Source organism: Ranitomeya variabilis, chromosome 3 (assembly GCF_051348905.1).
Source record: "Ranitomeya variabilis isolate aRanVar5 chromosome 3, aRanVar5.hap1, whole genome shotgun sequence".
NCBI lineage: Eukaryota > Metazoa > Chordata > Amphibia > Anura > Dendrobatidae > Ranitomeya > Ranitomeya variabilis.
Genome location: NC_135234.1, coordinates 641,529,020 through 641,660,138, shown reverse-complemented (window position 1 = coordinate 641,660,138; position 131,119 = coordinate 641,529,020). Strand labels below are relative to the sequence as shown.

Genomic DNA, 131,119 nt, shown 5'->3' with positions numbered 1-131,119 from the left:
GAGTCCTCACCCAGTACTGCAGTGAACAGACCAAAAAGGGCAAGTGCTCCAAATGGCAGTTTCGATCCACATGTTTATATAGACACCATAGGTGTGCCTAGGGGGGTACCTGATGAATATAAGGCCAGAGACCAGGTCAAGGCAGGATTTGAGTCATTGTTGCCGATAATAACTGTGAACAAAAATGTTGATTGGATAAATTACGTCTATTACAACCAGCAGAGATTTGTTAACTACACCCAAGATGCTCTGAATGGTCTGGCAGACTAGTTGGGCCCCACTTCCATCATGGTATTCCAGAATAGGATGGCCTTAGACATGATTCTAGCTGAGAAAGGAGGTGTTTGTAAGATGATTAAAGACACCTGTTGCCCCTACATCTCAAAAACTCACTGAGCTATCAGAAGAATCGAAACAGAATTCAGGAGTAAAAGATCCTTGGGACCAGTACTTTGGGTGGATGAGTGGGTGGCAAAGGATGCTAGTACAGGTTGGGGCAGCCAGCCTTGTGATAATTTCTGGTTGCTGCGTAATCCCCTGTATCCGCAGGATGATGGAAAAGACAGTCAAGGAAACGACAAACCTGATGCCACATCTCCTCCTGGACAAACCTATCCGAATTCAGATTCACCCACCTGATGACACCTCCAACCCTGATGATGAATATGTGGATCTGATTGAACAAGTTCGCCAATATGAGACTATGTGTGCTTCTACCCCCCTTTAGGGACAGATCTCCTGACCGCCCATTTGTGAAAGGTCTGTACGGAGTAGGGCGTGTGCGCTAGGCATACGTCAGTTCACCGGCAGCACAAAAGAGTTGCAGCGCTTTGGGACAGGAGGCTAGGATTAGGGCAATTGATATCTAAGGGGGGCTTGTGATAAAAATATATATATCATATAGATCTCACTTGCATGTATACTCCTTTAATCATATATACTTACATAAAAGCAAATATATATCTATATACTCAGCTAGTTTATAATTGCTCAACTTGACCACATGAGCTAGGCCAGATGGTTCCTTGGTACTTTCCAGACACCCTAAAACAGGAACTTAGGCCAGATGTCCTGAACTAATGTCTAAGAATATCGCTAAATCTTGCTGAAATAGCAGGACAAGGGTGACAGATGCTTCCAAGAGTGCTAAATCAGCTTGTTTGGTAGACTCTAGTCAGAATATGCCATGTTCTCAGTTAAATATATTATGTACTCAGTCAGCCAATGAAATAATAGCTAAATTGTATGTTAATTTACTAACCACCCCCTTTTATACGCATCTATAAAACTATGTATCAAAGAATAAACCAGTCTGATCTGGATGGAATGTTATACTGTCACTTTCGTGTCAGAGTAATTCTTTCTTGAGCGCTCAACATATCTGATCTGATAATTGGGAACGGCCGCAGCACACACGGGGATAGATTCATCCCAAACCAAATTTCCATAACATATATACACATCATGTACATAAGCAAAGTACACATTAATGTATATACACACAGCTCACACATACTGTACATGTGTGTGCGTATATATCCTACTGTATGTGTCACATACAGTGTGTATGTGTGATCTCGTTAATGTAATAATGTCGGTAATCACCCAAAGAGTAAGAAAATGATGCTCATTTTTACTGTATGTAATAGTGCATCTATAGTGCATGCGTCTAAAAGTAATCCACACGTGACTGTGTCCAGTGCAGGACTGGGGTACCAAGGGCCCACCAGTAACATTGACTTTAGGGGGGCTCACTTTTCACCTGTATACATATATTACACTACCCTTGTTCACAAATTTAACTATATCTCAATATAATAATAAACTTTGTAGCTTGGTTAATGAATGATGCTTCTTTTTTTCTGTACAGAGTGAATAAACTGATTATGGCAAATATTGTCCATATAGTGGGGTTGGGACCAGATCTGCATCAGCTTACCGGAGAGTCAGAGACATGGGTATGGGGAACAGCAGGATGAAAGCAAAGATGGGGTCAGGCAATTCAAGGACAGGGCAGGCAGCACAGGTTCAATATACATAGCCAGGTCAGGAGTGAAGAGATCAAGATAAACGGTAAACAAGCCAGGTCAGTAACGGGAGACAAAACAAATATACACAAACAGGAACTAGAGACAAGCTGCTAGCAACCTACTTTAACCCCTTCCCGACATTTGACGTACTATCCCGTCGAGGTGGGGTGGGCCCGTATGACCGCCGACGGGATAGTACGTCATCATCGATCAGCGGCGCTCACGGGGGGAGCGCGGCCGATCGCGGCCGGGTGTCAGCTGCATATCGCAGCTGACATCCGGCACTATGTGCCAGGAGCGGTCACGGACCGCCCCCGGCACATTAACCCCCGGCACACCGCGATCAAACATGATCGCAGTGTACCGGCGGTATAGGGAAGCATCGCGCAGGGAGGGGGCTCCCTGCGGGCTTCCCTGAGACCCCCGGAGCAACGCGATGTGATCGCGTTGCTGCGAGGGTCTCCTACCTCCCTCCTCGCCGCAGGTCCCGGATCCAAGATGGCCGCGGCATCCGGGTCCTGCAGGGAGGGAGGTGGCTTACCGAGTGTCTGCTCAGAGCAGACACTTGGAAAGCCTGCAGCCCTGCACAGCAGATCGTCGATCTGGCAGAGTGCTGTGCACACTGCCAGATCAATGATCTGTGATGTCCCCCCCTGGGACAAAGTAAAAAAGTAAAAAAAAAATTTTTCCACATGTGTAAAAAAAAATAAAAAAAAAATTCCTAAATAAATAATAATAAAAAAAATATATTATTCCCATAAATACATTTCTTTATCTAAATAAAAAAAAAAAACAATAAAAGTACACATATTTAGTATCGCCGCGTCCGTAACGACCCAACCTATAAAACTGCCCCACTAGTTAACCCCTTCAGTAAACACCGTAAGAAAAAAAAAAAAAAAACGAGGCAAAAAACAACGCTTTATTACCATACCGCCGAACAAAAAGTGGAATAACACACGATCAAAAAGACTGATATAAATATCCATGGTACCGCTGAAAACGTCATCTTGTCCCGCAAAAAAAAAGCCGCCATACAGCATCATCAGCAAAAAAATAAAAAAGTTATAGTCCTGAGAATAAAGCGATACCAAAATAATTATTTTTTCTATATTTTAGTTTTTATCGTATAAAAGCGCCAAAACATAAAAAAATGATATAAATGAGATATCGCTGTAATCGTACTGACCCGACGAATAAAACTGCTTTATCAATTTTACCAAACGCGGAACGGTATAAACGCCTCTCCCAAAAGAAATTCATGAATAGCAGGTTTTTGGTCATTCTGCCTCACAAAAATCGGAATAAAAAGCGATCAAAAATGGTCACGTGTCCGAAAATGTTACCAATAAAAACGTCAACTCGTCCCGCAAAAAACAAGACCTCACATGACTCTGTGGAGCAAAATGTGGAAAAATTATAGGTCTCAAAATGTGGAGACGCAAAAACTTTTTTGCTATAAAAAGCGTCGCTGGTTTCACACTTGCGTTTTTGTCTGCAGCGTTTTTTGCACAAAAAAACGCATGCGTTTTTTCCCTATATTTGACATTGAAAACGCATGCGGTTTTTTTGTACGCGTTTGGTCGCGTTTTCAAACGCATGCGGTTTTTTCTGCATGCGTTCATTTTCAGAAATACAACCTGCAGTATTTTCTTGCGTTTTTAAGCACATGCGTTTGTTTGCGTTAAAAACGCATGCATTTTTATCGAAAAAAAACAGAAAACACACTGAAAAGCCACCCACCACCATCAAGGTGATAAAGGGATCCAAACCCTAACCCTAACTCTACCCCTAACCTCACCCCTAACCGTTTAATGAACATTTTCTGACAGTCATAGTGCCACGTATTTCAGTGCCACGTATTTCAGTGCCACGTATTTCAGTGCCACGTATTTCAGTGCCACGTATTTCTGTGCCACGTATCACGTATTTCAGTGCCACGTGTTTCAGTGCCACGTATTTCAGTGCCACGTATCACGTATTTCAGTGCCACATATTTTAGTACCACGTATTTCAGTGCCACGTATTTCAGTGCCACGTATTTCAGTGCCACGTGTTTCAGTGCCACGTGTTTCAGTGCCACGTGTTTCAGTGCCACGTGTTTCAGTGCCACGTATTTAAGTGCCATGTATCACATATTTCAGTGCCACGTATTTCAGTGCCACGTATTTCAGTGCCACGTATTTCAGTGCCACGTATTTCAGTGCCACGTATTTCAGTGCCACGTATTTCAGTGCCACGTATCACATATTTCAGTGCCACGTATTTAAGTGCCACGTATTTCAGTGCCACATATTTCAGTGCCACGTATTTCAGTGCCACGTATTTCAGTGCCACGTGTTTCAGTGCCACGTATTTCAGTGCCACGTATTTCAGTGCCACATATTTCAGTGCCACGTATTTCAGTGCCACGTATTTCAGGGCCACGTATTTCAGTGCCACGTGTTTCAGTGCCACGTGTTTCAGTGCCACGTATTTCAGTGCCACATATTTCAGTGCCACGTATTTCAGTGCCACGTATTTCAGGGCCACGTATTTCAGTGCCACGTGTTTCAGTGCCACGTGTTTCAGTGCCACGTGTTTCAGTGCCACGTATTTAAGTGCCACGTATCACATATTTCAGTGCCACGTATTTCAGTGCCACGTATTTCAGTGCCACGTATTTAAGTGCCACGTATTTAAGTGCCACGTATTTCAGTGCCACGTATTTCAGTGCCACGTATTTCAGTGCCACGTATTTCAGTGCCACGTATCACGTATTTCAGTGCCACGTGTTTCAGTGCCACGTATTTAAGTGCCACGTATCACGTATTTCAGTGCCACGTATTTCAGTGCCACGTATTTCAGTGCCACGTATTTCAGTGCCACGTATTTTAGTGACACGTATTTTAGTGACACGTATTTCAGTCACGTTTAGGGTTAGGGTGAGGGGTAGGGTTAGGGTTAGGGCTAGGGTTGGAGGTAAAGTTAGGGTTAGGGTTTGGATTACATTTACGTTTGGATTAGGGTTGGGATTAGAATTATGGGTGTGTCAGGGCTAGGGGTGTGGTTAGGGTTACCGTTGGGATTAGGGTTAGGGGTGTGTTTGGGTTAGGGTTTCAGGTAGAATTGGGGAGTTTCCACTGTCCAGGCACATCAGGGGCTCTCCAAGCGCGACATGGCGTCCAATCTCAATTCCAGCCAATTCTGCGTTGAAAAAGTAAAACAGTGCTCCTTCCCTTCCGAGCTCTCCCGTGCGCCCAAAAAGGGGTTTACCCCAACATATGTGTTATCAGCGTACTCGGGACAAATTGAACAACAACTTCTGGGGTCCAAGTTCTCTTGTTATCCTTAGGAAAATAAAAATTTGGGGGGCTAAAAATCATTTTTGTGGGAAAAAAAAGATGTTTTATTTTCACGGCTCTGCGTTATAAACTGTAGTGAAACACTTGGGGGTTCAAAGTTCTCACAACACATCTAGATAAGTTCCTTGGGAGGTCTAGTTTCCAATATGGGGTCACTTGTGGGGGGTTTGTACTGTTTGGGTACATCAGGGGCTCTGCAAATGCAACGTGACGCCTGCAGACCAATCCATTTAAGGCTGCATTCCAAATGGCGCTCCTTCCCTTCCGAGCTCTGTCATGCACCCAAACAGTGGTTCCCCCCCACATATGGGGTATCAGCGTACTCAGGACAAATTGGACAACAACTTTTGGGGTCTAATTTATCCTGTTACCCTTGTAAAAATACAAAACTGGGGGCTAAAAAATCATTTTTGTGAAAAAAAAAAAGAATTTTTATTTTCACGGCTTTGCGCTATAAACTTTAGTGAAACACTTGGGGGTTCAAAGTTCTCAAAACACATCTAGATAAGTTCCTTGGGAGGTCTAGTTTCCAATATGGGGTCACTTGTGGGGGGTTTGTACTGTTTGGGTACATCAGGGGCTCTGCAAATGCAACGTGACGGCTGCTGACCAATCCATTTAAGTCTGCATTCCAAATGGCGCTCCTTCCCTTCCGAGCTCTGTCATGCGCCCAAACAGTGGTTCCCCCCCACATATGGGGTATCAGCGTACTCAGGACAAATTGGAAAACAAATTTTGGAGTCCAATTTATTCTGTTACCCTTGTAAAAATACAAAGCTGGGTGCTAAAAAATCATTTTTGAGAAAAAAAATAAAAATTATTTTCACGGCTCTGCGTTATAATCTGTAGTGAAACACTTGGGGGTTCAAAGCTCTCAAAACACATCTAGATAAGATCCTTAGGGGGTCTACTTTCCAAAATGGTGTCACTTGTAGGGAGTTTCAATGTTTAGGCACATCAGGGGCTCTCCAAACGCAACATGGCGTCCCATCTCAATTCCAGTCAATTTTGCATTGAAAAGTCAAATGGCGCTCCTTCCCTTCCAAGCTCTGCCATGCGCCCAAACAATGGTTTACACCCACATATGGGGTATCATCGTACTCAGGACAAATTGGCCAACATTTTTTGGGGTCCAATTTCTTCTCTTACCCTTGGGAAAATAAAAAATTGGGGGCGAAAAGATCATTTTTGTGAAAAAATATGATTTTTTATTTTTACGGCTCTGCATTATAAACTTCTGTGAAGCACTTGGTGGGTCAAAGTGCTCACCACACATCTAGATAAGTTCCTTAGGGGGTCTACTTTCCAAAATGGTGTCACTTGTAGGGAGTTTCAATGTTTAGGCACATCAGGGGCTCTCCAAACGCAACATGGCGTCCCATCTCAATTCCAGTCAATTTTGCATTGAAAAGTCAAATGGCGCTCCTTCCCTTCCAAGCTCTGCCATGCGCCCAAACAATGGTTTACACCCACATATGGGGTATCATCGTACTCAGGACAAATTGGCCAACATTTTTTGGGGTCCAATTTCTTCTCTTACCCTTGGGAAAATAAAAAATTGGGGGCGAAAAGATCATTTTTGTGAAAAAATATGATTTTTTATTTTTACGGCTCTGCATTATAAACTTCTGTGAAGCACTTGGTGGGTCAAAGTGCTCACCACACATCTAGATAAGTTCCTTAGGGGGTCTACTTTCCAAAATGGTGTCACTTGTAGGGAGTTTCAATGTTTAGGCACATCAGGGGCTCTCCAAACGCAACATGGCGTCCCATCTCAATTCCAGTCAATTTTGCATTGAAAAGTCAAATAGCGCTCCTTCCCTTCCAAGCTCTGCCATGCGCCCAAACAATGGTTTACACCCACATATGGGGTATCATCGTACTCAGGACAAATTGGCCAACATTTTTTGGGGTCCAATTTCTTCTCTTACCCTTGGGAAAATAAAAAATTGGGGGCGAAAAGATCATTTTTGTGAAAAAATATGATTTTTTATTTTTACGGCTCTGCATTATAAACTTCTGTGAAGCACTTGGTGGGTCAAAGTGCTCACCACACATCTAGATAAGTTCCTTAGGGGGTCTACTTTCCAAAATGGTGTCACTTGTAGGGAGTTTCAATGTTTAGGCACATCAGGGGCTCTCCAAACGCAACATGGCGTCCCATCTCAATTCCAGTCAATTTTGCATTGAAAAGTCAAATGGCGCTCCTTCCCTTCCAAGCTCTGCCATGCGCCCAAACAATGGTTTACACCCACATATGGGGTATCATCGTACTCAGGACAAATTGGCCAACATTTTTTGGGGTCCAATTTCTTCTCTTACCCTTGGGAAAATAAAAAATTGGGGGCGAAAAGATCATTTTTGTGAAAAAATATGATTTTTTATTTTTACGGCTCTGCATTATAAACTTCTGTGAAGCACTTGGTGGGTCAAAGTGCTCACCACACATCTAGATAAGTTCCTTAGGGGGTCTACTTTCCAAAATGGTGTCACTTGTAGGGAGTTTCAATGTTTAGGCACATCAGGGGCTCTCCAAACGCAACATGGCGTCCCATCTCAATTCCAGTCAATTTTGCATTGAAAAGTCAAATGGCGCTCCTTCCCTTCCAAGCTCTGCCATGCGCCCAAACAATGGTTTACACCCACATATGGGGTATCATCGTACTCAGGACAAATTGGCCAACATTTTTTGGGGTCCAATTTCTTCTCTTACCCTTGGGAAAATAAAAAATTGGGGGCGAAAAGATCATTTTTGTGAAAAAATATGATTTTTTATTTTTACGGCTCTGCATTATAAACTTCTGTGAAGCACTTGGTGGGTCAAAGTGCTCACCACACATCTAGATAAGTTCCTTAGGGGGTCTACTTTCCAAAATGGTGTCACTTGTAGGGAGTTTCAATGTTTAGGCACATCAGGGGCTCTCCAAACGCAACATGGCGTCCCATCTCAATTCCAGTCAATTTTGCATTGAAAAGTCAAATGGCGCTCCTTCCCTTCCAAGCTCTGCCATGCGCCCAAACAATGGTTTACACCCACATATGGGGTATCATCGTACTCAGGACAAATTGCACAACATTTTTTGGGGTCCAATTTCTTCTCTTACCCTTGGGAAAATAAAAAATTGGGGGCGAAAAGATCATTTTTGTGAAACAATATGATTTTTTATTTTTACGGCTCTGCATTATAAACTTCTGTGAAGCACTTGGTGGGTCAAAGTGCTCACCACACATCAAGATAAGTTCCTTAGGGGGTCTACTTTCCAAAATGGTGTCACTTGTAGGGGGTTTCAGTGTTTAGGCACATCAGGGGCTCTCCAAACGCAACATGGCGTCCCATCTCAATTCCAGTCAATTTTGCATTGAAAAGTCAAATGGCGCTCCTTTCCTTCCGAGCTCTGCCATACGCCCAAACAGTGGTTTACCCCCACATATGGGGTATCAGCGTACTCAGGACAAATTGTACAACAACTTTGGGGGTCCATTTTCTCCTGTTACCCTTGGTAAAATAAAACAAATTGGAGCTGAAATAAATTTTGTGTGAAAAAAAGTTAAATGTTCATTTTTATTTAAACATTCCAAAAATTCCTGTGAAACACCTGAAGGGTTAATAAACTTCTTGAATGTGGTTTTGAGCACCTTGAGGGGTGCAGTTTTTAGAATGGTGTCACACTTGGGTATTTTCTATCATATAGACCCCTCAAAATGACTTCAAATGAGATGTGGTCCCTAAAAAAAAATGGTGTTGTAAAAATGAGAAATTGCTGGTCAACTTTTAACCCTTATAACTCCGTCACAAAAAAAAATTTTGGTTCCAAAATTGTACTGATGTAAAGTAGACATGTGGGAAATGTTACTTATTAAGTATTTTGCGTGACATATGTCTGTGATTTAAGGGCATAAAAATTCAAAGTTGGAAAATTGCAAAATTTTCAAAATTTTCGCCAAATTTCCATTTTTTTCACAAATAAACGCAAGTTATATCGAATAAATTTTACCACTAACATGAAGTACAATATGTCACGAGAAAACAATGTCAGAATCGCCAAGATCCGTCAAAGCGTTCCAGAGTTATAGCCTCATAAAGGGACAGTGGTCAGAATTGTAAAAATTGGCCCGGTCATTAACGTGCAAACCACCCTTGGGGGTGAAGGGGTTAAGGGAAAGAGATGTGGGAGAAGCTGCCCAACAAACCCACTGCTGCCTAGGGATAGGCTGGGGAAGTTAAACCCTGCAGTACACAACTGTGCTAAGTTCCTGCAGGATCTGACTTCACCTTCCTATAGCCAGGAGGAGACAGCATGAACGTGCAGCAGAGCTGGAAGAGCTGCATGAGAACTCAGCACGGGAAGCAGCAGAATGCAAACGCAGTGAGTAGCACGATGCTCGGAATGCATGCACATTACTGCTGTCACAGTACCCTCCTTACAGCACTCCTGTCATGGTTGTGGACAGGGTTCCTTCCCTATCCTCTTGTGGTTAATTTCTATAGCCTCCCTGTGGTTTGGGGAGGGCTATATTTACCCACCTTCATCTGGGGATCCTTGTCAGTGATACATCTGTCTTGGCTGTGTGTTTGACCCCCTGGTGTGCTTGCATACTGTTGTCCGGTTGCTTTCTTGTGTATGACTCGATCTGTTTTCTCGTTCTGTGCTTTGCCTTGTGACTCTGTGCTAATTGTCGGCTTGTGGCTCTGACCTTCGGCTTGGTACTCTAATTTCCCTCCTGTCTGCTCCGTTTGTACTGCACCACTATCTTCGGTGCAGTACAAACGGAGAAACCTTTCCAAGATAACAGGGTAACAGATGTTCTCCGCAGGCTCCCAGGATCGCTCCACAGCCCTTCCAGTCTACCAGTAAGAAGGTCCTCCCCTGAATCTTTTTAATATCCAAGTTGTCCCTAATCTCAAAGATGTCCGAGAGAGCCTCATGAACAGAGGTAGCATGGGGCTTCAAGAAGCGATTCAGGACCACTGGCTTCAGGAGAGAGACATGAAAGGTGTTAGGGATCCATAGATTCACAGGGAGTTGAAGACAACATGTCACCAGATTAAGTTAACTGAGGATTTCGTATGGACTGAGGTACTAGGGTGCAAGTTTGAATGAAGGTGAATATTCTCCGACCAACCCTAAGTGCTAGAGTTTCCCATGTCACAGGGCACTAGAGAACAAATTGTCCCTTGCCTCCACAGTAAATGTATACATTTTCTCTGTGCCTCCAATGTCATTCCTGCACAAAAAGTTTGGCCTGCTCAACTTGCAATGGCTCAGTAGCTGATGGTGCCACTTGTGGTAGCAAAGGGAACAGGAAGTATGGAGCCACTCTGGTTAGTTTTGTGGCACAGAGACACTGAAGCTTGTTCCATGATTCGCTCATGGAAGCCAAAATGTAGTGTAGTGGCCAGGAGTATATGGACATCCAGCGAGGATGGTAGATCTCTGCCTTCCAACTCATGCTTGATTCAACCAGACAGGCCTGATCAGAAGGTTGCCACCAGGGATTCTTCGTTCCATGCCAGCTCCAAGGTACAGGGGCGTAAGGCATACTGGACAATGGTGTTCGTGTTCTGCTTTAGAGACAAAAAGGATGAAGCAGCTGAGGAGGTGCAGCCTGGAATTTCGAATACCACTCGGAACATCGCCAGGAACCTTCCAACATCACGGATCTCTGGACCACCATGCTCACAAATGGGATTTGCTTAGGCCAGGGTGTCAGGGCTAGCGGAATGCACCTAATGAAAGTATATATTTTATTAGGATAGATGCGTTCGCAGCCCGGGGTCCACCGTGCAGGAGAACCTGCTGCTAGCAAATAGCGGAACTAATGGCAGTGTTAGCTAACTCTGTTACTTCACAGAGCAGCCGTGAACTCAAAGCGCTGCGCCCTGTTAGACTCCACAGAGGCACAGGCTAACTGTCTAAACAAGAGCAGTCAGTGGTCTTGCACGCAAACGAAACTCCTCGCCGGAGGTGCCAGCATTCTAGGGGCTTATTTCGGCCAGGTCCCTGAACACACAAGCATACGAACTCCTCGACGGAGGTGCCAGCATTCTAGGGGCTTATTTCAGCTGGGTCCCTTATATAGCTGGAGCAAGTAAAAGACCTTCCTAGAAGGACCAATGAGAGGCTGCCATACCTGAGCATGTGACCCTAAATCTTCACTGAGAGAACTTGCCCTGGGCATGCTCAGTGTGTGCAAAGCAGGACTTAGTCCTAGCACCTACAGGACCTTCCTGAAAGGACCAATAGACTTAGCTGCAGTATCTGACCATGTGACCTTCGATCTCCACTGAGAGATCTTACTCAGGGCATGCTCAGAACGAGAAGAGCAGGACTTAGTCCCAGAAGCGTCTGCTCGCCGCTGCCCAGCACTGACTTCAATGGCAGAAGCATGAAAAGCAGCAGTAACTCTTTGTACAGAGTGGGACTGAGCAAGACGCTGGGACCGATGTCTCCGCTGAGCAGGCTCCACTGTGGCAGGAGAAGAATGGGAGACTGCAGCGGAGATGGCCTGAGACTCCCCCTGTGCAGAGGCAGGAACTCGACCCCTAACATTACCCCCCCTCCTAGGGCCCCCTGTTCTGAATTCTGCTCTTGGGCTCCCTCCAGTGGTTGGTAGTGCTGTTGTCTTGGAGTTGCAATCCAGGGCAGGTGTTTCTGCTGATTGCAGCTCTACTAGGTATTTAGGTGTGCAGGATCCATTACTCCTGGCCAGTTGTTCATTGTTCTTGGAGGGATTGCTTCTCTCTCTGGTTCCTCATGCTCTGCTGCCAATTCAGCTAAGATAAGTGTCTGTTTTTTTTGTCTCTGTGCACACATGCAGTGTGCTTTGCAATTCAGTGCAATTCATTGTGTTTTTGTCCAGCTTAGACTTTGTTTTGATTTTTCAGTCATGCTGGATTCTCAGGAGATGCAGATATACTTGCTATGTCTTTAGTTAGATGTAGAACATTAGTATTTTCTGCTGTGGATATTTTTAGGATTTTAATACTGACCGCTTAGAATTCTGTCCTATCCTTTTCTATTTAGCTAGAAGTGCCTCTTTTGCTAAATTCTGTTTTTCTGCCTGCGTGTGTCTTCCTCTTATACTCACAGTCAATATTTGTGGGGGGCTGCCTATACTTTGGGGTTCTGCTCTGAGGCAAGATAGAATTCCCGTTTCCATCTATAGGGGTATTTAGTCCTCCGTCTGTGTCGAGGTGTCTAGGACATGTCATGTACATCCCACGGCTACTTCTAGTTGCGGTGTCAGTTTAGGGTTTGCGGTCAGTACAGATACCACCTACTCCTCAGAAAGTCTCTCATGCGGCTCCACGATCACCGGATCATAACAGTACAACTGGCCAACAATGAGTTAAATGCATCTCAGAAGAAGGGAAGAAAAGCGTTGAGCCATTTTTTTTTCTGTAGCCTGTTTTTTCTTTCCTTCCCTCTTTTCCTCTGGGTGACTGAGGAGACTTGTGCTAGCATGGATGTTCAGGGATTAGTTTCTCGTGTAGACCAGCTTGCTGCTAGGGTACAGGGTATTTCTGATTATATGGTTTAGACTCCGCTTTTAGAGTCTAGGATTCCTACTCCTGATTTGTTTTTTGGGGATAGGTCCAAATTTTTGAGTTTTAAAATCAACTGTAAACTGTTTTTTGCTCTGAAACCTCGTTCCTCTGGTGATCCCATTCAGCAGGTTAAAATTGTCATTTCTCTGTTGCGTGGCGACCCTCAGGATTGGGCATTTTCACTGGAATCTGGGAATCCGGCCTTGTTTAATGTAGATGCCTTTTTTCAGGCTCTAGGATTATTATATGATGAACCAAATTCTGTGGATCAAGCGGAGAAGACCTTGTTGGCCCTGTCTCAGGGTCAAGAAGCTGCAGAATTGTATTATCAGAAATTTAGAAAATGGTCTGTGCTGACTAAATGGAATGAGGATGCTTTGGCGGCAATTTTCAGAAAGGGTCTTTCTGAATCTGGTAAAGATGTTATGGTGGGGTTTCCCACGCCTGTTGGTCTGAGTGATTCTATGTCTCTGGCCATTCAGATTGATCGGCGCTTGCGGGAGCGCAGAACTGTGCGCGCTGTGGCGTTGTCCTCAGAGCAGATGCCTAAGCCTATGCAGTGTGATAGAATTCTGTCTAGAACGGAACAACAAGGATTCAGACGTCAGAATAGGTTGTGTTTTTATTGTGGCGACGCTTCTCATGTCATTTCGGTCTGCCCTAAGCGTACAAAGAGAATCGCTAGTTCAGTTACCATCAGTACTGTACAACCTAAATTTCTGTTATCTGTGACCTTGATCTGCTCATTGTCGTCATTTTCTGTCATGGCATTTGTGGATTCAGGCGCCGCTTTGAACTTAATGGACTTTGAATTTGCCAGGCGTTGTGGTTTCCCCTTGCAGTCTTTACAGAACCCTATTCCTTTAAGGGGCATTGATGCTACACCTTTGGCTAAAAATATACCCCAGTTTTGGACACAGGTGACCATGTGCATGGCGCCAGCCCATCAGGAAGATTGTCGTTTTCTGGTGTTGCATAATTTGCATGATGCTATTGTGCTGGGCTTTCCATGGTTGCAGATACATAATCCTGTGTTGGATTGGAAGTCTATGTCTGTGACTAGTTGGGGTTGTCAGGGGGTTCATAATGACGTTCCTTTGATGTCAATCTCCTCTTCCACCTCTTCTGAGGTTCCAGAGTTTTTGTCTGATTTTCAGGATGTATTCGATGAGCCCAAGTCCAGTTCCCTTCCACCGCATAGGGACTGTGATTGTGCTATTGACTTGATTCCAGGCTGTAAGTTTCCCAAGGGCCGACTGTTCAACCTGTCTGTGCCTGAACATACCGCCATGCGGAGTTATGTTAAGGAGTCTTTGGAGAAAGGGCATATTCGGCCATCTTCTTCACCGTTGGGAGCGGGATTTTTTTTGTTGCTAAGAAGGATGGCTCCCTGAGACCCTGTATTGATTATCACCTCTTGAATAAGATCACGGTCAAGTTTCAATACCCTTTACCTATGCTTTCCGATTTGTTTGCCAGGATTAAGGGGGCTAGTTGGTTTACTAAGATTGACCTTCAGGGGGCATATAATCTTGTTCGTATTAAGCAGGGTGATGAATGGAAAACTGCGTTTAATATGCCCGAAGGCCATTTTGAATACCTTGTGATGCCATTTGGACTTTCTAATGCTCCATCTGTGTTTCAGTCCTTCATGCATGATATCTCCCGGAATTACCTTTATAAATTCATGATTGTATATTTGGATGACATCTTGATTTTTTCCGATGATTGGGAGTCTCATGTGAAACAGGTCAGGATGGTATTTCAGATCCTTCGTGATAATGCTTTGTTTGTGAATGGGGTCTAAGTGTCTCTTTGGAGTGCAGAAGGTTTCTTTTTTGGGCTTCATTTTTTCTCCCTCATCTATAGAGATGGATCCGGTTAAGGTTCAGGCCATTCATGATTGGATTCAGCCCACATCCGTGAAGAGCCTTCAGAAATTTTTGGGCTTTGCTAATTTTTATCGCCGTTTCATTGCTAACTTCTCCAGTGTGGATAAACCCCTGACCGATTTGACGAAGAAAGGCGATGATGTAACGAATTGGTCCTCTGTGGCTGTCTCCGCCTTTCAGGAGCTTAAACGCCGATTTACTTCTGCCCCGGTGTTGCATCAGCCGGATGTTTCTCTTCCGTTTCAGGTTGAGGTTGACGCTTATGAGATTGGCGCAGGGGCCGTTTTGTCCCAGAGGGATCCTGTTGGTTCCTTGATGAAACCGTGTGCCTTCTTTTCCCGTAAGTTTTCGCCTACTGAACGCAATTATGATGTTGGCAATCGGGAGTTGTTGGCTATGAAGTGGGCGTTTGAGGAATGGCGACATTGGCTTGAGGGAGCCAAGCACCGTATTGTGGTCTTGAACGATCATAAAAATCTGATTTACCTCGAGTCTGCCAAACGGCTGAATCCTAGACAGGCTCGATGGTCCTTGTTTTTCTCCCGTTTTGATTTTGTGGTCTCGTATATTCCGAGTTCTAAGAATATTAAGGCTGATCCCCTCTCTAGTAGTTTTTTGCCTGATTCTCCTGAGGTACTGGAACTGGTCGGCATTCTTAAGGAAGGGGTGGTTCTTTCTGCCATTTCTCCTGATTTGCGATGGGTTCTGCAGGAATTTCAGGCAGATAAACCTGACCGCTGTCCAGTGGGCAAACTGTTTGTTCCTGACAGATGGACTAGTAGAGTGATCTCTGAGGTTCATTGTTCTGTATTGGCTGGCCATCCTGGTATTTTTGGTACCAGAGATTTGGTTGGTAGGTCCTTTTGGTGGCCTTCTTTGTCACGTGATGTGCGTTCTTTTGTGCAGTCTTGTGGGACTTGTGCGCGGGCCAAGCCTTGTTGTTCCCTTGCTAGTGGGTTGCTTTTGCCTTTGCCGGTCCCTGAAAGGCCCTGGACGCATATTTCTATGGATTTTATTTCAGATCTTCCTGTTTCCCAGAGGATGTCAGTTATCTAGGTGATTTGTGACCGGTTCTCTAAGATGGTTCATTTGGTGCCTTTGCCTAAATTGCCTTCCTCTTCTGATTTGGTTCCGTTGTTTTTTCAGCATGTGGTTCGTTTGCATGGTATTCCGGAGAATATTGTGTCCGACAGAGGTTCCCAGTTTGTTTCTAGGTTTTGGCGGGCCTTTTGTGCTAGGCTGGGCATTGATTTGTCTTTTTCTTCCGCATTTCATCCGCAGACAAATGGCCAGACCGAGCGAACTAATCAGACTTTGGAAACTTATTTGAGATGCTTTGTGTCTGCTGATCAGGATGATTGGGTGGCTTTCTTGCCATTGGCCGAGTTCGCCCTTAATTATCGGGCTAGTTCTGCTACCTTGGTTTCGCAATTCTTTTGTAATTTTGGTTTTCATCCTCGTTTTTCTTCAGGGCAGGTTGAGCCTTCTGATTGTCCTGGTGTGGATTCTGTGGTTGACAGGTTGCAGCAGATTTGGGCTCATGTGGTGGACAATTTGGTGTTGTCTCAGGAGGAGGCTCAACATTTTGCTAACCGTCGTCGGTGTGTTGGTTCCCGGCTTCGGGTTGGGGATTTGGTCTGGTTGTCTTCCCGTCATGTTCCTATGAAGGTTTCTTCTCCTAAGTTTAAGCCTCGGTTTATTGGTCCTTATAGGATTTCTGAGATTATCAATCCGGTGTCTTTTCGTTTGGCCCTTCCGCCCTCTTTTGCCATCCATAATGTTTTCCATAGATCTTTATTACAGAAATATGTGGTGCCCGTTGTTCCCTCTGTTGATCCTCCTGCTCCTGTGTTGGTTGATGGGGAGTTGGAGTATGTGGTTGAGAAGATTTTGGATTCTCGCTTTTCGAGGTGGAGGCTTCAGTACCTTGTCAAATGGAAGGGTTATGGCCAGGAGGATAATTCTTGGGTTTTTGCCTCTGATGTCCATGCTGCTGATTTGGTCCATGCCTTTCATCTGGCTCGTCCTGATCAGCCTGGGGGCTCTGGTGAGGGTTCGGTGACCCCTCTTCAAGGGGGGGGGTACTGTTGTGAATTCTGCTCTTGGGCTCCCTCCGGTGGTTGTTAGTGGTAGTGCTGTTGTCTTGGAGTTGTAATCCAGGGCAGGTGTTTCTGCTGATTGCAGCTCTACTAGGTATTTAGGTGTGCAGGATCCATTACTCCTGGCCAGTTGTTCATTGTTCTTGGAGGGATTGCTTCTCTCTCTGGTTCCTCATGCTCTGCTGCCAATTCAGCTAAGATACAGTAAGTGTCTGGGTTTTTTTGTCTCTGTGCACACATGCAGTGTGCTTTGCAATTCAGTGCAATTCATTGTGTTTTTGTCCAGCTTAGACTTTGTTTGGATTTTTCAGTCATGCTGGATTCTCAAGAGATGCAGATATACTTGCTATGTCTTTAGTTAGATGTAGAACATTAGTATTTTCTGCTGTGGATATTTTTAGGATTTTAATACTGACCGCTTAGAATTCTGTCCTATCCTTTTCTATTTAGCTAGAAGTGCCTCTTTTGCTAAATTCTGTTTTTCTGCCTGCGTGCGTCTTCCTCTTATACTCACAGTCAATATTTGTGGGGGGCTGCCTATACTTTGGGGTTCTGCTCTGAGGCAAGATAGAATTCCCCTTTCCATCTATAGGGGTATTTAGTCCTCCGGCTGTGTCGAGGTGTCTAGGACGTGTCAGGTACATCCCACGGCTACTTCTAGTTGCGGTGTCAGTTTAGGGTTTGCGGTCAGTACAGATACAACCTACTCCTGAGAAAGTCTCTCATGCGGCTCCACGGTCACCGGATCATAACAGCCCCCCCCCTCCTTGGGCCTCGCCACGCTCGAAGGCAGCAATGAGCTGCGGAGCCTGAATGTGCTCAGCAGACTCCCAGGACCTGTCCTCAGGACCATAACCCTTCCAATCCACCAAATAAATTTTTTTGCCACGTACCTTGCACCTTGCACCCCAAAATAGTGTTCACCTCGTAATAGTCCGTATACGAACCCGATGTCCCAGCAGATGACTCGGAAATCCGAGACATGTATACAGGTTTCAAGAGGGACACATGAAAGGTGTCGGTGATACCCAGGCGTGGCGGAAGGGCCAAACGATTGACCACAGGATTAACCTGTTCGAGGACCTTGAAAGGACCCAAGTAGCGAGGTGCAAACTTAGCAGACTCCACTCGCAGCCTGATGTTACGGGCGGAGAGCCACACTAAGTCTTCAGGAGCAAAGGTCGAAGCGGGGCGCCGATGTGCAACAGAGGAGGACCTCATTCTCTCCTTGGAGGCCTGAATGGCATCCTGAGTGCGGTCCCAAATATCCCGTGCTTCCACAGCCCAGTCTGCCACCCTGGAGTCGGCAGAAGACACGGGCATAGGCACAGATACCCGCGGATGCTGACCATAGTTGAGGAGGAATGGGGTTTGTCCAGTGGAATCGGCAACCGCATTGTTCAGCGCAAACTCTGCCCATGGTAGCAAGGATGCCCAGTCATCCTGTCTGGCAGAAGCAAAATGTCGCAGATATGTGACCAAGGTCTGATTGGCCCTCTCTACCAATCCATTCGTCTCAGGATGATATGCGGAGGAGAGATTTAACTCAATGCTGAGAAGACGACAAAGCTCTCTCCAGAACCGAGATGCAAACTGGGGACCCCAGTCGCTGACAATCTTGTCTGGCATACCGTGTAGGCGAAAGATGTGCTTTATGAACAACGCTGCCAAGGCTCGTGCCGAAGGTATCCGCGGAAGCGGCACTAAATGCACCATTTTGGAGAAGTGATCGGTGATAACACAAATGATGGTACAGCCCCGAGACTTGGGCAAACCCACCACAAAGTCCATCCCGACCATCTCCCAGGGCCTGTCTGCCACCGGCAATGGATAGAGTAACACAGCTGGCCGTTGTCGAGGAGACTTATTTTTGGCACAGGAGACACATGCCAGAATATAATCCCTGACGTCACGGACCATATGTGGCCACCAATACATCCTCGCCAACAGCTCAGATGTCCTTTTTGTCCCAAAATGACCACCCTCCCTGGATGAATGAGCCCACGAGAGAACCTCCGGCCGCAAATTGGGTGGTACAAAAGTCTTGCCCGGAGGCACAGACTCTAGCGAAACCGGGGCTACGGTTCTCAGGCTCTCAGTGGGGACAATAAGCCGAGGCTCCTCTTCCTCCTCCACAGATGACACCACGGAGCGAGAGAGAGAGTTGGCACGAATGTTCTACTCCCCAGAAAGAAAATGGAGGGTGAAATGGAACTGGGAGAAGAACAAGGACCATCTAGCCTGGCGAGATTTTAACTGCTGGGCTGTCTGTAGGTACACCATATTTTTATGGTCTGTTAAGACTTGGAAAGGAAAACGAGCTCCCTCCAAGAGATGTCTCCACTCCGAGAAGGCCAATTTCATGGCCAGCAACTCCCTGTCCCCGATGGAATAATTCCTCCCTGCTGGTGAAAAGGTCTTTGAAAAGAAGAAGCAAGGATGCTTCCGACCTTGAGCATCCTTTTGGAAGAGGACTGCTCCTGCACCAACAGATGAGGCATCCACCTCCATGATAAAGGGTTTGTCTACATCGGGCGATGTAGGATGGAAGCGCTAGCAAAATGTGACTTTATGGAATTAAAGGCCTTGGAGACCTCCACAGACCACAATTTGGGATTTGCTCCCTTCTTGGTAAGGGCAACCAAAAGAGCTACCAACGTTGAGAAGTGTGGAATGAACTGTCGATAGTAGTTAATGAACCTGTTGTGGATTCTGTTTTTGGGCTCCCTCTGGTGGTTACAGCTGGTACTGGGTGACTTTGGTGGGTTGCGGTCTCTGGTTTCCACCTGTCCATCAGAGGCTGGGTGTTTCCTATTTAACCTGGCTTTCCTGTCATTCCCTTGCCGGCTATCAATGTATCAGTGTGTCTCTGTTACCTTTGCTACCTGCTCCTAGGCCTTCAAGACAAGCTAAGTCTGGATTTCCCTGTTTCATGTTTGCTTTCATGTTTTTAGTCCAGCTTGCAGATATGTAATTCTCTGCTGCTGGTTGCTCTAGTGGGCTGAAATTACCACTCATGTACCATGAGTTGGCACATGAGTTCAAGTAATTTCAGGATGGTATTTTGAAGGGTTTTAAGCTGACCGCGCAGTTCACCTTTTGTATCCTCTGCTATCTAGCTTAAGCGGGCCTCATTTTGCTGAATCTGTTTTCATAACTACGTTTGTGCCTTCCTCTCATTTCACCGTCATTATATGTGGGGGGCTGCTATTTCTGTGGGAATAATTCTCTGGAGGCAAGATAGGTCTGTGATTCTTCTGATAGGGGTAGCTAGATCTCCGGCTGGCGCGAGATGTCTAGAGTCCCCCCAGGAACGTTCCCCGGCTGCTGTTAGTTGAGTGTTGAGGTTCAGGATCGCGGTCAGCTCAGGTTCCATCACCCTAGAGCTCGTCCTGTTTTTGCCCGTGTTATGTGTTTAATTCCCTGCCATTGGGAACATGACAGTATAGCCGGCCCACAAAGTGTTAATTGTTTGGGCTGAAGCAGGAGAAAAAGAAGTGTTGAAGGGAATTTTTTTTTTTTTTTTTTTTCCCTCAGAGTTTTGCTGCCTAGCCCTTAATTGCTGTCTAGCTGCTTCTTACCTCCTCTTAACCCTTGAATGGCTCTGACCTTAGCTGTTTAACATGGATGTCCAGAGTTTGGCTTCCAGCCTGAATAATCTTGCTGCAAAAGTTCAAAACATACAGGATTTTGTTGTTCACACTCCTATGTCTGAACCTAGAATTCCTATTCCAGAGTTTTTTTCTGGAGATAGATCTACCTTCCTGAATTTCAGGAACAATTGCAAATTGTTTCTTTCTTTGAAATCTCGCTCCTCTGGAGACCCTGTTCAGCAGGTCAAGATTGTAATATCTTTCCTGCGGGGCGACCCTCAGAATTGGGCATTTGCATTGGCACCAGGAGATCCTGCATTGCTCAGTGTGGATGCGTTTTTTCTGGCACTGGGATTGCTCTATGAGGAACCTAACCTGGAGATTCAGGCTGAAAAGGCTTTATTAGCCCTCTCTCAGGGGCATGATGAAGCGGAAGTATATTGTCAAAAATTTCGGAAATGGTCGGTGCTTACTCAGTGGAATGAGTGCGCCCTGGCTGCAAACTTCAGAGATGGTCTTTCTGAGGCCATTAAGGATATTATGGTGGGGTTCCCTGCGCCTACAGGTCTGAATGAGTCTATGGCTATGGCCATTCAGATTGATCGGCGTTTACGGGAGCGCAAACCTGTGCACCAGTTGGCGGTGTCTTCTGAACAGGCACCTGAGACTATGCAATGTGATAGAATTCAGTCCAGAAGTGAACGGCAAAATTATAGGCGGAAAAATGGATTGTGTTTTTATTGTGGTGATTCAGCTCATGTTATATCAGCATGCTCTAAACGCACAAAAAAGGTTGATAAATCTTTTGCCATTAGTACTCTGCAGTCTAAGTTCATTTTGTCTGTAACTCTGATTTGTTCACTGTCATCCATTTCCGTCGATGCCTATGTGGATTCGGGCGCTGCCCTGAGTCTTATGGATTGGTCATTTGCCAAACGCTGCGGTTTTAGTCTGGAGCCTCTGGAAGTTCCTATTCCTTTGAAGGGAATTGACTCTACACCATTGGCTATGAATAAACCGCAGTACTGGACACAAGTGACCATGCGCATGACTCCCGTTCATCAGGAGGTGATTCGCTTCCTTGTACTGTATAATTTACATGATGTACTAGTGCTTGGTCTGCCATGGTTACAAACTCATAATCCAGTCCTGGATTGGAAAACAATGTCTGTGTTAAGCTGGGGATGTCAGGGGGTTCATGATGATGCACCTCTGATTTCAATCGCTTCATCTACTCCTTCTGAGGAGTTCTGCGTTTTTGTCTGACTATCGGGATGTTTTTGAGAAGCCTAAGCTCAATTCGCTCCCTTCTCATAGGGATTGTGACTGTGCTATAGAATTAATTCCTGGCAGTAAGTTCCCTAAGGGTCGTTTATTTAATCTGTCAGTGCCAGAGCATACTGCTATGCGGAATTATATTAAGGAGTCCTTGGAAAAGGGACATATTCGTCCATATTCGTCCCCTCTGGGAGCAGGTTTTTTTTTCGTGGCAAAAAAAGATGGTTCCCTGAGGCCTTGTATAGATTATCGCCTTCTGAATAAGATTACAGTCAAATATCAGTATCCATTGCCATTATTGACTGATTTGTTTGCTCGCATTAAGGGGGCTAGGTGGTTCACTAAGATAGATCTTCGCGGTGCGTATAATCTTGTGCGGATAAAGCAGGGTGATGAGTGGAAAACCGCATTTAATACGCCTGAGGGCCATTTTGAGTATTTGGTAATGCCTTATGGACTTTCTAATGCTCCTTCAGTCTTTCAGTCCTTTATGCACAATATTTTCCGTGAATATCTGGATAAGTTTATGATTGTGTATTTGGATGATATTTTGGTGTTTTCTGATGACTGGGAGTCTCATGTTCTACAGGTCAGGAAGGTGTTTCAAGTCCTGCGGGCCAATTCTCTGTTTGTGAAGGGCTCAAAATGTCTCTTCGGAGTCCAGAAGATTTCTTTTTTGGGGTACATTTTTTCTCCTTCTACTATTGAGATGGATCCCGTCAAGGTTCAGGCGATTTGTGACTGGACACAACCTACATCTGTTAAGAGTCTTCAGAAGTTCTTGGGTTTTGCTAATTTTTATCGTCGGTTCATTACTAATTTTTCCAGTGTTGTTAAACCTTTGACTGATTTGACTAAAAGGGGTGCTGATGTTGCTAATTGGTCTCCTGCGGCTGTGGAGGCCTTTCAGGAACTTAAGCGCCGGTTTTCTTCTGCTCCTGTGTTATGTCAACCAGATGTTTCACTTCCTTTTCAGGTTGAGGTTGATGCTTCCGAGATTGGAGCGGGGGCGGTTTTGTCACAGAGAAGTTCCGATGGCTCGGTGATGAAGCCATGTGCGTTCTTTTCTAGAAAATTCTCGCCCGCCGAGCGCAATTATGATGTGGGTAATCGGGAGCTTTTGGCCATGAAGTGGGCATTTGAGGAGTGGCGTCATTGGCTTGAGGGTGCTAGACATTGTGTGGTGGTCTTGACTGATCACAAAAATCTGATTTACCTTGAGTCTGCCAGGCGTCTGAATCCTAGACAGGCTCATTGGTCGTTGTTTTTTTCTCGTTTCAATTTTGTGGTTTCATACCTGCCAGGTTCAAAGAATGTGAAGGCAGATGCTCTTTCCAGGAGTTTTGTGCCTGACTCTCCTGGAGACTCTGGGCCTACTGGTATCCTTAGGGATGGGGTAATATTGTCCGCCGTCTCCCCAGACTTGCGACGTGCATTGCAGGAGTTTCAGGCGGATAAACCTGATCGTTGTCCACCAGAAAGACTGTTTGTTCCGGATGATTGGACCAGTAGAGTCATCTCCGAGGTCCATTCTTCTGTGTTGGCTGGTCATCCTGGAATATTTGGTACTAGAGACTTGGTGGCCAGGTCTTTTTGGTGGCCTTCCTTGTCAAGGGATGTGCGCACCTTTGTGCAGTCTTGTGAAGTGTGTGCTCGGGCTAAGCCTTGCTGTTCTCGGGCCAGTGGATTGTTGTTATCCTTGCCTATCCCGAAGAGGCCTTGGACGCACATTTCCATGGATTTTATTTCAGATCTCCCTGTCTCACAGAAAATGTCCGTTATCTGGGTTGTGTGTGACCGCTTTTCTAAGATGGTTCATTTGGTACCCTTGCCTAAGTTGCCTTCCTCCTCTGAGTTGGTCCCTTTATTTTTTCAGAACGTGGTTCGTTTGCATGGGATTCCGGAGAATATCGTTTCTGACAGGGGATCCCAGTTTGTGTCTAGATTTTGGCGGACGTTTTGTGCTAAGATGGGCATTGATTTGTCTTTCTCGTCTGCATTCCATCCTCAGACGAATGGCCAGACGGAGCGAACTAATCAGACCTTGGAAACTTATTTAAGGTGTTTTGTTTCTGCTGATCAAGATGACTGGGTTGCCTTTTTGCCACTGGCCGAATTTGCCCTTAATAATCGGGCTAGTTCTGCTACTTTGGTTTCTCCTTTCTTTTGTAATTCGGGGTTTCATCCTCGTTTTTCCTCTGGTCAGGTGGAGCCTTCGGATTGTCCTGGAGTGGACGTGGTGGTGGACAGGCTACATCAGATTTGGAATCAGGTGGTGGACAATTTGAAGTTGTCTCAGGAGAAGACTCAGCAGTTTGCTAATCGCCGTCGCCGCGTGGGTCCCCGACTTCTTGTTGGGGACTTGGTGTGGTTGTCTTCTCGTTTTGTCCCTATGAAGGTCTCTTCTCCTAAGTTCAAGCCTCGGTTCATCGGTCCTTATAAGATCTTGGAGATTCTTAACCCTGTATCTTTTTGTTTGGATCTCCCAGCATCGTTTGCTATTCATAATGTGTTCCATCGGTCGTTATTGCGGAGGTATGAGGTGCCTGTTGTTCCTTCGGTTGAGCCTCCTGCTCCGGTGCTGGTGGAGGGAGAATTGGAGTATGTTGTTGAGAAGATCTTGGATTCTCGTGTTTCCAGACATAAACTCCAGTATTTGGTTAAGTGGAAGGGTTATGGTCAGGAGGATAATTCCTGGGTGGTTGCCTCTGATGTTCATGCGACTGATTTGGTCCGCGCCTTCCATAGAGCTCATCCTGATCGCCCTGGGGGTTCTGGTGAGGGTTCGGTGACCCCTCCTCAAGGGGGGGGTACTGTTGTGGATTCTGTTTTTGGGCTCCCTCTGGTGGTTACAGCTGGTACTGGGTGACTTTGGTGGGTTGCAGTCTCTGGTTTCCACCTGTCCATCAGAGGCTGGGTGTTTCCTATTTAACCTGGCTTTCCTGTCATTCCCTTGCCGGCTATCAATGTATCAGTGTGTCTCTGTTACCTTTGCTACCTGCTCCTAGGCCTTCAAGACAAGCTAAGTCTGGATTTCCCTGTTTCATGTTTGCTTTCATGTTTTTAGTCCAGCTTGCAGATATGTAATTCTCTGCTGCTGGTTGCTCTAGTGGGCTGAAATTACCACTCATGTACCATGAGTTGGCACATGAGTTCAAGTAATTTCAGGATGGTATTTTGAAGGGTTTTAAGCTGACCGCGCAGTTCACCTTTTGTATCCTCTGCTATCTAGCTTAAGCGGGCCTCATTTTGCTGAATCTGTTTTCATAACTACGTTTGTGCCTTCCTCTCATTTCACCGTCATTATATGTGGGGGGCTGCTATTTCTGTGGGAATATTTCTCTGGAGGCAAGATAGGTCTGTGATTCTTCTGATAGGGGTAGCTAGATCTCCGGCTGGCGCGAGACGTCTAGAGTCCCGCCAGGAACGTTCCCCGGCTGCTGTTAGTTGAGTGTTGAGGTTCAGGATCGCGGTCAGCTCAGGTTCCATCACCCTAGAGCTCGTCCTGTTTTTGCCCGTGTTATGTGTTTAATTCCCTGCCATTGGGAACATGACAGAACCCCATAAAGCGCTGCACCGCTTTAAGAGACTGGGGTTCCTGCCAGTCCATCACAGCCTGTAGCTTGGCAGGATCCATAGCCAAACCCTGGGCAGAGATGATATACCCAAGAAATGGCAAGGACTCCTGCTCAAACACACACTTCTCCAACTTGGCGTAGAGGGAGTTTGCCCGTAAGAGGTCAAAGACTTTGCGAACATCTCTCCCATGGGAGTCGATATCTGGAGAGTAGATGAGAATATCATCCAGATAGACTACGACCGAGGTGGTGAGCATATCCCGGAAGATGTCGTTCACAAAGTCTTGAAAAATGGCTGGGGCATTACAGAGCCCGAAGGGCATCACCAGATACTCATAGTGCCCATCCCTGGTGTTAAAAGCCATCTTCCATTCGTCCCCCTCACGGATGCGAATCAGATTGTAAGCACCCCGCAGATCTAATTTTGTAAATACCCTTGCTCCCCGTAGCCTATCAAAAAGCTCAGATATCAGGGGTAATGGGTATTTGTTCTTAACGGTGATGGCGTTAAGACCCCTGTAGTCAATACATGGACGCAGTTCCCCATTCTTCTTCTGAACAAAGATGAACCCAGCCCCAGCAGGCGACACTGACTTCCTGATGAACCCTCTTGCCAGATTTTCTTGGATGTACTGAGACATAGCCTCCATCTCCAGGAGAGATAACGGATAAACTCGACCACGGGGAGGCTCAGCACCAGGCAAGAGGTCAATAGGACAGTCATAGGGGCGGTGAGGCGGAAGGGTCTCCGCCGCCTTTTTGGAGAACACGTCCGCATGAGACCAGTATTGCTTGGGGAGAGAGGATAGATCTGCGGGTACCTCAGTAGTAGCAACCTGAACGCACTCCCTTTGACACCTACCCTCACAAGACTCACCCCATCCCAAAATTCTGCCAGAAGACCACTCGATATGTGGAGACTGGTACCGTAACCAAGGTATCCCCAACAGGACCTCATCAATACCCTCAGGTATGATGAGCAGAGATATTGTCTCCTGATGGGATGGCGACATGGACAGAGTAAAAGGAATGGTCTGGTGAGTTATCTGTGAAGGTAGTGTCGACCCATTCACCACTCGTACCGTAACTGGTTGCGCTAGCATAACCAGGGGTATTGCGTGACGTTGGGCAAAGGCGGAAGACATGAAATTGCCCTCTGCCCCAGAATCCATGCAAAGCTCTACTGAGTGGGAAGATGAGCCAATGTTAATTGTCCCCTTAAAGGACAATTTTGAGGCAAACGTCGCCATATCTAGTGTACCTCCCCCGACTACCACTAGAGGCTGACGTCTCCTCGACCGCTGAGAACATCTGGTGGCAAGATGTCCAGACTGCTGGCAAACATGACGAACCTTGGATGCCCAAGCGGTCCGGGACTTAGAATCTGCTCGTGACACCTCCCTGGCCTCATGTGACTCAAGAACCAGGACCGGAGATTCCAGAGGTGAAGGCGAAGGTGGGAGCCAGCCGAAACCTCTGCCTACACTGGGCTCGCTCAAACCTCCACTCGTTAAAACGGTCAATGCAGGTAGAGACAGTTATTAACTCCTCCAGTGTGGCTGGAATCTCCCTAGTGGCCAGAGCGTCCTTAACGTGATCAGCCAGCCCCCTCCAAAATATGGGGATAAGGGTTTTATCCGACCACTCCAGCTCTGAAGCAAAAGTTCGGAAAGGGATGGCGAATTGGCTGACCAAGGACTCACCCTGAGTTAATGCCAGCAGTTGGAGCGCCGTATCATGGGTGACTTGAGGTCCTAGGAAGACCTGTTTCAGAGTGCTCAGAAACAATGGAGCACTCTGCACCACATGATCGCCACGCTCCCACAGCGGCGAAGCCCATTCCAACACCCTGTCCGACAAGAGGGACACAATAAATCCCACCTTAGCCCGCTCTGTGGGAAAACGTGCAGCCAGAAGCTCAAGGTGAATAGAGCACTGACTCACGAATCCCCTACAAGATCTGCTTTCTCCAGAAAATTTTTCTGGGAGCGGGAGGCGCAAAAATGTCGGAACAGGGGTGGCAGTGGACAAAGTTGCTGCAGCCACGATAGCAGCCTGTACAGCAACTGCGGAAATATCCACAGCTGAGGTTGAGCTCTCGAGAGCCGCCAACCTACCCTCCAGCTGCTGGATATACCGCAAAGATTGCTATATGTCCGCCATTTACTAGCCAGACCCTGGTGCTAGTATTATGTCAGGGCTAGCGGAACGCACCTAATGAAAGTATATATTTTATTAGGATAGATGCGTTCGCAGCCCGGGGTCCACCATGCAGGAGAACCTGCTGCTAGCAAATAGCGGAACTAATGGCAGTGTTAGCTAACTCTGTTACTTCACAGAGCAGCCGTGAACTCAAAGCGCTGTACCCTGTTAGACTCCACAGAGGCACAGGCTAACTGTCTAAACAAGAGCAGTCAGTGGTCTTGCACGCACACGAAACTCCTCGCCGGAGGTGCCAGCATTCTAGGGGCTTATTTCGGCCAGGTCCTTGAACACACAAGCATACGAACTCCTCGCCAGAGGTGCCAGCATTCTAGGGGCTTATTTCAGCTGGGTCCCTGAACACACTCATACAAGACCACACTGGCGCAAAGTACATAAATGAAAGCAATACTAGCGCATGGCCGTGCGGCCATGCAAGCCTTATATAGCTGCAGCAAGTAAAAGACCTTCCTAGAAGGACCAATGAGAGGCTGCCATACCTGAGCATGTGACCCTAAATCTCCACCGAGAGATCTTGCCCTGGGCATGCTCAGTGTGTGCCAAGTAGGACTTAGCATCTACAGGACCTTCCTGAAAGGACCAATGGACTTAGCTGCGGTATATGACCATGTGACCCTCGATCTCCACTGAGAGATCTTACTCAGGGCATGCTCAGAACGAGAAGAGCAGGACTTAGTCCCAGAAGCATCTGTTCGCCGCTGCCCAGCACTGACTTCAATGGCAGAAGCATGAAAAGCAGCAGTAACTCTTTGTACAGAGTGGGACTGAGCAAGACGCTGGGACTGACGTCTCTGCTGAGCAGGCACCACTGCGGCAGAAGAAGAATGGGAGACCGCAGCGTAGATGGCCCGAGATTCCCCCTGTGCAGAGGCGGGAACTCGACCCCTAACACAGGGCTTGTTCAGACAGCAGAAAGACCATAAATGCTATCTGGTCCAAAGGAAAGAGATGAACGTGGAGTGTGAAATGGATCTGACACTGATTCATGTAGTCGAGGCTCTCCTTGGGGTCTCCATTGTAGCAGGACGGAAGTGTAAGCTGAATCTTAACACTTCCTCAGGGAGGCTGACAATCTTGAGTAGGGTTGAGTAGGGTTGGCAAGACATGGTAGAGGCAGAAGGCAGGGTGGACATTGCGGCAGAAAGACCATGCAGCTGGGTTGGCGCCACATTGATGGCCTGCATCATCTGGTCCTGACGCTCACATTGAGAGCACACCGCCTGGTACAGTTCCTACAAATTAGATGTGGGATCTCTGGGTTCCAATTTGTTAGTGGGGTCCATGGCCTGAACGTACTGTAACGCTGGTGGGTGATGATCCACTATGCCATGGGCCGGGCTGACTCTGGAGATGCCCAACTAAGCAACTACCTGGTATCCACTAAATCCTCAAATGGTGAGGATAGGCTTGGTGGCAGGTAGCCACCAGCTACCATTCCAGGACGGTTCTCGGGTTAGCAGAAGCTGACCAGAGGGTCAGAAACATGGTACGAGGCACATGAGGGCAAAGACCTGGACAGACAATCCGAGGTCAGGGTAGTCAGCACAGATTCAATATAGCCGAGGACAGGAGCGGAGAAATCAGAATAAACAGAAAATGAGCCTGATTAACAACAGGTGAGAGAACGAATATGCACAAATAGGAACTAGAGACAAGCTATTAGGAACCTACATTCAGGCGAGTTGAGTGGAGCTGCCTAATAAACCCACTACTGTCTGGGGATAAGCTGGAGAAATGAAATCCCTCAGGACACAACAGGATCAGGGGCTCCTCCCTATAGCCAGGCAGAGAAAGTAGGGATATGCAGCAGAGCTGGAAGAGCTGAATTAGGACTCAGTGTGGTGGCAGGACACGTGCAGGAGCAGAGCGGCGAACGCATCGAGTAGCACGGCACTGGTAATTCGTGAATTGCTGTGACAGATAGCAAATTCGGTTGTGTGATCCTAGCCTAAAAAGTTTCATAGGTATTACTAAGCATGAAAGTTACCATGATCTTTGCCATGATGAATTCACTCACGCATTTCTCACGACATACCACCCTTAGTCATAGTATACTTCTTACTGACACTGGAATAGTATTTAAATCACAACAGCAAATCACATGTGACCATGCATGATTAGGAGGCGTTGTTAACAGGTGTAAAATAGTATACACCATGTGATTAGTCAAACTTGCTGGAGTCTCAATACATGCATAATAGTGTGAATTTGTTTATATATACTATGTGAACCTGAACATCAAACATATATTATATATCATGTTCTCATACACTTTATGCAGTTAATAGCACTCTGTGTCTGTACTGCTACATACTTAGGCAGTTAACTGGTTCATGCAGCTTTACATGAACACCCGAGCCTTACACTATGGCTGGTCCAAATAACTAAAGCAATTGTTACCATCCACCTCTCGTGTCTCCCCTTTTCCTCATAGTTTGTAAGCTTGTGAGCAGGGCCCTCATTCCTCCTGGTATCTGTTTTGAACTGTGATTTCTGTTATGCTGTAATGTCTATTGTCTGTACAAGTCCCCTCTATAATTTGTAAAGCGCTGCGGAATATGTTGGGGCTATATAAATAAAAATTATTATTATTATATTAATTATATAACGTGACTGATTCCAGCGATTTCGTTTACAGTATTTATCGTTAGACAATAATGCCTAAGGATGTTATATCAGGGGCGCAGCGAATAACTAAGGGTTATATGGGAAACCTTGAAACAAGACAGGAGGATTTGCTTATCTCATGGTTATCTCGAGGCAATGAGCACAGGCTCTTATAGAGGCTGCGATTAGTGTTTGAACATGCAGGTAGCAGGTGAAGAAGAAAGGTTGTAAGGTAAGGGATTGTAATAATTTAATTTTTCTTCCTATTTAGCAAAAAGTGGAATTACAGAACTGAAAAACAAATAAACATAGAAGGAAATCTTGTATGAAATTAGCTTGGACGCTTTGCAATGCAGTTTCTGTCTCACATTATAATGAGTAAAGCCTCATTCAAGTATCCATGATTCTTGTAAATGTTGTAGTCATGGTCTGTATGCTGGAACCCCCATCTTCACTTTCCTTTGAAAATTTTCTGTGGGTTTCAAGTCAGGTGACTTATGGCCACTTGATAATTTTCAAGGACTACTTTTGAAATCAAGCCTTGGTGGATGTTGAGGCTTTGCTTTCAATCATTGTCTTGTTACAAGGTCCAAAGATGCCCTTTGTTGCAGAATTCAGCTTCCACCACAATCATCAACACTCAATATTAGGCCTCGTTCAATAATTTTTGTAAATGGTACAAATGTCATCAAGTGTTTTGAATCCTAGTCTCATCAGTTTTTACCAACAATGTTTCATTAGTGATGCTCACTAATGAAACAATAAATGAATATTTTGCAAAGCTAACCCCTTCATGACCGGAGGTATTTTCGTTTTTGCTTTTTCATTTTCTGCTCACCTTCTTCCCAGAGCCATAACTTTTTTGTTTTTCAGTCAATGTGGCCATGTGAGGGCTTGTTTTTTGAGGGACAAGTTGTACTTTTGAATGACACCATTGGTTTTAACATACTGTGTACTAGAGAAGGGGAAATATATTCCAAGTGCAGTGAAATTGCAAAAAAAAGTGCAATTCCACAGTTGTTGTTTTTTTTTTGCATGGTAACTAAATGCTAAAACTGACCTGCCACTATGAAAGAGGTTAATCACAGACAGCACATTGATGGCACACTCTTACCATCCATGTGCTGCCTGGGAATTTTAGTAGGCGTGTATTGGTACTTTTCATCCTTGATGCCTGTAAAAAACAGATATGTCTCTGGAATTTTTCCACAGACACACGGTCCACAAAAAAAACTGGACATGTAAACAGCCCCATAGATTCTAATGGGTTCTTCTTTATAAAGGTAGAGAAGGGTGGAGGCTCGCCATAGCTAGATGTTTCTTTCGCTATAAACTGCAATACTGTACTGTGATATTGCAGTATATAAGCGATCAACTCCTTTTTCCCCAATTAAAAATAAAACATATTTGTTATTGCCGTATCCATTAAAGTCTAATGTATCAATAGATAAAATTAATCAGCTAGATCAGTAAATTCAATGAGAAAATATCGAAAAAACAAGATTGTGTGTTTTTTTGTAGCTTCAGCATCAAAAAAATTGTACTGTATACACTCATGTCTAAGGCGACCCGAGTATAAGCCTAGGCACCTAATTTTGCCACAAAAAAACTGGGAAATCTTATTGACTCGAATATAAGCCGGGTATGCATTGTCCCCTCATCCCTATCCTGGTATGCATGGTCTCCTCATCCCTATCCTGGTATGCATGGTCTCCTCATCCCTATCCTGGTATGCATGGTCTCCTCATCCCTATCCTGGTATGCTTGGTCTCCTCATCCCTATCCTGGTATGCATGGTCTCCTCTTCCCTATCCTGGTATGCATGGTCTCCTCATCTCTATCCTGGTATGCATGACTTCTTATCCCTATCCTGGTATGCATGGTCTCCTCATCCCTATCCTGGTATGCATGGTTTCCTCTTCCCTATCCTGGTATGCATGGTCTCCTCATCTCTATCCTGGTATGCATGGCTTTTCATCCCTATCCTGGTATGAATGGTCTCCTCATCCCTATCCTGGTATGCATGACTTCATATCCCTATCCTGGTATGAACGGCCTCCTCTTCCCTATCTTTGTATGCATGGTCTCCTCATCCCTATCCTGGTATGCATGGCTTCTCATCCCTATCCTGGTATGCACGGCCTCCTCATCCTTATCCTTGTTTGCATGGCCCTCATCCCTATCCTTGTATGCATGGCTCCTCATCCCATCCTTGTATGCATGGCTCCCTCATCCCTATCCTTGTATGCATGGCTCCTCATCCCATCCTTGTACAGTTGTGGCCAAAAGTATTGACACCCCTGCAAATCTGTCAGATAATACTCAGTTTCTTCCTGAAAATGATTGCAATCACAAATTCTTTGGTATTATTATCTTCATTTAATTTGTCTTAAATGAAAAAACACAAAAGAGAATGAAGCAAAAAGCAAAACATTGATCATTTCACACAAAACTCCAAAAATGGGCCAGACAAAAGTATTGGCACCCTCAGCCTAATACTTGGTTGCACAACCTTTAGCCAAAATAACTGCGACCAACTGCTTCCAGTAACCATCAATGAGTTTCTTACAATGCTCTGCTGGAATTTTAGACCATTCTTCTTTGCCAAACTGCTCCAGGTCCCTGATATTTGAAGGGTGCCTTCTCCAAACTGCCATTTTTAGATCTCTCCACAGGTGTTCTATGGGATTCAGGTCTAGACTCATTGCTGGCCACCTTAGAAGTCTCCAGTGCTTTCTCTCAAACCATTTTCTAGTGCTTTTTGAAGTGTGTTTTGGGCCATTTTCCTGCTGGAAGACCCATAACCTTTGAGGGAGAACCAGCTTTCTCACACTGGGCCCTACATTATGCTGCAAAATATGTTGGTAGTCTTCAGACTTCATAATGCCATGCACACGGTCAAGCAGTCCAGTGCCAGAGGCAGTAAAGCAACCCCAAAACATCAGGGAACCTCCGCCATGTTTGACTGTAGGGACCGTGTTCTTTTCTTTGAATGCCTCTTTTTTCTCCTGTAAACTCTATGTTGATGCCTTTGCCCAAAAAGCTCTACTTTTGTCTCATCTGACCAGAGAACATTCTTCCAAAACGTTTTAGGCTTTTTCAGGTAAGTTTTGGCAAACTCCAGCCTGGCTTTTTTATGTCTCTGGGTAAGAAGTGGGGTCTTCCTGGGTCTCCTACCATACAGTCCCTTTTCATTCAGATGCAGACGGATAGTACGGGTTGACACTGTTGTACCCTCAGACTGCAGGGCAGCTTGAACCTGTTTTGATGTTAGTCGAGGTTCTTTATCCAACATCCAATCTTGCGTTGAAATCTCTTGTCAATTTTTCTTTTCCGTCCACATCTAGGGAGGTTAGCCACAGTGCCATGGGCTTTAAACTTCTTGATGACACTGCGCACGGTAGACACAGGAACATTCAGGTCTTTGGAGATGGACTTGTAGCCTTGAGATTGCTCATGCTTCCTCACAATTTGGTTTCTCAAGTCCTCAGACAGTTCTTTGGTCTTCTTTCTTTTCTCCATGCTCAATGTGGTACACACAAGGACACAGGACAGAGGTTGAGCCAACTTTAATCCATGTCAACTGGCTGCAAGTGTTATTTGGGTATTGCCAACACCTGTTAGGTGCCACGGGTAAGTTACAGGTGCTGTTAATTACACAAATTAGAGAAGCATCACATAATTTTTCGAACAGTGCCAATACTTTTGTCCACCCCCTTTTTTATGTTTGGTGTGGAATTATATCCAATTTGGCTTTAGGACAATTCTTTTTGTGTTTTTTAATTTAAGACAAATTAAATGAAGATAATAATATCAAAGAATTTGTGTTTTCAATCATTTTCAGGAAGAAACTGAGTATTATCTGACAGAATTGCTGGGGTGTCAATACTTTTGGCCACAACTGTATCCATGGCTCCTCATCCCTATCCTGGTATGCATGTCCATCTCATCCCTGTCCTTGTATGCATGGCCCCTTCATCCCTATCCTTGTATGCATGGCTCCTCATCCCTATCCTGGTATGCATGGTCCCTCATCCCTATCCTGGTATGCATGGCCATCTCAGCCCTATCCTTGTATGCATCGCTCCTCATCCCTATGCTGGCAGGGCCGGCGTTAGGGCCAGGCAGACTAGGCAGCTGCCTGGGGCCCCCACTCCCTTGGGGGCCCCCAGCCCCTTGGGGGGCCCCCAGCATCTACAGCAGATGCTTCACTGATAATAATAGCATTATCAGTGAAGCTACCGATGTAGAGACTGGTTAAGGACCTGTAGTGACATCACGATCAGGTGACCTGCCATGTGACCGTGATGTCACCACAGGCCATGTACTCAGGGACTGTCTGGATGTTTCTGCAGTGAAAAAGGAGCGTGCAATGAAGCACAGGAGCAGCGGCCACTGAACCTCCCCCATCAGAGTGATAGAAGCGCTCATTGGCCAGTGCTCCTGTCCTCCTGCACGGGGCCTCTGAGGGAAGAGAGAGCTAGAGATGGCAGCTACCAACCTGAGCTGTGAGGTAAGCAGTGCAGCACTGTGTGAGCTGCTCCTGTCCTTCTGTCAGCTCCTCCTGCACAGAGCCTCTGAGGGGGAGCTAGAGATGGCAGCTACCAACCTGAGCTGGCAGATAAGTAGAAGAGCACCGTCCCACTGTGTGTGCTGCTCCTGGTGGAAATGGCTTCTGTCCTGCTGTCAGCTCCTCCTGCTCTTGTCGGCAGTCCCAGCAGAGGAGAGGGCAGGGAGGTGTCTGCTGGGACAGTGCTGCTGGGAGCAGGAGGAGCTGCAGCTGATAGTGTGGAACATCTCATTCCCTCCAGCATAAAGCATGTATCTGAGGTGTGTGCATTGTATAGTGTGTGCTGTCTGTGAGCTCTATGTGTGTGTTTATGTGAATCACGTATCAAATGAGCATTTGTTGTGCCGCATCTGTGTGTATCTGTGTGTGTAGGTGTATGTGTGTATATAAGTGTGTGCCGTGTATGTATATAAGTGCGTGCCATGTGTGTGTATATACTGTAAGTGCGTGCCATGTGTGTGTATATACTGTAAGTGCGTGCCATGTGTGTGTATATAAGTGCGTGCCATGTGTGTGTATATACTGTAAGTGCGTGCCATGTGTGTGTATATAAGTGCGTGCCATGTGTGTATATACTGTAAGTGCGTGCCATGTGTGTATATAAGTGCGTGCCATGTGTGTGTATATACTGTAAGTGCGTGCCATGTGTGTGTATATAAGTGCGTGCCATGTGTGTGTATATAAGTGCGTGCCATGTGTGTGTATATAAGTGCGTGCCATGTGTGTGTATATAAGTGCGTGCCATGTGTGTGTATATACTGTAAGTGCGTGCCATGTGTGTGTATATACTGTAATTGCGTGCCATGTGTGTGTATATACTGTAAGTGCGTGCCATGTGTGTGTATATACTGTAAGTGCGTGCCATGTGTGTGTATATACTGTAAGTGCGTGCCATGTGTGTGTATATACTGTAAGTGCGTGCCATGTGTGTGTATATAAGTGCGTGCCATGTGTGTATATACTGTAAGTGCGTGCCATGTGTGTGTATATAAGTGCGTGCCATGTGTGTGTATATAAGTGCGTGCCATGTGTGTGTATATACTGTAAGTGCGTGCCATGTGTGTGTATATACTGTAAGTGCGTGCCATGTGTGTGTATATACTGTAAGTGCGTGCCATGTGTGTGTATATACTGTAAGTGCGTGCCATGTGTGTGTATATACTGTAAGTGCGTGCCATGTGTGTGTATATACTGTAAGTGCGTGCCATGTGTGTGTATATAAGTGCGTGCCATGTGTGTATATACTGTAAGTGCGTGCCATGTGTGTGTATATAAGTGCGTGCCATGTGTGTGTATATAAGTGCGTGCCATGTGTGTGTATATACTGTAAGTGCGTGCCATGTGTGTGTATATACTGTAAGTGCGTGCCATGTGTGGGTATATACTGTAAGTGCGTGCCAGGTGTGGGTATATACTGTAAGTGCGTGCCATGTGTGGGTATATACTGTAAGTGCGTGCCATGTGTGTGTATATAAGTGCGTGCCATGTGTGGGTATATACTGTAAGTGCGTGCCATGTGTGTGTATATACTGTAAGTGCGTGCCATGTGTGTGTATATAAGTGTGTGCCGTGTGTGTATATACTGTAAGTGCGTGCCGTGTGTGTGTATATAAGTGTGTGCCGTGTGTGTATATGTGCGTACCATGTGTATGTATATAAGTGCGTGCCATGTGTGTATATACGTGCATGTCATGTATGTATGTATAAATGTGTGCCATGTTTGTATGTGTGTGAATAAATGCATGCCATGTATGTGTATAAGTGCGTGCCATTTACATGTATGTATGTGCCATGCGTGTTTGTGTATAAGTACATGCCATGTATGTGTGTGTGTATACAAGTGAATGCCGTGTGCGTATAAGTGTGCCATGTATGTGTATGTGTGTATAAGTGCGTGCCATGTGTGTGTGTGTATAAGCATGTGCCTTGTACATGTATGTATGTGTGTATAAGCATGTGCCGTGTAGGTATGTGTATGTGTATATATATATACATTTTTTGCATTACTCTAACTTGAATATACAGTGGGGCAAAAAAGTATTTAGTCATTCAGCAATAGTGCAAGTTCCACCACTTAAAAAGATGAGAGGCGTCTGTAATTTACATCATAGGTAGACCTCAACTATGGGAGACAAACTGAGAAAAAAAAATCCAGAAAATCACATTGTCTGTTTTTTTATCATTTTATTTGCATATTATGGTGGAAAATAAGTATTTGGTCAGAAACAAAATTTCATCTCAATACTTTGTAATATATCCTTTGTTGGCAATGACAGAGGTCAAACGTTTTCTGTAAGTCTTCACAAGGTTGCCACACACTGTTGTTGGTATGTTGGCCCATTCCTCCATGCAGATCTCCTCTAGAGCAGTGATGTTTTTGGCTTTTCGCTTGGCAACACGGACTTTCAACTCCCTCCATAGGTTTTCTATAGGGTTGAGATCTGGAGACTGGCTAGGCCACTCCAGGACCTTGAAATGCTTCTTACGAAGCCACTCCTTCGTTGCCCTGGCGGTGTGCTTTGGATCATTGTCATGTTGAAAGACCCAGCCACGTTTCATCTTCAATGCCCTTGCTGATGGAAGGAGGTTTGCACTCAAAATCTCACGATACATGGCCCCATTCATTCTTTCATGTACCTGGATCAGTCGTCCTGGCCCCTTTGCAGAGAAACAGCCCCAAAGCATGATGTTTCCACCACCATGCTTTACAGTAGGTATGGTGTTTGATGGATGCAACTCAGTATTCTTTTTCCTCCAAACACGACAAGTTGTGTTTCTACCAAACAGTTCCAGTTTGGTTTCATCAGACCATAGGACATTCCCCCAAAACTCCTCTGGATCATCCAAATGCTCTCTAGCAAACTTCAGACGGGCCCGGACATGTACTGGCTTAAGCAGTGGGACACGTCTGGCACTGCAGGATCTGAGTCCATGGTGGCGTAGTGTGTTACTTATGGTAGGCCTTGTTACATTGGTCCCAGCTCTCTGCAGTTCATTCACTAGGTCCCCCCGCGTGGTTCTGGGATTTTTGCTCACCGTTCTTGTGATCATTCTGACCCCACGGGGTGGGATTTTGCGTGGAGCCCCAGATCAAGGGAGATTATCAGTGGTCTTGAATGTCTTCCATTTTCTAATTATTGCTCCCACTGTTGATTTCTTCACTCCAAGCTGGTTGGCTATTGCAGATTCAGTCTTCCCAGCCTGGTGCAGGGCTACAATTTTGTTTCTGGTGTCCTTTGACAGCTCTTTGGTCTTCACCATAGTGGAGTTTGGAGTCAGACTGTTTGAGGGTGTGCACAGGTGTCTTTTTATACTGATAACAAGTTTAAACAGGTGCCATTACTACAGGTAATGAGTGGAGGAAAGAGGAGACTCTTAAAGAAGAAGTTACAGGTCTGTGAGAGCCAGAAATCTTGATTGTTTGTTTCTGATCAAATACTTATTTTCCACCATAATATGCAAATAAAATGATAAAAAAACAGACAATGTGATTTTCTGGATTTTTTTTTCTCAGTTTGTCTCCCATAGATGAGGTCTACCTATGATGTAAATTACAGACGCCTCTCATCTTTTTAAGTGGTGGAACTTGCACTATTGCTGAATGACTAAATACTTTTTTGCCCCACTGTATGTTAGTATATGTAGATGGCTGGGTATAGACACACAGTGATAGCGTGTGAGTGTGGTGTGTGTGTGTTTGTGTGTCATGCACATTTTTAAATACTGGCTGAAGAACAGACGAGAGTTCATATATATATATATATATATATATATATATATATATATATATATATATATATATAAACGCAACAAATGCGCAAAATGCTCATTTATAGGACATTTCATAACTTTCCCACATTATTATGAAAAAATTACAGCACATCCTGCACCTAATGTATTATATAATGTATTTAAGGAGACAGAGTCTGTCCATTTGATACCAACTACACCAAAATGGACACTGACTCCGACTCTCCAGCCCTCCTGCTTATAACATGAAACTATATGGGGACAGATTAATCTACTAGTGTTCTGTCCCCATCGTTCTTCATTAGCCGGTGTAAAGAGGCCAAGAAACAAGAGCCAAACGACTTCAATATTGTAGATCACACGCATTGAACGGCCTGAACGCAGCTCATGTCAATACAACCAAAATGTTTGAGAGTCATGGTGCAATATGTGAGCATTGGGGGCCTCATTTTAAACTTTTGCCTAGGGCCCCACATTGTCTAAAACCGGCCCTGTATGCTGGTATGCATGGTCCCTCATCCCTATCCTTGTATGCATGGCCATCTCATCCCTATCCTGGTATGTATGACTCCTCATTCCCATCATTGTATGCATGGCCCCTTCATCCCTATCCTTGTATGCATGGCCCCCTCATCCCTATCCTGGTATGCATGGTCCCTCATCCCTATCCTTGTATGCATGGCCATCTCATCCCTATCTTGGTATGTATAGCCATCTCATCCCTATCCTTGTATGCATGACTCCTCATCCCCATCCTTGTATGCATGGTCCCTTCATCCCCCTCCTTGTATGCATGGTTCCTCATCCTCATCTTGGTATGCATAGTTCCTCATACCCATCCTTGTATGTATGGCCCCTTCTTCTCTATCCTAGTATGCATGGTTCCTCATCCTCATCTTGGTATGCATGGTTCATCATCCCCATCCTTGTATGCATGCCTCCTTCATCCAAATCCTTGTATGCATGGCCATATCATCCATATCCTGGTATGCACGGTTCAGCTATTATTGTCTAATATATTGTCTACCTACAAAGAGTATACACATCATTGTATCATAGTTACAGTATTTCTAGACTGATCGATTACTCAATCAAACCTGACTATTATTTCTACAAGGGACAATAGTCATGATAGATGATCATTATTAATTTTTCCAACTATATATCATCGAGCATTGCGCTCCATCGGGAAAAGTGGATCACATAATAATTATATTGTGATCCAATATACATCCTACATGGAAAATTGTGTCAGATCAGTGGCCCAAAGTCACTTAACCCCTTAAAAACATCAGTTACTTATTCAAATCTGTGAAAATGAGCCGTTTACCCATTTTGATGGCAGTTTTGATGCCCAGAACCCATTTGGTACAGGCTGTAGGGACCTGTGTTTGATGCAGGGCATCACTATCTGTGTATTTTACGTGTCATATTAGTGGCCCAAAGGCATTTAACCTCTTGAAAACATCAGTTACTTATTCAAATCTGTGAAAATGGGCTGTTTGTCCACTTTGATGCCAGTTCTGGTGCCCAGAACCCATTTGGGCCAGGCTGAAGGGACCTGGGTTTGATGCAGGGCATCACTATCTGTGTATTTTAAGTGTGAGATCAGTGGCCCAAAGTATTTAACCCCTTAAAAACATCAGTTACTTATTCAAATCTGTGAAAATGGGCCGTTTGCCCACTTTGATGCCAGTTCTGGTGCCCAGAACCCATTTGGGCCAGGCTGTAGGGACCTGGGTTTGATGCAGGGCATCACTGTCTGTGTATTTTAAGTGTCAGATCAGTGGCCCAAAGTCATTTAACCCCATGAAAACATCAGTTACTTACTCAAATGGCCAAAATTGACTGCCCACTTTGATGCCAGTTCTGATGCCCAGAACCCATTTGGGCCAGGCTGGAGATAACTGGTTTTGATGTGGGGCACCCTGTTCTATATGTCTGCATATGTCTGTGAGATCAGTGGCAAAAAGGCATTTAACCCTTTCTTCAACACTCTTTGGTGCCCACTTTGATGCCCATTTTTGTGCCAGTTTTATTTTTTTGAATCTGTTTTTAAGTGTATTCACATCAGGGCACCTCACTGCATTGTTTGTTATTATTGTGATGCTTAGTTTTTGTTGTTAAACCTATAAAAAACAGAAAAGAAAAAAATGCCGAATAAGAAACTGTCGAATAAGAAACCAAATTTAGCTCCGAACAAGAAACTGAACGAATAAGAAACCAACTTCAGCCTCGTGTGAGTGTGTGTATGCATTATAGTGTATGTGTGTGTATGCATTATATTGTGTGTGAGTGTGTATGCATTATAGTGTGTGTATGACTTATAGTGTGAGTGTGTGTATACATTACAGTGTGTGTGCATTATAGCGTGTGTGTATGCATTATATTGTGTGTGAGTGTGTGTATGCATCATAGTGTGTGTATGCCTTATAGTGTGTGTGTGTGTGTGTGTACATTACAGTGTGTATGCATTATAGTGTATGTGTGTGTATGCAATATAGTGTATGTGTGAGTGTGTGTGTGTGCATTATAGTGTGTGTGCATGCATTATAGTGTGTGTGAATGTGTGTATACATTACAGTGTGTGTGCATTATAGTGTGTGTGTGTGTCTGCTGCACGATACTGTGTGTGGGGGGACTGCACTATACTGTGTGGGGGCTGCATTAGACTTTGTGTTTGGGGGTCTGCATTATACTGTGTGTGGGGGACTGCACTATACTGTGTGTGGGGGCTGCATTATACTGTGTGTTGGGGGCTGCATTATACGGTTTGTGGGGTGATGCATTCTACAGTGTGGGGGGCTACATTATACTGTGTGTATGGGGGTCTGCATTATACAGTGTGGGGGGTGCTGCACTATTGTGTGTGTGTTTGTGGGGAGCTGCATTATGCTGGGTGCATGGGGGCTGCATTACACTACACTATGTGTGTGGGGCTGCATTACACTCTGAGGATGATACATTATACTCTGAGGGCGCTACATTAAATTCTTAGGGGCCTGCATTATACTCTGAAGTGGCTGCATTACACTGTGTGTGGGGGGCTGCATTATACTGGGAGTGTGTGGGGGCTGCATTATACTGTGTGTTTGTGGGGGGTTGGATTATACCGTGGGCGGGGGGCTGCATTATAGTGTGTGTAGGACTGCATTATACTCTGAGGGGGCTGCTTTATACTCTGGGGGCTATATTATACTCTGAGGGGGCTGCATTATACTTTGTGTGGGGGGCTCCATTATACTGTTTGTGGGGGGCTGCATTATACTCTGATGGGCTGCATTATGCTCTATGACGGGACTACAATATTCTCTGAGGGGGCTGCACTATTCTTTGAGGGGGCTGCATTATGCTCTATGAGGGGAGTACATTATATTCTATGAGGTGGCTGCATTATACTCTGAGGGGAGCTGCATTATACTTTGAGCGGGGCTGCAGTATATTCTGAGGTGGGCTGCATTATACTCTATCAAGGGCCATGGGGAGTGAATTTTACTATATGTACTATATGGGACCTGCGTTATACTGTATCAAGGACTATCTGTTCCAATCATTCTTCCTCAGCCGGAGTAAAGGTAGGTGCACACGGTCAGTAAACGATGCGGGTTGTACACTGTGCACTTGTGCAGTTTCCAGATGTTACAGCATAGTGGATGGGATTTCAAGAAATCCCATGCCCACTAAGCATGCACAGACGCCCATGGTTCACTTGCAAAGAAGGACATGCGGCTAGTCTCTCCAGACCGCAGCATATCTATTTATCTTGCGGAGGCGCGAGTCTCCTCAAGATAAATTTCACCCATACAATGTATTGGGACATGGCGATTCCGCACGGTTCAATGAAGATGTGCGGATTCAACTGCGTTCAATAGCCGGCATCGCTTAGGATGCAGCGGACACGTGTGCATATACCCTAAGGAGGTTGGGAAACAAGCGTCGAAACGACTTCAATATTGTTGATCATGCTCGTTTAGCGGCCTGAACTTAGCGTTTGTAAATACAACAGAAATGTTTCTGTGTGATGGTGCAATATGTGAGCATTTGGGGCCCCACTTTAAACTTTTGCCCAGGCCCCACTTTGTCTAAAACAGACCATGAGCGCTGCTGTTACGGTAGTCATCCAAATATATACAGTATATATGCTCTTTCGCAATAGTTTCTGGATTAACTTCTGTCCTCACTGTGTTGGCATAAAGAAGAAGAGAATATTTTTTAATATAAAACAGAAAAGAAATAGATACAAAACATACAGTATATCATAAGGTTTAAAACTAGATATAATATGGAAATGTAGTCAGATAAAAACTGCACTCACTTTAGGATACAAAGTACATGTTTATTTAAGATAGAAATAGTATGGTTAGTGATGAGCGAATGTGCATGTTCGGGTGTAATCCTAGTATCTTGGGCGTGCTCGGTAATATGTTCCAATCCCTGCGGCTGCATGATTCGTGGCTGTTAGACAGCAGCAACACATGCAGGGATGGTCTGTTTGTTAGTGAATCCCTGCATGTGTTGCTGCTGTCTAACAGCCGCGAATCATGCAGCTACAGGGAATCGAACATATTATTCTAGCACACCCAAGATACTCGGATAACACCCGAGCATGCTCGGATAACACAATATCCGAGCACACTCGCTCATCACTAATGGTTATCTTAAAGGGAACCTGTCACATGAAAAAAACACTATTAGCCTGCAGATATTGGGTTAATCTGCAGGTTTGTAGCATTCTGAACCTGCCTGGCGCCAGCACTTAGAGCCCTGCTGCTGGGAGAAAATTACATTTATTTCCCCGAAAATCATGAGGGTAGCGCCGGCGCAGGTTCAGTCACCGCTCTGTGTATAGAGAACGGTGGCTGTAACTGCGCTCCCAGCCCTGACTGACAGCAGTATCAGCATTAGGGCTCCATATCTTCAGTTTAATCGCGTTTTTTGACAAGACAGGTTCCCTTTAATAATTATTAGTAGACATCAGGGATAATTTCATTTTGTTGCAATTTGGTAATTTCATAAATTGCCTGAAAATAACTTCTAAAAAATGTTTAAATATTTATTTATCTTATACACCCAGACCCTCCCTGTTCTGTACTCCTCCTGTGCTGGCTCGGCTCACGCCTGCCTTGCTTGTAATGTGCCTGGAGTCTTTGTAGCATGCACAGTACAAACTTTTAAAAAGACATGACAGGACACAAAATGTTCACTATATAAGAGAAAAATAGCTAAAACACCACTCAAATAGATGCTCTACGAATTCATTTGGCTGTTATTTTTTCAGATTGAAATATTTTGCACATTGAAGATTATTAAGATTTTTGATTACTTCTATATATTATACAGTATTAGCACAGATAAACTCAATGTATCTATGTGAAACAGATCTAGTATGTAGCTGTCAAAGGCATGAAGCAAGTGTTACAAGATCCTTATTTAAAAAAAATTATAAACTGTACCCCTTCTCTGTGAATTTGCATTCATCATTTTCTTTATCAGGTGTTGGCCGCATGAGACAACTGAATAAATTAATATGTAAAAGAAATGGATATTAACTCTTTTTATCTCGGTTATATTTTAGTGACACCTTACTGTTGAATCCATTATGTGGCTCCCTCTGCTGGTGCTGCTGGGTATGATATTCCTATACAGACGATACAGATATAGTCTGATCCTGGAGAATCTCACAGATAAATATGTTTTCATCACGGGATGTGATTCTGGATTTGGGAAATTGTTAACACGGAATCTGGATAAACGTGGAATGAAGGTTTTGGCTGCTTGTCTGACAGCAAAAGGAGCTGAAGACCTAAAGAAGGAAATGTCAAGTAGGGTGCAGACAGTAATTTTAGATGTAACCAGCACCGAAAGTGTTCGTGCCGCTCTTCAGTGGGCATCTGCAATTGTTGGCAACAAAGGTGTGGTTTGATTTGAAATACATCTAGTACATTAATAGAATTGCTTAAAAATGCTGTCTCTTGAAAAATCTTGATGGACACCCACAGAAAACCAAGCACCGTGCTGCGCGTTTCATTTATACATTCATTCATTAAGTCAGTTAGAGCAATCAAACCTCATGGTGGTACATCATGGCAATAAACAGGGTGCAACTGGTCAAAATTACTGTAAAAGGCCTAAAGTTAAAGACGACACATTTCATTTGTATTTTAGGCAAACAAGATATATATATATATATATATATATATATATATATATATATATATATATATATATAATTAACTAATTAATTATTAATATTTATTCCATGGTGCTTTTCAACGTGAGGGGGGGTATACATAATAAAAAACAGGTACAATAATCTTAATCAATACAAGTCACGACTGGTGCAGGAGGAGAGAGGACCCTGCCCACGAGGACTCACCATCTACAAGGGATGGGTGAGGATACAGTAGGTGAGGATAGAGCTGGTCGTATAGCGGTTTGGTGGATCGGTGGTTACTGCAGGTTGTAGGCTTGTCGGAAGAGGTAGGTCTTCAGGTTCCTTTTGGAGATTTCCACAGTAGGCCAGAGTCTGATATGTTGGAGTAGAGAGTTCCAGAAGAGGGGGGAAGCATAAAAGAAATCTTGTATGCGATTGTGGGAAGAAGAGATAAGAGGGGAGTCGAGAAGGAGATCTTGTGAGGATCGGAGGTTGCATGCTGGTAGGTCCCGGGAGACGAGGTCACAGATATATGGAGGAGACAGATTGTGGATGGCTTTGTATGCCATGGTTAGGGTTTTGAGCTGCAGTCTCTGGGTAATGGGGAGTCAGTGAAGGGATTGACAGAGAGGAGAGGCTGGGGAATAGCGGGGGGATAGGTGGATTAGTCGGGCAGCAGAGTTTAAGATAGATCGGAGAGGCGCGAGAGTGTTAGAGGGGAGGCCACACAACAGGAGGTTGCAGTAGTCAAGACAGGAGATGATGAGTGCATGCACTAGAGTTTTTCCAGATTCTAAGTTGAGGAATGTACGGATCTGGGAGATGTTTTTGAGTTGAAGTTGGCAGGAGTTGGAAAGGGCCTGGATATGTGGTTTTAAGGAGAAATCAGAGTCAAGGATTACACCGAGGCAGCGAGTTTGTGGGACTAGGGAGATTGAGTAGCCATTTACTTTAATGGATAGGTTTGTTGGGAGAGTCGAGTGAGATGGGGGAAAGATGAAGAATTCTGTTTTGTCCATGTTAAGTTTTAGAAATCTAACAGAGAAGAAGGATGAAATAGCGGACAGACATTGTGGGATTTTGGTTAGTAGGGAGATGATATCTGGTCCAGAGATGTAGATTTGTGTGCCATAAGCACAGAGGTGATACTGCAAGCCATGAGATTCTATGAGCTGTCCCAGTCCAAAGGTGTAAATGGAGAAGAGCAGGGGCCCTAGGACTGAACTTTGCAGGACTCCAACAGATAGGGGGTGAGGTGAGGAGGTGGTATTTGATGCGATACAAGATAGGGCCAAGTCTGTGATGCCAAGAGATGAGAGGGTCTGTAGTAATAGGGAGTGGTCCACTGTGTCAAAGGCAGATGACAGGTCCAGGAGAAGGAGGACAGAGTAGTGTCGCTTGGTTTTGGCAGTCAGCAGGTCATTGTTGACTTTAGTTAGGGCAGTTTCAGTAGAGTGAAGGGGCCGAAAGCCAGATTGGGAGCAGTCGAAGAGGGAGCAGGAAGAGAGGTGGAAGAAAAGATCAAAATGGACATGTTGTTCCAGTAGTTTTGAGGCAAAGGGGAAAAAGTGATATTGGGTGATAGCTAGATACAGAGGATGGGTCAAGAGATGACTTTTTGAGGATAGGTGTGATTGAGACATGTTTGAAGCATGAGGGGAAAACACCAGTTATTAATGATAGGTTGAAGAGATGGGTTAGAGTTGGGATGAAGACTATGGTGAGGTTTGGGATGAAGTGGGATGGGATCAGGTCAAGTGCACAGATGGTGAGATGTGATCTTGATAGTAGAGTGGAAAGTTGGTCTATAATTGTGGAGAAGATGGTTTTGGAGAAGGGCTGAGTAGTTAGGAATAAGTGTTTTGGGGGTTGTATGCCAAAGCTTTCTCTGTTTGACTGTTTGAATGCAGTGAAGACTTTGTTGGAGTGTGATCTTTTCCATCTCCGCTCAGCAACCCTGGAAGCCTGCCTCAGTTCTTTGGTCAGGCTGGTATGCCAGGGTTGTCTGTTGATTTTGGGAGCTTTGGTATGTGCGAGAGGGGTCCGATTCAAGAGCTGCAGCTATTGTAGTGTTATACAAAGCAGTAGCGGCATCCGCATTGTGTAAGGAACTTATGTCTGTAAGAGGGAGAAGAGATTAAGAAAGTGAGTATAGATTGAGGTGTTTGAGATTTCTGTGATGGTATGCAAGTTTGTGTGGTGGTTTATTGTGGATCTGGAGAGGAGAGGGAAGAGAATGTAAGCAGGTTGTGGTCAGAAAGAGGTAGAGGTGAGTTAGAGAGGTTAGATAGAGAGCACAGGGGGGTGAAGATGGAGTCCAGTGTGTGGCCATCTTTGTGAGTGGCTGCAGAAGACCATTGATTGAGGCCAAATGAGGAAGTGAGAGATAGAAGTTTAGTGGCAGCTGAAAGGGAAGTGTCAATGGGGACGTTGAAGTCACCCATGCTGACAGTGGGGATGTCAGAGGACAGGAAAAGAAGTAGCCAGGTGGTGAAGTGGTCAAAGAAGGTGGTGGCTGGCCATGGGGGCAGTAAATAACAGCCAGTTGGAGGTTGGTGGGGGAGTAGATGCGCACAGAGTGCACCTCAAAGGAAGGGAGGGTAACAGAGGGTGGCAGTGGAATGTGGGTGAAGGAGCAGTTATCTGACAGGAGAAAACATCTCCTCCACCATGCTTGCTGCTGGGGTGGAGTGTGTGTGTGAAAGGTGGAATCCACCATATGAAAGTGCATCTGGAGAGGCTGTGTCAGAGTGGGTGAGCCATGTTTCGGTGATAGCAAGGAAGGATAGTTTGTTAGTAATGAAAAGATCATGGATGTAGGAAAGTTTGTTGCAGACAGAGTGAGCATTCCATAGAGCTCCTGTTAGTGGGACTGGGGAAGTGGGGGCCGGGCGAATGGGTATAAGGTTAGAGAGGTTACGGAAATTTGTGATAGACTGTGGATGGGAGGTAGAAATGACTGTGGGGATGGGTTGAGAAGGGCCTGGATTTGGAGAGATATCGCTGGCAGTGAGGAGGAGCAGAGAAAGTGTTAGCAGGTGGGAGCAGGAGAGGGCATGAGGGGTCTGCCTGTGTTTGGAGACAGAGGATTGTATGTTGAGGAACAGTTCTGAGGAGGAGGTGAGATGGGTGGGGAGGATGGAGGGAGAGATAAACAGTTCTTTACTAGGTGTAGAGATTGGGGGATAGTAGAAAGTGAAGGGTTATAGGGGTCAGAGTGAAGACTAACGGAAACATTGTTTACAGTGAGTAAGAATCCAGTTACCTTCAGTTCCCTTGTGGTTCAATTCTGGATTAATTCTTCTATAACTCCACACACTTCTATGATGCACTTATGTGATGCACTGTGCAGACTGACGTCTTGCAGACGTTTGGTTTGCAATATATTTGCTACAAAGTGCATTCAGGTGTAGAGCAGAGAGGAGCTGTCTGCGCTCATCTTGGTCACATAATTAAGAGTGGACCAGATGCATATGATCAAGCCAAAGTAAACAAGGTCATAAATAACACTGGGGTAAAGCCACTGGGGTAAAGCTGGGGTTAGTTGAAAGACATACCAAGTGAATGCTAGCAGCAGAAGTAAGAAAAGTCAATGTGGAAAAGCTGAGTAACGTAACCAAATTGTTTGCAAGAGACTGAGATATGGGGAAGTCAATGTTGAAAAACTGAGTAACGTACCAAAGTGTTTGCCAGAGGCTGAGGTATGGGAAAGTCAATGTGGAAAAGCTGGGTAACGTACCTGTAGGAAGAATAGAGAAATGCACATGTTGATTAGAGTGCGATTGCAGCAGAGGGCAGGTTACAGTCTGCATACATCATATTAAATTCTATATTAAATATACACTGCTCAAAAAAATTAAGGGAACACTTAAACAACAGAATATAACTCAAAGTAAATCAAACTTCGGTGAAATCAAACTGTCCACTTAGGAAGCAACACTGTTTGATAATCAATTTCATATGCTGTTGTGCAAATGGAATAGACAACATATGGAAATTATTGGCAATTATCAAGACATACTCAATAAAGGAGTGGTTCTGCAGGTGGGAACAACAGTTCACATCTCAGTACCAATGCTTTCTGGTTGATGTTTTGGTCACTTTTGAATGTTGGTTGTGCTTTCATACTCGTGGTAGCATGAGACGGACTCTACAACCCACACAAGTGGCTCAGGTAGAGCAGCTCATCCAGGATGGCACATCAATGCGAGCTGTGGCAGAAAGGTTTGCGGTGTCTGTCAGCGTAGTGTCCAGAGGCTGGTGACACTCCCAGGAGGCAGGCCAGTACACCAGGAAAAGTGGAGGGGGCCGTAGGAGGGCAACAAACCAGCAGCATGACCGCTACCTCAGCCTTTGTGCAAGGAGGAACAGGAGGAGTACTGCCAGAGCCCTGCAAAATGACCTCCAGCAGGCCACAAATGTGCATGTGTCTGCACAAATGGTTAGAAACCGACTCCATGAGGATGGTCTGAATGCCTGACATCCACAAATGAGGGTTGTGATCACAGCCCAACACCATGTAGGACACTTGGTATTTGCCACAGAACACCAGGATTGGCAAATTCACCACTGGCACCCTGTGCTCTTCACAGATGAAAGCAGGTTCACACTGAGCACATGTGACAGACGTGACAGAGTCTGGGGTCACTGTGGAGAGCGATCTGCTGCCTGCAACATCCTTCAGCATGACCAGTTTGGCAGTGGGTCAGTAATGGTGTGGGTTGACACTTCTTTGGAGGGCCGCACAGCCCTGCATGTGCTCGCCATAGGTAGCCTAACTGCCATTAGGTACCGAGATGAGATCCTCAGACCCCTTGTGAGACCATATGCTGATGCGGTTGGCCCTGGGTTCCTCCTAATGCAGGACAAAGCCAGATTTCATGTGGCTGGAGTGAGCACCACAGACTGTCCAGTAGTTGGCGGATGCTTTAGTCCAGGTCTGGGAGGAGATCCCTCAGAAGACCATCCGCCGCCTCATGAGGAGCATGCTCAGGCGTTGTAGGGAGGTCATACAGGCACGTGGATGCCACACACACTACTGAGCATCATTTCCTTTTTGTGAGGCGTTTCCACTGAAGTTGGATCAGCCTGTAGCTTAATTTTTCACTTTGATTTTGAGCATCATTCCAACTCCAGACGTCCGTGGGATATTAGTTGTGATTTACGTGGATAATTTTTAGGTTTTATTGTTCTCAACACATTCCACTATGTAATGAATAAAGATTTACAACTGGAATATTTCATTCAGTGATATCTAGGATGTGGGATTTTCGTGTTCCCTTTATTTTTTTGAGCAGTGTATATTTTTTTTCATCTTTTACATTTTAATAATTAAAAAAGAAAAATGAAATGGGCCAATGTAAAAGTATGGACATAGTAGCACCCCCTTTTGAAAGGATCACAGCTTGTAAATGCTTTTTCTAGCCAGACAAGAGGCTTTCAGGTCTTGTTTGAGGGATTTTCATCCATTCTTCCATGGAAAATTCTTCCTGTTCTGTGAGATTCCTGGGTCGTCTTGCAGGCACCGCTATTTTGAGGTCACTAAAATTTTGCTTGGTCTTCCAGACCTTTTATTGACCTCCACTTTTCCTGTTAACTGCCATTTCTTAATTACATTCAGAACTGAGGAAAGGGCCTCTTGAAAAAGGTTAGCTATCTTCTTATAGCCTTCTCCGGTTTTGTGAGCCTCCATCATTTTCATTATCAGAGTGCTGGGCAGCTGCTTAGAAGACCCTATGGCTGCTGTTTTTTGCCACAAGGTTAGAGGAGGCTGGGTATTTATAAAGCTGGGACCACATCACCTTGCATCACCTGGCCTTTCCTAACGATGGTAGTGAACAAGCCATAACCCTAGCAGGCTTATTAGGCCGGCATCACACTCAGCGTAGGGAAATACAGTCCGTATTTTACATGCATAGTACGCTGAAATGATCCCAAAACAGTGATCCGTATGTCATCAGGCAGGGTGCGGCAGCGTAAGTGTGTGTGTCAGTGACACACATATAGTGTATATATATATATATATATATATATATATATATATATATATATATTTATATTTAATACAGAGATAGATAGCAGAAAAGCCGGTAATTGAATTGCCGGATTTTGCAATCTCCTTCCAAAACCCGACATGATATGAGACATGGTTTACATACAGTAAACCATTTCATATCCCTTATTTTTTTTACATATTCCTTACTATGTGTGCAAACTTTAGGGGCTCTAGCTGTTAAAATAAAGGGTTAATTCATGGAAAAAACTGGCGTGGGCTCCCGAGCAATTTTCTCCGCCAGAGTGGGAAAGCCAGTGAGTGAGAGCAGATATTAATAGCCTAGAGAGGGACCATGGTTATTGCCCCCCCCCCCCCTGGCTAAAAACATCTGCCCCCCGAATTTTTCAGAATATTTTCTCACGCTAGAGTTCATATGAGTTGATACCAGCAGGGGGTGCAGCACCGCAAGTCTAGGTAGCTACGTTCCCCTGCTTTCAATTAATTCCCCAGATTTTACAGTCAGGAGCACAGCTGCATTAGCAGAGCTCCTGGCTGTAAAATTTTTTAACCCCTCCAGATGGATTTACAGCATGGGACGTGACTGAGTGCCGGAAAGGTATGGGATATTGTTGCTTTTTTTTTTTTCTTTTACAGAACGAGGGTCACCATTTGGATTAAGAGTATAATAAACTATTACAACACCCTGTGTCTTTATTTCAATAAAATACTTTGTTCCTAATGTGTGTGTGTTTCATTAACCATTTACTACTCTAGGATTAATAATGGATAGGTGTCTTATTGACACCTCTCCGTTATTAACCAGGCTTACTGTCACCTTACAATAGCAAGGTGGCATTAACCCTTTATTACACCATATCTCACCACTACAGGGCAGTGGGAAGAGAGAGGCTAAGTGCCAGAATAGGCACATCTTACAGGTGTGCCTGTTCTGGGGTGGCTGGGGGCAGATGTTTTTAGCCAGAGGGGGCAATAACCATGGTCCCTCTCTAGGCTATTAATATCTGCCCTCAGTCACTGGCTTTCCCACTCTGGCGGAGAAAATTGCCCACGCCAGTTTTTTCCATGAATTAACCCTTTATTTTAACAGCTAGAGCCCCCAAATTTTGCACACACACTCTACTAACATTAGTAGTGAGGAATATGCAAAAAAAAAAATAAGGGATATGAAATGGTTTACTGTATGTAAACCATGTCTCATATCCTGTCGGGTTTGATAAGGCGATAGCAAAAGCCGGTAATTGAATTACCGGCTTTTATGCTATCTAGCGCTGTATTAAATATAAATATATATATATGTGTCTCAATGACATATATATATACACTCACCGGCCACTTTATTAGGTACACCATGCTAGTAACGGGTTGGACCCCCTTTTGCCTTCAGAACTGCCTCAATTCTTCGTGGCATAGATTCAACAAGGTGCTGGAAGCATTCCTCAGAGATTTTGGTCCATATTGACATGATGGCATCACACAGTTGCCGCAGATTTGTCGGCTGCACATCCCAAAGATGCTCCATACAAGGCAGGATGGATCCATGCTTTCATGTTGTTTACGCCAAATTCTGACCCTACCATCCGAATGTCGCAGCAGAAATCGAGACTCATCAGACCAAGCAACGTTTTTCCAATCTTCTACTGTCCAATTTCGATGAGCTTGGACAAATTGTAGCCTCAGTTTCCTGTTCTTAGCTGAAAGGAGTGGTACCCGGTGTGGTCTTCTGCTGCTGTAGCCCATCTGCCTCAAAGTTCGACGCACTGTGCGTTCAGAGATGCTCTTAGGCCTACCTTGGTTGTAACGGGTGGCGATTTGAGTCACTGTTGCCTTTCTATCAGCTCGAACCAGTCTGCCCATTCTCCTCTGACCTCTGGCATCAACAAGGCATTTCCGCCCACAGAACTGCCGCTCACTGGATTTTTTTTCTTTTTCGGACCATTCTCTGTAAACCCTAGAGATGGTTGTGCGTGAAAATCCCAGTAGATCAGCAGTTTCTGAAATACTCAGACCAGCCCTTCTGGCACCAACAACCATGCCACGTTCAAAGGCACTCAAATCACCTTTCTTCCCCATACTGATGCTCGGTTTGAACTGCAGGAGATTGTCTTGACCATGTCTACATGCCTAAATGCACTGAGTTGCCGCCATGTGATTGGCTGATTAGAAATTAAGTGTTAACAAGAAGTTAGACAGGTGTACCTAATAAAGTGGCCGGTGAGTGTATATATATATATATATATATATATATATATATATATATATATATATACCTACACCATGTGTAGACATTTATTCTATCTATTCTATTCTAACCTGTCAGTGTGATTTTACTGTACACAGCACTGAATTGCTGGCTTTTCTATAGAACACCGCTGCGTATTTCTCGCAAGTCACACTGATGGTCCATGTGTAATCCTTTTTTTTCTCGCCCCCATACACTTTCATTGGCAGATTTTTTGCTCAATACGCTGACAAACACAGCATGCTGCGATTTTCTACGCCCATAAAATACAGCTGAGAAATATACGGCAGATAGGAGCTGCCCCATAGAGAATCATTGGTCCGTGTGCAATGCGTAGCTTTTGCGCCTCTCATACGTCCGTAAAACTCTCTAGTGTGATGCCGGCCTTAAGGTCTAAAACCTTGGTCAAAGTTATCTGAGTACATGAATCTCCAAGGGTGCACAAACTTTTGCATTGGCCCATTTTCCTTTTTGTAATTTTTAAAATGTAAAAAATTTCAATGTATTTTTTTGCCTGAAATACAAAGGAAATGTGTAATCGTTCACTTTAGCCCTTTTAGAGATCATTTCATCTTCAACATGCTTAACTGTTCACAATAATAATAATAATTTTGACCAGGGGTGCCCAAACTTTTACATGCCAATGTATATATCCCAATTTTATTTTGAATGTGCTGGCATTCTTTTGGGGTGTGTGGATGTTTGCACTTTTTAATTCCCCAAAACTCTGTAACCAGAAGTCTACATATTATCTAAGTAATTATTATTATGGTTTGAGAAACTTGTAGGCTATGTGCACATGTTGCGGATTTGCTGGGGCTCCGCATCGTTTTTTTCCATGCAGAAACGCTGCAGATCTGCAAGTGATTTACAGTACAATGTAAATCAATAGAAAAAAAATGGCTGTGCTAAAATTCCGCACGGAAAATGCTGCGGATCAAAAGAAGGAGCATGTCATTTATTTGTGCGGATCTGCAGCGTTTTTGTACCCATTCTATTACAAAAATCCGCAGGGGTAAAAACGCATGAAATCCGCAGTAAATCCGCACAAAATCCACATAAAAAACGCATCAAATCCACACCTGCGTTTTCTGCCAAGAGACGCAGAATCCGCACAAAAAATTCCAGAGACAAATCCTTATAGTGCTTTGAGGGGTCTGCAGTATTTTTATCACAATGAAGCATGCTCTTGGTATGAAATTTTTCAGGTATTTCTCTCAATAGGTTTTCCTTAAAGTACTTAAAAGATAGAAAATAAAAGAACATCATCACATATGCATGTGGATATGACATAAAACCATTTGAAAAGCATTAAAAGCAACAAAGTGTGGTGAAGGTGACCTTTTTTGAAACTTGTGTAATATCCAAGTTGAAAGACTTCATCTGCCAAGTAACACATTATAAAACATGCAAACTAAACCCTTGTGTTATGTGTATGGTATAAGACAGCATAATCTCAACAGTTTTCACCTGACCTCAAAAGTATGATATATAAAAAATATGCACAACCCTCCTGGTGTCATGTAAAAAAAATAATCACATTTTGAATTTCAGGACATTTTTCCATCTTTAATGTCACCCACAATCTGTACAGACCTTTTGAAAAACAAGTGGTAATTTTTGTGTCACAAAGGTGAAACTTGACTCCCATGATCAGGAATGCCTACAACCTGTATTTTGGCTGCAGAGTAGAAGATCAGAACAAGAGTTGGGTTCCACACATATGCTGCAATAGATGTGCATCACGTCTTACCCAGTGGTTGCATGAGAAGAGGCAATCTATGTCATTTGCAGTCCCAATGATCAGGAGAATGCAAACCAATCACTCTACCCATTGCTATTTCTGCATGGTCCCTCCCATTAGGAAAGAAGTTTCAAGGAAGAAGAAGAAGAAGTGGACTTTACAGTATGCAAACATTCCATCTGCAACACGCCCAGTACCACATACAGAAGAACTACGAGTTCCAAAAGCACCAGAAACGTTTTGAGTCGAGTCAAGTGAGGAAGAAGATGGCACTTGGTGTCATGAAGCATCTTCCTCTCATGACCCAGACTTTCTGTCAACAACCTCAACTAAATCACATCAAAGTGAACTGTGCGATCTTGTTAGAGATACAATGTCAATGGTGCTAATGGAAACTGAGGACAGCTACTGGTGGGACCAGCGATTAGGCGCCCATCTTCTGAATAGATGATACGTTTTGATCATGTAAACACTCTTTTGACTACTTAACTTAGCACCATGTGATAAAAGTAAAGCTGCATTGTAAATGCTCATTTGTCCTGCAGCAACAGCTGATCATGTGAGGTCTCTAAGTAAGGATCACCTTCCTTGAGTAGTGTTGACAGGAATACTTTAGGACACACAAGTTTGCACACAACATCTTTTTCAGGCAGATTTTGCCGTGAAAGCCAACCAGACAGCGCTAAAAAGAATTAGCATATGCATCTGTATGTAAAAAAGGACTTGCTGACCATACGTTCAGGCTTTTGAACATCTTTTAACTAGAGATGAGCGGTGTTCGAGTCAAACTGTTCGCTAATTTCAAATTTGAGCTGTTTTGGGCGGTGTTCGAATCATTCCACGAACTCGAACAATTTGCTTAAAATTCGGCTGTTCGAGTTTCTGTTCGATAACTGTTCGTTCCCCAAAAGCCTAACTTGATTTTCACATTAAAACTGTTTATCAATGTTAATAGACTGTTTCAGTGTATAGTGTTCCGGGGGCGGGCGGGGGATAGATCTGTGCTGAAATACTGCCTATCTCCTTTTTTTTTTTTTTTCCCGCATTTACAGTTGGGCGGTGCAGTCTCTCAGCCTACCAGGAGTAGTGTTGAGCGATACCGTCCGATACTTGAAAGTATCGGTATCGGATAGTATCGGCCGATACCCGTAAAGTATCGGATATCGCCGATACCGATACCCGATACCAATACAAGTCAATGGGACACCAAGTATAAGAAGGTATCCTGATGGTTCCCAGGGTCTGAAGGAGAGGAAACTCTCCTTCAGGCCCTGGGATCCATATTAATGTGTAAAATAAAGAATTAAAATAAAAAATATTGATATACTCACCTCTCCGGAGGCCCCTGCACCTCATCGCTGTTAACCGACAGCCTTCTTTGCTTAAAATGAGCGCGTTTAGGGCCTTCCATGACGTCACGGCTTCTGATTGGCGTGTGCCGCTCATGTGACCGCCAGGCGACCAATCAGAAGCCGTGACGTCATGGAAGGTGCTGAACGCACTCATTTTAAGCAAAGCAGGCTGCCGGTTACTACCAGGGCACGTCAGAGGGTGAGTATATCCCTATTTTTTAATTTAATTCTTTATTTTTTACATGGATATGGATCCCAGGGCCTGAAGGAGAGTCTCCTCTCCTCCAGACCCTGGGAACCATACACTGGGAACTTCCGATTCCGATTCCCGATACCACAAAAGTATCGGATCTCGGTATCGGAATTCCGATACCGCAAGTATCGGCCGATACCCGATACTTGCGGTATCGGAATGCTCAACACTAATCAGGAGTACACACATACACAGCAATGTGCATGCGATGCACACAAGCAAGTGCATGTGTCATTGGCTGTGTATGTCACATGTCCTTGCCCTATAAGAACCAGCCATTTTCCCCATCGCCACCATTTCCTCACTGCTGCAGCTTAGTGTTAGACGGCTCCGCTGCTGCTGTGGGCACTATACAGTCTAAGAGTGTTTTTTGCAAGCAAATTTAGATAGGTTTAGGGAGTCGGGAACCGGGACTAGTTGTAATATCAGCCCTTTTCAGGGTAGGTTACAGCAGTTCATAGCACTGTTTGCCAGGCAGGTCTGTGCCAGTGCTGCTCAAGTGTTTGTCACAGCATTTGGCGTAATCTAGCTCAGCCAATCCTTTTTGGGCTAGTAGCATTGTCTGGTAGTCATCTGAGTAGCCCGCCTGTGAAGCTAGCTACACCACCCGGGGAATCTAAATTTTTACTGCATCAAACCCAGTAAATCGTTTTGGGCTTAGTAGCAGTGTCTGCACGTCAGCGGAGTAGCCCGCCTGTGAAGCTACATCACCTGTGTATCTAAATGTTTACTGCATCTAACCCCGTAAATCGTTGAGGGCCTAGTACCACAGTTTGGCCACTCAGCCTTGCTCGGTTTCCATCCATCGTTTTTTGTGCCAAAAACTACAGAGTTGACAATTAGTAAAGCACCAAAATGAGTGGCAAAAGGCCTGCTGCTGATGGAAAAGGGAATAGGTGTGTTGGAAAGGGAAAAAAGGTTGTGTCCGTGGGGTAGGTGGTAAAGCAACAGTAACATCTGCAGAAGAAACACCATCTTTCAGCCAAAGTAAGATGTCTACTTCTTTTCGTGGACAATCTGATACGATCCCTTTCTTACAACCATCGCTACGAGCATCACTACAAATTCCAGATGAGGCACAAAAACAGCAGGTGCTTGAACGGATATCAAGTGCTTCTTCAAGTGGGCTCTCTGTTATGGTCCAGTGGTAGGACCTCAAAACTGACCTGACACATATGACCAGAATATAGGACAAGATCTGGGGATGTGGCAGCTATACTGACCGCAATCCTGATCCTATCCACACACACTAAAGGCAGCCGTGGAGCGTTCCTAAAATCCTAGATGCCACGTTCACAGCCTGAGAAACTGACTACCCCTAGAGAGAAAGCAAAGACCTCACTTGCCTCAGAGAAATAACCCCAAAGTTATAGATAGCCCCCACAAATAATAACGGTGAGTTAAGGGGAAAAGACAAACGTAGAAATGAAACAGGTTAAGCAAATGAGGCCCGCTAATACTAGATAGACAGAAAATAGATAGGAGTCTGTGCGGTCAGTACAAAAACTATCAAAAATAAACCACGCAGAGAATGCAAGAACCCCCACGCCGACTCACGATGTGAGGGGCGCTCTCTGCACCCCAGAACTAACCAGCCAGCAAAAAATCACATAAAAGCAAGCTGGACTGAACTCATTATATACTGAGAAACGTTTTCAAGGAAATAATGAGCAAACAAACTTAGCTTCTCCAGCAGGAGACTGGTCACAAGGAATATTCAGGAGAACTCAGAAACAGGACTGAATACACCGACAGCAGGCAACAAATGAAGGGCCAGGTGAATTAAATAGGCCCAGCATAGCAGGAAATGAATCAGCAGAGCCCAGCCAAGACCAGCCATATCGCTAAAGGCCACCAGAGGGAGCCCTAGAACAAACTCACACAGTACCGCTCATGACCACAGGAGGGAGCCCGAGAACGGAATTCACAACAGCTCTCCTCCACCTCAACTTCAACATCACAAATACTCCAGTCCTCAGAGGTGTCACCCCAATCGCACTTGCTTCCTCACAGCTCCCAAGTCTCCAGCCGCCCGTCTGAGTATGGGGTAACACAGATGGTTGAGTCTGCAGAGCTGTTTACTCATACTATAGCCTGGGAATCATAGGCCTGTTCCAAAGCTTCAGTGTCTGCTAGTCAGCAGAGTAGCCCAACCATGAAGCAAGCTACACTGCCTGTTTATGTAATTACCAATTTTTAACTGCATCTAGCCCAGGCAATACTTTGGGCCTAGTAGCAGTGTCTGCTACTCAGCAGAGTACCCCACCCATGAAGCAAGCTACACTGCCTGTTTATCTAATTACTCATTTTTAACTGCATCTAGCCCAGGAAATCCTTTTGGGCCTAGTAGCAGTTTCTGCTACTGGGCAGAGTAGGCCACCCATGAAGCAAGCTACACCGCCTGTTTATCTAAGTACTAATTTTTAAATGCATCTAGCCCAGGCAATACTTTGGGCCTAGTAGCAGTTTCTGCTACTCATCAGAGTACCCCACCCATGAAGCAAGCTACACCGCCTGTTTATCTAAGCACTAATTTTTTGCTGCATCTAGCCCAGGCAATACTTTGGGCCTAGTAGCAGTTTCTGCTGCTCAGCAGAGTAGCCCACCCATGAAGCAAGCTACACCGCCTGTTAATCTAATTACTAATTTTTAACTGCATCTAGCCCAGGCAATACTTTGGGCCTAGTAGCAGTTTCTGCTACTCATCAGAGTACCCCACCCATGAAGCAAGCTACACCACCTGTTTATCTAAGCACTAATTTTTAACTGCATCTAGCCCAGGCAATACTTTGGGCCTAGTAGCAGATTCTGCTACTCAGCAGAGTAGCCCACCCATGAAGCAAGCTACACCGCCTGTTTATCTAATTACTAATTTTTAACTGCATCTAGCCCAGGAAATCCTTTTGGGCCTAGTAGCAGTTTCCGCTACTCAGCAGAGTACCCCACCCATGAAGCAAGCTACACCGCCTTCTTCCTTTCTCAATCTAACCCCTCAGCTTTGGGGTGTCCGCTCTCCCTTCAGCTCTCTCTTTCTCACAGGTGGACTACAGCATGTATTGATAAATAAACTCATGCACTGCCTTAGTATTAGCGGTGCTCAGGTGGGTTCCAACACCATAACCATATATAAATAAACCTGGCACTCAACTTTCTTATCTGGAGATTTATTTTATTGTCAGCAATAGACAGACTAGCGGTGGACACCGTGTCGGTCACACCATCCCCGCACGGGCTTTGCCTAGCCAGCCGTTTACAGACTTATACTCTGCATCTTCATGGAAATTATCATTCATTTGCCTACACGGGCACATTCTTCTCCAAACCTCTGCATAGCACGTAACTGAGGAAGGTCCAGTTTGAGACCGAAACGTTTTGTTGTTGCTGACAATAAAATAAATCTCCAGATAAGAAAGTTGAGTGCCAGGTTTATTTATATACAGCATGTATTCACACTGTGGCAAATCTTTTGGGCCCAGGCATAAGAAGTCATCGAGGTAATGGAAAATATGTGCCCCCTTAGAAACGTCCATGGCGACCCATTCGAGGAAGCAACTAAACGCCTCAAATAGTGAGCAAGATATGGAGCACCCCATGGGCAAACAGCGATCTATGTAGCATGCTCCTTCACAGAAGCAGCCCAATAGGCGGACACTATTCGGAGGCACAGGTAGTAACTGGAACGCCCCCTCAATGTCTGTTTTGGCCATTAGGGTGCCCCTTCCAAACTTCTTGACCCACCTGATTGCCTCGTCAAAGGAGGTACAGTATATAGTACTGTACTTGGTTCCACGTCGATGTTGTCGTTTACTGACCTGCCCCTTGGATATGACAAATGGTGGATTAGTCTGAATGTATTGGGTTCCTTTTTTGGCACGACTCCCAATGGGGATACCACTACGTCTTCTAAGGAAAGCGATCTGAATGGACCCGACATTCTACCTAAAGATATTTCTTTTTTTAAATTTTTTGTCACGACGTCTGGGTGTTGGTAGGCTGATTTTAGATTTTTACTCCAGCCTTTCTTGATTTTAGAAGGGCATGACATGCCTATATCTGTGTCTCCTCCTCCTTTTACTCCTCCATGTCTTTTATTTTCGCATGACTATATGTACTTCTGACTTTTCCATGTGTTTGTTGTGTCTTCTGAGCAGTTAGTCAGGTTTTGGACACCTTTTAAGGTGTTTTCTATGTGTTTTCTATGTGTTTGTATGTGTTTGTGTTTGCCTGCCATTGGTTTCAATGGGGTTCGACGGTGTTCGTCGAACGTTCGAAGAACATTCGTCGAACACGCCCCAATTCGACGAACCAAACCGTACTCGAACTCTAGGGGGATGGCTCAACACTACTTTGAGGGTATGTGCACACGTCAGGATTTTGTCAGGATTTTGTCAGGATTTTGTCAGGATTTTTCATCAGGTTTTGTAGCCAAAACCAGGAGTGGGTGATAACTGCAGAAGTGGTGCATATGTTTCCTTTATACTTTTCCTCTAATTGTTCCACTCCTGGTTTTGGCTACAAATCCTGATGAAAAATCCTGACAAAATCCTGACAAAATCCTGACGTGTGCACATACCCTGAACCACTTCACTCTTCAAAAAATGCCAATTGATTAAAAAAACGATGTTTTCACCTTGGAACTGTACTTCACAATAGAAGTCAATTTGAAAGCTCAAAAGATGTCTGTAAGATACATGGGAGTCTTTTGGAGCAATTTGTCATTGCTAGCAATAACTTCACTATTCACTATTCATTGGAGTGAAAAAAAAGACAAAAAAAGCAAAAAAGATTTCACAGTAGTCATAGTAACCCCCCTCCCCCCCCAAAAAAAAAAAAATGAAAAAATACAAAAAAGACCCGTCAGGAAGCTCTGGCTTGAAAAACTCTTCTGCTTGCAAACACACCGCATTTGCCTGAGTTTTAAATGGCATTGTGTGGACTTACCCTTAGGCCTCATTTACACATCAGTATTTTTGTGACATTGTTTAATCAGTATTTTTATGCTAAAACAAGGTGTGTCTCCAAAACACAGAACTGGTGTCAATCTTTGAGTTATAGTTTTTTATGTGTAATTACAGTTTTTCTGTCTAATTTCTGCTCCTCGAATACAAACACTGATGCAAAATACTGACGTGTGAATGGTGCCTTATGGAGAATTCCATAGCGTTTCTGTTTTAAAAAGCCCAGAACTTATATATAAATCTAACATCAGATATTCTTTGTCTGCAGGACTCTGGGGCATTGTGAACAATGCAGGAATTAGTGTCCCAAGTAGCGCTACTGAATGGATGACAAGAAAGGACTTCTTTAAAGTCATAAATGTGAACCTACTGGGAGTTGTTGATGTGACCATCCACTTCTTACCCTTGATCCGGAAAGCTCGAGGACGAGTAGTGAATGTATCCAGTGTAGGAGGAAGGTTAACTGTAAATGCTGGCGGTTACTGCATTTCCAAGTATGGCGTAGAATCATTTTCAGACTCTCTCAGGTTAGTCATATTAACTGTGCCAAACATGTTTTGCTCTCTGCTTTCTCTTTTACCTTGAATCTTTTAAAATAAATCTGTAAAATGTGTGATTATTAGTGGTGAGCGAGTGTACTCGTTACTCGGGTTTTCCGAGCATGCTCAGGTGTTCTCCGAGTAGCTTGGGCGTGCTCGTAGATTATGTTTGTGTCCCAGCAGCTGCATGATTTGCCGCTGTTAGACAACCTGAACATATGTGCGGCACCCCAGGGTCCTGATCATCGCAGTAGTATTGCTTTCCTCTCGGGGAGAGTAATGCTACATTTGGAGGCAATGAAGGATAACTGCATCCAGGTATCACAAACATGCAACAAATTTCACGCTCCAGGCCACCAGGGGGAGCTCCTGCTCCTATTTATTAGGTCACTCCCCACATAGGTAAAACTGGTCGCCTGTAGGGAAAGTCAGTCAGTTGCTGGCTGAGCTCCGCTCAGTTAGTTGGTACCTGGCATGGGTGGGATCCTGTCAGAGAACGAAGGAGAAGGACACAGAGCTGTGCATGCCCTCAGAGCTGCAGCTCCTAGAAAGAGACACACAGAAGGCAGAACTGTATTGCAGCGAACATGAAGGAAGTCATAGCAAAGGAGTGGATACCAGAAGGGGACCAGCCCTACACAGGTTGCCTCCTTCTGAGGCGCAGAAGCCCGGTAGCCAGGATACCGAGGGAGTAACGACCTTTATGCCTTGCTCCTGAGACCGGCAGGTCAGCTAATATCACTTTACCTGTCCGCCCTACACCCAGGAGGCACGGTGGCAACCTTTGGAGGCTGGGGAATGCTAGAGTCCCTATAAACAGCCTCAAGCCACCAGTCATACGGGTTTGTCCTATTCTATATGGGGGACAGAGAGAAAGACATTACATCTGTGAGGACCTTATGTGAAGCCTTAAGCAGTAAGGAACTACAACACTGCAGCGCAAGGGAAGGCTACTGATGCCACCTGGACAAGGGGACTCTGGACTTGCCTCCAAATGGCCGGACTCTGCCTGCCCTGTGATCTGGTGCCCTGGACTGTGGATGCTGAAGTCTTCAGTAAAGGTAAAGAGACTGCAACCTTGTGTCCTTGTTCTTCTCTGCGCCTCTCACCAAACCACCATCTACACACCGGGAAGCCCTGGGGACATACTTCACCTGTGGGAAGGTATACCATCTAGCTGCTATAACATCACCCCAGCAGACCCCTTAAAGCAGCGTCGGTCACCCTGACCGAATACCACAGGTGGCATCATGAACACAAACTTTATCCCTTTAAAGACCTTTCCCTTTTACACGGACGTCCCAGGGCCACAGACCGGGTCAGCCACAGTGACATCCCCCTGTGAACCGCAGGACCCGGTACCGAGTACCCCACGGCCCCATGGGGGAGCTCCATATGCAGGGATTGCCTGTTTGTTAGGGAATCCCCACATGTATTCAGGCTGTCTAGCAGCCGCAAATCATGCAGCTGCGGGGACTCAATCATAATCCCAAGATACTCGGAGAGCAGCCGAGCATGCTCGGAAAACTCGAGTAACGAGCACACTTGCTCATCACCAGTGATTATATGAAGCTTTATTATTTGTCTTCTCTTCCAGCATCTTTTATTTTCCTGTGTGCAGGATCTTAGTAAGGATCTGTGCATATGACATCTTTTCCAGGTGGGCGAACCTGAAGAAGTATTCAAGCGAAAACGGCTTCACTACTTCAGGAAATGTTGTCTGTTTTTTTTTTTCCCAAAGCAGGTTTTCTTATTTTTATGCCTATATCCAGAGAGCCTTTTCAACATTTTTGAAGACGGCATTTTTTTTACAGTGTTTTGGGGCAATTTTTTTTACTGATGCTTTCCGGAATTTTTAAACTGAACAATGAATAAATATCTAGTTGTTTTCGAGCAAAAATGCTGGCTAGATGCTCAAAAAGATGCACAAGCTTCTTAGACCTTTTTTGAGCCCTCCTTTTGACTTAAATTGTAAATGTTGAGTGTCTTCCAAGTGGAAGATTTTTGTAAACCTGAAGCAGTTAAAAGACGCTCAAAAACCTGAACATATGTACAGCAAGTCAATTTACATAGTAATGTACAGTATATGTTCATTCTTTTGAATGTTTCTTTTGAATGTTTTCCTAAATTGATACCTTTGGTTAAAAACCCCACTTTGTTCTTTAATCACCATTTGAAGTTTTCTACTAATTAGATTTCACTGCGCTGGGGCCCAGAAAGTACACGGGGTCTTCTCCTCCCTGTCTGCGATTTTGCGACCCTCTCCTGCCTCTGGTCTATGAATGACGAATCACTGCTGAGATTTCAGACTGAGAAGACAAGTCAGTCACATACCGGAGACAGCAGAGGGAGGAGACAGGGAGGAGGAGACGCCCGTGTACAGTCTGGCCCCTGTGCACCGAAATCTAAATAGCAGAAAACTTCAAATGGTGATTAAAGAAGATCAACAAAGCGGATTTCTTCACCAGAGGTATCAATGTAATCAGTATTACAGCGTCATTACAGCCATGTCTTTAGTTTAAATTACAAAATGGTGCCGACAGGTTCAATTATAAAAAAATCTATTAAAAAATTTTCATGGCCGAGATAAGAAAAATTGCATATAGGTGCCACCCACCAGAGACGGGCTACAAAAACAGCCAAGTGTTGTGCTGTTTAACGTCAAAAGAAATTAATAGGCTTTGTAAACATAGTGTAGCAAAGCATAACTCTTGAATTAGTGAAAATTAGCTCACTGTGCTTCATTGTTTCTTGGCACCTACAAGCAGATTTTTCAATTTCTGCCTTGAAAGACTGAAATGGGTATAAACCCTTTAGGTGGGTTCACACAGCTATTGAAAACTTATTGTAGCAGTAACTGAGCAGAAACTCAGCAGATCTTCCTTAAAGGTTCAAATAAGTAGTTTTTCAAGAGAATTTCGAGAGTTTCCGCTCAGTTTCTGTTTCAAAAACTCAGTATGAACACATCCTTAAACGAGTTGTCCACACTAGGACAACCCCTTCTTGATCTGAATGTTTACGCCAGTGAAAACAAAAACACTTATACTCACCTCCCGTGCCGGCGCCGTTCCAGCAATGTCAACACACATGTTCCCGGGACTCACACATGGTTGTTGTGACACAAAACCCCCTTGCCCAACCACAACAACCGCACATGAGCCCCGGAAACATGAGTGCCGACACCGCTAGAACTGCACTGGCACGGGAGGCGAGTATAAGTGTTTTTATTTTCACGGGGTCAAACATGATGAATGAGAATAGGTTATCCTGGTAGCTGACTATCCCTTTAAACTTACTTTACTTACAGCACCATTAGTCTTTCTCGCCTTTGCTTGTGCAACCTGTTAGATAAGTGACAGTAATTTTTTCTGCCACATTGATCATTTCTGATGATCAGTAAGTTTGGGAAAAAATAGTGCAATTCCTGTTTTACTCTATTTTACAGACGTGAAATGAAACCCTTTGGGGTTAAGGTGTGCATAATTGAACCCGGATTTTTTAATACACAAATTACAAGTAAAGAATTGCTTAAAACATGTGTAAAAGACTCCTGGGACAGTGCTTCAGAGGAAGTTAAAAAAAGCTATGGGGTGCAGTTTTATCAACAGAGTAAGTATTCTTAAACCAAAGCATTAATGTTAGATAGTAGTGAATATACTGTATTGCTGGAGAAGGCTGTTACTCTCATGGGTCTGTTCACTATATAATACAATTATTCAGACCCTGTACACACTCCTTTGCTTCCCATTAGATGTTCAGACATTATGGATTTACTATGGAAACTATCAGTAACAAATCTGTAATTATCTGCAGAGGCAAATTCGCACCAAATTGTGCTGATCTTGTCAAATTCCCTGCTGACGTCAGCAGTTTTTTTTCTAAGAAAAATAATATTCGTTCTGCTGATTTCTTAGGCCTTAGCAGGGTTTCCACCCCAGTGTTGGTGCACAGGTCTGCCCCGCAAGGCTGTGTGCTCACAATGAGTTTTTGACGCTGTATATTTTCGATGTGTCACAAACGCAGCGTCTTATAGTTCCAGGAAAGTGAATGGGATTTATAGAAATCTCCTGCTGTCTGTGCTTCTTTTTACTTATCATAAACTGACTCACGGTGCGTGTTTCAAATTCAGAACATGTCAATCTCTCTTGCGGGTGCACTGATTTTATGTGCAGATTTTATTTAGATTTTCAGAACGAAATCAAATGCGTTTTTAGTGCTTTTCCGCAGAGGAAACAAACAAAAAAAACGCATGTAATCCGCATATGACTATATCAATACATTTTGTCAAAGCCAAATACCAGGAAGCATTAAAAATAAAGCTGCTTTGTTTAAATCATGACATTACAAGAAGGGACAAAAAACGCAGAGTCAATAATGTGATAAAAAGGCAATGCAAAAAACGCACTCAAATGCAATGAAAAAATGCAAGTAAACTAATTTATTTAATGGAGACAAGAGGAGAAATGATCCCGCTGAGGGCGGAGGCGATTCAAGCTTTGTGAAACTTTATTGGACAACTAAAGCAATATAGCGTTCTTCAAAAAAATCTATACATAGCAAACACCTAGGCATACCAGTGAGGACGATCAGCGCGTTTCAACTATAGAGTCTTACTCATGATCTACCTGCTAGTGCATTGAAAACATATATATAGAGTGCACGTGACATTGATTGGACGAACAATTAAAAATGCAAAAAAGCATATATAAATGTAGAAAGAAGTATTTACCGGTTAACAATATCATGGAAATAACTTAGAATAACATAATATATATCCTTAAGGAACATAACTTAAACATTAATTAGCATTGTTTTATTAAATCTTGTCTAGCATTGAGACCATAAGGGATACGTGTATCAAGCATGAACATCCAGTATGTTTCTCGATTGAAAAGTTTCTGCTGTAAATTACCTCCTCTCCGAGGTTTGTAAACCTTTTCTATTCCACAGAATCTAAGACTAGTTAGGTTACCTTTGTGCACATTGTAAAAGTGTCTAGACACGGCTGAGGCACAGAGGGCTTTAGAATTTCCGGCATCTGATAAGTGCCGTCTAACTCGTACTTTAAGCAGTCATGTGGTGCAACCTATGTACTGACCTTTACATGTAGTACATTCTATCAGATACACCACATTTTCAGTGTTGCAATTAATGTAATCATGTATATCAAATTATTTATGATTGTGAAAGGATGAGGATTTATTTGTTTTATACACATAGTTACATGTTTTGCAAAGAGTGGCTCCACATCTAAAGAACCCTGTGGCGTTAAGCCAGGGAGCTCGATTGATATCCCGTAAAGAGCTAGAGAATAGGCTTGGGGACAGGATCGAGCCCAAAGTGGGAGCTCGTTTAGCAACGAATTTGATGTCATTTTGTGTTAGTATTCGTTTTAATTTGTCATCTTGTTTTAGCATGGGTAAATGATTTTTGACAACATCCACAATCTGCCTATATTGTGAACCATATGGAGTACTGAATACTACAATATTATTGTGTTTTTGTGGACTATTATAACTAGATTTATACTTTTAAGTTGTTAATAACTTTTTACGATCTATTTTGGAGATTTTTTTACGTGCTTTGTCTAGATTCCATTTAGGATATCCTCTATTAGAAAGACGCTCGCAGGTTTTCTCTGTCTCTGCCAAAAAAACATAATTTTCGGAGCAATTCCTTCTTGTTCTAATAAGTTCACCATATGGAATGTTATTTATGACATGATTTGGATGGCAAGAGTTGGCTCTAAGAATTTAGTTACTTGAGGTCAGTTTCCTATATGGGGTAATCTCAACAGTATGTTTTAGTGTATTACCTAGGAGATTCAAATCCCAAAAATTGGTATGTTTTTTCTGAAAAGAGTAGGTAAATTTTAAAATAAAATAATTGTTATTTATGTGATCAACAAATTTAATTACCTCCTCCTGTGAACCCCTCCATACTAGGATCAAGTCATCTATGTAGTGACCATACCACACAATATGTTTGCATATATCATTATCATCATTGTAGATGTGGCTTTCTTCCCATTTCAGCATAACAATATTCGCTAGAGAAGGCGAAAATTTAGCGCCCATACTCACTCCCGTTAATTGTTTAGAAAACCTATTATCAAAGCAAAAGTAATTATGGTTCAGTAGAAAATCTACTGCAGATATCAAAAAACTTTTCAGGTCATTATTGGAAGCAGAATATGTATCCAAATAATATGACAAACTCAACCGCTGAAAGAGCTGCATAATAACCAGGATCTTATAATAAGACAATCAGACAAAGGGGGCACTATTGTGTTACTAGATGCAGGGCTATATAAAAAACTGAACTTATTAGACTTGGAAAATATGGGCGCTAAATTTTCGCCTTCTCTAGCGAATATTGTTATGCTGAAATGGGAAGAAAGCCACATCTACAATGATGATAATGATGATATATGCAAACATATTGTGTGGTATGGTCGCTACATAGATGACTTGATCCTAGTATGGAGGGGTTCACAGGAGGAGGTAATTAAATTTGTTGATCACATAAATAACAATAATTTTAATTTAAAATTTACCTACTCTTTTCAGAAAAAACATACCAATTTTTTGGATTTGAATCTCCTAGGTAATACACTAAAACATACTGTTGAGATTACCCCCTACAGGAAACCGACCTCAAGTAACTCAATTCTTAGAGCCAACTCTTGCCATCCAAATCATGTCAGAAATAACATTCCATACGGTGAACTTATTAGAACAAGAAGGAATTGCTCCAAAAATTATGTTTTTTTGGCAGAGACAGAGAAAACCTGCGAGCGTCTTTCTAATAGAGGATATCCTAAATGGAATCTAGACAAAGCACGTAAAAAAATCTCCAAAATAGATCGTAAAAAGTTATTAACAACGAAAAATTATAAATCTAATTATAATAGTCCACAAAAACACAATAATACTGTAGTATTCAGTACTCCATATAGTTCACAATCTAGGCAGATTGTGGATATTGTCAAAAATCATTTACCCATGCTAAAACAAGATGACAAATTAAAACGAATACTAACACAAAATGACATCAAATTCGTTGCTAAACGAGCTCCCACTTTGGGCTCGATCCTGTCCCCAAGCCTATTCTCTAGCTCTTTACGGGATACCAATCGAGCTACCTGGCTTAACGCCACAGGGTTCTTTAGATGTGGAGCCACTCGTTGCAAAACATGTAACTATGTGTATAAAACAAATAAATTCTCATCCTTTCACAATCATAAACAATTTGATATACATGATTACATAAATTGCAACACTGAAAATGTGGTGTCTCTGAAATAATGTACTACATGTAAAGGTCAGTACATAGGTTGCACCACATGACCGCTTAAAGTACGAGTTAGACGGCACTTATCAGATGCCGGAAATTCAAGCCCTCTGTGCCTCAGCCGTGTCTAGACACTTTTACAATGTGCACAAAGGTAATCTAACTAGTCTTAGATTCTGTGGAATAGAAAAGGTTTACAAACCTCGGAGAGGAGGTAATTTACAGCAGAAACTTTTCAATTGAGAAACATACTGGATGTTCATGCTTGATACACGTATCCCTTATGGTCTCAATGCTAGACAAGATTTAATAAAACAATACTAATTAATGTTTAAGTTATGTTCCTTAAGGATATATATTATGTTAATCTAAGCTATTTCCATGATATTGTTAACCGGTAATTACTTCTTTCTACATTTACAGTATATATGCTTTTTTGCGTTTTTAATTGTTTGTCCAATCAATGTCACGTGCACTCTATATATATGTTTTCAATGCACTAGCAGGTAGATCATGAGTAAGACTCTATAGTTGAAACGCGTTGATCGTCCTCACTGGTGTGCCTAGGTGTTTGCTATGTATAGATTTTTTTGAAGAACGCTATATTGCTTTAGTTGTCCAATAAAGTTTCACAAAGCTTGAATCGCCTCCGCCCTCAGCTGGATCATTTCTCCTCTTGTATCCATTTGGCCTGGGTGCCCACCCTGATCCGTGCTGGGCGTTGGCAGGTCTGGGGATTTCTCTGAAGACTGGTAAGCTAACTACATTCTTTTTCTATAATTTATATAATGGGTGCAGAAATGGAGCAGAAAATCTGCAACATCAAAAACTCACCAAAAGCTCATCGTGGGAACATAGCCTTTTGATGACATTTCATGCCATGTGACTGGCATGACCTTTACAGGAGGTTGGGTTACACCAAGATTGGCATGGAAACCTTGTTAGAATAAAATAGAAAAAAATCATGTGGGATCATGTTTTTGTAAATATATATATTTTTTTGTATATATTTTGCTACAGTCATGTGGGTAATCCACACTGGAATGGGATTTATCGCGAACTTTGACTACTCCATTAAAACCACAATTTATTTACAAAAGAATTAGACATGTTGAAGATAAAAATAATTCTCCTCCACTTTGCCGCTAAAATCACTGCTGAGTTAGAGTCCAAAAACCCAATAAAAAACTGCAGCAATTCTGATGTGAATCCACAGCCTAAGGTTTCATTACTTCCTAATGTGTGTACAATTGCCCCTCTTCCACGTGACCACAAAGCCGAGGAGAAGCGACAATGTACCGCATGTAGTGATGAGCAAACATGCTAGGATAATACATATATTATTTTTCGAGCACGATGAAGACACTCAGCACCCTTATCTGAGATACGTTCAGGCATTACTGACCGCTGAGCATTGATGTGATGCTTTGCTTTTTGCACAGTACTAGTCTTCCTACACAGTCAGCTGTTTGGGAGCGATTTTACAGTGATACATCAGTTGTTTATGATGGGCATTCAGTATTGAAGCACTGGAGAGGGTTGTTTTCCTAAGCACTATTTAATGACCAGAGTTACTAGTTTTCCTATACTAATGAATCTAAAAGAGAGTTATGGGTCCATTTGTTTCAAATGCTTTTCATGACTATATGTTTATTTTCCACAAATATTCTAATTCCATCAAAATTGCAAGACACTTGTTGAATTTTATTGTAACTGCATAAAAAAATGGTACTGAGTAATTGTAACATTTATGGCACACAACCATAAAACAATGATGCCACGAGGAGATCCGCAGCCTGTACATTGTATATGAATAAGCGGAAAATGTAATGGGTCCTAAAATTACTATTATTTCAAGAAGCATGAGGGATGTAATGGTTGGTTCATAAACCAGTCAACAGATCACGACAAGCCAAAAAGATGAATCTCTAATAATTTATTTAAAGATCTCCATAATCTCAAACATTTATACAATTTGTGCTTTATGTGAAATTGTGAGAAATCCCATAAAAACATATGTGAAAGAAAGCAAACATGATGAATGGACCATGAGGTTTTGATCAGTTTCATATTTTACATCTAGGTATGGAGATCCTTGACAAAGTATCACTCATATGTAGCAAAGACTTGTCTCTAGTCACAAACTGCATGGAGCATGCTCTGACCGCTGTTCACCCCTGGACTCGTTACTCCACCGGATGGGATGCCACGCTCTTCTATTTGCCGTTTTCCTATTTGCCTACAGTGGTTTCAGACTTTATATTATGCATGGGACAACCTAGACCAGCAGGTGCCATCTGATGATCCTTCTAGAATTCCCACGGCTTAAAGGTGTTGGACTCTTTCTTTTTTTAACACGTCTTCAAGATATGTATCAGTTTGTACCACAAAATTAAAAGTGTTATTAATGTTTAGTGTTGAGCGATACCGTCCGATACTTGAAAGTATCGGTATTGGAAAGTATCGGCCGATACCGGCAAAGTATCGGATCTAATCCGATACCGATACCCGATACCCATACAAGTCAATGGGACACCAAGTATCGGACGGTATCCTGATGGTTCCCAGGGTCTGAAGGAGAGGAAACTCTCCTTCAGGCCCTGGGATCCATATCAATGTGTAAAATAAAGAATTAAAATAAAAATTAGGGATATACTCACCTCTCCGGCGGCCCCTGGACTTTACCCCCGTAACCGGGAGCCGTTGTATCTAAGAATTCGCGCTTGAAGGGCCTTAGATGAGATCACTGCGCTCTGATTGGTCCGTAGCGGTCGCGTGACCGCTACGCGACCAATCACAAAGCCGTGACGTCACCTAAGTTCTTTAAAGCACTTGAAATACCTTAGAAGACGTCCGCAGCCTCTGATTGGTCGCGTAGCGGTCGCGTGACCGCTACGCGACCAATCACAAAGCAGTGACATCACCTAAGGTCAAGCGCTTGAAAGACCTTAGGTGATGTCACTGCTTTGTGATTGGTCGCGTAGCAGTCACGCGACCGCTACGGACCAATCAGAGCGCAGTGACCTCATCTAAGGCCCTTCAAGCGCGCATTTTTAGGTACAACGGCTCCCGGTTACGGCGGTAAAGTCCAGGCTGCGTCGGAGAGGTGAGTATATCCCTATTTTTTATTTTAACTCTTTCTTTTACACATTGATATTAATCCCGATACCGATTCCCGATACCACAAAACTATCGGATCTCGGTATCGGAATTCCAATACCCGCAAGTATCGGCCAATACCCGATACTTGTGGTATCGGAATGCTCAACACTATTAATGTTACTTTATTTGAATAAATGAATACATTCTGATGTCACAAAAAATGCTCATATAGAAACGTGAAAAAACAGATAGAATTCCATTAGTGAGGTGGATCATGTTTTCAGCAGTGTTTCATGTTTCATCCGTTATTCTCATATGCAAATAAAAACTAATGGAAGTGTCTACATTTTTTCAGCAAATAGTCAGTAAATACAGACAGCCCTACAATGCCAATCTGTGGGCTTTCTAACATTTTCATCAACAGATAGACTTGAAAGGGTGAATTTGAACAAAACTTTCTTTGTTTTTTGCAAAAATGTGGTCAGCAAACAAAACACGGACATGTGAACAGCTCCATGGACAATAATGAGTACGTTAAGTGTTCAACTTGTATTTTATTATTATTATTATTATTTATTTATATAGCACCATTAATTCCATGGTGCTGTACATCAGAAGGGGTTACATCAAAATACAAATATCACAGAACAGAACACATAAGAAAATTGGACGTGTGAAAGAAAAATAACTTTTAGGTTTGTGTTTTTTTTTTGTTTTTTTTTCTTCCATACATGAGAAGTGGAAACTCTGTCTCAATATATTTGTATATTAAAAATGTTTACAATGAGAGCACATTCCTATTAACAAAAGGAGTAACTCAGGGGAGGACATATCGTCGATGCAGCTGCACCAGGGCCCGGAGTTGAAGTGGGCCCGCTGGTACCAGCAACTATTTCAGTTGAGCGTGAGTCCTCAGACGCACATTCAGCTGAAATGTTGAAAAGAATACTAACATGGGGGACATTATCCCAGGAAAGAGACCAGGATGGGGCACATTATATCAGGAAGGGACCCGGATTGGGAACATTACACCAGGAAGGAATACAGGATCAGGCACATTATACAAGGAAGGGGACATTACACCAGAAAGCAAACAAGGATGGGGGACATAATACCAAGAAGTGGACCAGGATGAGGAAAATTTTACCAAGATGAGGCCATGTTGGGAAACATTATCCCAGTAATGGGCACAGTATTACTGGAAGGGGTGTCCCATATTATGTATCATCCTTTTTAGTTATGTATGAGGCAGTCCCTTATTACGTAACATTCTCTGTTGTTAAGTACAGTTCTGTCCCATTATTACATAGTATTATGTCATGTTATATATAGCACCATCCCTTGTATAAGTGTATTCTCATTGATTTTGTTATTCACAGCACCCTCTCTTTATTAAATAGAGTGTTTTCTTGTCAGATATAAAATAACTGCTGATGGGGCAGCACCTGACCAGAAGACCAGTCTATCAGCCTCCTCCATCAGAAAAGAAGCTTTACCATGTTTCATCAGCAGTCAATTCAGTTTATAACAAAAGAGGACATTAACCCCTTTCTGACCTCGGACGGGATAGTACGTCTGAGATCAGAAGCCCCCTCTTTGAGGTGGGCTCCGGCGGTGAGCCCGCATCAAAGCCGGGACATGTCAGCTGTTTTGAACAGCTGACATGTGCCCGTAATAGGCGCGGGCAGAATCGCGATCTGCCCGCATCTATTAACTAGTTAAATGCAGACAGCAGCATTTAACTACCGCTTCCAGCTGGGCGGCCGGAAATGAGCGCATCGCCGACCCCCATCACATGATCGGAGGTCGGCGATACTTCAGTATAGTAACCATAGAGGTCCTTGAGACCTCTATGGTTACTGATCCCCGGCAGCTGTGAGCGCCACCCTGTGGTCGGCGCTCACAGCACACCTGCAATTCTGCTACATAGCAACAAACATCAGATCGCTGCTATGTACCAGAGCCGATCGCGTTGTGCCTGCTTCTAGCCTCCTATGGAGGCTATTGAAGCATGGCAAAAGTAAAAAAAAGTTAAAAAAATTTGAAAAAAATAAAAAATATATAAAAGTTTAAATCACCCCCCTTTCGCCCCAATCAAAATAAATCAATAAAAAAAAATCAAACCTACACATATTTGGTATCGCCGCGTTCAGAATCGCCCGATCTATCAAAAAAAAAAAGCATTAACCATGATCGCTAAACGGCGTAGCGGGAAAAAAATTTGAAACACCAGAATTACGTTTTTTTGGTTGCCATGACATTGCATTAAAATGCAATAACGGGCGATCAAAAGAACATATCTGCACCAAAATGCTATCATTAAAAACGCCAGCTCAGCATGCAAAAAATAAGCCCTCAACTGACCCCAGATCATGAAAAATGGAGACGCTACGAGTATCGGAAAATGGCGCTTTTTTTTTTTTTTTATCAAAGTTTGGAATTTTTTTTCAACACTTAGATAAAAAATAACCTAGTCATTTTAGGTGTCTATGAACTCATAGTGACCTGAAGAATCATAATGGCAGGTCAGGTAAAACCAATGATGTCGTTCAAAAGTACAACTCGTCCTGCAAAAAATAAGCCCTCACATGGCCAAATTGACGGAAAAATAAAAAAGTTATGGCTCTGGGAAGGAGGGGAGCAAAAAACGAACACGGAAAAACGGAAAATCCCAAGGTCATGAAGGTGTTAAGTAATAAAGACAGGGGCTCTAAATAACAAAAATAACAACAAAATCCAATATGAAAGGAACGGTGCTGTACATAACAAGAGAGGGCACTGTGTAATAAAGGATAGTAATATACATAATGAGAGGAGACTGTAATTTCATAAAGTGGCATGTAAACCTTTGGGCACCCCTGGTCAAAATTGCTGTTATAGTGAACAGTTATGTAAGTTGAAGATGAAATGATCTCTAAAAGGCCTAAATCTAAAGACGAAACATTCCCTGTGTATTTTAGGCAAAAAATATATGCCTGTATATATTGTCATTTTTTCCATTTTAAAAATTACAAAAAGCAATATGGGCCGATGCACCATTGGAAATTTGTGAGCTCAGATAACTTTGACCAAGGTTTTAGACCTTAATTATCCTGCTGGGTTATGGCTTCTGTACTGTCATCGTTTTAAAAAAAGCCAGTTTCCTCTAACCTTGTGCCAAAAAGCAGCAGCCATGGGTTCTTACAAGCATCTGCCTAGCACTCTGGAAATTAAAATGGTGGTGGCCAACAAAGCAGGAGATGACTATAAAAAGATAGCAAAGCGTTTTCATATTGCCCTTTCCTCAGATCATCCTTGATCCTTGTTAAGTTTCTAGATAATAAAGTCTAAATTCTCATAAAGGAGGAAGAAGGAAGGAGTCCAGCAGAATTCTAGCACTCTGAAAAATGAAAATGGTGGAGGCCAACAAAGCAGAAGGCTATAAAAAAGATAGCAAAGCATTTTCAAGTTGCGCTTTCCTCAGATCATCCTTGAGCCTTGTTAAGTTTCTAGAGAATAAAGTCTAAATTCTCATAAAGGAGGAAGAAGGAAGGAATCCGGCAAAATTCTAGCACTCTGCAAATGAAAATTGTGGAGGCCCAATCCTAGGCACAATGCTAGCACTCTGAAAATGAAAATGCTGAAGGTCCACAAAGCGGGAGAAGGTTATGAGAAGATAGCAGAGTGTTTTCAAGTTGCCCTTTCCTCAGATCATCCTTGATCCTCGCAGTTAATTCTCTTGAGAATAAAGTCTAAATTCCCATAGAAGAGGAGGAAGGAAGGAATCTGGCACAACCATCCAATGTTAACCCCTTAATCCCATATGAAGTACTATCCCGTCGAGGTGGGGTGGGCCTTAATTCCCACCGACGGGATAGTACGTCATAGTGATCGGCCGCGCTCACGGGGGGAGTGCGGCCGATCGCGGCCGGTTGTCGGCTGCCTATCACAGCTGACATCCGGCACTATGTGACAGGAGCAGTCACGGACTGCCCCCGGCACATTAACCCCCGGCACACTGCGATCAAACATGATCGCAGTGTACCGGCGGTACAGTGAAGCATCGCGCAGTGAGGGGGCTCTCTGCGGGCTTCCCTGAGACGATCGGTACAAGGCGATGTACTCACCTTGTACCGAGCGTCTCCTCCCTGCAGTCCCCGGATCCAAAATGGCCACGGGGCTGCATCCGGGTCCTGTAGGGAGTACTTCCGGGTGCCGTGCAGGCGCTGGTAAGCCTGCACGGCTGTATGTCAGATCGCCGATCTGACAGAGTGCTGTGCAAACTGTCAGATCGGCGATCTGTGATGTCTCCCCTGGAACAAAGTAAAAAAGTTTTAAAAAAAATTAACATGTGTAAAAAAATATATATATATATATTCCTAAATAAAGAAGAAAAAAAAAAATATTATTCCCATAAATATATTTCTTTATCTAAAAAAAACAAAACAATAAAAGTACACATATTTAATATCGCTGTGTCCGTAACGACCCAACCTATAAAACTGTCCCACTAGTTAACCCCTTCACTGAACACCGTAAGAAAAAAAAAAAACGAGCCAAAAAACAATGCTTTATTATCATACCGCCGAACAAAAAGTGGAATAACACGCGATCAAAAAGACGGATATAAATAACCATGGTACCACTGAAAATGTCATCTTGTCCTGCAAAAAACGAGCTGGCATATAGCATCATAACCAAAAAAATAAAAAAGTTATAGTCCTCAGAATAAAGCGATGCCAAAATAATTATTTTTTCTATAAAATTGTTTTTATCGTATAAAAGTGCCAAAACATAAAAAAATGATATAAATGAGATATCGCTGTAATCGTACTGACCCGACGAATAAAACTGCTTTATTAATTTTACCAAACGTGAAACGGTATAAACGCCTCCCCCAAAAGAAATTCATGAATAGCTGGTTTTTGGTCATTCTGCCTCACAAAAATCGGAATAAAAAGTGATCAAAAACTGTCCAACTGTCACGTGTCCAAAAATGTTACCAATAAAAAAGTCAACTCGCTTTGCAAAAAACTAGATCTCACATGACTCTGTGGACCAAAATATGGAAAAATTATAGGTTTCAAAATGTGGAGACGCAAAAACTTTTTTGCTATAAAAAGCGTATTTTAGTGTGTGACAGCTGCCAATCATAAAAATCCGATATAAAAAAGCTATAAAAGTAAATCAAACCCCCCTTCATCACCCCCGTAGTTAGGGAAAAATAATAAAATTAAAGAAATGTAATTATTTCCATTTTCCCATTAGGGCTAGGGTTAGGGTTAGGGTTAGGGTTAGGGCTAGGGTTAGGGCTAGGGTTAGGGTTAGGGTTAGGTCTAGGGTTAGGCTTAGGGTTAGGGCTAGGGTTAGGGCTACGGTTAGGGTTAGGGTTGGGGCTAGGGTTGGAGCTAAAGTTAGGGTTAGGGTTGGGGCTAAAGTTAGGGTTAGGGTTTGGATTACATTTACGGTTGGTATTAGGGTTGGGATTAGAATTAGGGGTGTGTAAGGGTTAGGGGTGTGGTTAGGGTTACAGTTGGGATTAGGGTTAGGGGTGTGTTTGGATTAGGGCTTCAGGTAGAATTGGGGAGTTTCCATTGTTCAGGCCCATCAGGGGCTCTCCAAACGCGACATGGCGTCCGATCTCAATTCCAGCCAATTCTGCATTGAAAAAGTAAAACAGTGCTCCTTCACTTCCGAGCTCTCCCGTGTGCCCAAACAGGGGTTTACCCCAACATATGGGGGATCAGCGTACTCGGGACAAATTGGAAAACAACTTTTGGGGTCCAAGTTCTCTTGTTATCCTTGGGAAAATAAAAATTTGGGGGGCTAAAAATAATTTTTGTGGGAAAAAAAGTATTTTTTATTTTCACGGCTCTGCATTATAAACTGTAGTGAAACACTTGGGGGTTCAAAGTTCTCACAACATATCTAGATAAGTTCCTTGGGAGGTCTAGTTTCCAATATGGGGTCACTTGTGGGGGGTTTGTACTGTTTGGGTACATCAGGGGCTCTGCAAATGCAATGTGACGCCTGCAGACCAATCCATCTAAGTCTGCATTCCAAATGGCGCTCCTTCCCTTCCGAGCTCTGCCATGCGCCCATACAGTGGTTCCCCCCCCACATATGGGGTATCAGCGTACTCAGGACAAATTGTTCAACAACTTTGGGGTCCAATTTATCCTGTTACCCTTGTGAAAATACAAAACTGGGGGCTAAAAATCATTTTTGTGAAAAAAAAAAAGAATTTTTATTTTCATGGCTCTGCGTTATAAACTGTAGTGAAACACTTGGGGGTGTTCAAAGCTCTCAAAACACATCTAGATAAGTTCCTTAGGGGGTCTACTTTCCAAAATGGTGTCAATTGTGGGGGGGTTTAATGTTTAGGCACATCCGGGGCTCTCCAAACGCAACATGGCGTCCCATCTTAATTCCAGTCAATTTTGCATTGAAAAGTAAAATGGCGCTCCTTCCCTTCCGAGCTCTGCTATACACCCAAACAGTGGTTTACCACCACATATGGGGTATCGTCGTACTCAGGACAAATTGCATAACAACTTTTGTGGTCTAATTTCTTCTCTTACCCTTGGTAAAATAAAAAATTGGGGACGAAAAGATAATTTTTGTGAAAAAATATGATTTTTTATTTTTACGGCTCTGCATTATAAACTTCTGTGAAGCACTTGGTGGGTCAAAGTGCTCACCACACATTTAGATAAGTTCCTTAAGGGGTCTACTTTCCAAAATGGTTTCAATTGTTGGGGGTTTCAATGTTTAGGCACATCAGGGGCTCTCCAAACGCAACATGGCGTCCCATCTCAATTCCAGTCAATTTTGCATTGAAAAGTCAAATGGCGCTCCTTTCCTTCCGAGCTCTTCCATGCACCCAAACAGTGGTTTACCCCCACATATGGGGTATCAGCGTACTCAGGACAAATTGTACAACAACTTTTGGGGTCCATTTTCTCCTGTTACCCTTGGTAAAATAAAACAAATTGGAGCTGAAATAAAATTTGTGTGAAAAAAAGTTAAATGTTCATTTTTATTTAAACATTCCAAAAATTCCTGTGAAACGTCTGAAGGGTTAATAAACTTCTTGTATGTGGTTTTGAGCACCTTGAGGAGTGCAGTTTTTAGAATGGTGTTACACTTGGGTATTTTCTATCATATAGACCCCTCAAAATGACTTCAAATGAGATGTGGTCCCTAAAAAAAAAGGTGTTGTAAAAATGAGAAATTTCTAGTCAACTTTTAACCCTTATAACTCCCTAACAAAAAAAAATTTTGGTTCCAAAATTGTGCTGATGTAAAGTAGACATATGGAAAATGTTACTAAGTATTTTGCGTGACATATCTCTGTGATTTAAGGGCATACAAATTCAAATTTGGAAAATTGCAAAAGTTTCAAAATTTTCGCCAAATTTCTGTTTTTTTCACAAATAAACCCAAGTTATATCGAATAAATTTTACCACTACCATGAAGTACAGTATCTCATGAGAAAACAATGTCAGAATCGCAAAGATCCGTTAAAGAGTTCCAGAGTTATAACCTCATAAAGGGACAGTGGTCAGAATTGTAAAAATTGGCCCGGTCATTAACGTGCAAACCACCCTCGGGGCTTAAGGGGTTAAAATCCAGTTTATTCAGAAAGCCATTAAAAACAAGGATCCTTGTTTTCAATAGCCTGTGAATAAACTGGATTTTAACATTGGATAGTTGTGCCAGATTCCTTCCTTCCTCCTCCTAGTCATGGCTGTGCCTCCCCAGCAGAAGCGGTACCCTCCACGTGTACAGTGGGGAAAATAAGTATTTGATACACTGCCAATTTTTCACGTTTTCCCATCTACAAATAATGGAAAGATCTGTAATTTTTATTCAAGGTACACTTCAACTGTGAGAGAAAGAATCTAAAAATAAAAATGAGAAAATCAAATTGTATGATTTTTAAATAATTAAATTGCATTTTTAGTGCATGAAATAAGTATTTGATCACCTTCCAATCAGCGAGAATTCTACCTCTCAAAGACCTGTTAGTTTTTCTTTAAGAAGCTCTCCTACTCTGCACTCATTACCTGTATTAATCGCACCTGTTTGAACTTGTTACCTGTATAAAAGACACCTATCCACACAATCAATCACACTCCAACCTCTCTACCATGGCCAAGACCAAAGAGCTGTCTAAGGACACCAGGGGCAAAATTGTAGACCTGCACAATTCTGATACAGGACAGTAGGCAAGCAGTTTGGTGAGAAGGCAACAACTGTTGACTCAATTATTAGAACATTGAAGAAACACAAGATGACTGTCAAAAGATGTTACCCACAACCGCAGCGATACCACAATCCCATCTCACTAATGAGTTCTAGCTTCTGCTCAGCCTGCCAAACATGGTCGACCTTCAAAGATTCTGCATGGGTAGCTGCCTCAACAGGCTGGGGAGCAAGCAGTCTTTGAAATGGCATGGCCAGATGTGACAGTCTCCTCACAGATGTCACCTGTCTGGTCTGCTCCTGAAAACTGGGAAGGGAAGTTTTTGCAGACGGTTCTGGGTTCGGCTCATCGAAGGCCACCAGGAAGGCTCGTGGGTCCGAGGTGATAGGAGCCCCATTTTCCCATAGGGGTTTGAGCCATGCCAGGGCATGCTAGTTAGGACATCAGGAAACCCACTTTGGCCCGATCTGAAGAAAACTGCTGGCTGAAAATTTCATAGTGCCACATGCACTGCTCCAGAAACACATTGCACTGCTTCAGATCCCCATAGTACCAAGGCAGATTAGACAGGACGGTGTCACAGAGTTACCGTGACAGTGTAGAGCCAGAAGACCGCAGCAACTGATTGCTCCTACTCCGGCGCTGACAAGCACTTCTCCTTTATTTCTTCTGGCAGAACAGGGGTTAATCGGCCATGTTGAAAATCCCTGTGTTCACAGCTGAGCTTGGTTAGCCACTTCTTTTCCCTTTATAATTTGTCCTCTGATACAAATCTTTGTCAGAGTTAACTTTATTGCTGCATGGCAATCAGACAAAGGGGGCACTATTGTGTTACTAGATGCAGGGCTATATAAAAAACTGAACTTATTAGACTTGGAAAATATGGGCGCTAAATTTTCGCCTTCTCTAGCGAATATTGTTATGCTGAAATGGGAAGAAAGCCACATCTACAATGATGATACTGATGATATATGCAAACATATTGTGTGGTATGGTCGCTACATAGATGACTTGATCCTAGTATGGAGGGGTTCACAGGAGGAGGTAATTAAATTTGTTGATCACATAAATAACAATAATTTTAATTTAAAATTTACCTACTCTTTTCAGAAAAAACATACCAATTTTTTGGATTTGAATCTCCTAGGTAATACACTAAAACATACTGTTGAGATTACCCCCTACAGGAAACCGACCTCAAGTAACTCAATTCTTAGAGCCAACTCTTGCCATCCAAATCATGTCAGAAATAACATTCCATACGGTGAACTTATTAGAACAAGAAGGAATTGCTCCGAAAATTATGTTTTTTTGGCAGAGACAGAGAAAACCTGCGAGCGTCTTTCTAATAGAGGATATCCTAAATGGAATCTAGACAAAGCACGTAAAAAAATCTCCAAAATAGATCGTAAAAAGTTATTAACAACGAAAAATTATAAATCTAATTATAATAGTCCACAAAAACACAATAATACTGTAGTATTCAGTACTCCATATAGTTCACAATCTAGGCAGATTGTGGATATTGTCAAAAATCATTTACCCATGCTAAAACAAGATGACAAATTAAAACGAATACTAACACAAAATGACATCAAATTCGTTGCTAAACGAGCTCCCACTTTGGGCTCGATTCTGTCCCCAAGCCTATTCTCTAGCTCTTTACGGGATACCAATCGAGCTACCTGGCTTAACGCCACAGGGTTCTTTAGATGTGGAGCCACTCGTTGCAAAACATGTAACTATGTGTATAAAACAAATAAATTCTCATCCTTTCACAATCATAAACAATTTGATATACATGATTACATTAATTGCAACACTGAAAATGTGGTGTCTCTGATAGAATGTACTACATGTAAAGGTCAGTACATAGGTTGCACCACATGACCGCTTAAAGTACGAGTTAGACGGCACTTATCAGATGCCGGAAATTCAAGCCCTCTGTGCCTCAGCCGTGTCTAGACACTTTTACAACGTGCACAAAGGTAATCTAACTAGTCTTAGATTCTGTGGAACAGAAAAGGTTTACAAACCTCGGAGAGGAGGTAATTTACAGCAGAAACTTTTCAATCGAGAAACATACTGGATGTTCATGCTTGATACACGTATCCCTTATGGTCTCAATGCTAGACAATATTTAATAAAACAATACTAATTAATGTTTAAGTTATGTTCCTTAAGGATATATATTATGTTAATCTAAGCTATTTCCATGATATTGTTAACCGGTAATTACTTCTTTCTACATTTACAGTATATATGCTTTTTTGCGTTTTTAATTGTTTGTCCAATCAATGTCACGTGCACTCTATATATATGTTTTCAATGCACTAGCAGGTAGATCATGAGTAAGACTCTATAGTTGAAACGCGTTGATCGTCCTCACTGGTGTGCCTAGGTGTTTGCTATGTATAGATTTTTTTGAAGAACGCTATATTGCTTTAGTTGTCCAATAAAGTTTCACAAAGCTTGAATCGCCTCCGCCCTCAGCTGGATCATTTCTCCTCTTGTATCCATTTGGCCTGGGTGCCCACCCTGATCCGTGCTGGGCGTTGGCAGGTCTGGGGATTTCTCTGAAGACTGGTAAGCTGACTACATTCTTTTTCTATAATTTATATAATGGGTGCAGAAATGGAGCAGAAAATCTGCAACATCAAAAACTCACCAAAAGCTCATTGTGGGAACATAGCCTTTTGATGACATTTGATGCCATGTGACTGGCATGACCTTTACAGGAGGTTGGGTTACACCAAGATTGGCATGGAAACCTTGTTAGAATAAAATAGAAAAAAATCATGTGGGATCATGTTTTTGTAAATATATATATTTTTTTGTATATATTTTGCTACAGACATGTGGGTAATCCACACTGGAATGGGATTTATCGCAAACTTTGACTACTCCATTAAAACCACAATTTATTTACAAAATAATTAGACATGTTGAAGATAAAAATAATTCTCCTCCACTTTGCCGCTAAAATCACTGCTGAGTTAGAGTCCAAAAACCCAATAAAAAACTGCAGCAATTCTGATGTGAGTCCACAGCCTAAGGTTTCATTACTTCCTAATGTGTGTACAATTGCCCCTCTTCCACGTGACCACAAAGCCGAGGAGAAGCGACAATGTACCGCATGTAGTGATGACGAGCGAACATGCTAGGATAATACATATATTATTTTTCGAGCACGATGAAGACACTCAGCACCCTTATCTGAGATACGTTCAGGCATTACTGACCGCTGAGCATTGATGTGATGCTTTGCTTTTTGCACAGTACTGGTCTTCCTACACAGTCAGCTGTTTGGGAGCGATTTTACAGTAATACATCAGTTGTTTATGATGGGCATTCAGTATTGAAGCACTGGAGAGGGTTGTTTTCCTAAGCACTATTTAATGACCAGAGTTACTAGTTTTCCTATACTAATGAATCTAAAAGAGTGTTATGGGTCCATTTGTTTCAGATGCTTTTCATGGCTATATGTTTATTTTCCACAAATATTCTAATTCCATCAAAATTGCAAGACACTTGTTGAATTTTATTGTAACTGCATAAAAAAATGGTACTGAGTAATTGTAACATTTATGGCACACATTTCAAGTGCTTGAAATACCTTAGAAGACGTCCGCAGCCTCTGATTGGTCGCGTAGCAGTCGCGTGACCGCTACGCGACCAATCACAAAGCAGTGACATCACCTAAGGTCTTTCAAGCGCTTGAAAGACCTTAGGTGATGTCACTGCTTTGTGATTGGTCGCGTAGCAGTCACGCGACCGCTACGGACCAATCAGAGCGCAGTGACCTCATCTAAGGCCCTTCAAGCGCGCATTTTTAGGTACAACGGCTCCCGGTTACAGAGGTAAAGTCCAGGCTGCGTCGGAGAGGTGAGTATATCCCTATTTTTTATTTTAACTCTTTCTTTTACACATTGATATTAATCCCGATACCACAAAAGTATCGGATCTCGGTATCGGAATTCCGATACCCGCAAGTATCGGCCAATACCCGATACTTGCGGTATCGGAATGCTCAACACTATTAACCCCTTCCCGACATTTGACGTACTATCCCGTCGAGGTGGGGTGGGCCCGTATGACCGCCGACGGGATAGTACGTCATATGCGATCGGCCGCGCTCACGGGGGGAGCGCGGCCGATCGCGGCCGGGTGTCAGCTGCATATCGCAGCTGACATCCGGCACTATGTGCCAGGAGCGGTCACGGACCGCCCCCGGCACATTAACCCCCGGCACACCGCGATCAAACATGATCGCGATGTGCCGGCGGTGCAGGGAAGCATCGCGCAGGGAGGGGGGCTCCCTGCGGGCTTCCCTGAGCCCCCCGCAGCAACGCGATGTGATCACATTGCTGCGAGGGTCTTACCTCCCTCCCTGCCTGCTCCAGACCCGGATCCAAGATGGCCGCGGATCCGGATCCTGCAGGGAGGGAGGTGGCTTCACAGAAGCCTGCTCAGAGCAGGCACTGTGAAGCAGCCTGCACTTCTCGCAGATCGGTGATCTGTCAGAGTGCTATGCAAACTGGCAGATCACCGATCTGTATTGTCCCCCCCGGGGCAAAGTAAAAAAGTTATAAAAAAAAATTCAAAATGTGTAAAAAAAAATAAAAAAAAATATTCCAAAATAATGAAAAAAAAAAAAATATTCCCATAAATACATTTCTTTATCTAAATATAAAAAAAAACAAGTACACATATTTAGTATCGCCGCGTCCGTAACGACCCAACCTATAAAACTGGCCCACTAGTTAACCCCTTCAGTAAACACCGTAAGAAAAAAAAAAAAAAACGAGGCAAAAAACAACGCTTTATTATCATACCGCCGAACAAAAAGTGAAATAACACGCAAAATAATAAAGACAGATATAAATAACCATGATACCGCTGAAAGCGTCATCTTGTCCCGCAAATAACGAGCCGCCATACAGCATGATCAGCAAAAAAATAAAAAAGTTATAGTCCTGAGAATAAAGCGATGCAAAAATAATTATTTTTTCAATAAAATAGTTTTTATCGTATAAAAGCGCCAAAACATAAAAAAATGAGATAAATGAGGTATCGCTGTAATCGTACTGACCCGAAGAATAAAACTGCTTTATCAATTTTACCAAACGCGGAACGGTATAAACGCCTCCCCCAAAAGAAATTCATGAATAGCTGGTTTTTGGTCATTCTGCCTCACAAAAATCGGAATAAAAAGCAATCAAAAAATGTGACGTGCCCAAAAATGTTACCAATAAAAACGTCAACTCGTCCCGCAAAAAACAAGACCTCACATGACTGTGGACCAAAATATGGAAAATTTATAGCTCTCAAAATGTGGTAACGCAAAAAATATTTTTTGCAATAAAAAGCATCTTTCAGTGTGTGACGGATGCCAATCATAAAAATCCGCTAAAAAACCCGCTATAAAAGTAAATCAAACACCCCTTCATCACCCCCTTAGTTAGGGAAAAATAAAAAAAAGTATTTATTTCCATTTTCCCATTAGGGCTAGGGTTGGGGCTAGGGTTAAGGCTACAGTTAGGGTTGGGGCTAAAGTTAGGGTTAGGGTTTGGATTACATTTACGGTTGGGAATAGGGTTGGGATTAGGGTTAGGGGTGTGTCAGGGTTAGAGGTGTGGTTAGGGTTACTGTTGGGATTAGGGTTAGGGGTGTGTTTTGATTAGGGTTTCAGTTATAATTGGGGGGTTTCCACTGTTTCGGCACATCAGGGGCTCTCCAAACGCGACATGGCGTCCGATCTCAATTCCAGCCAATTCTGCGTTGAAAAAGTAAAACAGTGCTCCTTCCCTTCCGAGCTCTCCCGTGTGCCCAAACAGGGGTTTACCCCAACATATGGGGTATCAGCGTACTCAGGACAAATAGGACAACAACCTTTGGGGTCCAATTTCTCCTGTTACCCCTGGGAAAATACAAAACTGGGGGCTAAAAAATAATTTTTGTGGGAAAAACAAAGATTTTTTATTTTCACGGCTCTGCGTTATAAACTGTAGTGAAACACTTGGGGGTTCAAAGTTCTTACAACACATCTAGATAAGTTCCTTGGGGGGTCTAGTTTCCAAAATGGGGTCACTTGTGTGGGGCTTCTACTGTTTAGGTACATTAGGGGCTCTGCAGACGCAATGTGACGCCTGCAGACCATTCCATCTAAGTCTGCATTCCAAATGGCGCTCCTTCCCTTCCGAGCCCTCCCATGCATCCAAACGGTGGTTCCCCCCACATATGGGGTATCAGCGCACTCAGGACAAATTGGACAACAAGTTTTGGGGTCCAATTTCTCCTGTTACCCTCGGGAAAATACAAAACCGGGGGCTGAAAAATATTTTATGTGGGAAAAATTTTTAGTTTTATTTTTACGGCTCTGCATTATAAACTTCTGTGAAGCCCTTGGTGGGTCAAAGTGCTCACCACTAGTGTTGAGCGATACCGTCCGATACTTGAAAGTATCGGTATCGGAAAGTATCGGCCGATACCGTCACAGTATCGGAATCCAATCCGATACCGATACCCGATACCAATACAAGTCAATGGGACTCATGTATCGGACGGTATCCCTGATGGTTCCCAGGGTCTGAAGGAGAGGAAACTCTCCTTCAGGCCCTGGGAACCATATAAATGTGTAAAAGAAAGAATTAAAATAAAAAATATCGCTATACTCACCTGTCCGACGCAGCCGGGACTTCAGCGAGGGAACCGGCAGCGTTGTTTGTTTAAAAATCGCGCTATTACTTGGTTACGTGAATTCCCGGCTTGTGATTGGTCAGGTCGGCCATGTTGCCGGGACGCGGACCAATCACAGCAAGCCGTGACGAAATTACGTCACGGCTTGCTGTGATTGGTCCGCGTCCCGGCAATATGGCCGCCCTGACCAATCACAAGCCGGGACGTCACGGGAGGCTGGACACGCGCTCATTTTAAAATGGGCGCGTGTCCAGCCTCCCGTGACGTCACGGCTTGTGATTGGTTGCGCCGCGATCAACCAATCACAAGCCGGGAGGCTGGACGCGCTCATTTTGAAATGGGCGCGTGTCCAGCCTCCCGTGACGTCACGGCTTGTGATTGGTTGCGCCGCGATCAACCAATCACAAGCCGGGAGGCTGGACGCGCTCATTTTGAAATGGGCGCGTGTCCAGCCTCCCGGCTTGTGATTGGTTGACCGCGACGCAACCAATCACAAGCCGTGACGTCACGGGAGGCTGGACACGCGCCCTTTTTAAAATGAGCGCGTTTCCAGCCTCCCGTGACGTCACGGCTTGTGATTGGTTAATGGCGGCCATGTTGCCAGGACGCGGACCAATCACAGAAAGCCGTGACGTATTTTCGTCACGGCTTGCTGTGATTGGTCCGCGGCCCGGCAACATGGCCGCCCTGACCAATCACAAGCCGAGACTTCGCGTAACCATGTAAAAGCGGGAATTTTAAACAAACAACGCTGCCGGTTCCTGCGCTGAGGTCCCGGCTGCGTCGGACAGGTGAGTATAGCGATATTTTTTATTTTAATTCTCTATTTTACACATTTTAACATTAATGTTGTTCCGATACCCGATACCACAAGAGTATCGGAATCCCGGTATCGGAATTCCGATACAGCAAGTATCGGCCGATACCCGATACTTGCAGCATCGGAATGCTCAACACTACTCACCACACATCTAGATAAGTTCCTTAGGCGGTCTACTTTCCAACATGGTGTCACTTGTGGGGGGTTTCTACTGTTTAGATACATTAGGGGCTCTGCAAAAGCAATGTGACGCCTGCAGACCATTCCATCTAAGTCTGCATTCCAAATGGCGCTCCTTCACTTCCGAGCCCTTCCATGCGTCCAAACGGTGGTTCCCCCCACATATGGGGTATCAGCGCACTCAGGACAAATTGGACAACAACATTTGGGGTCCAATTTCTCCTGTTACCCTCGGGAAAATACAAAACTGGGGGCTAAAAAATAATTTTTGTGGGAAAAAATTTTTGTTTTATTTTTATGGCTCTGTATTATAAACTTCTGTGAAGCCCTTGGTGGGTCAAAGTGCTCACCACACATCTAGATAAGTTCCTTAGGGGGTCTACTTTCCAACATGGTGTCACTTGTGGGGGTTTCTACTGTTTAGGTACATTAGGGGCTCTGCAAACGCAATGTGACGCCTGCAGAGCATTCCATCTAAGTCTGCATTCCAGATGGCGCTCCTTCCTTTCCGAGCCCTCCCATGCGCCCAAACAGTGGTTCTCCCCACATATGGTGTATCGTCGCACTCAGGACAACTTGGACAACAAATTTTGGGGTCCAATTTCTCCTGCTACCCTCGGGAAAATACAAAACTGGGGGCTAAAAAAATAATTTTTGTGGGAAAAAATTTTTGTTTTATTTTTACGGCTCTGCATTATTAACTTCTGTGAAGCCCTTGGTGGGTCAAAGCGCTCAAAACACATCTAGATAAGTTCCTTAGGGGGTCTACTTTCCAAAATGGTGTCACTTGTGGGGGGTTTCAATGTTTAGGCACATCAGTGGCTCTCCAAACGCAACATGGCGTCCCATCTCAATTCCTGTCAATTTTGCATTGAAAAGTCAAACGGTGCTACTTCCTTTCCGAGCTCTCCCATGCGCCCAAACAGTGGTTTACCCCCACATATGGGGTATCAGCGTACTCAGGACAAATTGTAAAACAACTTTTGGGGTCCAATTTCTCCTGCTACCCTTGGAAAAATACAAAACTGGGGGCCAAAAAATAAGTTTTGTGAAAAAAAAAAAAGAATTTTTATTTTCACGGCTCTGCGTTATAAACTGTAGTGAAACATTTGGGGGTTCAAAGTTCTCACAACACATCTAGATAAGTTCCTTGGGGGGTCTAGTTTCCAATATTGGGTCACTTGTGGGGGGTTTGTACTGTTTGGGTACATCAGGGGCTCTGCAAATGCAAAGTGACGCCTGCAGACCAATCCATTTAAGTCTGCATTCCAAATGGCGCTCCTTCCCTTCTGAGCTCTGTCATGCGCCCAAACAGTGGTTCCTTCCCACATATGGGGTATCAGCATACTCAGGACAAATTGGACAACAACTTTTGAGGTCCAATTTATCCTGATACCCTTGTGAAAATACAAAACTGGGGGCTAAAAAATCATTTTTGTGAAAAAAAAAAGAATTTTTATTTTTACGGCTCTGCATTATAAACTTCTGTGAAGCACTTGTTGGGTCAAAGTGCTCACCACACATCTAGATAAGTTCCTTAGGGGGTCTACTTTCCAAAATGGTGTCACTTGTGGGGGGTTTCAATGTTTAGGCACATCAAGGGCTCTGCAAACGCAACATGGCATCCCATCTTAATTCCAGTCAATTTTGCATTGAAAAGTAAAATAGCGCTCCTTCCCTTCCGAGCTCTGCTATGCGCCCAAACAGTGGTTTACCCCCACATATGGGGTATCGTCGTACTCAGGACAAATTGCACAACAACTTTTGTGGTCTAATTTCTTCTCTTACCCTTGGGGAAATAAAAAAATGGGGGCGAAAAGATCATTTTTGTGAAAAAATATGATTTTTTATTTTTACGGCTCTGCATTATAAACTTCTGTGAAGCACTTGTTGGGTCAAAGTGCTCACCACACATCTAGGTAAGTTCCTTAGGGGGTCTACTTTCCAAAATGGTGTCACTTGGGGGGGTTTCAATGTTTAGGCACATCAGGGGCTCTCCAAATGCAACATGGCGTCCCATCTCAATTCCAGTCAATTTTGCATTGAAAAGTCAAATGGCGCTCCTTCCCTTCCGAGCTCTGCCCTGCGCCCAAACAATGGTTTACACCCACATATGGGGTATCAGCGTACTCAGGACAAATTGCACAACAATTTTTGAGGTCCAATTTCTTCTCTTACCCTTGGGAAAATAAAAAATTGGGGGCGAAAAGATCATTTTTGTGAAAAAATATGATTTTTTATTTTTACCGCTCTGCATTATAAACTTCTGTGAAGCACTTGTTGGGTCAAAGTGCTCACCACACATCTAGATAAGTTCCTTAGGGGGTCTACTTTCCAAAATGGTGTCACTTGTTGGGGGTTTCAATGTTTAGGCACATCAGGGGCTCTCCAAATGCAACTTGGCGTCCCATCTCAATTCCAGTCAATTTTGCATTGAAAAGTCAAATGGCGCTCCTTTCCTTCCGAGCTCTGCCATGCGCCCAAACAGTGGATTACCCCCACATATGGGGTATCAGCGTACTCAGGACAAATTGTACAACAAATTTTGGGGTCTATTTTCTCCTGTTACCCTTGGTAAAATAAAACAAATTGGATCTGAAATAAATTTTGTGTGAAAAAAAGTTAAATGTTCATTTTTATTTAAACATTCCAAAAATTCCTGTGAAACACCTGAAGGGTTAATAAACTTCTTGAAACTGGTTTTGAGTACCTTGAGGGGTGCAGTTTTTAGAATGGTGTCACACTTGGGTATTTTCTATCATATAGACCCCTCAAAATGACTTCAAATGAGATGTGGTCCCTAAAAAAAAATGGTGTTGTAAAAATGAGAAATTGCTGGTCAACTTTTAACCCTTATAACTCCGTCACAAAAAAAAATTTTGGTTCCAAAATTGTGCTGTTGTAAAGTAGACATGTGGGAAATGTTACTTATTAAGTATTTTGCATGACATATGTCTGTGATTTAAGGGCATAAAAATTAAAAGTTGGAAAATTGCGAAATTTTCAAAATTTTCGCCAAATATTCATTTTTTTCACAAATAAACGCAAGTTATATCGAAGAAATTTTACCACTATCATGAAGTACAATATGTCACGAGAAAACAGTGTCAGAATCGCCAAGATCCGTTGAAGCGTTCCAGAGTTATAACCTCATAAAGGGACAGTGGTCAGAATTGTAAAAATTGGCCCGGTCATTAACGTGCAAACCACCCTTGGTGGTGAAGGGGTTAATGTTACTTTATTTGAATAAATGAATACATTCTGATGTCACAAAAAATGCTCATATAGAAACGTGAAAAAACAGATAGAATTCCATTAGTGAGGTGGATCATGTTTTCAGCAGTGTTTCATGTTTCATCCGTTATTCTCATATGCAAATAAAAACTAATGGAAGTGTCTACATTTTTTCAGCAAATAGTCAGTAAATACAGACAGCCCTACAATGCCAATCTGTGGGCTTTCTAACATTTTCATCAACAGATAGACTTGAAAGGGTGAATTTGAACAAAACTTTCTTTGTTTTTTGCAAAAATGTGGTCAGCAAACAAAACACGGACATGTGAACAGCTCCATGGACAATAATGAGTACGTTAAGTGTTCAACTTGTATTTTATTATTATTATTATTATTTATTTATATAGCACCATTAATTCCATGGTGCTGTACATCAGAAGGGGTTACATCAAAATACAAATATCACAGAACAGAACACATAAGAAAATTGGACGTGTGAAAGAAAAATAACTTTTAGGTTTGTGGTTTTTTTTTTTTTAATTTTTCTTCCATACATGAGAAGTGGAAACTCTGTCTCAATATATTTGTATATTAAAAATGTTTACAATAAGAGCACATTCCTATTAACAAAAGGAGTAACTCAGGGGAGGACATATCGTCGATGCAGCTGCACCAGGGCCCGGAGTTGAAGTGGGCCCGCTGGTACCAGCAACTATTTCAGTTGGGCGTGAGTCTTCAGACGCACATTCAGCTGAAATGTTGAAAAGAAGACTAACATGGGGGACATTATCCCAGGAAAGAGACCAGGATGGGGCACATTATATCAGGAAGGGACCCGGATTGGGAACATTACACCAGGAAGGAATACAGGATCAGGCACATTATACAAGGAAGGGGACATTACACCAGAAAGCAAACAAGGATGGGGGACATAATACCAAGAAGTGGACCAGGATGAGGAAAATTTTACCAAGATGGAGGCCATGTTGGGAAACATTATCCCAGTAATGGGCACAGTATTACTGGAAGGGGTGTCCAATATTATGTATCATCCTCTTTAGTTATGTATGAGGCAGTCCCTTATTACGTAACGTTCTCTGTTGTTAAGTACAGTTCTGTCCCATTATTACATAGTATTATGTCATGTTATATATAGCACCATCCCTTGTATAAGTGTATTCTCATTGATTTTGTTATTCACAGCACCCTCTCTTTATTAAATAGAGTGTTTTCTTGTCAGATATAAAATAACTGCTGATGGGGCAGCACCTGACCAGAAGACCAGTCTATCAGCCTCCTCCATCAGAAAAGAAGCTTTACCATGTTTCATCACCAGTCAATTCAGTTTATAACAAAAGAGGACATTAACCCCTTTCTGACCTCGGACGGGATAGTACGTCTGAGGTCAGAAGCCCCCTCTTTGAGGCGGGCTCCGGCGGTGAGCCCGCATCAAAGCCGGGACATGTCAGCTGTTTTGAACAGCTGACATGTGCCCGTAATAGGCGCGGGCAGAATCGCGATCTGCCCGCATCTATTAACTAGTTAAATGCCGCTGTCAATTGCAGACAGCGGCATTTAACTACCGCTTCCAGCTGGGCGCCCGGAAATGAGCGCAACGCCGACCCCCATCACATGATCGGAGGTCGGCGATACTTCAGTATAGTAACCATAGAGGTCCTTGAGACCTCTATGGTTACTGATCCCCGGCAGCTGTGAGCGCCACCCTGTGGTCGGCGCTCACAGCACACCTGCAATTCTGCTACATAGCAGCAAACATCAGATCGCTGCTATGTACCAGAGCCGATCGCATTGTGCCTGCTTCTAGCCTCCTATGGAGGCTATTGAAGCATGGCAAAAGTAAAAAAAAAGTTAAAAAAATGTGAAAAAAATAAAAAATATATAAAAGTTTAAATCACCCCCCTTTCGCCCCAATCAAAATAAATCAATAAAAAAAAATCAAACCTACACATATTTGGTATCGCCGCGTTCAGAATCGCCCGATCTATCAAAAAAAAAAGCATTAACCATGATCGCTAAACGGCGTAGCGGGAAAAAAATTTGAAACGCCAGAATTACGTTTTTTTGGTTGCCATGACATTGCATTAAAATGCAATAACGGGCGATCAAAAGAACATATCTGCACCAAAATGCTATCATTAAAAACGCCAGCTCAGCATGCAAAAAATAAGCCCTCAACTGACCCCAGATCATGAAAAATGGAGACGCTACGAGTATCGGAAAATGGCGCTTTTTTTTTTTTTTTATCAAAGTTTGGAATTTTTTTTCAACACTTAGATAAAAAATAACCTAGTCATTTTAGGTGTCTATGAACTCATAGTGACCTGAAGAATCATAATGGCAGGTCAGGTAAAACCAATGATGTCGTTCAAAAGTACAACTCGTCCTGCAAAAAATAAGCCCTCACATGGCCAAATTGACGGAAAAATAAAAAAGTTATGGCTCTGGGAAGGAGGGGAGCAAAAAACGAACACGGAAAAACGGAAAATCCCAAGGTCATGAAGGTGTTAAGTAATAAAGACAGGGGCTCTAAATAACAAAAATAACAACAAAATCCAATATGAAAGGAACGGTGCTGTACATAACAAGAGAGGGCACTGTGTAATAAAGGATAGTAATATACATAATGAGAGGAGACTGTAATTTCATAAAGTGGCATGTAAACCTTTGGGCACCCCTGGTCAAAATTGCTGTTATAGTGAACAGTTATGTAAGTTGAAGATGAAATGATCTCTAAAAGGCCTAAATCTAAAGACGAAACATTCCCTTTGTATTTTAGGCAAAAAATATATGCCTGTATATATTGTCATTTTTTCCATTTTAAAAATTACAAAAAGCAATATGGGCCGATGCACCATTGGAAATTTGTGAGCTCAGATAACTTTGACCAAGGTTTTAGACCTTAATTATCCTGCTGGGTTATGGCTTCTGTACTGTCATCGTTTTAAAAAAAGCCAGTTTCCTCTAACCTTGTGCCAAAAAGCAGCAGCCATGGGTTCTTACAAGCATCTGCCTAGCACTCTGGAAATTAAAATGGTGGTGGCCAACAAAGCAGGAGATGACTATAAAAAGATAGCAAAGCGTTTTCATATTGCCCTTTCCTCAGATCATCCTTGATCCTTGTTAAGTTTCTAGATAATAAAGTCTAAATTCTCATAAAGGAGGAAGAAGGAAGGAGTCCAGCAGAATTCTAGCACTCTGAAAAATGAAAATGGTGGAGGCCAACAAAGCAGAAGGCTATAAAAAAGATAGCAAAGCATTTTCAAGTTGCGCTTTCCTCAGATCATCCTTGAGCCTTGTTAAGTTTCTAGAGAATAAAGTCTAAATTCTCATAAAGGAGGAAGAAGGAAGGAATCCGGCAAAATTCTAGCACTCTGCAAATGAAAATTGTGGAGGCCCAATCCTAGGCACAATACTAGCACTCTGAAAATGAAAATGCTGAAGGTCCACAAAGCGGGAGAAGGTCATGAGAAGATAGCAGAGTGTTTTCAAGTTGCCCTTTCCTCAGATCATCCTTGATCCTCGCAGTTAATTCTCTTGAGAATAAAGTCTAAATTCCCATAGAAGAGGAGGAAGGAAGGAATCTGGCACAACCATCCAATGTTAACCCCTTAATCCCATATGAAGTACTATCCCGTCGAGGTGGGGTGGGCCTTAATTCCCACCGACGGGATAGTACGTCATAGTGATCGGCCGCGCTCACGGGGGGAGTGCGGCCGATCGCGGCCGGTTGTCGGCTGCCTATCACAGCTGACATCCGGCACTATGTGACAGGAGCAGTCACGGACTGCCCCCGGCACATTAACCCCCGGCACACTGCGATCAAACATGATCGCAGTGTACCGGCGGTACAGTGAAGCATCGCGCAGTGAGGGGGCTCTCTGCGGGCTTCCCTGAGACGATCGGTACAAGGCGATGTACTCGCCTTGTACCGAGCGTCTCCTCCCTGCAGTCCCCGGATCCAAAATGGCCACGGGGCTGCATCCGGGTCCTGTAGGGAGTACTTCCGGGTGCCGTGCAGGCGCTGGTAAGCCTGCATGGCTGTATGTCAGATCGCCGATCTGACAGAGTGCTGTGCAAACTGTCAGATCGGCGATCTGTGATGTCTCCCCTGGAACAAAGTAAAAAAGTTTAAAAAAAAATTAACATGTGTAAAAAATATATATATATATATATTCCTAAATAAAGAAGAAAAAAAAAAATATTATTCCCATAAATATATTTCTTTATCTAAAAAAAACAAAACAATAAAAGTACACATATTTAATATCGCTGTGTCCGTAACGACCCAACCTATAAAACTGTCCCACTAGTTAACCCCTTCACTGAACACCGTAAGAAAAAAAAAAAAACGAGCCAAAAAACAATGCTTTATTATCATACCGCCGAACAAAAAGTGGAATAACACGCGATCAAAAAGATGGATATAAATAACCATGGTACCACTGAAAATGTCATCTTGTCCTGCAAAAAACGAGCTGGCATATAGCATCATAACCAAAAAAATAAAAAAGTTATAGTCCTCAGAATAAAGCGATGCCAAAATAATTATTTTTTCTATAAAATTGTTTTTATCGTATAAAAGTGCCAAAACATAAAAAAATGATATAAATGAGATAGCGCTGTAATCGTACTGACCCGACGAATAAAACTGCTTTATTAATTTTACCAAACGTGAAACGGTATAAACGCCTCCCCCAAAAGAAATTCATGAATAGCTGGTTTTTGGTCATTCTGCCTCACAAAAATCGGAATAAAAAGTGATCAAAAACTGTCCAACTGTCACGTGTCCAAAAATGTTACCAATAAAAAAGTCAACTCGCTTTGCAAAAAACTAGATCTCACATGACTCTGTGGACCAAAATATGGAAAAATTATAGGTTTCAAAATGTGGAGACGCAAAAACTTTTTTGCTATAAAAAGCGTATTTTAGTGTGTGACAGCTGCCAATCATAAAAATCCGATATAAAAAAGCTATAAAAGTAAATCAAACCCCCCTTCATCACCCCCGTAGTTAGGGAAAAATAATAAAATTAAAGAAATGTAATTATTTCCATTTTCCCATTAGGGCTAGGGTTAGGGTTAGGGTTAGGGCTAGGGTTAGGGCTAGGGTTAGGGTTAGGGTTAGGTCTAGGGTTAGGCTTAGGGTTAGGGCTAGGGTTAGGGCTACGGTTAGGGTTAGGGTTGGGGCTAGGGTTGGAGCTAAAGTTAGGGTTAGGGTTGGGGCTAAAGTTAGGGTTAGGGTTGGGGCTAAAGTTAGGGTTAGGGTTGGGGCTAAAGTTAGGGTTAGGGTTTGGATTACATTTACGGTTGGTATTAGGGTTGGGATTAGAATTAGGGGTGTGTAAGGGTTAGGGGTGTGGTTAGGGTTACAGTTGGGATTAGGGTTAGGGGTGTGTTTGGATTAGGGCTTCAGGTAGAATTGGGGAGTTTCCATTGTTCAGGCACATCAGGGGCTCTCCAAACGCGACATGGCGTCCGATCTCAATTCCAGCCAATTCTGCATTGTAAAAGTAAAACAGTGCTCCTTCACCTCCGAGCTCTCCCGTGTGCCCAAACAGGGGTTTACCCCAACATATGGGGTATCAGCGTACTCGGGACTAATTGGGCAACAACTTTTGGGGTCCAAGTTCTCTTGTTATCCTTGGGAAAATAAAAATTTTGGGGGCTAAAAATAATTTTTGTGGGAAAAAAAGTATTTTTTATTTTCACGGCTCTGCGTTATAAACTGTAGTGAAACACTTGGGGGTTCAAAGTTCTCACAACATATCTAGATAAGTTCCTTGGGAGGTCTAGTTTCCAATATGGGGTCACTTGTGGGGGGTTTGTACTGTTTGGGTACATCAGGGGCTCTGCAAATGCAATGTGACGCCTGCAGACCAATCCATCTAAGTCTGCATTCCAAATGGCGCTCCTTCCCTTCCGAGCTCTGCCATGCGCCCAAACAGTGGTTCCCCCCCACATATGGGGTATCAGCGTACTCAGGACAAATTGTTCAACAACTTTGGGGTCCAAATTGTCCTGTTACCCTTGTGAAAATACAAAACTGGGGGCTAAAAATCATTTTTGTGAAAAAAAAAAAGAATTTTTATTTTCATGGCTCTGCGTTATAAACTGTAGTGAAACACTTGGGGGTGTTCAAAGCTCTCAAAACACATCTAGATAAGTTCCTTAGGGGGTCTACTTTCCAAAATGGTGTCAATTGTGGGGGGGTTTAATGTTTAGGCACATCCGGGGCTCTCCAAACGCAACATGGCGTCCCATCTTAATTCCAGTCAATTTTGCATTGAAAAGTAAAATGGCGCTCCTTTCCTTCCGAGCTCTGCCATGCACCCAAACAGTGGTTTACCCCCACATATGGGGTATCGTCGTACTCAGGACAAATTGCATAACAACTTTTGTGGTCTAATTTCTCCTGTTACCCTTGGTAAAATAAAACAAATTGGAGCTGAAATAAAATTTGTGTGAAAAAAAGTTAAATGTTCATTTTTATTTAAACATTCTAAAAATTCCTGTGAAACATCTGAAGGGTTAATAAACTTCTTGTATGTGGTTTTGAGCACCTTGAGGAGTGCAGTTTTTAGAATGGTGTTACACTTGGGTATTTTCTATCATATAGACCCCTCAAAATGACTTCAAATGAGATGTGGTCCCTAAAAAAAAAGGTGTTGTAAAAATGAGAAATTTCCAGTCAACTTTTAACTCCCTAACAAAAAAAAATTTTGGTTCCAAAATTGTGCTGATGTAAAGTAGACATGTGGAAAATGTTACTTATTAAGTATTTTGCGTGACATATCTCTGTGATTTAAGGGCATACAAATTCAAATTTGGAAAATTGCAAAATTTTCAAAATTTTCGCCAAATTTCTGTTTTTTTCACAAATAAACCCAAGTTATATCGAATAAATTTTACCACTATCATGAAGTACAGTATCTCATGAGAAAACAGTGTCAGAATCGCAAAGATCCGTTAAAGAGTTCCAGAGTTATAACCTCATAAAGGGACAGTGGTCAGAATTGTAAAAATTGGCCCGGTCATTAACGTGCAAACCACCCTCGGGGCTTAAGGGGTTAAAATCCAGTTTATTCAGAAAGCCATTAAAAACAAGGATCCTTGTTTTCAATAGCCTGTGAATAAACTGGATTTTAACATTGAATAGTTGTGCCAGATTCCTTCCTTCCTCCTCCTAGTCATGGCTGTGCCTCCCCAGCAGAAGCGGTACCCTCCACGTGTACAGTGGGGAAAATAAGTATTTGATACACTGCCAATTTTTCACGTTTTCCCATCTACAAATAATGGAAAGATCTGTAATTTTTATTCAAGGTACACTTCAACTGTGAGAGAAAGAATCTAAAAATAAAAATGAGAAAATCAAATTGTATGATTTTTAAATAATTAAATTGCATTTTTAGTGCATGAAATAAGTATTTGATCACCTTCCAATCAGCAAGAATTCTACCTCTCAAAGACCTGTGAGTTTTTTTTTAAGAAGCTCTCCTACTCTGCACTCATTACCTGTATTAATCGCACCTGTTTGAACTTGTTACCTGTATAAAAGACACCTATCCACACAATCAATCACACTCCAACCTCTCTACCATGGCCAAGACCAAAGAGCTGTCTAAGGACACCAGGGGCAAAATTGTAGACCTGCACAATTCTGATACAGGACAATAGGCAAGCAGTTTGGTGAGAAGGCAACAACTGTTGACTCAATTATTAGAACATTGAAGAAACACAAGATGACTGTCAAAAGATGTTACCCACAACCGCAGCGATACCACAATCCCATCTCACTAATGAGTTCCAGCTTCTACTCAGCCTGCCAAACATGGTCGACCTTCAAAGATTCTGCATGGGTAGCTGCCTCAACAGGCTGGGGAGCAAGCAGTCTTTGAAATGGCATGGCCAGATGTGACAGTCTCCTCACAGATGTCACCTGTCTGGTCTGCTCCTGAAAACTGGGAAGGGAAGTTTTTTGCAGACGGTTCTGGGTTCGGCTCATCGAAGGCCACCAGGAAGGCTCGTAGGTCCGAGGTGATAGGAGCCCCATTTTCCCATAGGGGTTTGAGCCATGCCAGGGCATGCTAGTTAGGACATCAGGAAACCCACTTTGGCCCGATCTGAAGAAAACTGCTGGCTGAAAATTTCATAGTGCCACATGCACTGCTCCAGAAACACATTGCACTGCTTCAGATCCCCATAGTACCAAGGCAGATTAGACAGGACGGTTTCACAGAGTTACCGTGACAGTGTAGAGCCAGAAGACCGCAGCATCTGATTGCTCCTACTCCGGCGCTGACAAGCACTTCTCCTTTATTTCTTCTGGCAGAACAGGGGTTAATCGGCCATGTTGAAAATCCCTGTGTTCACAGCTGAGCTTGGTTAGCCACTAGTGTTGAGCGATACCGTCCGATACTTGAAAGTATCGGTATCGGAAAGTATCGGCCGATACCGGCAAAGTATCGGATCCAATCCGATACCGATACCCGATACCAATACAAGTCAATGGGACTCATGTATCGGACGGTATCCCTGATGGTTCCCAGGGTCTGAAGGAGAGGAAACTCTCCTTCAGGCCCTGGGAACCATATAAATGTGTAAAAGAAAGAATTAAAATAAAAAATATCGCTATACTCACCCTCCGACGCAGCCGGGACCTCAGCGAGGGAACCGGCAGCGTTGTTTGTTTAAAATTCGCGCTTTTACTTGGTTACGTGAAGTCCCGGCTTGTGATTGGTCAGGGCGGCCATGTTGCCGGGACGCGGACCAATCACAGCAAGCCGTGACGAAATTACGTCACGGCTTGCTGTGATTGGTCCGCGTCCCGGCAACATGGCCGCCATTAACCAATCACAAGCCGTGACGTCACGGGAGGCTGGACACGCGCGCTTTTTAAAAAACGCGCAAGTCCAGCCTCCCGTGACGTCACGGCTTGTGATTGGTTAATGGCGGCCATGTTGCCGGGACGCGGACCAATCACAGCAAGCCGTGACGTAATTTCGTCACGGCTTGCTGTGATTGGTCCGCGTCCCGGCAACATGGCCGACCTGACCAATCACAAGCCGGGACTTCACGTAACCAAGTAAAAGCGCGAATTTTAAACAAACAACGCTGCCGGTTCCCTCGCTGAAGTCCCGGCTGCGTCGGAGAGGTGAGTATAGCGATATTTTTTATTTTAATTCTTTCTTTTACACATTTTTACACACATTTTTACATTAATGTTGTTTCGATACCGATACCCGATACCACAAAAATATCGGATCTCGGTATCGGAATTCCGATACAGCAAGTATCGGCCGATACCCGATACTTGCAGTATCGGAATGCTCAACACTATTAGCCACTTCTTTTCCCTTTATAATTTGTCCTCTGATACAAATCTTTGTCAGAGTTAACTTTATTGCTGCATGGCTAACGGAGGTAGGAGTTCTTATGAGAGGAAGAGTTGGAGGAGTCATTAGTGACTGTTGCTTGGTTTGTATTATCCTTCTTTATTTTGGTTTATTCCCCTACCTTCACACCCCGATGCATTCCTATGTTATATGTGAGTGAATATTTTTTATGCCGGGAGTTTTCTGTTAACCCTTGTTTGTGTCGCCTTCTCGGGTTGGTGTACTACGGTGCACAGTAGCGCCCCTCTTCCCTAGATGGGGGAAGAGAACAGATATATGGTTAACTCAGGAGATAAGGCAAGGGTCGAGGCCCCTGCATCTTCACCTTCGGAAGTTTCCGGGGAGAAGGGCAAGCTAGGGTGCCCCCTAGTGTTAGGGACAGGGAAGGGTCACCAGTCAGCTGTGTCGTGACAGATGGGTTCCATTCCGGGAGCACAAGTTTCCAGTTTTGCAGACATTAGGGCTTCCAATTGGGCATCTGGTGTCATCAGATTAGACTAAATTTTTCCTGGCTCTTTCTGGTAGCGAAGCTGCCAAAACAGCTCCAAAGCGCAGAGAGGACTGCGGATCAGCGGGGCCCATGGCCAAACAAACTGTTACGCCCAACAAACAGGCTATCCATGCATGTGTTGTGACTGTGAAACAGCCACAATACATGCAGCTGTGGCGCCGAATAGCTGATTATCGTGAGTGCTCCAGTTATCCAGGTTACTGATGCAGCTATTCGGGAAGCGCTATAGCTAGTCGGATAAGCACTTATCCGAAGCTATTCGATCATCCATATCCTTCTTATGGATGCAGACATCAAGGTTGCAATAGGTCCAATTCCCCAAATCACATACTATAAGGGATAGGCTGGTCCACAGCCATTACCAAAACCTTACCAATCCATATTGGTTAGGCACACAGCCCAAGGATGTTATAGATGTGGGACATGCAAGTCCTGACAGTTAATGTCACCAGGAAAATCATTCAAGAGTAATTATACAGGCAGAACCTACTTTATCAGACAATTTATCAATTGGCAGACCACAGGCGTCATATACAATGCCACACGTGAGGGTGGGATATAGGAGTACATAGGTAAAACAATAAGAGCAAATTAATGAGCAACTATTCTTTACTCTGAGCCTCTGTCGAATGGGGGTGCTATATGCGCAGGATACTAGGGTGCCAATCTCCGCGTTAGGTAGGGTACTACAGTTTAGGTAGTTATAGGGACAAACTGGCGCCTCCCTTCCTTGATGTGTTCCTGCTTTCCTTTCTCTTGCCATCTGCTCCCCAATTTCATATACACTGGTGAGAACGGTGGTGTCGGCACGTGCGAGTTACTTATACATTTTCCGTTGGTGTTTTTTTATGTACCTTCACTCAAACTGTGGTATACATCCCTTCTGTGTGTCACTGCTCCAATCTTACAAACACATCTCAGATTTTTTTCCTTCTCTTATACTAATGCCGTGATAAGGAGACTGCACATTATCTTATGGCTTATCTTGAATATTGTGAATGACTGGTATCATAATATCCATTATTAATTTGTTTAGTAATCTGTTGTATTAAGGATTAAACAGGAGGTGTATTTGGAAAGTTTATATCTAATGTGTTCAATCTCTGAACCCCTATTTTTCAGCAAATTCCTATGACTACACTATTATGAGTAGGGTTGAGCGAAACGGATCGGTCATTTTCATAAGTCGCCGTCTTTTGGCAAAGTCGGGTTTCATGAAACCCGACCCGATCCCAGCGTGGGATCGGCCATGCGGTACATGATCTTCACGCCAAAGTTGCGTTTCATATGACGCTTAAAGCGCCATTTTTCAGCCAATGAAGGTGCACGCAGAGTGTGGGCAGCGTGATGACATAGGTCCTGGTCCCCACCATCTTAGAGAAGGGCATGGCAGTGATTGGCTTGCTTTCTGCGGCATCACAGGGGCTATAAAGGGGCGTTCCCGCCGACCGCCATCTTACTGCTGCTGATCTGAGCGTAGGGAGAGGATGCTGTCGCTTCGTCAGAAGCAGGGATAGCGTTAGGCAGGGTAAATTGACCCCAAAACCGCTTGTGCTGTAGCGATTTCCACTGTCCAACACCACCTTTTCTTTGCAGGGACAGTGGAGGCTAGATTTCTCTTCATCAGCTCTGTAGGTTATAAGGCTCCCTGATAGCTGCGTTGCTGTGTGTATGCTGCAGTGCAAAGCAACTGCTTTTTTCGGTTCCCTGAAAAATGCACACAGGAAAATTGCACACAGGAAAATTGCCCACATGAAAAATGCCCACAGGAAAAATGCCCACAGGAAAATTCCCCACACGGAAAATTCCCCACACGGAAAATTCCCCACACGGAAAATTCCCCACATGGAAAATTCCCCACACGGAAAATTCCCCACATGGAAAATTGTCAATTACAGCATCACAAAAGTTTCAGATCTATGATATTTCAGGTGCAAGGTGAGGATGTTCACATAATATGTGATCCACTTGTGATTTACAGTTGACCTAGTGCAAAACTGCAAAAATGATGATCTGTGATTTGCAGCAGTCTGTCATTATCAGCACTAGATAGATCTAGTCTGCTCTCATCTCTCACTGATTCTGCCTTACTCCTCCCACCAGCCAAGAGCAGCAGCACATGCAGAACCAGCAGCAGTGTGATCCAGAGGAGCCATAACTGCTATCAGTGCTCACAAAAGAATCACTGCTGCTGGCAGAGATATTTGGTCCTGGAAGCCCAGAAGGCACCGCAGAAAGGTGAGATTCTGTCACTTGTACCACTTTGTGTTCTTGCTGAGAATGTATGATGTGCTTTTGCAGTGGAGTCCGATGGGCCCCAGTGCGAAATTTGACCCTTCCCCCCCCCACACACACACACACATTGGTCCATCTCGCACTGGGGCCCATCGGACTCCACTGCAAAAGCACATCATATATTCTCAGCAAGAACACAAAGTGGTACAAGTGACAGAATCTCACCTTTCTGCGGTGCCTTCTGGGCTTCCAGGACCAAATATCTCTACCAGCAGCAGTGATTCTTTTGTGAGCACTGATAGCTAGGCTTGAGCGAAACGGGTCGGCCATTTTCAGAAGTCGCCGACTTTTGGCAAAGTCGGGTTTCATGAAACCCGACCCAACCCCTGTGTGGGGTCGGCCATGAGGTCGGCAATCTTCTGAATCTGTTATCGGAATTCCGATACCGAGTTCCGATATGTTTGCGATATCGGAACTCGGTATCGGAATCCACATTTAAGTGTAAAATAAAGAATTAAAATAAAAAATATTGATATACTCACCTCTCCGACGCAGCCTGGACATCACCGCTGGTAACCGGCATCTTCCGTTCCTAAGAATGGCGCTTGAAAGACCTTTCGAATGCTTCACGGCTTGTGATTGGTCGCGGCGGCCCACGTGACCGCTGAGCGACCAATCACAACAAGCCGTGACGTAATTCTCAGGTCCTAAATTCCTCATTCTAGGAATTTAGGCCATGAGAATTACGTCACGGCTTGTGATTGGTCGCTGAGCGGTCACGTGGGCCGCCGCGACCAATCACAAAGCCGTGACGTCATCTAAGGCCCTTCACGCGCTAATTCTTAAGAAGGAAGGCTGCCGGAAAGAAGCAGGGTGCGTCCGTGGGTGAGTATATACCTAATAGGAATGTACTCACCCTCGGCTTCTTTCCGGCAGCCTTCCTTCTTAAGAATTAGCGCGTGAAGGGCCTTAGATGACGTCATGGCTTTGTGATTGGTCGCGGCGGCCCACGTGACCGCTCAGCGACCAATCACAAGCTGTGATGTAATTCTCATGGCCTAAATTCCTAGAATGAGGAATTTAGGACCTGAGAATTACGTCACGGCTTGTTGTGATTGGTCGCTGAGCTGTCACATGGGCCGCCACGACCAATCACAAGCCGTGAAGCATTCGAAAGGTCTTTCAAGTGCCATTCTTAGGAACGGAAGATGCCGGTTAGTACCAGGGCGCGTCAGAGGGTGAGTATATCAATATTTTTTATTTTAATTCTTTATTTTACACTTAAATATGGATCCCAGGGCCTGAAGGAGAGTTTTCTCTCCTTCAGACCCTGGGAACCATAGTATCCCATTGCACTGCATTGGGTTTCGCGTTTCGGCCGACCCCGACCCCGACTTTTTTATAGGATCGGCCGATTTCACTCGACCCGACTTTTGAGAAAGTCGGGTTTCGTGAAACCCGACCCGATCCTATAAAAATAAAATTCGCTCAACCCTACTGATAGCAGTTATGGCTCCTCTGGATCACACTGCTGCTGGTTCTGCATGTGCTGCTGCTCTTGGCTGGTGGGAGGAGTAAGGCAGAATCAGTGAGAGAAGAGAGCAGACTAGATCTATCTAGTGCTGAGAATGACAGACTACTGCAAACCACAGATCATCATTTTGCAGTTTTGCACTAGGTCAACTGTAAATCACAAGTTGATCACATATTATGTGAACATCCTCACCTTGCACCTGAAATATCATAGATCTGAAACTTTTGTGATGCTGTAATTGCCAATTTTCCATGTGGGGAATTTTCCGTGTGGGGAATTTTCCGTGTGGGGAATTTTCCGTGTGGGGAATTTTCCGTGTGGGGAATTTTCCTGTGTGCATTTTTCCTGTGTGCATTTTTCATGTGGGCAATTTTCCTGTGTGTAATTTTCCTGTGTGCATTTTTCTGGTCACCGTGTGGCATCTGTCTCTCATTGTGTGCCACCGAAAACCAGTGTGTAATACTGGGCCTTTTTTTGGGGGGTAAATTCTCCCTGTAAAAAAATAAATAAATAGTGGGAGATAAAGATTGGCAAGTCTGCCTCTGTGCCAGTGCTGTGTGTGGCATCTGTCTCTCATTGTGTGCCACCGAAAACCAGTGTGTAATACTGGGCCTTTTTTTGGGGGGGGATAAATTCTCCCTGTAAAAAAAAAAATAAATAGTGGGAGATAAAGATTGGCAAGTCTGCCTCTGTGCCAGTGCTGTGTGTGGCATCTGTCTCTCATTGTGTGCCACAGAAAACCAGTGTGTAATACTGGGCCTTTTTTGGGGGGGGGTAAATTCTCTCTGTAAAAAAAAAAATTAATAGTGGGAGATAAAGATTGGCAAGTCTGCCTCTGTGCCATTGCTGTGTGCAGCATCTGTCTCTCATTGTGTGCCACCGAAAACCAGTGTGTAATACTGGGCCTTTTTTTGGGGGGTAAATTCTCCCTGTAAAAAAATAAATAAATAGTGGGAGATAAAGATTGGCAAGTCTGCCTCTGTGCCAGTGCTGTGTGCAGCATCTGTCTCTCATTGTGTGCCACCAAAAACCAGTGTGTAATACTGGGCCTTTTTTGGGGGGGGGTAAATTCTCCCTGTAAAAAAATAAATAAATAGTGGGAGATAAAGATTGGCAAGTCTGCCTCTGTGCCAGTGCTGTGTGTGGCATCTGTCTCTCATAGTGTGCCACCGAAAACCAGTGTGTAATACTGGGCCTTTTTTTTTGGGGGGGGGGGTAAATTCTCCCTGTAAAAAAAATAAATAAATAGTGGGAGATAAAGATTGGCAAGTCTGCCTCTGTGCCATTGCTGTGTGTGGCATCTGTCTCTTATTGTGTGCCACCGAAAACCAGTGTGTAATACTGGGCCATTTTTTTTTTTTTTTTAAATTCTCCCTGTAAAAAAATAAATAGTGGGAGATTAAGATTGGCATTTCTGCTTGAGTGCCGGTCTTGTGTGTGCCATCTGTCTCAAATTATTTGGGCACAGAAAACCTAGTGTGTCATACTGTTAATTTATTTTTTTTTTAATTCTCCCTGAAAAAAAAAAATAGTGGGAGATTAAGATTGGCATTTCTGCTTGAGTGCCTGTCCTGTGTGTGCCATCTGTCTCAAATTATTGGGGCACAGAAAACCTAGTGTGTAACATTGGGCCTGATTTTCCTTTCAGTGTCAGGCACCTATAAAGGTATATATAAATCCTACAGAAGTTTGAGTTCACCTTATAAGTTGTTTTACAGTAACAAATACTGTTACTTTGATTACGTTTTGCAAACAATGAGGAAGTCTAGTGGAAGAGGTCGTGGCCGTGGGCGGTCATTGTCAGCTGGTAATGATGGTAGTGGTGGTGGAGCATCAGGTGGTCGTGGTAAAAGCAGTACAGCACCTAAGTCTCGAGTTGTTGAGCCAGGTTCGTCGTCTGGCTACACAAGGCCTCGAACGCTCCCTTTTCTGGGAGTAGGAAAACCACTTTTGAAGCCGGAGCAGGAGGAACAAGTATTGGCTTTCATTGCTGACTCTGCCTCTAGCTCTTTCGCATCCTCCTCGGAAAGTGCCAAATGTCAGAGCAGTGCATCATCAGTGGATGCTCCCGGTCAGGAACAAGTCGCTTCCTTGTGTCCTTCACCCAGAACAACAGTGAAGGATGCGTCAGTCGACACAACTGGTTACTCTATGGAGCTCTTTACACATACCGTTCCTGGGTTAGACAGTGAAACAGTTAACAGGCCATGCCCATTAGAAGTTGAATCGGACATGGAGTGCACAGATGCACAGCCACAGCCAGATTACTATGCTGTTCCTTTGACTCAGACCAGAACATTGCCCTCGCAGTGTAGTGAGGCAGAATCAAACCCAGCGGAGACTATGGTGCCCCATCACGAACGCTATACCACCGGCTTACACGATGACACAGACGAAGTTGCACACGACATAGAAGAGGAGGTCATAGATGACCCAGTTGTTGACCCCGATTGGCAGCCATTGGGGGAACAGGGTGCAGGCGGCAGTAGTTCTGAAGCGGAGGAAGAGGAGCCACAGCAGGCATCAACATCACAACAGGTTCCATCTGCCGGGCTCGTATCTGGCCAAAAACGCTTGGCAAAACCAAAACCAGTTGGAGGACAGCGTGGCCATCCGGTTAAAGAAGCTCAGTCTGCAATGCCTGAAAAGGTATCCGATAGTAGAAAGAGTGCAGTCTGGCATTTTTTTAAACAACATTCTTTCTTTATTTTTTTCTTTCTTTATTTTTTTTTATATAGCGCTAACATATTACGCAGCGCTTTACATTTTGTACACATTATCATTGCTGTCCCTGATGTGGCTCACAATCTAAATTCCCTATCAGTATGTCTTTGGAATGTGGGAGGAAACCGGAGTGCCCGGAGGAAACCCACGCAAACATGGAGAGAACATACAAACTCTTTGCAGATGTTGTCCAAGGTGGGATTAGAACCCAAGACTCCAGCGCTGCAAGGCTGCTGTGCTATTCAACGCGCCACCGTGCTGCTCCAAATGATCAGCGCAAAGTCATCTGTCAAAAATGTTCAACTACCTTAAGCAGAGGTCAGAATCTTAAAAGTCTAAATACAAGTTGCATGCCTAGACATTTATCCACCATGAATTTGCAAGCCTGGACTAAGTACCAAACGTCCCTAAAGGTTGCAGCACCCTCGGCCAATGAAGCTAGTCAGCAACGCTACATCCCTTCCCTCACTGTAACCCCACCATTTCCCGCAACACCTGCAGTATCTGTGCAGCTTTTGTCTCCAGGCCAAAGCAGTCAGGGAATCACCAGGTTCGTAGTAGGAAACACTGCATGTAGGGCACCGGCAAGAATACCATCTCCAACCCTCTCTCAGTCTGCCATGTCCACCGGCACCACCGCTAGTTCCACGATCTCCAGCTCTCCAGTCCAGCTCAACCTACATGAGACTCTTGTTAGGAAAAGGAAGTACTCATCCTCGCATCCGCGTACACAGGGTTTGAACGCCCACATTGCTAGACTAATCTCATTAGAGATGATGCCCTACCGGTTAGTTGAAAGCGAAGCTTTCAAAGCGCTGATGGACTACGCTGTACCACGCTACGAGCTACCCAGTCGACACTTCTTTTCTAGAAAAGCCATCCCAGCCCTCCAACAGCATGTTAAAGACCGCATCGTCCATGCACTCAGGCAGTCTGTGACTACAAAGGTGCACCTGACAACAGATGCATGGACCAGTAGGCATGGCCAGGGACGTTACGTGTCCATCACGGCACACTGGGTGAATGTGGTAGATGCAGGGTCCACAGGGGACAGCAATATTGGGACAGTTCTGCCTAGCCCACGGTCAAGGAAAGAGTTGGCTGTAGGCGTTCACCCACCCTCCTCCTCTTCCTCGTCCTCTTGCAGAAGCGAGAGCTCGTCCACAGACCGCAGTCGCACATCCACTCCATCCGCAGCTGCCACTGTTGCACACCAGGTGTGCCATTATGGGACAGCTAGTGGCAAGCGTCAGCAGGCTGTATTGGCAATGAAGTGTTTGGGCGACAACAGACACACCGCGGAAGTTCTGTCCGAGTTCTTGCAGAAAGAAACTCAGTCATGGCTGGGCACTGTACATCTTGAGGCAGGCAAGGTAGTGAGTGATAACGGAAGGAATTTCATGGCTGCCATAGCCCTTTCCCAACTGAAACACATTCCTTGCCTGGCTCACACCTTAAACCTGGTGGTGCAGTGCTTCCTGAAAAGTTATCCGGGGTTACCCGACCTGCTCCTCAAAGTGCGCAGACTTTGCTCGCATATCCGCCGTTCGCCCGTACACTCCAGCCGTATGCAGAACTATCAGCGGTCTTTGAACCTTCCCCAGCATCGCCTAATCATCGACGTTGCAACAAGGTGGAACTCCACACTGCACATGCTTCAGAGACTGTGCGAACAGAGGCGTGCTGTTATGTTTTTGTGGGAGGATACACATACACGGGCAGGCAGTTGGATGGCAGACATGGAGTTGTCAGGTGTGCAGTGGTCGAAGCTACAAGACCTGTGTCAAGTCCTTCAGTGTTTTGAGGAATGCACACGGCTGGTTAGTGCAGACAACGCCATAATAAGCATGAGCATCCCCCTAATGCGTCTGCTGATGCAAAGTTTGACGCACATAAAGGAGCAGGCGTCTGCAGCCGAGGAAGAGGAAAGCCTTGATGACAGTCAGCCATTGTCTGGTCAGGGCCGTGTAGAGGACGCGGTAGCGGGCGAAGAGGAGGAGGAGGACGAGGAGGATGATGGGGATGAGTACTTTTTTAATGAGGAAGCTTCTCCTGGGCCAACAGAAATTAGTGGCGTTGCAAGGCCGGGTTCTGTTTTTTTAAGGGAGACAAGTGACGTAGATTTGCCTGTAACTGCCCCTCAAACCAGCACAACCGCAGATTTGACAACTGGAACTTTGGCCCACATGGCGGATTATGCCTTACGTATCCTCAAAAGGGACCCACGCATTATTAAAATGATGAGCGATGACGATTACTGGTTGGCCTGCATCCTTGACCCTCGCTATAAAGGCAAATTGCAAAATATTATGCCACATGAGAACCTCGAACAAATATTAGCAACCAAACAAGCTACTCTTGTAGCCCGTTTGATTCAGGCATTCCCAGCACACAGCGCCGGTGATGGTTCTCACACGAGCTGCAGGGGGCTACAGGGCAGAGGTGTTAGAGGTGCACAAATCAGAAGTGGCGTTGGACAGAGGGGTTTTCTGACCAGGTTGTGGAGTGATTTCGCAATGACCGCAGACAGGACAGATACTGCAGCATCTATTCAAAGTGACAGGAGACAACTTTTGTCCAGTATGGTTACTAACTATTTTTCATCCCTTATCGATGTTCTCCCTCAACCGTCATTCCCATTTGATTACTGGGCATCCAAATTAGACACCTGGCCTGAATTGGCAGAATATGCATTGCAGGAGCTTGCTTGCCCAGCAGCTAGTGTGCTATCAGAAAGAGTATTCAGTGCTGCTGGTTCAATATTAACCGAAAAAAGGACTCGTCTGGCTACCCAAAATGTGGATGATCTAACCTTCATTAAAATGAACCACTCCTGGATTTCAAATTATTTTGCCCCACCTTTCCCGGCTGACACCTAGCTTTCCTATAAAAAGGTCTTGCTTGTGGACTGGTCTTACTGAGTGTTGCAATCTCTTAATTTGCAGCAGCTGTTTGTCCAGCATATGACATGTTTACACCTCCCTCAATGGGGAAACTCCCCCCACGAGGCCGTGGTCTCGCCACTTGGCGCAAGCACCCGTTAGAGTGGCGTTTGTCTGAAGAGGTGGGTGTGCCCGCTTTTAGTCAACGGCACAGCCACTGGGTCCCTCATAGTACAATAAAGTGTCTCTGGCGGTGGTGGCGCGCACCCAACGTCAGACACACCGTTGTAACATGAAAGGCCCTGGGACGGTACCGCCGGCCACAAGACAGTTCAACCCCCCCAGCTCAAACTGTGCTCTACCATGTGCAAAATTATCTCTCACAGCTCCACCAATGTTTACTCTATGCGCTGACATCATTCAATGCCTGGCACTGACAATACCAATTTGTTGACATCTATGATGCTAGTTAAAGTAGTCTGGGTCAGTGTCCTATATTGGCACCAGTAAATACTTTCTGCCAAATTACTATGTCAGAAACTCAGCGGATGAGCCCACCCCTGTACCTAAGTATGCCACACTTTTTTTTTTGTTGTTGTTTTGCGAGACATTAACATCTATTTATTTTTGTGAGTACTCCTTGCAATCGTCCTCCGCTGACCACAACAATGCTGCCTGTGTACCCCTGCGAGATAAATCTAAGTGCCTTGAGCCTATTTTTAGTTATTTTAGGCCTAGTAAGCCTGTCTGCAGTCCCTCCTAGCAATCCTCCTCCGCTGACCACAATGCTGCCTGTGTATCCATGTAACCGATTTAAAACTGCCTTGAGCCTATTGTTAGTTATTTTAGGCCTAGTAAGCCTGTCTGCGGTCCCTCCTAGCATTCCTCCTCCGCTGACCACAATGCTGCCTGTGTATCCATGTAACCGATTTAAAACTGCCTTGAGCCTATTTTTAGTTATTTTAGGCCTAGTAAGCCTGTCTACGGTCCCTCCTAGCAATCCTCCTCCGCTGACCACAATGCTGCCTGTGTATCCATGTAACCAATTTAAAACTGCCTTGAGCCTATTTTTAGTTATTTTAGGCCTAGTAAGCCTGTCTGCGGTCCCTCCTAGCAATCCTCCTCCGCTGACCACAATGCTGCCTGTGTATCCATGTAGCCGATTTAAAACTGCCTTGAGCCTATTTTTAGTTATTTTAGGCCTAGTAAGCCTGTCTGCGGTCCCTCCTTGCAATCCTCCTCCTCCGCTGACCACACCAATGCTGCCCGTGTACCCCTGGAACCTATTTTAAAGTGCATAGAGCCTATTTCTTTATTTTATGTAATATTAAAAAAGCTATGATGGACTACGCTGTCCCACGCTACGAGCTACCCAGTCGACACTTCTTTTGCAAGAAAAGCCATCCCAGACCTCCACCAGCACCACCACCATTGTGCATGCACTCTGGCAATCTGTGAGTATAAAGGTGCACCTGACAACAGACGCATGGACCTGTAGGCATGGCCACGGAAGGTTACGTGTCCATTACGGCGCAATGGGTTAATGTGGTGGATGCATGGTCCACAGGGGACAGCCTACTAAGTCTGTCTGCAGTCCCTAATTCAAATTGTCCTCCACTGTCTAAATCTGAGCTTCAACCTTCTGGCTCTCATTAAGTGCTGATTTTTAAAAAATTGGTGGTTAGGGCCTACTAACGGTGTCTGCCGCTCCCTGGTGTTGTCCTCAACTGTATAAATCTGAGCTTCAACCTTCTGGCTCTCATTAAGTGCAGTTTTTTAAAAAATTGATGGTTAGGGCCTACTAACGGTGTCTGCCGCTCCCTGGTGTTGTCCTCAACTGTATAAATCTGAGCTTCAACCTTCTGGCTCTCATTAAGTGCTGTTTTTTTAAAAAATTGGTGGTTAGGGCCTACTAACGGTGTCTGCCGCTCCCTGGTGTTGTCCTCGACTGTATAAAGCTGAGCTTCAGTCTTTAGGCCTATAGTATCAGATATTAAACTGCATTTGGCCTTCAACTTTGGTTACGGCCTACTAACGGTGTCTGCCGCTCCCTGGTGTTGTCCTCAACTGTATAAATCTGAGCTTCAACCTTCTGGCTCTCATTAAATGCTGTTTTTTTAAAAAATTGGTGGTTAGGGCCTACTAACGGTGTCTGCCGCTCCCTGGTGTTGTCCTCGACTGTATAAAGCTGAGCTTCAGTCTTTAGGCCTATAGTATCAGATATTAAACTGCATTTGGCCTTCAACTTTGGTTACGGCCTACTAACGGTGTCTGCCGCTCCCTGGTGTTGTCCTCCACTGTCTAAAGCTGAGCTTCAACCTTCTGGCTCTCATTAAGTGCTTTTTTAAAAAAAATTGGTGGTTAGGGCCTACTAACGGTGTCTGCCGCTCCCTGGTGTTGTCCTCCACTGTCTAAATCTGAGCTTCAACCTTCTGGCTCTCATTAAGTGCTGTTTTTTAAAAAATTGGTGGTTAGGGCCTACTAATGGTGTCTGCCGCTCCCTGGTGTTGTCCTCGACTGTAGAAATCTGAGCTTCAACCTTCTGGCTCTCATTAAGTGCTGTTTTTTAAAAAATTGGTGGTTAGGGCCTACTAACGGTGTCTGCCGCTCCCTGGTGTTGTCCTCGACTGTAGAAATCTGAGCTTCAACCTTCTGGCTCTCATTAAGTGCTGTTTTTTAAAAAATTGGTGGTTAGGGCCTACTAACGGTGTCTGCAGCTCCCTGGTGTTGTCCTCGACTGTATAAAGCTGAGCTTCAACCTTCTGGCTCTCATTAAGTGCTTTTTAAAAAAATTGGTGGTTAGGGCCTACTAACGGTGTCTGCCGCTCCCTGGTGTTGTCCTCAACTGTATAAATTTGAGCTTCAACCTTCTGGCTCTCATTAAGTGCTGTTTTTAAAAAAATTGGTGGTTGGGGCCTACTAACGGTGTCTGCCGCTCCCTGGTGTTGTCCTCGACTGTATAAAGCTGGCTTTTGGTCTATAGTAGCAGATATTAAACTGCATTTGGCCTACTAGTGTGGTTGGGCCCTTAAAACAGTGTCTGCTGCTCCTGGGTTTGCTACTCCACTGAACAAAGCAATGCCGCCTGTTTAGTCCTGTTACCAATTTTGAACTGCATTTAGCCTACTTTATTCTTTGGCCCTATATCTGTGTTTCCTCCTCATCCTGCCCATTGCCCAGCCACTGCTAGATGAGTCTGCTGGTACATTGACCTAGACCACTACATTCCCCTTGCACTCTACACAGCCAGAATCTGATTCTGCTGAAAGTAAGGTTCCCCTTCCCGCATGTTATACCACCTTACACAGGGACAAAGAGGCAGGTGCAGATGAAAGTGCAGGTTCCTTCATCAGGTGGGGGGGCATACTCGTTGGCGACGTCACTGGCACAGGGCCCCTCAGAGTACGCAAAAGTGTCGCTGCTGGTGGGAGGCGCCCCCACCATGCAAACACACCGCTGTACTTTGAGGGGCCCTGTGCCAGTGCCAATGTGAACGAGTGGGCCTCCCTGCTTGCTCAGGATCACAGCACTTGCAAAGTTGAAATACTTACCTCTCACTGCTCCACCGCCGTGACGTAGTCCACGTTTCCTGGGCCCACTAAAACCTTGAACCAGCCCTACCCCCCACAACTTTTGCCAAATGACCCCCAATTTCCAATGCCCAACTATTATTATAAAGTTAATTAAGATTCACAAGCTTCAGAAACAAGAATGGATGTTTTTGGCATTAAAATGGGCACTGTAGGTGTTTTCCTGGCCTCCACTCACTGCCGACTATGCTTCCCCATTGACTTGCATTGGGTTTCGTGTTTCGGTTGATCCCCGACTTTTAGCGATAATCGGCCGACTGCACTCGACTCGACTTTGGACAAAGTCGGGTTTCGCAAAACCCGACTCGATCTTAAAAAAATGAAAGTCGCTCAACCCTAGTCACTGTTTATTTGTCCTTTCCACTTCTTATACCTTACCGCAAGCAACTGGCATTGATATTTGGAATTTTTCAAATCCCTTCTTTATGTATTTGGAACTGTTAGTTATTATTATTATTATTATTATTTATTGTTATAGCGCCATTTATTCCATGGCGCTTTACAAGTGAGGAGGGGTATACATAATAAAAACAAGTACAATAATCTTGAACAATACAAGTCATAACTGGTACAGGAGGAGTGAGGACCCTGCCCGCGAGGGCTCATAATCTACAAGGGATGGGTGAGAATACAGTAGGTGAGGATAGAGCTGATCGTGCAGCGGTTGGTTGATCGGTGGTTACTGCAGGTTGTAGGCTTGTCGGAAGAGGTGGGTCTTCAGATTCTTTTTGAAGGTTTCGATGGTGGGCGAGAGTCTGATGCGTTGTGGTAGAGGGTTCCAGAGTAGGGGTGATACGCGAGAGAAATCTTGTATACGATTGTGGGAAGAGGAGATAAGAGGGGAGTAGAGAAGGAGATCTTGTGAGGATCGGAGGTTGCGTGTAGGAAAGTACCGGGAGATGAGGTCACAGATGTAAGGAGGAGACAGGTTGTGGATGGCTTTGTACGTCATGGTTAGGGTTTTGTACTGGAGTCTCTGGGCAATGGGGAGCCAGTGAAGGGATTGACAGAGGGGAGAGGCCGGAGAATAGCGGGGGGACAGGTGGATTAGTCGGGCAGCAGAGTTTAGAATAGATTGGAGGGGTGCGAGAGTGTTTGAGGGGAGGCCACAGAGCAGGAGGTTGCAGTAGTCAAGACGAGAGATGATGAGGGCATGGACTAGGGTTTTTGCAGATTCTTGGTTGAGGAATGAACGGATTCGTGCAATATTTTTGAGTTGAAGTCGGCAGGAAGTGGAAAGGGCTTGGATATGTGGTTTGAAGGAGAGATCAGCGTCAAGGATAACCCCGAGGCAGCGAGCTTGTGGGACTGGGGAGAGTGGGCAGCCATTTACTGTAATGGATAGGTTCGTTGGGGGGGTCACGTGAGATGGGGGAAAGATGATGAATTCTGTTTTGTCCATGTTAAGTTTCAGAAATTTAGCGGAGAAGAAGGATGAAATAGTGGACAGACATTGAGGGATTCTGGTTAGTAGGGAGGTGATATCTGGTCCAGAGATGTAGATCTGTGTGTCATCAGCATAGAGGTGATACTGAAAGCCATGAGATTCTATGAGCTGTCCCAGGCCAAAGGTGTAAATGGAGAAGAGCAGGGGCCCAAGGACTGAACCTTGTGGGACTCCGACAGAGAGGGGGCGAGGTGAGGAGGTGGTGTGTGAGTGGGAGACGCTGAATGTCCGGTCTGTTAGGTATGATGAGATCCAGGATAGGGCCAAGTCTGTGATGCCAAGGGATGAGAGGGTCTGTAATAATAGGGAATGGTCCACTGTGTCAAAGGCAGCCGACAGGTCGAGGAGGAGGAGAACAGAGTAGTGTCGCTTGCTCTTGGCGGTTAAAAGGTCAGTGGTGACCTTAGTTAGGGCAGTTTCAGTGGAATGGTGTGGCCGGAAGCCAGATTGTAAGCGGTCAAAGAGGGAGCAAGAAGAGAGATGGGAGGACAGTTCAAGGTAGACGTGTTGTTCCAGTAGTTTTGAGGCATAGGGGAGAAGTGATATAGGGCGATAGCTAGATACAGAGGATGGGTCAAGAGAGGGCTTTTTGAGGATAGGTGTGATGGAGGCATGTTTAAAGCTTGAGGGGAAAACACCATTTGTTAGTGATAGGTTGAAGAGATGGGTTAGGGTTGGGATGAAGATTGTGGTGAGGTTTGGGATGAGGTGGGTTGGGAGCGGGTCAAGTGCACAGGTGGTGAGATGCGATCTTGAGAGTAGAGTGGCGAGTTGATCTTCTGTAATGGTGGAGTAGTTGGTTTTGGAGGTGGAGGGTAGGGAAGTTGGGAGGAAGGGCTCTGGGGCTTGTTGACCAAAACTGTCTCTGATGTTATCAATCTTCTGCTTGAAGAATGAGGCAAAGTCTTCAGCAGAGATAAGTGAGGAGGGAGGAGGTGCTGGGGGATGGAGGAGAGAATTGAAGGTGTTGAATAACTGTTTAGGGTTGTGAGACAGGGAGGATATGAGAGATGAGAAGTAGGTTTGTTTAGCTGTGGCGAGTGCGGTCTTGAAAGTAGTGAGGGACTGTTTGAATGCGATTAAGTGGTCGTTGGAGTGGGATCTTTTCCATCTGCGCTCAGCAGCCCTGGAAGCTCGCCTCAGTTCTTTGGTCAGGCTGGTGTGCCAGGGCTGTCTGTTGATTTTGCGAGCTTTGGTATGTGTAAGTGGGGCAGCAGATTCCAAAGCTACAGCTATTGTGGTGTTATATAGAGCGGCAGCGTCATCCGCATTGTGTATGGAAATTATGTCTGTGAGAGGGAGGAGGGATTCAGAGAATGAATGTAGGTCAAGATGTTTAAGATTTCTGCGAGGGTGTGAAAGTTTGTGGGGTGGGGACTCTAGACATGGAGTGGAGAGAGATGAGAATGTGAGAAGGTTGTGGTCAGAGAGAGGAAGAGGCGAGTTAGAGAGGTTAGATAGGGAGCAGAGGCGGGTGAAGATGAGGTCCAGTGTGTGACCATCTTTGTGAGTGGCTGCAGAAGACCATTGAGTGAGGCCGAAGGAGGAAGAGAGAGATAGAAGTTTAGTGGCAGCTGAGAGGGAAGTGTCAATGGGTATGTTGAAATCGCCCATGATGATAGTGGGGATGTCCGCAGAAAGGAAATGAAGTAGCCAGGTGGTGAAGTGGTCAAAGAAGGTGGTGGCTGGCCCTGGGGGGCGGTAAATGACAGCCAGTTGGAGGTTGGAGGGGGAGTAGATGCGCACAGAGTGCACCTCAAAGGAAGGGAGGGTAACAGAGGGTGGCAGTGGGATTGGGGTGAAGGAGCAGTTATCTGACAGGAGAAAACCAACTCCTCCACCATGCTTGCTGCTGGGGCGGGGTGTGTGAGAAAGGTGGAAGCCACCGTAAGAGAGTGCAGCAGGGGAGGCCGTGTCAGAAGGGGTGAGCCAGGTTTCGGTGATGGCGAGGAAGGAAAGTTTGGTAGTAACAAAAAGATCATGGATGTAGGAAAGCTTGTTACAGACAGAGCGAGCGTTCCACAGAGCTCCTGTTAGTGGGACTGGGGAAGCGGGGGCTGGGCGAATGGGTATAAGGTTAGAGAGGTTACGGAAGTTTGTGATGGAGCGTGGATGGGAGGTAGAAATGACTGTGGGAATATGGTGAGGAGGACCAGGATTTGGAGAGATATCACCAGCAGTGAGAAGGAGCAGAGAAAGTGTTAGCAGGTGGGAGCAGGAGAGAGCGTGAGGGGGCTGCCTGTGCTTTGAGACAGAGGATTGTATGTTAAGGAACAGTTCTGAGGAGGAGGTGAGATGGATGGGGAGGATTGAAGAGGAGATGAACAGTTCCTTACTTGGTGTGGGGATTGGGGGAGGTTGCAGAAAGTGAAAGATTATAGGGGTAAAAGTGACAACAAACAGAAACATTGTTTACAGTGACTGGCCAGTTACCTTCAGTTCCCTTCAGGTTCCCTTCAGGTTTTAATTCTAATGTAATCCACACTTTTAGAACACACTTCTAGAAATCACACTGCAGACTAAAGTCCTGCGGACTTGTGCTATGCAATATATGGAAAACTAAGTGCGGTCAGGTGTGGAGCAGAGAGGAGTGGTCTCTGCTCATCTTGGTCAGAGAATTAAGGGTCGACCAGATGCATACAATCAAGACTAAGTAAACAAGGTCATAAATATCACACAGTAAGTTGGGGGTTAGCTGAAAGGCATACCATCACAATGCTAGGAGCAGGGGAAAGTCTATGCGCAAAGCTGGGTGATGTATTATGTGCGCTTCATGTAGGAGAGCTGGATGAACATACCATCACAATGCTAGGAGCAGGGGAAAGTCTATGCGCAAAGCTGGGTGATGTATTATGTGCGCTTCATGTAGGAGAGCTGGATGAACATACCATCACAATGCTAGGAGCAGGGGAAAGTCTATGCGCAAAGCTGGGTGATGTATTATGTGCGCTTCATGTAGGAGAGCTGGATGAACATACCTGTTGGAAGAATAGAGATGCTTGTTAGAGTGCGATGGTGGCAGGTAGCAGGGCACAGTCTGTATACATCTTTCAGGTTTTAATTCTAATGTAATCCACACTTTTAGAACACACTTCTAGAAATCACACTGCAGACTAAAGTCCTGCGGACTTGTGCTATGCAATATATGGAAAACTAAGTGCGGTCAGGTGTGGAGCAGAGAGGAGTGGTCTCTGCTCATCTTGGTCAGAGAATTATGAATTCAGTTATGAATTTATGTAGGGATATGTAGGGCTGCTACTTTCTTAGAATTAGCTTGTACTTTGCTGTGGCCTATGGCATTGTGCTCCCCCATTTTATGACTCAGCACTAGTGTTGAGCATTCCGACACGGCAAATATCGGGTATCGGCCGATATTCGCTATATCGGAATTCCGATACCGAGTTCCGATATTTCTGCGATATTGGAAATCGGAATCGGAAGTCCCCACAGTGCAAAAATCACTATAATGGAGTGTGGGCGGTGCGTGGGCGGTGCGTGGGCAGAGACTGTGTGTCTCTGTGCGGGCGGGGTCTGTGCGAGTGTGCGTGCCTGCCGGGGGGTCTGTGCGGCCTCTCCGGGGTCTGTACGGCCTGCCGGGGGGTCTGTACGGCCTCTCCGGTGTCTGTACGGCCTGCCGGGGGTCTGTGCGGCCTCTCCGGGGTCTGTACGGCCTGCCGGGGGGTCTGTGCGGCCTCTCCGGGGTCTGTACGGCCTGCTGGGGGGTCTGTGCGGCCTCTCTGGGGTCTGTACAGCCTGCCGGGGGGTCTGTGCGGCCTCTCCGGTGTCTGTACGGCCTGCCGGGGGTCTGTGCGGCCTCTCCGGGGTCTGTACGGCCTGCCGGGGGGTCTGTGCGGCCTCTCCGGGGTCTGTATGGCCTGCCGGGGAGGTCTGTGCGGCCTCTCCGGGGTCTGTACGGCCTGATGGGGGGTCTGTGCGGCCTCTCCGGGCTCTGTACAGTCTGCTGGGGGGGTCTGTGTGGCCTCTCCGGGGTCTGTATGGCCTGCCGGGGGGTCTGTGCGGCCTCTCCGGGGTCTGTACGGCCTGCCGGGGGGTCTGTGCGGCCTCTCTGGGGTCTGTACGACCTGCCGGCGGGTCTGTGCGGCCTCTTCGGGGTCTGTACGGCCTGCCGGGGGGGTCTGTGTGGACTGCCGAGGGTCTTTGTGTCTGTGCAGGCATCGTCTGATGGGACTACAAGTCCCTTCGGACGATGCCTGCTACACTGACAGTGATTGACACATTAGCCAATGATGGGACAGTAGTAGTCCCATCATCCGGCTAATGTGTTTAATGTAAAAAAAATACTCCATACATGCTACATACATGCTACATACATGCTACATACATGCTGCATACATACATACATGCTACATACATGCTACATACATACATACATGCTACATTCATGCTACATACATACATGCTACATACATGCTACATACTACATACATACATGCTACATACATACATTCTACATACATACATACATGCTACATACATACTACATATGTGCTACATACATATTATATACATACATACATGCTACATACATGCTACATACATACTTGCTACATACATGCTACATACTACATACATACATGCTACATACATACATACCACATACATACATACCACATACATACTACATACATACATACTACATACATGCTACATACATACATACTACATACATGATACATACATACATACTAGTAAATAGATCAACTGACCGAACAATATATATATATATATATATATAAATAGTTTGTAGCCAAAAAAAGTCAAATATACATTAGATCAATGGCCAAACTTGTCTGTGCTAAAAAAACAAGGAAATGTGAAATATGTGAAATATGAATAGCATACTGGCTTATGAACTTTATGAACAAACACATGAGATTTTTAGCACAAGATTTGCAAACGTTGTGAGCCCATTCACCAAAACGTCAAGGTAATCTCAGATCGAATGGGTAACTACACTGACTGTCTGGTGTGAACACTTACCTATGGTATCTGAGCTGAATGCCTAATGTGAACACTTGCTTATGGCTAATGACAGGGTAAAGCCTACTTATATAGGAGGCTCAGAACCAATTGTGTTGAGATGTAATTAAAACATGAAGAAGTGCAGGGCGTTCAAGTCAGAAAATAATATATAGTAAATAGATCAACTGACCGAACAATATATATATATATATATAAATAGTTTGTAGCCAAAAAAAGTCAAATATACAATAGATCAATGGCCAAACTTGTCTGTGCTAAAAAACAAGGAAATGTGAAATATGTTTTTTGGCTACAAACTATTTATATATATATATATTGTTCGGTCAGTTGATCTATTTACTATATATTATTTTCTGACTTGAACGCCCTGCCCTTCTCCATGTTTTAATTACATCTCAACACAATTGGTTCTGAGCCTCCTATATAAGTAGGCTTTACCCTGTCATTAGCCATAAGCAAGTGTTCACATTAGGCATTCAGCTCAGATACCATAGGTAAGTGTTCACACCAGACAGTCAGTGTAGTTACCCATTCGATCTGAGATTACCTTGACGTTTTGGTGAATGGGCTCACAACGTTTGCAAATCTTGTGCTAAAAATCTCATGTGTTTGTTCATAAAGTTCATAAGCCAGTATGCTATTCATATTTCACATATTTCACATTTCCTTGTTTTTTAGCACAGACAAGTTTGGCCATTGATCTATTGTATATTTGACTTTTTTTGGCTACAAACTATTTATATATATATATATATTGTTCGGTCAGTTGATCTATTTACTATATATTATTTTCTGACTTGAACGCCCTGCCCTTCTCCATGTTTTAATTACATCTCAACACAATTGGTTCTGAGCCTCCTATATAAGTAGGCTTTACCCTGTCATTAGCCATAAGCAAGTGTTCACATTAGGCATTCAGCTCAGATACCATAGGTAAGTGTTCACACCAGACAGTCAGTGTAGTTACCCATTCGATCTGAGATTACCTTGACGTTTTGGTGAATGGGCTCACAACGTTTGCAAATCTTGTGCTAAAAATCTCATGTGTTTGTTCATAAAGTTCATAAGCCAGTATGCTATTCATATTTCACATATTTCACATTTCCTTGTTTTTTAGCACAGACAAGTTTGGCCATTGATCTATTGTATATTTGACTTTTTTTGGCTACAAACTATTTATATATATATATATATATATATATATATATATATATATATATATATATATATATATATATATATATATATATATATTGTTCGGTCAGTTGATCTATTTACTATATATTATTTTCTGACTTGAACGCCCTGCCCTTCTCCATGTTTTAATTACATCTCAACACAATTGGTTCTGAGCCTCCTATATAAGTAGGCTTTACCCTGTCATTAGCCATAAGAAAGTGTTCACATTAGGCATTCAGCTCAGATACCATAGGTAAGTGTTCACACCAGACAGTCAGTGTAGTTACCCATTCGATCTGAGATTACCTTGACGTTTTGGTGAATGGGCTCACAACGTTTGCAAATCTTGTGCTAAAAATCTCATGTGTTTGTTCATAAAGTTCATAAGCCAGTATGCTATTCATATTTCACATATTTCACATTTCCTTGTTTTTTAGCACAGACAAGTTTGGCCATTGATCTATTGTATATTGTACATACATACATACTACATGCATGCTACATATTACATACATGCTACATATATACTACATGCTACATACATACTACATTTATACTACATACATACATGCTATATACATGCTACATACTACATACATACATGCTACATACATACTACATGCTACATGCATGCTACATACTACATGCGTACATGCTATATACATGCTACATACTACATACATGCTACATACATGCTACATACTACATACATACTACATACATGCTACATGCATGCTACATACATACATACTACATACATGCTACATACATCCATACATACATACTACATACATCCATACATACTACATACATGCTACATACATACTACATGCATACATACTGCATACATACATACATACAGTACATACATACATACAGTACATTAAACATAGATTACATACTCACCATTACTTGTCATTTTGATCCCCGAAGCCAGTGTCATCTGTAAAAAATGTGAAAAAAACAAACAACCAATATACTCCCTGTCCGCAGAAATCCTCGAGTGTCCCACGACGATCTCCTGTGGAGAGCAGCAGCAACAGCTGTTGCAACCGCTCTCCAGGGGCCCCAGGAACACAATGATGGGAGGAAGGTATCCTTCCGCCACTGTATTCCTCCGCCGCTGTAAAAAAAAAGTCCCTAGTCTCACTTTATGGCATTGCTGTATGAGACATTTTCCCATGCAGCAATTGCCATAAAGTGACACTTTGAACTATAGTAACCTCAGTGATGCACTGCAGGAGCCATTGTCTCCTGTCAGTGTGTCACTGAGGGTCCTATAGAGCAGTGACATCACCCGATGTCACTGTTCTATAGGGGAGATCGTCGTGGGACACTCGTTATTAATTGGACTATGGCGGACAGGTAGTATACGGTTTATTATTTTACATTTTTTGCAGGCGCTGAAGTATGGTAAGTATGGTGAAATGAAGAATATTAAAATACTTTTTCCTAATGTGTGTGTGTGTTATTAACCCTTTCTTACTATTGGATTAATAACGGATAGGCGTCTTATTGACGCCTCTCCGTTATTAACCCGGCTTAATGTCACCTTACGATAGCAAGGTGACAGTAACCCCTTATTACCCCATATCCCACCGCTACACGGGAGTGGGAAGAGAGGGGCTAAGTGCCGGAATTGGCGCATCTTACAGATGCGCCATTTCCGGGGCGGCTACGGACTGGTATTTGTAGCCGGGGGGGCCAATATCCATGGCCCCTCTCTAGGCTATGAATATCAGCCCGCAGCTGTCTGCGTAGCCTTTCTGGCTATAAAATATAGGGGGACCCCACATCATTTTTTTTGGGGGTCCCCCTATTTTAATAGCCAGTAAAGGCTACGCAGACAGCTGCGGGCTGAAATTCATAGCAGGCTACAAATATTGGCCCCCGGCCGTCGGCTTTCCCCCTCTGGCGCAGAAAATTACGCGGGAGCCCACGCCGTTTTTTTCCATTTTTTTTTTAAATTCAACGCTCATAAAGGCCTCTTTCACACTTGCGTCGGTACGGGTTCGTCGCTATGCGTCGGGCTGACGTACCGACGCACGTTGCGAAATTTGTACACGACGTGGGCAGTGGATGCAGTTTTTCAATGCATCCACTGCCCATTCTGAAGTGCGGGGAGGAGGGGGCAGAGTTTCTGCCGTGCATGTGCGGTAGAAAATGGCGGACGCGACGGACAAAAAAATTTCACTTGAACATTTTTTCGTGCCGACGGTCCGCCAAAACACGACGGAACCGATGCACGATGGACGCGACGTGTGGCCATTCATCGCGATCCATCGCTAATACAAGTCTATGGGAAAAAACGCATCCTGCGAGCACATTTGCAGGATCCGTTTTTTTCCGCCAGATCTGTTTTTTTCCGTCGGATCCGTTTTTTTTCCGCCAGATCCGTTTTTTTTCCACCGGATCCGTTTTTTTCCACCAGATCCGTTTTTTTTCCACCGGATCCGTTTTTTCCTGCCAGATCTGTTTTTTTCCGCCAGATCCGTTTTTTTCTCATAGAGTTGTATTAGCGCCGGATTGCGCCTGATGGCCACACGTTTCATACGTTTTTTGCAGGATCCGTCAAAAAAGCTGTTTCCGACAGACGGAAAAAACATAGGAACGGTTTTTGTCCGTTTTTTTCATGCATGTTTCCATTCAAATCATGCACATTTTCTGTTTATTTATTTTCCAAAAACCTCATCAAAGCCTGCATCAAAACTGCACCAAAAACTGCATCAAAAACAGCACCAAAAACCTGCATCAAAAAAAGCACCAAAAACTGCATCAAAAACAGCATCAAAAACCGCACCAAAAAGCTACATCAAAAACTGCACCAAAAACCTGCATCAAAAAAAGCACCCAAAAACATACATCAAAAACAGCACCAAAAACTGCATTAAAATCCGCACCAAAAACCTGCGCCAAAAACTGCATCAAAACCTGCATAGAAAACTGGTGCAGTTTTGATGCGGTTTTTGATGCTGTTTTTGATGCAGTTTTTGATGCAAGTTTTTAATGCAGGTTTTTGGTGCAGTTATTGGTGCAGTTATTGGTGCAGGTTTTTGGTGCGGTTTTTGATGCAGTTTTTGGTGGAGTTTTTGATGCAGGTTTTTGGTGTGGTTTTTCATGCAGTTTTTGGTGCAGTTTTGATGAAGGTTTTGATGAGGTTTTTGGAAAATAAATAAAGGAAAATGTGCATGATTTGAATGGAAACATGCATGAAAAAAACAGACAAAAACCGTTCCTATGTGTTTTCCGTCTGGCGGAAACAGCTTTTTTGATGGATCCTGCAAAAACGGATGAAACGTGTGGCCATCAGGCGCAATCCGGTGCTAATACAACTCTATGAGAAAAAACCGAATCTGGCGGAAAAAAATGGATCCGGCAGGAAAAAACAGATCCAGCGGAAAAAAACGGATCTGGTTAAAAAAAAACGGATCCGGTGGAAAAAACATCTGGCGAAAAAAAAACAGATTAGACGGAAAAAAACGGATCTGGCGGAAAAAACGGATCCTGCAAATGTGCTCGCAGGATGCGTTTTTTCCCATAGACTCGTATTAGCGACGGATCGCGACGAATGGTCACACGTCGCATCCGTCGTGCAACGGATCCGTCGTGTTTTGGCGGACCGTCGGCACGAAAAAATGTTCAAGTGAACTTTTTTTGTCAGTCGCGTCCGCCATTTTCTACCGCGCATGCGTTGCCAAAACTCCGCCCCCTCCTTCCAGACTTCAGAATGGCTAGCGGATGTGTTGAAAACCTGCATCCGCTGCCCAAGTCGGGCACAATTTTCACAACGTGCGTCGGTACGTCGGCCCGATGCATAGCGACGGACCCGTACCGACGCAAGTGTGAAAGAGGCCTTTATGAGCGTTGAATTTAAAAAAAAAACCTACGGAAAAAACTGGCGTGGGCTCCCGCGTAATTTTCTGCGCCAGAGGGGGAAATCCGACGGCCGCAGCTGTCTGCGTAGCCTTTACTGGCTATTAAAATAGGGGGACCCCCCAAAAAAAATGATGTGGGGTCCCCCTATAATTTATAGCCAGAAAGGCTACGCAGACAGACAGTCAATAAGACGCCTATCCGTTATTAATCCAATAGTAAGAAAGGGTTAATAAAACACACACACATTAGGAAAAAGTATTTTAATATTCTTCATTTCACCATACTTACCATACTTCAGCGCCTGCAAAAAACATAAAATAATAAACCGTATACTACCTGTCAGCCATAGTCCAATTAATAACGAGTGTCCCGCGACGATCTCCCCTATAGAACAGTGACATCGGGTGATGTCACTGCTCTATAGGACCCTCAGTGACACACTGACAGGAGACAATGGCTCCTGCAGTGCATCACTGAGGTTACTATAGTTCAAAGTGTCACTTTATGGCAATTGCTACATGGGAAAATGTCTCATACAGCAATGCCATAAAGTGAGACTAGGGACTTTTTTTTTACAGCGGCGGAGGAATACAGTGGCGGAAGGATACCTTCCTCCCGTCATTGTGTTCCTGGGGCCCCTGGAGAGCGGCTGCAACAGCTGTTGCAGTTGCTCTCCACGGGAGATCGTCGTGGGACACTCGTGGATTACTGCGGACAGGGAGTATATTGGTTGTTTGTTTTTTTCACATTTTTTACAGATGACACTGGCTTTGGGGATCAAAATGACAAGTAATGGTGAGTATGTAATCTATGTTTAATGTACTGTATGTCTGTATGTATGTACTGTATGTATGTATGTATGCAGTATGTATGCATGTAGTATGTATGTAGCATACTACATACATGTATGTATGGATGTATGTACTATGTATGTAGCATGTATGTACTATGTATGGATGTATGTATGCAGTATGTATGTAGCATGTATGTATGTAGCATGTATGTAGTATGTATGTAGCATGTATGTAGTATGCAGCATGTATGTATGTAGCATGTATGTATGTATGTATGTATGTAGCATGTATGTATGTAGCAGGTAGCATGTATGTAGCATGTATGTATGTAGCATGTATGTATATATGTAGCATGTATGTATGTAGAATATAGCATGTATGTATGTATGTAGAATGTATGTAGCATGTATGTATGTAGTATGTAGCATGTATGTATGTATGTAGAATGTATGTATGTAGCATGTATGTATGTAGCATGTATGCATGAATGTATGTAGCATGTATGTATGTAGTATGTAGCATGTATGTATGTAGCATGTATGTATGTAGAATGTATGTAGCATGTATGTAGCATGTATGTATGTAGCATGTATGTATGTAGCATGTATGTAGCATGTATGTATGTAGAATGTATGTATGCAGCATGTATGTATGTAGCATGTATGTATGTACAGTATGTAGCATGCATGTATGTATGTAGAATGTATGTATGTAGCATGAATGTAGCATGTATGGAGTATTTTTTTTTTATTCAACACATCAGCCGGATGATGGGACTACTACTGTCCCATCATTGGCTAATGTGTCAATCACTGTCAGTGTAGCAGGCATAGCCCGATGGGACTTGTAGTCCCATCGGACGATGCCCGCACTGAGACCCCTGCACGCCGCACTGAGACCTCCCACGCCGCAGACACCCCCCATGCTGCAGAGACCCCCCCACACCACAGAGACCCCCAGCACGCTGCAGAGACACCCACCCTCGCCGCAGAGACCCCCCAGCATGCCGCAGAGACACCCCCCATGGAGCCGAGACACCCCCCTCGCTGCACAGAGACCCCCCCTCGCCGCACAGAGACCCCCCCCACGCCACAGAGACCCCCCACACCGCATCGAGCCCCGGCACGCCGCATAGAACCTGGGCAGCCTGGATACAGCGCCGCATAGAATTAGATCCTTGGCAGGCCCGCACAGACCCCGTCCGCACACACAGACACTCACAGTGTCCACCCACGCACAGTGTCCGCCCACGCACCGCTCACACTCTTCCCCCCTCCTGAACAGCGTATAGAAGGACAGAAAGGGCTGATTTACGTTCCGATATTTGTGTCCCATTCACTTGTATTTGTATTGGGTATCGGTATCGGCGATATCCGATATTTTTTGGATATCGGCCGATCCAATCCGATACCGATACTTTTGAATATCGGAAGGTATCGTTCAACACTACTCAGCACATTTCGTAATTATATATATATATTTTAATATATATAATTTTCTTTTGGTAACATATTTTGTGAATCAAATTTAGTTCTTAAGGGGTACTCTACCCAATCAAATATGGGTATAAATAATATTTGGACATTAGTGTGTGATTTATATAAACACTTGTGTAATATTTCAGAAATGGTGTATATGGCAAGAGTAGCGAAAGTAACACCTGACACCAGAATGTCAGAGGACAGGAAAAAGAGTCAGGTACCAGACACCGTTTGGGCAAGGGGAAAATCTGATGTGGGTCGGCTGCCCATTCCCCTTGTCATGATTAAATTAAAAGAAGGAACCACTCCTTTTTGGTTAAAGCAATACCTCTTAAGTCTAGTCAAATCAATGGCCCTGAGCAGGGATATTAAAGAGTATATTAAGGCAGGGGTTCTAGTGCAGAGATCTTCTCCCTGCAACACCCCTTTGTATCCCATTAAGAAAAAAAGGACCCAAGGGTTCCTCTGACACTTACAGAATAGTTCATGACTAACGGGCTATTAATGATGTTACAGTGAGTGTGACCTCAACTGTCCCTAATACACTCACCGTATGGTCACTGATCCCAGCCACGTCAAAATGTTTCACAATCACTGGTTTGGCAAATGCATTCTTCACCTCCTCCACAGATTGTACTACTACAGTACATGGATGATCTATAAGACTCCTGATTAAAAGAAAAAAAAAAAAAACAGGCAGTGCTGACACAGCAGCATAGAGGGAAACAGAGACCAATAGCTTACTACTCAGCACAGTTAGACCCAGTGATTAGAGGGTCTCCTACGTGTGTCCCTGCTGTAAGAGCTGCTGTATTACCGCAAGGCATGTGAGATCACACTGACTTTTTCTTTTTGACAATTTGTTCCCCACATGACATTAATGCCATACTCATACAAGTTCAACCAAAACACCTGTCTATGGCTAGACAGCTCAGACTTGAATGTGCTCTAAAACTAATTCCTGAATACGTCACCCTCAAAAGACATAATGTTCTGAATCCAGCCACTCATCTGCTTGTGGATTCAGAAAAGGGGGAATTGGTGACAGTGTTGGAAGAAGAAGAAAAAAAAAAAGAAGGGAGAGTACTCTGGTACGTTGACATGATGCACGAACATGACTGCATAGGAACTGATGAGTCAGGAGTAGTGTTGAGCATTCCGATACCGCAAGTATCGGGTATCGGCCGACACTTGCGGTATCGGAATTCCGATACCGAGTTCCGATATTTCTGCGATATCGGGAATCGGAAGTCCCCACAGTGCAAAAATCACTATAATGAAAAGTGGGCAGTGCGTGGGCGAAGACTGCGTGTCTCTGTGCGAGCGGGGCCTGTGCGAGTGTTCGTGCCTGCCTGGGGGTCTGTGCGGCCTCTCCGGGGTCTGTACAACCTGCCGGGGGGTCTGTGCGGCCTCTCCGGGGTCTGAACGACCTGCCGGGGGGTCTGTGTGGCCTCTCCGGGGTCTGTACGACCTGCCGGGGGGTCTGTGCGGCCTCTCTGGGGTCTGTACGACCTGCCGGGGGGGTCTGTGCGGCCTCTCCGGGATCTGTACGACCTGCCGGGGGGTCTGTGCGGCCTCTCCGGGGTCTGTACGACCTGCCGGGGGGGGCTGTGCGGACTGCCGGGGGTCTTTGTGTCTGTGCAGGCATCGTCCAATGGGACTACAAGTCCCATCGGACGATGCCTGCTACACTGACAGTGATTGACACATTAGCCAATGATGGGACAGTAGTAGTCCCATCATCCGGCTGTGTTGAATGTAAAAAATAAAAAAAAATACTCCATACATGCTACATACATACATACATACATACATACATGCTACATACATACTCCATACATACATACATGCTACATACATACTCCATACATGCTACATACATACATACATGCTACATACATACTCCATACATACATACATGCTACATACATACATACATACATGCTACATACATACTCCATACATACATACATGCTACATACATACTCCATACATGCTACATACATACATACATGCTACATACATACATACATGCTACATACATGCTGCATACATACATGCTACATACTACATACATACATGCTACATACAAACATATATGCGACATACATACTCCATACATACATACATGCTACATACATACTCCATACATGCTACATACATACATACATGCTACATAAATACATACATACATACATGCTACATACATGCTACATACATACATACATGCTACATACATACTACATACATACATGCTGCATACATACATGCTGCATACATACATGCTGCATACATACATACATACATTCTACATACATACATACATGCTACATACTACATACATTCTACAAACATACATGCTACATACATACTATATACATACATAGATGCTACATAACTGCGACATACTTGCTACATAAATGCTACATACATACATTCCACATGCATACTACATACATACATACTACATACATGCTACATACTACATATATACATGCTACATACATACTTGCTACGTACTACATACATACATGCTATATACATGATACATACTACATACATACATGCTACATACATACTGCATACATACATCCATACATACATGCTACATACATACTACATGCTACATACATGCTACATACTACATACATGCTACATGCATGCTACATACATACTACATGCATACATACTGCATACATACATACATACATACAATACATACATATAGACATACAGTACATTAAACATAGATTACATACTCACCAGTACTTGTCACTTTGTTCCCCGAAGCCAGTGTCATCTGTAAAAAATGTGAAAAAAACAAACAACCAATATACTCCCTGTCCGCAGAAATCCACGAGTGTCCCACGACGATCTCCCGTGGAAAGCAGCAGCATCAGATAATGCGACTGCTCTCCAGGGGCTCCAGGAACACAATGACGGGAGGAAGGTATCCTTCTGCCACTGTATTCCTCCGCCGCTGTAAAAAAAAGTCCCTAGTCTCACTTTATGGCATTGCTGTATGAGACATTTTCCCATGCAGCAATTGCCATAAAGTGACACTTTGAACTCAGGTAACCTCAGTGATGCACTGCAGGAGCCATTGTCTCCTGTCAGTGTGTCACTGAGGGTCGTATAGAGCAGTGACGTCACCCAATGTCACT

The 131,119-nt window shown here is 44.0% G+C and overlaps 1 protein-coding gene across 2 annotated transcripts; it reads left to right on the top strand.

Annotated features, from left to right (window-relative positions):
- The first annotated feature begins 9,606 nt into the window (after nt 1-9,606).
- Nucleotides 9,607-71,738, top strand: LOC143816808 (retinol dehydrogenase 7-like). 2 transcript variants are annotated; one of them, XM_077297667.1, is made up of 5 exons: nt 9,607-9,741; nt 44,089-44,425; nt 61,498-61,756; nt 65,214-65,377; nt 71,145-71,738. In XM_077297667.1, the coding sequence occupies exons 2-5, from the start codon at nt 44,113-44,115 to the stop codon at nt 71,360-71,362; spliced, it is 954 nt and encodes a 317-aa protein (XP_077153782.1). In that variant the 5' UTR covers nt 9,607-9,741; nt 44,089-44,112; the 3' UTR covers nt 71,363-71,738. The 2 variants fall into 2 exon arrangements, with proteins under 2 accessions (XP_077153782.1, XP_077153781.1); XM_077297666.1 differs by lacking the exon at nt 9,607-9,741 and adding an exon at nt 30,321-30,425 and having other exon boundaries at nt 71,145-71,737.
- The last annotated feature ends 59,381 nt before the right edge of the window (nt 71,739-131,119 follow it).

Coding starts and splice junctions, on each gene's coding strand:
- LOC143816808 (XM_077297667.1), top strand. CDS start 44,113: ATGTGGCTCCCTCTGCTGGTGCTGCTGGGTATGATATTCCTATACAGA. Junction 44,426..61,497: donor TGCAATTGTTGGCAACAAAG/GTGTGGTTTGAT, acceptor CTTTGTCTGCAG/GACTCTGGGGCATTGTGAAC. Junction 65,378..71,144: donor GGTGCAGTTTTATCAACAGA/GTAAGTATTCTT, acceptor TTTTACATCTAG/GTATGGAGATCCTTGACAAA.